This window comes from Rhinoraja longicauda, chromosome 1 (assembly GCF_053455715.1).
Source record: "Rhinoraja longicauda isolate Sanriku21f chromosome 1, sRhiLon1.1, whole genome shotgun sequence".
Classification (NCBI taxonomy): Eukaryota; Metazoa; Chordata; class Chondrichthyes; order Rajiformes; family Arhynchobatidae; genus Rhinoraja; species Rhinoraja longicauda.
This window is the reverse complement of record NC_135953.1, coordinates 68902244-69046422: the sequence shown is the minus strand read 5'-3', so window position 1 is coordinate 69046422 and position 144179 is coordinate 68902244. Positions and strand designations below refer to the sequence as shown.

Sequence of the window (144179 nt, the reverse complement as noted above, 5' to 3'; positions counted from 1 at the left end):
ATTTGGACACACAAAATGTCCCCGATTCCTTTCATTGATGGACTGATTTAAAGATACTTTTATCTCAGTCATTCTTCTTTGACTTCCATTTTGTGAACAGTTGATAGAACTTGTAACATTCATGAATCCAAGCAGGGAAGCTGGGTTGGTTAGTTCAAGCGATAAATTCTGGTTGATACATGCTACCATGAGTAAATTAATAATGTCACCTGTGAACAGACAGGTATCAGTAAGTACATTTGTCACGGATAAAAAAAAAATTTAAAACTTACCCTGGGAGTGGTTGACATCTGGAATGAGCTGCCAGGGAAGGTGGTAGAATCAGATGCAATCCATGTTTCAGAGGCATAAAGACAGGCACATATAGGCAAGGTATAGAACCTAATGTTAGCCAATGTGATTAGTGTAGATGGGTAAATGTCATCATGGACATAGTGGACTGAAAGGCCCATTTCTATACTGTAGGACTCTATGACCCTTGGGATGACTCTAGATCATAAGAGATAGGAGTAAAATTAAGCCATTCGGCCTATTAAGTCTACTCCACCATTCAATCATGGCTGATCTATCTCTCCCTCCTAACCCCATTCTCATGCCCTCTCCCCATAACCTCTGACACCTGTACTAATCAAGAATATATCTGTCTCTCCTTTAAATATATCCACTAACTTTACCTCCACAGCCTTCAGTGACCACGTGGTGATTCTAGACCATGAACACCAAGATCTAAGGTAAGATGGGTTACTTTCATTTGTCATTAAAATTCTCAAAAGGACATTAACAGTATATGATAGCCTACATAAAGAGAGGCAATGCTCGTCATTTTACCACTTATTTAAATATTCCTTCAGTCCAACCTGCACCAAAGAAAACAACTCCAGATTATCCATTATCCATTCTTTCTTCAGAGCTGCTATTTTTAGAAATTGGCAAAAAACCTGGTAAATCTTTTCTGCATATTATCCATTGCAATCATATTAATCCTGTAATAGGCTGGTCAAAACGGTACACATGGTGTGGTCAAAGTAGTGTAGTTTACAGTTCCAGCATAACTTCCCTATTTTTATATTGTTTGTCTCAGCTAGAAAAAGAAAGCATCCTGTGTGCTTTGTAACTACTTTATTGACCTGTTCTGCTAAGTTTCTGGATCCATGGACCTATATTCTCAGGTCCCTCTATTCCTCCACACCACTCTTATATGCTGTATCTTCCCTTGCCTTGGTACATAAGACCATACGACCATTAGCAGAGGCCGGTAGGATGGAAGGTAAGGGCCAGGGGAACTCTATCCTTGTTCTATACCCGAAGAGAAGGGGTAAGAGCGGTAAATGGATGAGATGCCGTCAATATTTCCAGAATTGCTGACTTGTTCAAATGCTTCTTAATAGTTTTTTAGTGCTCTTTTTCCAACAAAACCTTTCCTGTCTCCCAGCTCGGTTAGTTCCCTAATATTGGCTCCATCTTGTTCATTCAAGCTAAAACAGACAAATATGAGTATACCTGATCACAGCTGATTTAGTTATGACATCCTCACTCCCCACAATTCAGGCTCAATTTCCATGCCCCAACACTCCGCCATCCCACATGCTCACTACTCTATCTAACTGAAGAAAGCCGCCTCATTTCCAGGGTTACATCTCTCCCCACACCAGGGGCTAGATAGGTCAAACTAATAGAAGCACAAAACCTGCATCATACAGTTAGTGTTTGCAGGGAAAATAAACTTCCATAAGATATATCTAACTATATTCCTAAATCTCTTGATATACAATGCCTTCAAAATATCCCAGCGAGCATACCCTAACCATGCATTGTTTCATTTCACATATGAGTATATGTCATATACATCTTAGTTTTATTGAATGTTAATGCTCTTTCATGATATACCATTATTTTGTTTTTAAATACTAACTAAATATGTTAAAGGTAGACACAAAATGCTGGAGTAACTCAGCGGGTTAGGCAGTTTCTCTGGAGAGAAGGAATGGGTGACGTTTCGGGTCAAGACCCTTTTTCAGACTTTCCTACACAACTAAATAAGTTAAACATTCATATGCTACTGCTAACAAATACCAGCACCAGTGCTGGAGCTTGAATGCCAGTACTAATGATACATTGTTAGTGAAATTAATTATGAGAAGGATATTTTTCTTCACAGATGTGTTTGTTTACATTGGCACCAATTTTAGGATCACATGGAATTTTCAAAGTGCAAGTGAATTTTTGCGAATGTTCTTTCCCCTTATTCCATTCAAAAATAACAAAAACACATTTAATTGAATAAAGCAAACTCTATCATTTTAAAGTACTTAATCATTTTAATGTGTTCCTAAAGAAGAAAATGGTGGCATTCTGCTAATTAGTGTACTTCGTTGAAAGAACGGTCTATCTTTCTGCTATATCTGTAACATTTTCAAAAAAGAATCATATTTTAAAAATTGGACAACACTGAGCTGCCAATAAGCAGTCACCCTACTGCATCAGTACAACGTGAGCTTTCATTACATTGGTGTATTTATATTTCAGAAATCTTCTGGCATATTTAACACCTGCAGATATCTCTCTTTCTCTCTCTCTTTCTCCCTGTTTCTCTCCCCTTCTCCCCCTCCCTCCCTTTCTCTCCCACTCTCTCGCTCTCTCTCTGTACCCCTCCCCCCAATTATTCTACCTGACTTACTAAGTATTTCCAATATTTTCTAGTTTATTGTAAATGTTCATTGTCAACAGTATTTTGCTTTTAGAGTGTTAATTAGCAGTTTATTTTCAATTTCATATATTTAGGCCAGCTGTCACTATCAACAACAATAAAAGAGGAGCAATTCTTTACCTGGAAATGTCATTGATGAATCTATAGAATATCCATGTATTTGTTTTTAAAATGAGGACAATATTAAAGTAAGGTAAGTTTTGAAACAAGAATGGTGCTAAAATTATGTTTTTTTGTCACATCGTATCTCATCAATGTGCAAGTTTTGCAATGGTAAATACCCAAAGCTTTTGAAGGCATTTTAAAGAAAATATTAGCTATTGTATTATTAAAGCTTTAAAATAATAACTTAATTTCCAATGTGGCAAAATCAAGTTTTGGTCAATGAGCTGAAATTTTCTCCATAATAAAACAAAAGTTCTTATAATATCCCACCTAAACATGTGACCCATGAAAATGGCTAACAGCACAAATATACAGTATGAGCAACCAGAAATTACTGGTCTGGTTTCTCTCTCCACTGATGTTGCCTGACCCGCTGAATGTTTCCACCGTTGTCTACATTTATTTCAGATTTCTAGCAACTGCAGGTTTTTTTTTTAATTTCAGTTTCTAGTTTGTAATTTTATTATGAAAGATCAAAATATTTCAATTATGCTTTTAACAAAGGTGCTCTCCTTAACTGAAGCGGGTAGAAGAGGCAATACTAATATTAGAACATTTCTTCTTTATACAGCACCTTTCATGTCTGCAGGGACTCTGATATTACCTAATGCTCAATAGCAAGGAGCCAAATGATTTTAGCTTTATGACTTGCTGTTTGTGTTTGGGATTTACTTTGAAAGATTTTACACAGCATAAAGCAGTTCGAATAAAAGGACTTGAGTAACCAATTGTCTTCCAATGTCTTAATTTGCTGGATAGGATATATAGAGAGAAAATATTCTTACCTGTGAAACAAACTACAACTATAAGTAATAAATTCAAGATAATAACTCCAAAGGCAAAACAAAGATTCATTTCATTATTCAAAGGTTACAACCTGGAGTCTACAACTATGTTTGAGACAAATGGCTTAGATATTTTCAAAAGGGAACAGGAAGAATTCTGAGTGCAATGAGAAAATGAAGCTGTACAGAAATGTAAAAGGAGGATAATGGAATGGCAGGAAACTCATCCGAGTAAAAACACAGGCAAAACTAACTGGCTGGTTTCTATTTGTTGTATGTAATAAACATGTATACATTTATATCAAGTAAACGTTTTATAAGCAGGTACAACGATATGCCTAATTCTACAAATCACCACTTGCTCAATTTTCCAGGCTCATGCAAAAATGTTAAATTCTCCACAACATACAACTAGCATCAATATTAAAATGGTCTACAGTAGATCCACATCCAAAACAGTAATATGCACATCCAAGCACTAACACATTAACTGTTATTAGTGACTACGTCAAGCAGAAAAATAAAACATTAATTCATTGCCATTTTTATTAATTCTCCTCTGCATAATTTTGCAATAATAAAATATCTCATGCATAATGTAGATAAATCTGTTGCTTGTTCCGAAATGATCACACAACCTCCAAAAATTAATAATCTGACATGTAGATGTGTAATGATGTAAATATAAAGATTTCCAACAAAAACACAAAGTTATTTGAAAAATATATTTATTAAAAATTATTATTCTAAGATTTTATTTGTCATAGATTTCTAATTTCACATAGTACTTATTTAGAACAGTACAGACATATTTAAATAATTTACATCATTTTTTTAAAAGTCACAGATTCAATGGCAAGTAATAAATATTATAAACAAAATATGTTTGCACCAACTGGACCATTTATAACCATACACCAAAAATGTAAATTTAATAACATTACTACTTTACTTATTTACTGCATTCATCAATAAAATTGCAAAAATAATAGAGAACAATATTTCACTTGTAATAATGCCATTGTGAAGAGATTGATAGCAAATCAATGGACATCATGGTAATAATTATCAATGTGCTAAGGATCCTGACAAAACTGTGTATGAAGATTAAAGATAATCCTTCCACATTAACCTTGACCATACTAATGCAAAGAGAAGTTGCACCACGACAGTTATGATTCATATTCTATATTATCTCCCAATGCCTTTATCTGTGGACTAACAATAAATTGATGTGCAATTGTTGAAGAGTTGCAGAAACTGGGGAAGATTGGTGATGAAAGTGCTTGTTCAAGGAGCAAAACATCCAGTTAAAAGAATGAAGGAATCCTCTTAGGTAGATGACAGCATGGATAAACTGCATATAAGAGATGAGGGGTCCACTTCCAACAATGAGAAATGCAACTGCATGCATGATGGCATGCAAAGATCACAAAGCAAACATCAGTAGCAGCTATGGTTAAGGTAATAACTGATACTAATAATCCAACATTTCATATCTCTCATACTGAGAACTGAAATGGGGTATGTTAAACAGACTAGATTTGTATGCTAGTTTGTATATGTTAAACAGACCACTTACAAAACTGTTAAGTGCTGTGATGTAAAAAAATAATCACAATCATTTTCATATTAATAATCTAACTGAAAAACAATTCATCAGAGTGTGAAATTGTATACACAGCTTTATTGGCTTTAAGAGTCCTTAATGGAAGAAATCTAGGAATTAATATGGCTATCCTGTGAGAGTAAATTAACATAATAAGTAACATTTGATATTACTTAACATCAAATTAACCAAAAGATGACTTTTGTGAATGATTTACTTTAGTATTTAAACCTGGGCATGAGATTAAATGCTAAAGCTGAGGACAGAAGGGGGCTTTTTGTCAGTGTTACATGCAAGTCTGAAAAAAACTCATTTCTGACACTGTTCAAAAAGGGAAACAAGCTTAATTTCCCAATCGTGACCTGCTTCATTGTGATGAGCAAAATTTAAAAAGAGAAGCCTTCAAAAGATATATGTATTTGCCAATTACAAAACTGTTAAGTGCTGTGATGTAAAAAAGATCAAAAATCATCTTTATATTGCTAATCTAACTGAAAGACAGTTCATTAGAGTGTGAAATTATTTACTCTACAGATTGAATCACCAACACATTTTTCAGTCATTTTATTCAAAGTAGATTATGCTATCCCAAAAGTAAAAACTTGCTATTCAGATAGGTTATTATTCAGAATTTAATGCAAATAGAGGGAAAACACATATTACGTCTCAACACCATACTGCATCCTTTTCCAGACTTATATTGCATTTAGAGATGATTTAATAAACTTGCTTCAAGTTATATAAACACCTTGACACGCAATCACACAAACTAACGGATAAATGTGTTACCAAATGTTTTTGGTCTCAAAAAGGAATAGAGTATTGCAAAATGTGATCTATACAAATTCAAATTGAAAATAAATATCAACCAGTAAAATAGCCCTTATTATTTGAGTTTTTCCTCCGCTATATATGGATTGTAAGTTGGAAAAATTAAGTAGCTTAAAAATGCAACTTATCTTTGTATCTATATGTTAGTGTTAAAACAGTTTAAAGCATCCTGTAGTTAAGTTTCCTTGCTCCAGTGCCATCTCAAGTGCTCACCAAGGTAACCATCATTTTAAGATAGATCTTTAAACAGATTTTTTAACGAAATAAAAAGTTACTATTGCATCCGTGATTCTTACCTTCAGGTGAGAGGAAAAAATCGGACAAACAGATAATGTAAACAGCCAGTGCAATTGTTATTATTTTCATGAGGACCATTCTTGCCATTGTTCTTTCAGCACATGGTTGGTCAGTGCTGAGCTATAGACTGTCAGTCTGTGGTAAGTTCCTTCCTATTCTCATTCAAATCCACGGAGGAGGGGGTGGAAAAAAACTACTGAGTCTGTTTTGGGTTGTTGATTTGTTTAAAAAGTGTACAATTTTGGATTGCCTCTTTTTGTACAGAGATCATTAATTTTTGCAAAACTGCCATTTAATGTAATAAGTACATTAAAATGTTACCAAAATTATATAATGGTGTAAATCTCTAAGCAGCTGTGCTAAAATAAGTGCCTAATTCATTTTCTGATCATTCTGACTCATCTGATTGCCTTCTTGCCTCTTGGTCATAGTGTTGTGAGTTTAAACCCTGTTGTGAACTTGAGTAGAAAATCCGTGGCGGACACAAGTGCAGCACTACCCTACTTGTGGATATGTGATTATTTAGATGTGATGTTAAATCCCTGCACAGGTGCATGTAAACAATCCTCTAGTGTTATTTGATGGTGTCCTGGTGTTCTGACCAACATTCTTCTCTCAGACAAAAACAGCAAAGGATAAATGATTAGAATATCTGGTTTTCTGTGAACCAAATAGCTTCCGTATTTTCAATAATAGAGAATGCACCTCAAAACAATTCCATTATAGGTAAAGGAGAGAAAGTAACATGCAACTATATTTAATCAGGATGGATCTAGCATATTTTGATATGCACTAATACTTTTGTGCATATCAGTGTGTTCAAAGGAACACAAAGTGTTTCTTAAAGCAAATCGTGAAACCTCTTCAATTAACAATACTATCACGCTCTGGGATTTGCATTGGTTTAAGTTGCAACACATAAAAGCATTGTTCAAGACTGTGATTCCAGAAGGACAAGGTCAGTTAGCATGTAGAAATACCACTCCCTTCAAGTTCTATCCAAAGTCGCACACCATCTCAACTTGGACAAAACATACTCTTCCGTCATCATTGCTGGGTTAAAATCTTGGAATTCCCTAACTAATAATATCACAAACTGTAACAGTTCATCCCAACTTTTTCAGGGACATCAAAGAATGAGCAATAAATGTCAGACTTACCAGCAACACCTATGACTGAATAATAAGTTAATTAGGTAACACTAATACGGGTATTATCGAGTCATAGAGTTGAGGATGGTTTTATGTTTTCTGTGGTGACTGATCAGGTCAGTGTATATGTGATGTATACATGCAACAATATGGTAAAGCTGCTTTGTGATGTATACATGCAACAATATGGTAAAGCTGCCCTGCGCATTGCGAAAATGCACAGAGCGTTAAAATGGCGATCTTGTGTCCAGACGTGTCCTGTTTTGGTCTCCCACTCAATGCGTGCTTTTGAGAATGTTACTGAGAAGAACGTATCATTAACTGGCGACGAGGATAAACTTGTTTTGAAGTTTCGCCTGGTGACTCGCTGTTGTGGCTACCATGGCTATTTTTGGCTCAATAGGGGAATTTGATGTTGCACATAGCGACTGGGTGCAGTACGCCGAGCGCATTGAACATTACTTCCTAGCCAATGACATTACAGATGCGGGAAAGAAGAGGGCCATCTTGCTTTCCGTGTGTGGAGGACCAACGTACAGACTCATCTCGAGTTTACTTGCTCCACAGAAACCTGGGCAAGTCGAATATTCTGAGATTGTGTCAACAGTCACAAATCACAAGGTCCCGAAACCGTCGGTCATCGTCCAGCATTACAAATTCAACTCTCGTCATCGTCAACCGGGTGAGTCAGTCGCTGATTATGTGACCGAGTTACGTCACCTCGCTGAACATTGTGCTTATGGTTCGAATCTCAATGAAATGTTACGTGATCGTTTAGTGTGTGGGATTGATGATGACCGCATTCAGCGTCGATTATTGTCGGAAGCCACGCTGGATTTCGACAAGGCACTCGGTATCGCCACCGCTATGGAGACGGCAGACCGCAACACGGCTGATCTCCGTGACGGGAAACAAAAGCCAAGCGAGGCGATAAACAAAATCGCGATATGTATACATGCAACAATATGGTAAAGCTGCCCTGCGCATTGCGAAAATACACAGAGTTAAAATGGCGATCTTGTGTCCAGACGTGTCCTGCTTTGGTCTCCCATTCAATGCGTGGTTTTGAGAATGATACTGAGAAGAACGTATCAGTGTGAACCTTAGGCTCTTCGTTTCCATATTTGCCAGTTTGAGAGGCAGTGCACTCCTTCCACCACCTACATGGGGCTTCAGTCTTCTCCTAGTGTATGGACTCATGATTCTTGTTCTCCTTTTGGATATGGCACTTGACTTTTGTCATTCCTTTTGCCTCTTTACTATAATAAACCTAAAATAGAGGAAGTTCTCTCTTTGACTATTATTCACTTTAGAGTCATACAGGATGGCAACAAGCAGTTTGGCCCAACTCATCCAGCCAACCAAGATGCCCCATCTAACCTAGTCACATTGGCAGGCCAATTTCCCTCCGGGAACGAATAAATTTTTATTATATCGTATCGTATTTGCCCATGTTTGACTCACATCCTTTTTTTCTCTTATACATATACCTATCAAAAGTCTTTTAAATGTTGTTATTGCAACTGCCTCAAAAAGTTCTCCTGGCAGCTCGTTCCATATATCCACCACCCTCTGTATGGAAAAACTTGCCCCTCAGGTTCCTATTAAAACTTTCCCCTCTCACCTTAAATGCATGCCCCTCTTGTTCTTATTTCCACTGTCCTGGGGAAAACACTCTGCATATCCATCCTAACTATTCCCCTCGTTATATTATGCACCTCAATAAGATCACTTCTCAGCCTCCTGCACTCCCAGGAATCAAGTCCTAGCCTGCTAAACCTTTCCCCATTATGCAGGCCCTCGGGTTCTGGCAATGTAAATCATCTCTGCACTCTTTCCAGCTTAATGAGAACCTTCCTACAACGGAATGATCAAAACTCAATACAATACTCCAAGTGCTGCCTCACCAACAGTACAACCGTATCATAACATCCCAACCTCTGTAAATTCCCAGGCAGATGATAATTGTATTGTTATGAAAAGCCTTATTTTTAAATTGGACAGTTACTCAGTTAATGATACAATAAAGAAAGTAAGATTAGTACTCACCAGGAAAATTATTTCATTTTTATACACTTTCATTGCATAATAGCACGTGTGCTTTGGTTTCTGTGATGGATCAGGATAATTAAGCCTATAACAGCACAGCTACTTTCACCAGGATGCAATGTAGTAGAAATTATGAGGTTTCAAATTACTGAAAAGGGAAGCTGGCTCATCCTTCCATAGACATTTGTAGTCTTCTGTCACAGCATTCGAGGTGCTAGCTCACCCTTCCAAATATAGATTAATTTTTGCATGAACAAGTGTTTTTCATCATCAGTCTTAAACTCGCCTTTCACCAAATCTCACCTTTATCCTTTTATCCTGCATTCCTGGTTTGACATTAAGTAATGTTTAGGACTGGATGTTGAAAATTCACTTATTCTGTTATCTCACCCATCCATAAGATGTCGTAGCAATCATCCCTTTTCAAGTCTAACCACAACAGTCATAGATTGTGAGCATCAAGCTTGTTGCCTTTTTTCAGTATTTTTCCAAGAAACGACTATCTCTCTTGTTTCCTCAGAAATCAGAAGCAAACGCAATACATTTTTCATCTATCCCAAACACGCTTCATGTCGCTGGAAAAGAAAGAAGTAGAAAAAATTAATCTGACAAAAATGATTATTGTTCATTATGTTTAGTGTGCTCTATGCATTGGTGCTCTCAGAGATAGATTTGGGACACAGGTTCTGGTCCACTTCTGGAGCTCCAGAAGAAGTAGCAGTTCCATTACTTGGAAAAACTCAGTGATTCAGGCTGCATTTGTAGAGAGAAAAACAGAGTGAACACTTCAGGTCACTATCATCTTGCTGGAACTGGGAAACATTAGAAGTAAGACAATATCATTTTGTACCGAAAGTGAGGAGGGGGAAAGAGGCAAGAAAGGCAAGGTCATAAAGTCATAAGGAATAGTAGAATTAGGCCATTCGGCCCATCAAGTCTACTCCACCATTCAATCGTGGATGATCTATCTCTCCCTCCTAACCCCATTCTGCCTTCTCCCCATAACCTCTGACACCTGTTCTAATCAATGTACAATGTACAATGCAAGGTCTAAGATAGAATGCAGATTTCCTGGGATTAAGCCAGGTGGTGTCCTTTGAATGAGGGGGGGGGGGGGGGTACATGAAAAGATGTACCTGGAGGAAATTCACAGTGAAGCAATAACACTAAATCTAAAATTACTAGAAGAGAAGAGAGAAAAATATGTGGGATACAAAACTGGAAAAATGTAGAATTCAAGAAGAGTGTATTGCCCAGTTCTGTCTCTCTGACTTGCTTTGAGATTTATTAGAACAGTGTAGGAAGCTGGCAGACAAAGTAAATGGGAACCGTTACTTTTGTGTCACCCTTGTACACTGAACAGAGATGTTTTTGCCAGGTGATGACCTTAATCTGTATTTATAAGAAAATAACTGCAGATGCTGGTACAAATCGAAGGTATTTATTCACAAAATGCTGGAGTAACTCAGCAGGTCAGGCAGCATCTCAGGAGAGAAGGAATGGGTGACGTTTCGGGTCGAGACCCTTCTTCAGACTGATGTCAGGGGGGCGGGACAAAGGAAGGATATAGGTGGAGACAGGAAGATAGGGGGAGATCTGGGAAGGAGGAGGGGAAGAGAGGGACAGAAGAACTATCTAAAGTTGGAAAGTCAATGTTCATACCACTGGGCTGCAAGCTGCCCAGGCGAAATATGAGGTGCTGTTCCTCCAATTTCCGGTGGGCCTCACTGTGGCACGGGAGGAGGCCCATCACAGAAAGGTCAGACTGGGAATGGGAGGGGGAGTTGAAGTGCTCGGCCACCGGGAGACCAGTTTGGCCAACACGGACTGAGCGCAGGTGTTGAGCGAAGCAATCGGCAAGCCTGCGTTTGGTTTTGCCGATATAAATAAGTTGACATCTGGAGCAGCGGATGCAATAGATGAGGTTGGAGGAGGTGCAGGTGAACCTCTGTCTCACCTGGAAAGACTGTTTGGGTCCTTGGATGGAGTTGAGGGGGAGGTAAAGGGACAGGTGTTGCATCTCGTGTGGTTGCAGGGGAAAGTGCCCGGGGATGGGGTGGTTTGGGTAGGAAGAGACGAGTGGACCAGGGAGTTACGGAGGGAACGGTCTCTGCGGAACGCAGAGAGGGGAGGGGATGGGAAGATATGGCCAGTGGTGGGGTCCCGTTGTAGGTGACGGAAATGTTGGCGGATGATTTGTTGGATCTGCTGGCTGGTGGGGTGGAAGGTGAGAACGAGGGGGATTTTGTCCTTGTTGCGAGTGGGGGGAGGGGGAGCAAGAGCGGAGCTGAGGGATGTGGAAGAGACCGTAGTGAGAGCCTCATCTATAATGGAAGAGGGGAAGCCCCGTTTCCTGAAGAATGAGGACATCTCTGACGCCCTAGTCTGAAACACCTCATCCCGGGCGCAGATGCGGCGTAGACGGGGGAATTGGGAGTAGGGGATAGACTTTTTGCTGGAGACCGGGTGGGAAGAAGTGTAGTCCAGATAGCTGTGCGAGTCAGTGGGTTTATAGTAGATGTCAGTCACTAGTCTGTCTCCTGTGATGGAGATGGTGAGGTCCAGAAACGGGAGGAAGATGTCGGAGATAGTCCAGGTATATTTAAGGGCAGGATGGAAATTGGAAGTGAAGTGTATGAAGTCAGTGAGTTGTGCATGGGTACAAGAGGTAGCACCAATGCAGTCGTCGATGTAACGGAGGTAGAGTTCGGGGATGGGGCCGGTGTACGCCCGGAACAGGGATTGTTCGATGTATTTGGTATGTAGAGGAGACCAGATGTGAGCACTGGTCTATATCAAGCATAGGGTTGCCAACTGTCCCGCATTAGCCGGGACATCCCGTATTTTGGGCTAAATTTGTTTGTCCCGTACGGGTCCGCCCTTGTCCCGTATCAGGCCTGGGGGGTGCTGTTGGCCCGGACAAAGTTTCCTTGTATTTTTACAAATTAAAAAGATTTTTAATAGAAATAAATTATGAATTAAATATGTTTTTAATCACAAATGGTGAATATTGGTTAAGGACAACTCGTTTTATAAGTTTTAGCCTTTAATTTTTTAATACAAATTATAATAAGTTGTGTTTTAATAACATAAGGATATTTTTTATTTTTTATGTAAACTAACCGGCCCGCTGCTTGTTCATTAATTCATGATGCGGCCCGCAGTAACAAAAAAGGTAGCCCACCCCTGGTGTAGGCTAACGGAGTGTGTTTGCGGGGCGGGACCGAATGTGTTCGCCTAGCGGGGTTGCATAGCAACCGGCTCCCGGCCCGGGCGGCCGCCATTGGTGGAGCGGGAGCACGTGGCCACTGTCTGAGTGAGGCCATGTGGGGCATGGGTGGTGACATCACCTTGTCCCATGTTTGGGAGTTAGAAAGTTGGCAACCCTAATAAAGCACTACACTAAATACAGGTAGCTCATTGCTCCAACTGAAAGGATCTTCTGTGATTGTATGAGAAGATGTCTTGAGAAAAGGGATTGATACATAGATATTTACATCAATTTCTGTTTTAGTTCAGACCTCCAACATCTGCAGTGATTTGCTTGTGGAGCACCAATGTTCCATCAGATCTCCTACATATGGAACCAATTATGTTTACTTTGTAAACTACCACAGCTTCCAAAATACACAAATATGACACAAATATGATCACCACAGGCTTACGATGTGATCTTTCTCTAATCCTAGACACACATGACATGACATGATTGGATGCAAAGACAGTTGGAATATAGAGCAATAGAGCACAGGAACAGGCCCTTCAGCCCCAAATGTCCATGCCAAACATGGTGTCAAGTTACGCTAACCTCCTTGCCCGCATGTGATCCATATCCATCCATCCCCTGCACATGTATGTGCCTATCTAAAAGCCTCTGAAATACCACTATCGTATCTACCTCCACCACCACCCCAGACTACCCACCACTCTCTGTGTAAAAAAAATGTTCCACATATATCCTTTAAATCTTGCCTCTCGCACCTTAAAGCCATGCCGCCTAATATTTGACATTTACACCCTGGAAAAATGGTTCTGTGTCTACTCAATGTACATCTCTAACAATTTTATACACTTCTAGCGGGTCTCCTCTCAGCCTTCGAGACTCCAGATAGAACGTCCAAGTTTGTCCAATCCTTTTAGCTAAAACCATCTAATTCAGATATCATTCTAGTAAACCTCCTCTGCACGCTCTTCAAAGCCTCCACAATCTTCCTGTAATGGGGCAACAGAACTGCATATAATACTCCAAATCCAGCGTAGCCAAAGTCCATATGTAGAGCTGAAACATGACCTCCTGACTCTGATATGCAATGCCCAACCAATGAAGGCAAGACTACCACATGCCTTCTTTACCATTCCACCTACTTGTCTTGCCACTTTCAGGGAGCTATGGACTTGAACCCCAAGATCACTCTGTACATTAATGCTGTTAAGGGTCTTGCCATTAAGGGGAAATTAAACAGTTAAACCCCTTACATTCAACCTCGCAAAGTCCACACCTCACACTTGCTTGGATTAAACTACATCTGTCATTTTTCCACCCATTTCCGTAGGTGATCTATATCCCGTTGAATACTTTGAAAGCTTTTCTCACAGTCCGCAACTCCAATTTTGGTGTCATCTGCAAATGTACTAACTAATCCATCTGCATTTACCTCCAAGTTATTTCAATAACACCCACCACGATCCTCTGTCTTCTATGAGTAAGCTTGTTCTGAATCCAAATGATTAAGTCACTGTGGATCATGTATCTTAATCTTCTGGATCAGCCTACAGAAATGATTCAATCAAAAGTGCCACCAAATACCCAACATCCCATACCCTTATCAATCACCTTCGTCAACTTCCCAAAAACTTAATCATGTTCATAAGACATGACCTGCACTAGTTAACCAGCATACATTTTGGTTCAAGCAATTTCAGGGAAACTGCTATAAGCAGGTTACCTGGTTGTGGGGTTATCCATTGGGTTCACCCTGACACTGTCCTTGCTCATCTATCTGCACACATTTACTACTCAACCTTAAAAAAAAGTTACTGAGAATTTGACCAAAATCAGTTACTCCTAAAATTATAATACAGGAAAGGGGAAAATAATATACAGTAATGTTTCATCCTAATATTACCACTGTACAACGAGGAAAATGTTAAATACAGTTTAGGAACAGTTCTGCAAATATGTTGAGTAGAATGATCTTTATATATATTATTTGTCTTATTGAACTGACTTGCTATTTTATCTGAGGAAATATCTTTCATTTTTAAATGTTGAAAATAAAATACAGCTATTTTAAACATAGGCAAAACAGCAGCAGCAGTAAGTCATAAGAAATTTTTATTTTGGATATTTTGCAATCAAATAAACAGATGTACAAAAATATTTGCTTAACTTTTTGCCTTCTCTCAAAGAAGTAATGGATTTTCCATTAATTTCATTAGGAAACCAGTGAAGTATGGGGAACTAGCTAAAATACCCTTGGTAACTAAATATTTTTGTGAATACTAAGGAATATTGCTGTCCTGCTGGATGTCTTGCATATTATTTTTGGCTTCCAAACTAAGCAATGGAAAATATTGCAAATGATTCACATAATTTGTCACTACAAGATCCTTTGAACAATTATTCACAGTAAATTGTAAAATGTGTTTCACATAGGCTCAGAATTTCTCAGTATCTCAAATAACAAGCCACATTTACTGGTAAATTTTAAATTCTTCAGGAATAACAACAGTTAAAATTATAACTATATTCCGTAAAATGATTCAATTCTTCAAATGAAAGCTTTATTTGAATTCCTTCCATCAAAATATTTACAGGTTGCGCTGTGTGTATATTATGGTTGGGGTAAAACAGAGTCATCGAGACCAATGGCAGAACAACAGGGATTTATTTAAACTGTGGAGAAATCAGCATGAACCAAACCCCTGCTAAGCAACCATGCCAATTAATAATTATTCTTCTTACTGTGAAAGGAAGTAGGCCAGATTTTGTATTGAGAGCTCTGGTTCATCCCCTTAATTGTAGATAATTGAGGGATTTGGTGAAAGAAAGGGATTTTAACCTATCAGCATCACCATAGCTCCATGAAGATGTAAAATGGAAATATAAATCGGGGCTATGATGTGTTCTGCAAATGACCTTCTTGAACCAAATATCAGCATGGCACAATTTGTCAATTTAATGAGAAACTACAAACTATCATAACAGAATGGAGCTGACCTCAATCTGTGCCAATAACACCAGGCTTTTAAACACACAATGTAAGTTTAAGACAAATGGTCAGATTGGTAGAACTAAATGGCATTGATTTGTGGGGAATAACTGGCAATTCCATGTGTAACCACTCACATATCCCTGCAAAAGTGCCAGCGAGTTAGAGATTTCATATGTGTGCTGGAACATGGAAGTTCCAAATTGGCTGACAGCCACCCTCTGGTACTATTTCCTTTTGCGCTTCAACATTGCGCTTCAACATTGAGCAGAGTGTACAACACTATATTTTCTCTTTTGCCAAAGCAGTTATTAAAATTGTTCATTTCCTCCCGTCTCAGACCATCTTCAGCTGAAACCCTCACCTACTAATCCATCACCCTCTGGGTATATCTCCTATAAACATTGTTCTTCAAAACTTCTGACTTGAAGTCACTAAGTATTTAAAGCTCATCCCTTAGAAAATGTTTAACTGCACCCAAGTAAAACTCGTGCGCTGCACGCACTGGTAAGTGGCATTCGCCACCAACGGGTCAAAGGATGGGAGTGGGCAGGGAGGCGGGGTGGGGGTGGGGGGAAGTGGATGAGGAAAGGGAGGAATGGGAAGTGGGGGTGAGGGGAGTGGGGTGGGGGCAGGGGTGGGGGGCAGGTTTGGGGGGGAGAGGGATGGGTGCAGGGGGAGTGGGGGGGGAGTAGGGGTTGGGGAGGGGAGGAGGAAGTGGGGTTGGGGGATGGAGTGGGTCAGTGGGTGGAGGAGGGGGGATAAGGGGGATTGAGTGGGGGGGTTGAGGGTGCTAGACCAATACAGGAGAGGCTTTGGGTCCACAGCTCACTCTGGCTGCAGTGCTGGTGCCACGAGGCCCAGGTCAGTGACACCCTCTCCCCTTCCCTGTGCCCCCTCTACGAGGACTTTGTCTTGTCTGTCTTGTCTGTCTGTCTGTCTATCTATCTAAAGCTCTGTGTGCGTGTGTATGTGTGTATGTGTGTAGCATAACTTTTGTCGCTCCAACAGCCAAATGTACACCATAGCGCTACCATTTTTGCACCACCATACTCACCATTATCCTGGCCATATATTAAAACCACTCTCATTCAAATTGAAGCTATAATTTTAAAGCTATAGAGATTTTAAAGTTTAAAATTTTCCTTTCTAACCTATTTCCTGAATGTCTTCAGCATGTGACGTCACAAGGGGCCCCGTGCGCCTGTGAGAGATCAGCTCGCGTGACGTCACAATGCAATGCGACCCGCACGTCTTCAACAGATCAGCTCCGCACCCCCCCCCCCCCCCCCCCCCCCCGGACCTTTAACTGATGAGCTCCCCCCCCCCCACACCGGACCTTTAACTACTGCGCTCCCCACCCCGGACCTTTAACTGATGCGCCCCTCCCCAGACCTTTAACTACTGCGCTCCCCCCACCCCCACCCCGGACCTTTAACTGATGCGCCCCACCCCCCCAGACCTTTAACTACTGCGCTCCCCCCCCCCCCCCCCCAGACCTTTAACTACTGCGCTCCCCCCCCCCCCCCCCCCCCACCCCGGACCTTTAACTGATGCGACCCACCCCCCCAGACCTTTAACTACTGCGCTCCTCCCCCACCCCCAGACCTTTAACTACTGCGCTCCCCCCCTCCACCCCCGGACCTTTAACTGATGCGCTCCCCCACCCCTGGAGCACCGCCACCGTCCCGGCATGCCTCGCGCCGGACATTCCTCAAATCGGGCCGCGCTGACCGCCGGGAGGTATCGTCGCCTCTCCTGCACCTGCCACCCACCCGCCCGCCTACCCGACTGACGGCAGTGCCGCGCTCAGTGCCTTCCTCTCCCCTCTCACACGGAGGCGCTTTAAGCGGCGTTGTCGGGTCCGCAGGAGGGGGGTTCGAGTGGGTGGAGGGGAGGGTGGGGGTAGGGTGGGGGTGGGGGGAAGGAGACAGTGGGGTAGGAGGGGGAAGGGTGGGGGTGGAGAGTTGGGCAGAAGGGGGAGTGGGGGAGGAGAGTGGGTGGAGGGTGGGGAGGAAGGGTGTCGGGAAGAGTGGGAGGGAGGAGGGATGTGGGGAAGGAGGACAGTGGGTGTGGGGGCAGGGGAGGGTGGGGGTGAGGGGGTTGGGTGTCGAGATAAGAGAGAGTGGGGATGGGGGGAAGGGGGACAGTGAGCGGCTGGGGAGAGTGGGGGTGGGGAAGAGGGGAGAATGGGGAGGGGGTGGGGGGAGGAGAGAGTGGGGGTGGGGGGAGAGTGGGGGTGGGGAGGAGGGCAGGGTGGGGGTGGGGAGAAGGGAAGAGGGGGTGGGGGAGAGTGGGGTTGGGGACAAGGGAAGATTGGGGGTGGGGAGAGTGGGGTGCGGGCAGGGAGAGTGGGGGTAGGGGAGGGAGGTGGGGGCGTGGGGGGGATGGGGGAATAGGGGTGGGGAGGGGAAAATGGGGGTGGTGGCAGGGCCGGGGGGAGTGGGGGTAGGGGAGGGGAAAGTAGGGGTGGGTGCAGGGGAGGGAAAAGTGGGGGTTGGTAGGGGGGATGGAGTGGGTCAGTGGCGGGAGGAGGGGGGGATAAGGGGGATTGAGTGGGGGGGTTGATGGTGCTACAATACAGGAAAGGCTTTGGGTCCAGGGCTCACTCAATCACACCCTCTCCCCTTCCCTGCCCCCCCCCCCCCCCCCCCCCCTATGAGGAATGGGCCCAACGTGTCCACTTGGTCTAATCTATCTATCTATCTATATACTAAAACTGTCACTTGTTTGTTTGTAACCGAACTTCAGTCAAAACCGTACAAGATAGCGTGACATTTTTAGGCCCACCTTATTCACCATCGTCACTTTAATGGTAAAAATTGTAGTTTTATTGAAATTGGTGTTATATTTTTTAAGTTATTCACATTTTTAAAAAACAGCGCATGCGCAGTTGGGGCCAGTCCTCACGTAGGATGGCCACCAGACCAGCGCCTACAATTACGTAAGATGGCCGACGGGTGACTGCGCGTGCGCAGTTGGGGGGAGGGTCATCATTTTCGTTCAGCTCCCACTTCCCGCCAGACGCCCGTTTGGTTCCGCGGCCCAAGTGGGGGGAGCATCACCGCCGCCGCTCCAAACCAATTGCTGAATTCTGTTCACAAACTTAAAATGTAGTGGACAGTTGGAGTCACAAGAGACTGTGGGTGATGTAATTTAGAGAGAGAAAAACAGACTATTGTAGGAATTCAGCATCCGTGGCACCTCATCAGGACTGATTGGCTATTTTTTTTTGTGCTGCATGTGTTCTTTGCAGAAATTATGTATTTGCATTCTTGGGCACCTGTTCATCTATACATTTGTAACATTGCGCAGTTTTTAAAAATTATTTCTGTTGGGATTGAGCAATCTTCTGAGATTTGGTTTGTTTAAAAAAATACTGATGCAAACTGATGAAAATGCTCCCTTGAGACACCACCTGATAATTGCCACTCTTTGGGAGGGTTTGGTGGTATTAGATTAAACCTTTATAACAATACTAAAAGTATAAACAATAATAAGTGTAATCTTATAAGAGTGGTATTCTTTAAAAAAAACCTTTTCAGTTATTCAAAGTTCAATAGTTAGCAAAAAATATAATTTAAATATATTTTAAAAAACAAAATTAAACGCAAAACAAATTTTAACTTTTGGTATAAATGTCTGTTCAAATGTTTCTGGTTTTATGTATTTCCTTTTTTTCATTCTACCCCTTCCCTTGTTATCACCTATCCTTGTGCTTTAACTCTTTTCTATATTTCTTAAATTCATTACTTTTAACAAAAATCTTAATTTCACTGACTAAACAACTGACAAAACCTCCGTTGTTCTCAAGGTAGACAACTGCACATTTCCACTGTCATAAAGAGAAATAAGTGCTTACTGACATCATTCGCAGACAGATAAAACGCTATCAAAAGATACGTCCAATATTCTTTGCTCTTCCATGACAGAGCAGATAGCTTCTCTTTGTTATAAGAAAATAACTGCAGATGCTGGTACAAATCGAAGGTATTTATTCATAAAATGCTGGAGTAAATCAGCAGGTCAGGCAGCATCTCGGGAGGGAAGGAATGGGCGACGTTTCGGGTCGAGACCCTTCTTCAAATTGATGTCAGGGGGGCGGGACAAAGGAAGGATATAGGTGGAGACAGGAAGATAGAGGGAGATCTGTGAAGGGGGAGGGGAAGTGAGGGACAGAGGAACTATCTAAAGTTGGAGAAGTCGATGTTCATACCACTGGGCTCTGTTAGTTCTTCAATCAGTTTTAATGCTGAATATAGATAATATCTAAAGTTTCAGGAATACAGGCCCAGCCGACACAACTTGGGAACTATCCAAGTCTGCAAGAAATTGCAGTGAGGTGGGGATATAGCCCGGTCCGTCACGCAAACCAGGTTTTCCGCCTCTGACTCCATGTACACTTCACGCAACCTCGGAAAAGCAGCCAACGTAATCATAGACTTGTCTCACCCTGGTCATTCCTTCTTCTCCCTGCTCTTTTTGGGCAGATCCCCATCTGTTATCAGGATTCTGAATAGTCCTTCCATAAGCTAGGGCACTGTCCGATTCACCTCTACTACTTGAGATGTGACCTCTACTACTTGAGACTGCTTCTCCATCACGTAAAAGGGCCAGTATCCTTCGATTCATCGAGAACACATGACGGACATATTCTTCCTTCCTTCAAAGACGTCTGCATAGAAAGAGGTTTGTTGCAAACTGACGACCATTGGCAACAGACGATGGAAGATGTTGAATGGACAACTCCCCGAAGCAATGAGAGATTTGTTTGTTTTGCTGACGATTGCTGAGATCAACACTTCTCGACAATTATGGGATCGCTTCAAGAATTCAATGTCTGAAGATTACCTTCAAAGGGAACGGAGAACAATCGATGATCCAAATATCATTATTGATGAGAGGCATCATGATCAGGCTCTGTTGTATATTCAAGACAAGCTTATGAATTACAAGACACTGGGATACTTTCATGTGCCACTACCAAGACATGGAAGGATGAACCCTGATGGTGACAATCCAGAATTGCTGAGTGAATTGCAGTACAATAGACCTGAACCACAGTGATTTGTTGAAGAGGAGCCTCTGCTGAATGCTGAGCAAAGAGCAGTGTATGACCATGTGTGTAGCTGTTTGGAAAGGAATGTTCCTTCAATATTTTTCATTGATACACCAGCAGGAATGGGCAAAACAATTCTCATGAATTTGATCCTCTCCAAAGTTCGAGGTCAAGTTGATGTTGCTTTTGCTGTAGCATCCTCTGGTACAGCAGCTACATTGAGGGGCGGGTGGGGGAGAGGAGTGGGGGTGGGGCGAAGGGAAGGGGAGTGGGTGGGAGGATGGGTGGGGTGAAGGGGAAGTGGGTGAGGGAGAGGAGAGTCAGTGGGGGGGAGGGAGGGGGATGGAGTGGGAAGGGTGGGGAGGGAAAATGGAGTGGGTGAGTGGGGGGCAGGGAGGATGAAGTGGGAGGGGTGGAGTGGGAGGGGAGGGGGGGATGGAGTGGGGGAGCGGGAGGGGGGATGGAGTGGGGGGAGGGAGGGAGGTTGGAGTGTGTGAGTGGGGGGAGGTGGGAGGTTATGGAGTGGGTGAGTGGGAGGGCGAGGGGAGGGGATGGAGTGGGTGAGGGGGAGGGAGGGGTGAGGGGGGGGGAGGAGTGGGGGGGAGGGAGGGGGATGGAGTGGGTGAGTGGGGACGGGGGATGGTGGGTGAGTGAGGTGGGGAAGGAGGGGGGATGGAGTGGGTGAGTGGGGTGGGGAAGGAGGGGGAGATTGAGGGGGGATGGAGTGGGTGAGAGGGAGCGGAGGGGATGGAGTGAAGGGGAAGTGGGTGAGGGGGGGAAGGAGTGTGTCAGTGGGAGGGAGGGAGGGAGGGAGGGAGGGAGGGAGGGAGGGAGGGAGGGAGGGAGGGAGGGAGGGAGGGAGGGAGGGAGGGAGGGAGGGAGGGAGGGAGGGAGGGAGGGAGGGAGGGAGGGAGGGAGGGAGGGAGGGAGGGAGGGAGGGAGGGAGGGAGGGAGGGAGGGAGGGAGGGAGGGAGGAAGGGGGGTTGGAGTGGGTGACTGGGGGGGTGGGAGGGAAGATGGAGTGGGTGATTGGGGGGCAAGGAGGATGAAGTGGGAGGGGTGAAGTGGGAGGGGAGAGGGGGGGATGGAGTGGGTGAGTGGGGGAGAGGGAGGGGGGATGGAGTTGGGGGTGGGAGGGGGGATGGAGTGGGTGAGGGGGGGCGAGGGGGGTGGAGTGGGTGAGGGGATGGAGGGATGAGGGGGGAAGGAGTGGAGGGAGGAGGAATGGAGTGGGTAAGTGGGGACGGGGATGGAGTGGGTGAGTGGGGTGGGAAAGGAGGGGGGATGGAGTGAGTGAGTGGGGTGGGGGGGAGGGGGAGTGGAGGTGGGGGGAAGGGGAGGGGTGGGGGGGAGGGGGAGTAGGGGTGGGGGGGGCATGGGCCATTGTGATTTGCTGTTGAAGTCCACTGTCTTCAATGAAATTAGGTATGTGCAGTTTTAAATGAAACTCTTTCTTCAGTTTAGTCATACATTTTATGACCATTGTTCCTATATTCAATACAGAGAGAATTGGGATGTGTAAGGAAAAAGTAAAAAAGAAAAACAAAACAAAACAATTTTTTCTTTGTGTTGTAAAAAGTATTTCTGTTCAATAACCTTTCTATAAATAACAGAATATACTCATGATAGGCCTGACATTGTACATGTAGTCCAAGAACTGACTGTTGGAAATGTTGTCGTTTTTCACACATTTGGCGTGCATACTTTTTTTTGCTGAAAAGATGCATTACGCGCCATAATATGATTTTAATGTAAAATTCAGAATTTTGGACATCAAAATTGAGGGTGCTAGATCAATACAGGAAAGGCTTTACGTCCACGGTTCGCTCTGGCTGCAGTGCTGGTGCCACGGGGCCAAGGTGAGTGGCACTCTCTCCCCTTCCCTGTCCCCCCTCACCCCTCCACGGTCCCGGGTGACATTCCCTGCCCGGCCGCCCATTTTTGGAAAAGACCTCGGATTCATCTCAGCCTCTTTATTCTACATAGCATATTTATTTCATTGAGACTTCTTAAAAAAAAATTTTAAGCAATTTATTTGCTCCTGCCGCTCACCCCCATGTTGTGTCCGCTCGACGCCAGATTGGCCCGGGTCCCCACATCGGGTCGAATGATTGGCTCCGATCCCCTGCTCGACGCCCAATTGGTCCGGGTCCCACGTCAGGGGAGTGGTTTCTTCCCGCTCAAAGCAACTGCCCTCGCAGTCGAGCTGACACTCCTGCTGAATGAGGGCAGTCTCGAGGATCTCCAAGAGAGGATTTTAACCATAAAAAGCAAAAACATTCCAGATAAGATTTATTTTATTTTTAAGAAACAAATGCCATTTATTTGAAAGAACAAACACGATTTTTCCATATCATGATGGGAACCCAACGAGGAATGGGCCCAACAAGTCCACGGTCTAGTTTTTAATATAATCATCTCAATAATGGGTTCCACAGTTCAACCTTTAAACGTACAAACCAATAGGCGAGAAATTCACCTTTGCCCGTCAGCATTGCTCTTACTGTGCAAGGTATTGCCTGACAATTGTACTCACTTGCACATACTATCTTACATTACCTTTACCAGATATTAGTTATTATATTTTTAACATCTTCTATAACTGATATTTCTGAAGATGGAAAAAAGATCAGCAAAATATTTACAGCATTTGGTCACTTTTAAATACAGATTATATCACAAAATATTCCCAGAATAGTCCAAAATGTTTTTAATTCTCATTTTACTCATTTTCTAAATTAAAATAGACAATAGGTACAGGAGTAGGCTATTCGGCCCTTCGAGCCAGCACTGCCATTCAATGTGATCATGGCTGATAATTCACGATAGTTTTTATTTTGCTAAGTACATTCATAGCCAGTGCGCTGACACCTACTATTCTTGACCGTTGGCTCAATTCAGGTTTAAGAGCAAAACTTATGTTAACTACTCATATTTATGCCCTTCAAATTAAATCAACACCACACTGTCTCTTCTGCTTCCTTCTGCATTGGAAAATATAAATAATAATTTAATTTAACTTAATATATATTAATGCTAGAATATTCAAATTAAATTAGTTAACCTAGTTCAGTGTCTCTGTAATTTCATTGTCTCCATACAACAAGTTGGAACAACAGTGGGATGACAAAGACCTGTCATTTTCCCTGTGAGCATCTCCGTGTCTATGAATATCTACATGGCATAACTGAAGAGCCAAAGATGATCATTTACAACACTCTCATTGTTTAAACTTAGTTCTGTGGATTGACTCAGTGCTATGAAGGTTGCATTCATTGTTCATCTTTACGTACCATGAGATGATAGTGGTCAACCTTCTCCTTGAACTACTGTCATTCACATGGTGATAGTGTTCCCAAAATGATATCAGTAGGCAAATAAAATAATTCTACTTATACTAATTTAATAAAAGTACTTCTAAACATCTTCTTACTTCAATTCTGCAGGTTCTGATGAGCCTCTGCTACAATGGGAAGAAAAATTGTTTGACAATGCAGATAGATGAGAGACTGTGCATTCTTTCCTCAATTTTTACCAAGCTGTTGTGTGCTGCTGAGGAAACTCAAGGTGCTCAGTATCTTCCCAGGTGGTCTTTGTCCATTTCAATCTGTCAGGGCCAGGGATTTCCAACATCTAGTGAGGATCCAATATCTTTTCAATTATGTTTTGAGAACATCTTTGATGCACTTCCTCTAACTTCTGTGTGATCCCTTGCTGTGACAGGGCTTGGAATGAACTGCCCTCAGAAAGTCATATCCATGCGACATGTGCTATGATGACATGCAAGCTGGAGTTCTAACAACAAGTCCACTGTAAGTATTGACGCCAGCTTCTTTGAATTTAATTCACTCTACAAAACAGGGAGCAGTTAAAAATTGATTCTTATCATAATCATTATCATACTTTATTAGCTAAGTATGTTTTGCAATATACGAGGAATTTCATTTGCCATACAGTCATACCAATAAAAAGCATCAGAACACGTAAAATACATTTAAACATGAACATCCAGCACAGTGACTCCTCCGCATTCCTCTGTGATGGAAGGCGAAAAATAGTTCAATCCCTCCCTTCTTTGTCCTCCAGCGGTCGGGGGCCTCTAACCTTCCGTTGACGGGACGATCTTACTCCCGTAGCCGGCAGCAGGCCTTCCTCATCGGGGCGATCAAGCTCCTGCATCGGGGAGGAATCTCAGCTCCCCTGCGCCGAGCGATCGGACCCGGGTCGGGGCTTGTCGAACGTCGTGCGGCTTTTGGAGCTTCCCGACGTCAATCTCAACCCGAGACTGCGAGCTCCTTGATAAAGTCCGCAGGCCACGGTTAGAGTGTCGATCCAGGCAAGGAATCGGCTCCAACGGTAAGTCCACACCCCGCGGTGAGGCTCAGTCAGCTTCAAGCAAGGCCTTCAGCTCCATGATGTTAGGCCACAGAGCGATCGGAGATACGATCTGGAAAACAATTGCATCTCCGGCAAGGTAAGAGATGGAAAAAACGTTTCCCCCAACCCCCACGCCTACCCCCCACATAAAACAAACCAGAGAACATTACCACATACTTTTAAAACATACTAAAAATAACAAAAAAAGACGAAAAGGACAGATAGACTGTAGGCGAGGCTGCCATCGAAGCGCCACCCGGTCACCTTATGGTGATTTTCCCAGTGGCAGGGAGCTGGGTGATGCCTTTATGTTACTGTAATTAGATTTATTTCCTTTCCAGAAGTTGGTGATAATTACTAGTATCTCTAAGATGCTCAGTATGTTCTCCTCTTCTGAGATGAGGGAGATGCTGGGGGTTGGAATGATGGGAAGGAGGCAAAGAGGTGTGAGGTTAGGTAATGGGATGGGGAGAATGGTAAAAGGTAGGATACAGGGAGTAGGAGGTCTAAGGGAGAATGGGCAAAGGAAGCAGCCACGGATCAAGCAAAGGACAAGGTCATGCCAAAAATAAACTTGCGGATCAAATAATATTTCATCAAATCTACACTCTAGATAAAACAATTATCTGAAAATACTTTTTTTTAATTACACATGTCACAAAATGTAAAACGTTCAGGTCACAACACGATTATCTTGTCTCTTGATGCTTATGTTTAAAATAATCTGGCAAAGTATTTTTCTTGCTTTTGGTTTATATTCTCTATGCATAACAAATAGGTCAAAATTCTTCTATTGCAATTCCAAAAAATGAAAGTTCACAACTGTTATGGTATCCTCACTGCACAGTCGCATAACAAATCTTAGTTGTGATTTTTTTTTGCTAATATGTACTATTGCCACCTTTCCAAAATTAATTGAAAGATAGCTTTGTAAAGTTTGTTTTCATTCAGTCCCAAAACTAAGTAATTGCTTTCAGCTGTGACATTAATTTTTAGATGCATACATCTGTATACTAAAACTCTCGTTTGATTGTTTGTTTGTTCCTGAACTACAGCCAAAATGGTACACGATAGCGGAACAATTTTAGGCTCACCCTACCCACCGTGGTCCCTTTGGTGCTAATGGAAGCAGTTTAATTGAAATCTGTGTTATAATTTTAAAGTTATTCACATTTTAAAGTTTAAATCTATCTCCTTGGAAGGGAGGGGGGAGGGAGGGGGGGAGTGAGGGAGGAGGGACGATAAGGGGGGTTGAGGGGGATGGAGTGAGGGGAGGGGAAGGGAGGGGGGTGGAAGAGGGAGAGGGGAGGGAGGGGAGAGATGAGAGTGGGAGAGATGAGAGGGGAGAGGGAGGGGAGAGAGAGAGGGGAGGAGGAGGGGAGGAGAAGCAGGAGAGGTTTAGGCCCAACGGGTCCACTTGGTCTAGTTTTTTCTAAATATGCTGTGACATAAGAGCACCTCCATCTAATGTTTAACTCCTTTGAGACACTGGTAAGGTCACCTTAAAGCTAGCGCAGTAGTACTTACAATAGTGAACAAGGAGACAACATTCTAGAGCTTCCATTTGTTGCTTTTGGAGATGGAAAGAGGAGAACAACAATAACCACAGAAAGAATAAGCAGTACCACAAGATGGAGATAATAATGCAGAATACTATACCTACAGCTGGTATTCAGAAGCACTTCATCTACATTAACTTTACAGTACCAATGCCAAAAGTACCTTTACTTTGTCATGGAGGTTTTCACAAATTTGTTAATCACCTGCAAACTGATGTAGAGCAGAACGCACATCAATGCAAACATAGCAAGATGGTTAAACAGTTGGAACCCATGGAATCGAAAGGAAATTGTCAAACTGAATCAAAAATTGGCTTGGTATTTGGAAACGGAGTGTGAAAGTAGAGAACTCTTTTTGTGATTGTAAGCCTGTGATCAGTGGTTCACCACAGGGATTGGTACTACACATATGCTGCAATTTAAATGTTAAAGTCGGAGCCATTATTAGTCAATTTGCAGATCATGCAAAAATTTATGGTGGTGTTGAAAGTAAGGATAATTTCAGGCTATAGAAAGATGTTGATCGTGTAATAAATTGGGCAGAGCAATGGCAGGTAGAATTTAATCTTGATAATTTAATATGGTAGGTCAAATAAGGGTCGGAGGTACACAATAAATGGTAGGGCCCAGAGAGTACTGAAGAATAGATTGATCTTGGATTCAAATCCAAACACTAAAGAAAGCGAAGAATTGCTCTGGAGAGGGTGCAAAGGAAACTCACCGGGGATGTTGCCTGGGATGGAGTAACTCGGATACGAGTAGAAACTAGGCAGGCAGGGTCTGGTTTCCTTGGAATGGAGAAAACTGAGGGAGGGATCTGATAAATGTACACAAAATTATGAGGGACATAGAGAGGGAAGGCAGCAGTCAACCTTTCTCCATGGCAGATAGCAGAGGTTTGATATAAGGAGTAAGAGATTTAAAGTGATATAAAAAATGGTTGGAATTTGGAATGCAGTTTCTGAGACCATGGTGGAGGCAGAGACTCTCACAACATTGAATAAATATCTAAACATGAACTTGAATTGCCAGGGAAGAGAATGCTATGGACCAAGTTGTGGTAAATGGAATTAGTATAAATGGATACTTAAATTGGCCCTTCAGGCCACCCTGCCCATGCCAACGATCCTGTGCTGCATGACTCTGTAACTAAATACTTTAGACTAGCAGACAAAAAATATCTCTACATGCCTTCATATGTTTATAAGGCCCTTAACTTACTTATTTAATATAATAATGTATCATGCCCCCCTCCCCCACCCAGTAGGCCTTTCGGCCTATGATGTGAGGATACAAACGTCAAAAAGTTCATATCGAAGTCCTAAGAGTTGAATTAATTATCGTAAATTGCTGGAAACTCCACCTAAAACTGGAGAGATCCCCAGCAGACCAATGATTAATGTAGGAAGGATTGGCAGCACGTCTGTAAGATTATAATCATTAGATTGCGAAAATATTACATGCTGCCTGAGTCAACACTTACAGGGCATGGGACCCGTACTCCCATTTCCAGGTTTGGTTCCATTTTTAGATGCTAATGCTAAGGCACAAATTTGTAGAGTTCAAGGTATTGTTTAAAAATATGAATAATTGAAATGATGTTGAAGCTTTCATTTTGTAATGTAGTTCATTGATCAATGCCGTCACCGGAGTTAGCTCCGGTGCATTTTAAAACTGATTTGTCTACTGTAAGCTCATCCAGCCACTTGACAATTTAACACATGACTCCTACAGTAAATCAATCGAGCTGTTGAGCATTATACTGATTAATAAGCCACACAATCCATTATAGCATAATTCAAGGCATCTGGAAAAGAAGGTAATTAATATTTTAATGAGAAATACAAGAGACTGTGATTTGTCCCAAACGTTTAAGGATGAAACATTACTCTGGGAGTTAGAATTGAACCATCCCTTGTCCATGTACAGATAATTAAAGCGAATCCATTTTGTTAATTAAAACTCTATAACAGGTATAAAATGTTAGTGGATAGAATTAATCTACAAAATCTTTGCATTTATTTTAAATACATTCAACGCAATCATTCAATGTAATACTAATTGTCTTGCAAAATTTATTACAAAATTTATGACCAATGTTCATCACCTGAAGTAAAGTCTAGTCTATTTCTTATTGTTAAATAAATCTAATTAATGACTAGAGTATTAATTAGAGCTATCTATTTGCATGTTGTAACTATGAGAAGCATTCCAAGCATTTCACAATGCAATTTATACTTCACTGCATTTTACCCATTAGGGCACCAGGTAGAACAATGGATCAACTCTCAACACCTGGTCCCAATCCAAATAAGTTAATGATACAAGAGCGCTCTTTGGACTGACAACAAGTAGGATATAAAAGGGAATATATTTGAGCATTGTTAATCCATTTCCTGGAGGAAAAAAACGGAAAGATTCTAAGAAAAATTCTAAGAAAAAAAGATTAGTAAAGTCAAATGTGTGTCCCTTGAAGGCAGAAATGGGTGAAATTATTATGGGTAACAAGGAAAATGCAGAAGAGTTGAACAGGTACTTTGGATCTGTCTTCACTAAGGAAGACACAAACAATCTCCCAGATGTACTAGTGGACAGAGGAACTGAAAGAAATTTGCATTAGACGAGAAATAGTATTGGGTAGACTGAAGGGACTGAAGGCTGATAAATCCCCAGGACCTGATGGTCTGCATCCCAGGGTACTGAGGGAGATGGCTCAAGAAATCGTGGACGCATTGGTGATCATTTTCCAGTGTTCAATAGATTCGGGATCAGTTCCTGTGGATTGGAGGGTTGCTAATGTTATCCCACTTTTCAAGAAAGGAGCGAGAGAGAAAACGGGGAATTATAGACCAGTTAGCCTGACCCATGGTGGGGAAGATGCTGGAGTCAATTATTAAAGAAGTAATAATGGCGCATTTGGATAGCGGTAAAAGGATTGGTCCAAGTCAGCATGGATTTATGAAGAGGAAATCCTGCTTCACTAATCTTCTGGAATTTTTTGACGATGTGACAAGTAAAATGGATGAAGGAGAGCTAGTGGATGTAGTGTATCTAGACTTTCAGAAAGCCTTTGATGAGGTCCCACACGGGAGGTTGGTGAGCAAAATTAGAGCACATGGTATTGGGGGAAGGGTATTGACATGGATAGAGAATTGGTTGGCAGACAGGAAGCAAAGAGTAGAAATAAACGGGTCCTTTTCAGAATGGCAGGCAGTGGAGAGTGGAGTGCCGCAAGGCTCGGTGCTGGGGCTGCAACTATTTACAATATATATTAATGATTTGGATGATGGAATTAAAAGTAACACTAACAAGTTTACGGATGACACAAAGCTGGGTGGCAGTGTGTACTGTGAAGAGGATGTGAGGAGGTTGCAGGGTGACTTGGACAGGTTGAGTGAGTGGGCAGATGCATGGCAGATGCAGTATAATGTAGATAAATGTGAGGTTATCCACTTTGGTGGCAAAAATAAGGAGGCAGATTATTATCTCAATGGTGTCAGATTAGGTAAAGGGGAAGTGCAACACCAGTCACCTTGTACACCAGTCACTGAAAGTAAGCGTGCAGGTACAGCAGGCAGTGAAGAAAGTTAATGGCATGTTGGCCTTCATAACGAGAGGATTTGAGTACTGGAACAAAGTCCTACTGCAGTTGTATAGGGCCCTGGTGAGACCACATCTGGAGTATTGTGTGCAGTTTTGGTCTCCTAATTTGAGGAAGGACGTCCTTGCTATTGGGGCAGTGCAGCATAGGTTCACAAGGTTAATCCCTGGGATGGAGGGACTGTCATATGAGGAAAGAATGGAAAGACTGGGCTTGTATTCACTGGAGTTTAGAAGGATGAAAGGGGATCTTATAGAGACGTATAAAATGATAAAAGGACTAGACAAGCTAGATGCAGGAAAAATGTTCCCAATGTTGGGGGAGTCCAGAACCAGGGGACACAGTCTAAGAATAAAGGGGAGGCCATTTAAAGCTGAGGTGAGAAGAAACTTTTTCATCCAGAGAGTTGTGAATTTGTGGAATTCTCTGCCACAGAAGGCAGTGGAGGCCAATTCACCGGATGAATTTAAAAGAGAGTTAGATAGAGCTCTAGGGGTAGTGGAATCAAAGGATATGGGGAGAAGGCAGGCACAGGTTACTGATTGTAGATGCTCAGCCATGATCACAATGAATGGCGGTGCTAGCGAAGGGCCAAATGGCCTCCTCCTGCACCTATTTTCCATGTTTCTACATTTCTATTATTAAAAAGCATTTTTACAGAAACGATCAAACGACGTCACATAGTTACAACCTTGGAAAAATACACAGCTGACAATGAAAAATGGTTTTGGATGTGGAAAGAGACATTTAGGTATTTTGAAAATACCATGGGTCAGAACTAATTTTAATTTAATCAAAGGTACATCCAACATTTCAGCACTTGTATAATAGATTACTATGATAATACTGTGTCATATTTTCCTCTATTTGAAATACACATAACTTTGAACATATGTTGCTAAGTTTGATTTATTCAAGATTCAAGATTCAAGATTCAAGATAGCTTTATTTGTCATCCAATATTGGACGAAATTCAGTCACCCACAGTCCAACAATAAAAGCATTAAATAGGCATTAAAATTACACAACCCCAAAAACCCCAAAAACACAGTCCAACAATAAAAGCATTAAATAGGCATTAAAATTACACAACCCCAAAAACACACAAAAAAAGAAACATCCATCAAAGAAACATTCATCACAGTGAGTCTCCTCCAGTCCTCTCCTCACTGTGATGGAAGGCCACAATGTCTTTCCCTTCTCCTGCCATTATTTTTAGAATTACTTAAAAGAATGGTCAATGACACAATGCTACTTCTCTAACTCAGTTCACACTAGCATCTTCCTTATTTTATATTGCAACGTGTTGCAGTGTTCCTTCATTGATTTCTATTCGTGTTGTGGTTTAAAAGAAGCACTAAGAGATCATGTGGTCTAACAGTGTTCTATGTATTTCCATGATCGCAATCCTTGCATTTGAGGATGAGGACCAATCAACCATACTGTGGTAGCCCAAAGCTCATGTCTTGTTGCACTTATGGAAAGAGGCAGGAGTGCCATTTCAATTAAGATGGTTGGAAAATATTTATTTTACTGTCAGATAAAATGAGTTGTCTTTATGCAGATGACAGTGAGACCATATTAGTAATTTCTGGATGTGTGGTGGTCTGGTAGTTCTGTTTTGTGTGTTCATGAATGGGTATAATTTTATAAACTGTCTGCACCAGGTAGTTTGAATTTTGATAATTGTTGTAATAGCCACTGCTGTAAGTTGAATAAGGTCATATGGTCAAAAGTGATAGGAGCAAAATTGGGCCATTCACCCCATCAAGTCTACGCTATTCAGTCATGGCTGATCTATCTCTCCCTCCTAACCCCATTCTCCTGCCTTGACACCGGTACTAATCAAGAATCTGCCTTAAAAATATCATTGACTTGGTCTCCACAGAATGGCAAAAAAATCCATAGATTCACCACCCTCTATCTCAGGAAATTCCTCCTCATCTCCTTCTTAACGGAATGTACTTTAATTCTGAGGCTATGACCTCTAGTCCTAGACTCTCCCACCAGTGGAAACATCCTCTCCACATCCACTCAATTGAGGCCTTTCACTATTCGGTAAGTTACAATGAGGTCCTTTCTCATCCTTCTAAACTCCAGCGAGTACAGGCCCAGTGCCATCATATGTTAACCCACTTCTTTCTGGGATTATTCTTGAATATCTCTTTTGGACCCTCTCCAAAGCCAGCACATCTTTCCTCAAATATGGCTTCCAAAATTGCTCACAATACTCCAAATGCGACCTGACCATTGCCTTACAGAGCCTCAGCATTACATCCCTGTTCTTGTATTCTAACACACTTGAAATAAATGCTAGCATTTTGTTTGCCTTCCTTACTACCGATTCGACTTGCAAATTAGGTTTTTGAGAATCCTGCACCAGCACTCCCAAGTCTTTTTGCACTTCCAATTTATGGGTTCTCTTCCCATTTAGAAAATCGTCAGCGCCATTATTCCTACTACCAAAAGGCATGATTCCACACTTTGCTACACTATAATCTATCTGCCATTTCTCTGCCCATTCTCCCAACCTGTCCAAGTCCTTCTGCAGAGTTCCTACTTTCTCCACACTACAAACTTGGCCACAAAGCCTTCAATCCCCTCATCCGAATGTTGACTACCTTCAAGACACTTTGTTTGCATCTTTGTAACTTGGCTTTTTGGTAAACAGCAAATCAGAAGAACCTTTAGCAGAAGAGAATGAAGTGTTGCTACTCAAGCGAATGTCATGGCAATGATTAAGTGTAAGTAACATGGAAGAGGGAGGACATGGTTAATGAGAGATAATGGTCACTTCCTGAGGAGATACTGAATGGGAGTATGAAGAGGATTGCTATTTCTCTAATAAGGGCTGCTTATGGTATGAATAGAATGCATTAGCACCTTAGCAGAGTTTGATGATCGTCCACCCGAAAAGGGTTGTGAAATTTGGGCTAAGAGGCAGGTTAAATGGCTAAATGAAAACCTTTGCGAAAAGTAGGTAAGCCAGACGATGGGCATGCAAATACCAAAGAGACTGAAATTGTTTTGAGGCATAGAACCAAGAGTTACGATGGAAAGATAACATTCTATGAAGCAGAATTGTTATATGAATTTGTAATATCAATAAAGCATACACTTTTAGTACATTCAGCAAATATTATTGAGTGTTTTCTTTGAAAGCTATGGGTTGGCAGTACTGATTTTATGGGTGGGTTTTGCAAGAGCTGCGCACATTTGGAAATATAAGGAACAAAGATGTGGAGCCTGAAGCGAGAATCTTAGTATGAAATGATGGTTAGGCTATGGAATTTAGTAGTCATGGTAACACAGGTCACATATTTTGGAAGTTCCGATGGAGTAGTTTACTAAAATATGGTACATTTTGCAGAAAGTACACACCACATTTGATTAATCGAGTGCCAATCAAACAGTATACATTGTGTAGGAAGGAACTAGGTTAATTCCCGGAATGGCGGGACTATCATATGTTGAAGGACTGGAGCGACTAGGCTTGTATACACTGGAATTTAGAAAGATGAGAGGAGATCTTATCGAAACGTATAAGATTATTAAGGGGTTGGACACGTTAAAGGCAGGAAACATGTTCCCAATGTTGGGGGAGTCCAGAACAAGGGGCCACTGTTTAAGAATAAGGGGGAGGCCATTTAGAACTGAGATGAGGAAAAACTTTTTCAGTCAGAGAGTTGTGAATCTGTGGAATTCTCTGCCTCAGAAGGCAGTGGAGGCCAATTCTCTGAATGCATTCAAGAGAGAGCTGCATAGAGCTCTGAAGGATAGCGGATTCAGGGGGTATGGGGATAAGGCAGGAGCGGGGTACTGATTGAGAATGATCAGCCATGATCACATTGAATGGCGGTGCTGGCTCGAAGGGCCGAATGGCCTCCTCCTGCACCTATTGTCTATTGAACTGCAGCAGCTGGTTTAAACCAAAGATAGACACAAAAAGTTGGAATAACTCAGTGGGTCAGACAGCATCTCCGGAGAAATGGAAAAGATCTGAAGGGTCTCGATGCAAATCGTCACCTATTCCTTTTCTCCAGAGATGCTGTCTGACCTGAGTTAGTCCAGCTTTTTATGTCTAAGCAGTATGCATTGTCTGGGTTAAGCTTCTTGAGAGTAGTTTAAGCAGTACTAATCTTGGCAAGTGGGAACTATTCCATCATTCTTCTGACATGTGTCTTGGTAATGGTGGTAAGGTTTTGGGGTGACCAGAATTGACACTGCAGAAGTCAAAGCTCTGAGGAGGTAGTTGAGACAGGTGCTATAACTGCAGTTAATAGACACTTGGGTAGGTACATGGATAGGACAGGTTTAGAGCGATTAGTGTGAAGAGGTACTGGATAGCCAGTTTTATTGGCAAGCTGAAAGGCCTGTTTCTGTGCATATTAACTCATCTGAATAGGACATACTCAAGTTTATGGAAGACGTTGGACAGGAACGTCTGCTGGAAGTGCATTGGAATAGTGAGGCAAAGGGTTCAACTGCAGCCTTGATTGAGGTGAAAGAAAAGTCGAGTTAGTGAGTAAATACTGGATCGACCAGAAATACTGACCTACATAAAAACTAAAAGTTTTCTTGCGTAAACTTCAACCTGTCCCATCCTGGGAGCCCTGGCCATCTGGCTCGGTTCGACTTGCAACGCCGAGTGCGCAGACGCGTGGCCAGGGAAGGGGGCATGGGACGCCGCGTCACCACAACAAGAGGGGCGGAAGTGCGGCGCCGGCAGCAACTGAGCGACCGGCCGTTGACGGCGGCGGTGTCGGGCGGGCCGCAGTGGCGCGAGGAGCTGCGGGTGTCGCCAACCGCGTTCGGAAACAAACGGCCGCTCAACGGTGGTCCGTGGGAGGGTGACGTCAGCGCGGTGAGTGGATGGGACGTGACGGCTGACGCTGGGAACGCCGTGGAGGGGTGGCGGGGGCCCGGCTATGGCGATGGCGATGGTGAGTGTGGGCGAGATGGTGGCGGCGCTCAGCGCTGCCTGCTCAGTGTAAGTGAGCATCCTCCACACTCTTCCACTCATTCCCATCTCTCCCTCCCGTTCTGTCCTCTGGTTAATAAACAGTAGGGTTCCCATGGGGTCAGGACGAGGAGTGTTTCTCCAACTAAACATTACAACCAACCCACCTGTGTCTCCTCACTCTGGGGAAGAGTTTGCAGCCCTTGGGAACACGAGTCAAGAGCGTTTAATTGTCATTTGTACCGACACCGGAACAATGAAATTCATACTTGAAGTAGTGTAACTGGCGTGTAAACAATACACGTGGATAATATATCATAAATACATTTCAATAAATTTATTATTAGTGCAAAAAAGCCCGAAGCCCTTGGTGCAACCCAAAATATTCCACAGTTCGTTGTTTGGTGTGTAGTGTTTAAGAGCCTGGTGGTTATCTCGAACAGAATAACACAGGAACAGTCCCTTTGACCCACATGTCTGTACCCAATATGATGCCAAGACCAGCTCTTATAATCCATGTCACCATTCCCTGCATATCCATATGCCCATGCAAAATTCTCTTAAATGCCACTATCTTATCCTCAACCTTGCTTTGCCCTGGCAACACGTCCAAGCACTTGCCACTGTAAAAAGAATACTTGCCTTACACATATCCTTTAAACTTTGCCCCGCTCAGCATAAAGCTACGTCATCGAGTATATGATTTTTTTTCCATCTTGGGGGGGAAAAAGGTTCTGATTGTCTTCCCTACCTATGCCTCTTATAACTTTATATACTTCTATCAGTCTATCCACACTTTCCAGCGTTCCAGAGAAAACAATCTGTCTAACCTCACTAGCTGATATCTCCTAATCCAGGCATCATTCTGATAAACCTCTTCTGCACCCTTTCCAAAGCCTCCATATTCTTACTGTAATGGGGCAACCATAATTGCACACAACACTCCAAATGTGGCCTAATCAAAGTCCTATAAAGCTACATCATGACTTCCTGACTCATACTCAATACCTTGACTAATGAAGACAAGCATACCATATGCCGCCTTTAACACTCTCTACTTGTGCGGCTACTTTCAGGGAGTTATGGACTTGGACCACCAAGATCCCTGTGTATATCAATTTTTGTGGTTGTGAGGAAGCTATTATTGAACTTGTCACGGTTTTAAGATGCCTATACCATCTTTCCACTGGTAGGAGTGAATTGAGGGAGGAGCCAGAGTTTTGTGTTTCTTTAATCTGGAGAAGAGTTTACAGCCAAGGGACAAATAGTGCTAAATGTGTCCATTGATTCATTGTTCAACCTTCCATGAATTCGCCAGAAGGAGAAAAGAAAATGTTTTGCTAACGTCTACGTGGAGATGAGGGGCAATATTAATTGCACTGGTATTCTACTATTGTAAAAAATAGTTTGAAAATAAATTGCTAAACCACAAATCTTTAAAATAGGCCTTTAGAACAATTCCAGGTAGGTTTCAATCCTCTTATTCTGGACACAAAACTGTATTATTTTTGCTCACAATTGTCCATTAATACATATCCCTGTCAAACAGATATGCAGTATGACCACTTTTTTAAAAAATCCTTAAATATGCACAGTGTTGTGCGAATATTATTTTATTCTTATTTGTTAGTATTGGTTTTAAAAAATATATATTAACTGAACTTTTCTGTTTATTATGATTTTCACGGAGTACTATGTTTACATATCTGTTGCGATGCTGCAAGTAAAAATGTCATTATTTGTAGCGTAGTCATTCTTCTATGAGGCTTGTTCTACTTTTGTTACAAATTTTATATTTGGTTTAATTCACAGCTGCATTTTGTTTTTCTTTGTTCATTACTGAAATCAGTGAATTCTGGTCATTAAAGATCAACATGGGGATTTTGCAATAAACTGCCGGAGGAACAATAGACAATAGGTGCAGGATTAGGCCATTCGGCCCTTTGAGCCAGCACCGCCATTTACTGTGATCTTGGCTGATCATCCACAATCAGTACCACATTCCTGCCTTTTCCCCATAATCCCTTGACTCCATTATCTTTAAGAGCTCTATCTAACTCTCTCTTGAAAGCATCCAGAGAATCAGCCTCCACTGCCTTCTGAGGCGGAGAATTCCACAGATTCTCAACTCTCCGGGTGAATTCTCAACTCTCCGGGTGAATTCTCAACTCTCCGGGTGAATTCACAACCCTGGGATGGCGGGACTTACATATGAGGAAAGACTGGATAGACTGGGCTTGTACTCGCTGGAATTTAGAAGACTGAGGGTGGATCTTATAGAAACATATAAAATTCTTAAGGGGTTGGAGAGGCTAGATGCGGGAAGATTGTTCCCGATGTTGGGGGAGTCCAGAACCAGGGGTCACAGCTTAAGGATAAGGGGGAAGTCTTTTAGGACCGAGATGAGAAAACATTTCTTCACACAGAGAGTGGTGAGTCTGGAATTCTCTGCCACAGAAGGTAGTTGAGGCCAGTTCATTGGCTATATTTAAGAGGGAGTTAGATGTGGCCCTTTTTGCTAAAGGGATCAGGGGGTATGGAGAGAAGGCAGGTACAGGCTACTGAGCTGGATGATCAGCCATGATCATATTGAATGGCGGTGCAGGCTCGAAGGGCCGAATGGCCTACTCCTGCACCTATTTTCTATGTTTCTATGTAACTCAGCAGGTCAAGCAGCATCTGTGGAGGGAATGGACAGGCCAGGTCAGGACCCACCTTTAGATCGATGGAGTAGGGGGGAGAAAGCTGGAAAAGAGAAGTGTTTGGCATGTAATGGACGGATACACTGAGAGTGGGTGATTTGCAGATGGCAGAGCAATTGACAAATGCTAGATTGGAAAGGAAACAATAGTGTCAGATAAGGGACAAAACAGGTAAAAGCTGGGGGGATCAGGGGTATGGGTGGAGGAGGATCAGGAATAAGAGGGAAATATGGGAATTGAGTATAATGGAGGGGAAAAGAGCAGGGTGATTGCGATTGTGGGAGACATTTTGTGCATGTAGGAGGGGTACAGGGAAGAGAATTAAATATTCGTATCGTTGGGTTGTCAGCTACCAAAGTGGAATGTGAAGTGCTGTTCTCACTATGGCAATGGAGGCCAAATCTTTAGCTATTTTTTGAATTGAATAGAATAGAATTCCTTTATTGTCATTGCAACAGGTACAACGAAATTAAAATAGCAATCCTGACAGTGCATAACACACGAGAAATAAAACATGTATACAATAAATGCAAATACAAAATGTAACAAACAAGCGAGTAGTTGATAAATAAATAAATAAATAAACACAGGAATGAATATGGATCACATTGTAGTGCAGTTTTAAAAGTGTAACCTAGTGCTGAAAGTCAGTGTAACAGTGCGTATCAGTGTTTGACTGTGTTCAGTTCACGTATGGCTCTGGGGTAAAAACTGTTCTTGAGTCTGTTTGTGCGAGATTTGATCGACCTGAAACGTCGACCAGAGGGCAGAAGATCAAACAGATGGTGGCCAGGGTGGGATGGGTCTTTTATTATTTTGTCTGCTCTGCTGAGGCAGCGCAGGCTGAACAGGTACTCCAGAGAGGGCAGTGAGCAGCCGATGATCTTCTGGGCCATCTTGATGACCCTCTGTCAAGTCAAGTTAAGTCAAGTCAAGTCAAATTTATTTGTCACATACACATACACGATGTACAGTGAAATGAAAGTGGCAATGCCTGCGGGTTGTGCACAAAAAGAATTACAGTTACAGCATATAAATAAAGTTAATAAGTTACTATTAGTGTCGACAAAAATTTAGTCTCTGGGGTTATAAAAGTTGACAGTCCTGATGGCCTGTGGGAAGAAGCTCCGTCTCATCCTCTCCGTTTTCACAGCGTGACAGCGGAGGCGTTTGCCTGATCGTAGCATCTGGAACAGTCCGTTACTGGGGTGGCAGGGGTCCATCATGATCTTGCTTGCTCTGGATCTGCACCTCCTGATGTATAGGTCCTGCAGGGGGACGAGTGTAGTTCCCATGGTGCGTTCTGCTGAACGCACTACTCTCTGCAGGGCCATCCTGTCCTGGGCAGAGCTGTTCCCAAACCAGACTGTAATGTTGCCGGACAGGATGCTCTCTACAGCCCCAGAGTAGAAGCAATGAAGGATCCTCAGAGACACTCTGAATTTCCTCAGTTGTCTAAGGTGGTAAAGGCGCTGCTTAGCCTTACCCACCAGTGCGGCAATGTGCGTTGCCCATGTCAGATCCTCTGCGATGCGGACTCCCAAGTATTGAAAACTGCTCAACCTATCCACAATAGACCCATTTATCTCCAGTGGCGTGTACGTCCTTGGATGTTTAGCCCTTCTGAAGTCCACAATCAGCTCCTTTGTTTTAGTGACATTCAAGAGGAGGCTATTGTCCTGACACCAGAGTGCCAGATCAGCCACCACCTCCCGGTAGGCCTTCTCATTGTTGTTGGAGATCCGGCCCACCACCACAGTGTCATCAGCAAACTTGATGATGGAGTTTGAGCTGAACCTGGCCCCACAGTCATGTGTGTACAGGGAGTACAGTAGGGGGCTAAAGACACAGCCCTGGGGGGATCTTATGTTCAGGGTGAGGGAGCTAGATGTGTGTTCCCCCATCCTGACCACTTGGGGCCTGGCAGTGAGAAAGTCCAGGACCCAGGCACACAGAGGGGTGCTAAGCCCCAGTTCCAGCAGCTTCTCAACCAGTCTGCTGGGGACTATTGTGTTGAATGCTGAACTAAAGTCAATGAACAGCATCCTCACATAGCCCCCCTGGCTGTCCAGATGAGAGAGAGCGGTGTGTAGAACCTGGGAGACCGCATCATCCGTGGACCTGTTCGGACGGTATGCGAACTGTAGTGGGTCCATGTTGCGAGGAAGGAGGTTGACTAGCCTCTCAAAGCATTTCATGACAACCGAGGTGAGGGCCACCGGTCGGTAGTCATTTAAACACGCTGGAGAGGCATTATTTGGCACCGGTACAATGATGGATCTTTTGAAGCATGCAGGGACCACGGACTTTGCCAAGGAAGGGCCTTCCTGTCCTTCTCTGAGCAGCTGGCATACCATGTGGTTATACAGTATGCCAGCACACTCCCGATGGAGCAGCGGTAGAAGGTCATCATGAGCTTCTCCTGCAGGTTGGTTTTCCTGAGGATCCTCAGGAAGTGGAGTCTGCTGTGCCTTCTTCACTATGGTAATGGTGTTGGTAGACCAGGTGAGATCCTCTGCGATGTGCGTACCCAGGAACCTGAAAGCGGGTACCCTTTCCACACAGTCCCCATTGATGTAGAGTGGGTCGGGTTCTGCACTGGTTTTCCGGTAATCTATTATAAGGTCTTTTGTTATTGAGGAGTTCAGGACAAGATTGTTCACTGAACACCATGCTGCCAGTCTTTGGATTTCATCCCTGTAGGGTGTCTCATCTCCTCCTGAGATGAGTCCAACCACAGTCGTGTCATCCGCAAACTTGATGATGGTGTTGGTGGGATGGGTGGGGGCGCAGTCATGAGTGTAGAGGGAGATGGGGCTCAACACACAGCCCTGTGGTGAGCCGGTGCTCAGTGTAAGGGCGGAGGAGAGGTGAGGGCCTATTCTGACGGTCTGGGGGTGGTTGGTCAGGCAGTCCTTGATCCATTGGCAGATGGTTTGGGAAAATCCAAGGTCAGAAAGTTTGGTGACCAGTCTGCCCGGGATGACTGTGTTAAAGGCAGAGCTGAAGTTTAGGAAAAGCATCCTCACATAGCTCCCCTGGTGTTCAAGGTGGGTCAGTGCAGTGTGAAGAGCAGTGGCGATGGCATCCTCTGTAGACCTATTTGCTCTGTAGGCAAACTGGTATGGGTCGAAGGTGGGTGGGAGGCTGGCTTTGATGTGCTGCAGGACCAGCCTCTCGAAGCACTTTGTGATGACCGGTGCGAGTGCTACCGGACGGTAGTCGTTAAGGCCGCTGATGACAGACTTTTTCGGCAGTGGGATGATTGTGGCAGACTTCAGGCAGGGAGGGATGATGGATTTTGATAGGGACAGGTTGAAGATTTTTGTGAAGACCTCAGATAGCTGGTCTGCACATCCCTTCAGCACTCTTCCCGTCACACCATCGGGGCCTGCAGCTTTCCTGGGATTCACTGCTCTGAGCACACGTTTAACATCATTCTCCTGCACAGTGAAGATGTGGCTGTCAGATGCTGGTGAGGGTGTTGTGTCTGCCACTGCAGCTTTCACCTCAAAACGAGCAAAGAAACAGTTAAGTTCCTCTGCCAGCGAGGCGTCGCCGTCGACAGTCATGCGGTTGCTGGTCTTGTAGTTGGTGATGTGCTGGATACCTTGCCACACCCGCCGTCGGTCGTTGTTGGTAAAGTGGTCCTCAATCTTCCTCTTGTAGGTCGCTTTGGCATCCTTGATGCCTCTCTTCAGGTTGGTTCTAGCAGCACTGTATAGAGCTCTATCACTAGACCTGAAGCCGGTGTTACGGTCCTTGAGGAGAGACTTGACGTCCTTTGTCATCCAGGGCTTCTGATTGGGATACACCCGGATGCGTTTGTCGACGGTGACATTGTCAACACAGTTTTGTATGTAGCAGAGTACAGTTGATGTGTACTCCTCCAAGTCCTGATCCTCAAAAATATCCCAGTTGGTCCTTTCGAAGCAATCCTGCAGCTGCGAGGAAGCTCCTTCAGGCCATGTCTTAACAGTCTTTATGGTGGCTGGAGCTTTCCTCCTGAGTGGGGTGTATGCTGGAGTCAAGAGTATGGACAGGTGATCTGACTGCCCTAGGTGTGGTAGTGGTGCTGTCCTAAAAGCAGAGATTGATATTTTCTTGATTATTAAGAGTGTCAAAGGTTAGGGGAGAAGGCAAGAGAATGGGATTGAGAGGGATAGATAGATCAGCCATGATTGAATGGCGGAGTAGAGTCAATGGGTTGAATTGCCTCATGTCTCATGTTCCGATGTCTTATGAACTTTGATTATGCTGGCTGCTTTCCCCGAGGAAGCACGGATGTAGATGAGGTCAATAGTGGGGTGTCTAGACTGGGTTACATCCACAACTCTATGCACTTCCTGGTGACTTGGGCAAAGCTGTTCCGAAACCAAGCTGCGATGCCACCAAACAGTATACTTACGATAGACTCAAAAAGCTGGAGTAACTCAGCGGGACAGGCTGGTTGTGGGTGTGATGTTAAAATGTGTTTTTTGTGTTTTGTTGCTTTTTATTGGTATGACTATGGCAAATCAAATTCCTCGTATGTTGCAAAACATACTTGGCTGATAAAGTATGATTATGAAAATGCTGGAGTAATTCAGCAGGACAGGCAGCATCTCTGGATAGAAGGAATGGGTGACTTTTCGGGTCGAGACCCTTCAGGCTGAAAGTCATGGGAGAGGGAGACACAGAAATAAGGGTGCAAGGTGTGAGAATGAGACAGCAAGGGGATGAGGATCAGTTGTGAGTATCTTCCTCCTGTTTCCTCAAGTTATGGTACTTCTGTTTTGTTTTTTTAGCTCTGTAAATTTTGATGATCCATGATCATGGCTATTTATTCACAAAATGCTGGAGTAACTCAGCAGGTCAGGCAGCATCTCGGGAGAGAAGGAATGGGTGACGTTTCGGGTCGAGACCCTTCTTCAGACTGATGTTAGGGGGGCGGGACAAAGGAAGGATATAGGTGGCGATAGGAAGATAGAGGGAGATCTGGGAAGGAGGAGGGGAAGAGAGGGACAGAGAAACTATCTAAAGTTGGAGAAGTCGATGTTCATACCACTGGGCTGCAAGCTGCCCAGGCGAAATATGAGGTGCTGTTCCTCCAATTTCCGGTGGGCCTCACTATGGCACTGGAGGAGGCCCATGACAGAAAGGTCAGACTGGAACTGGGAGGGGCAGTTGGAGTGCTTGGCCACCGGGAGATCAGTTTGGTCAATGCGGACCGAGCGCAGGTGTTGAGCGAAGCGATCGCCGAGCCTGCGCTTGGTTTCGCCGATGTAAATAAGTTGACATCTAGAGCAGCGGATGCAATAGATGAGGTTAGAGGAGGTGCAGGTGAACCTTTGTCTCACCTGGAAAGACTGTTTGGGTCCTTGGATGGAGTTGAGGGGGGAGGTAAAGGGACAGGTGTTGCATCTCGTGCGGTTGCAGGGGAACGTGCCCGGGGACGGGTGGTTTGGGTAGGAAGGGACGAGTGGACCAGGGAGTTACGGAGGGAACGGTCTCTGCGGAATGCAGAGAGGGAGGGGATGGGAAGATATGGCCAGATATGGCTCTCACTAGGGTCCCTTCTACATCCCGCAGCTCCGCTCTTGCTCCCCCTCCCCCCACTCGCAACAAGGACAGAATCCCCCTCGTTCTCGCCTTCCACCCCACCAGCCAGCGGATCCAACAAATCATCCGCCAACATTTCCGTCACCTACAACGGGACCCCACCACTGGCCATATCTTCCCATCCCCTCCCCTCCCCTCTCTGCATTCCGCAGAGACCGTTCCCTCCGTAACTCCCTGGTCCACTCGTCCCTTCCTACCCAAACCACCCCATCCCCTGGCACTTTCCCCTGTAACCGCACGAGATGCAACACCTGTCCCTTTACCTCCCCCCTCAACTCCATCCAAGGACCCAAACAGTCTTTCCAGGTGAGACAAAGGTTCACCTGCACCTCCTCCAACCTCATCTATTGCATCCGCTGCTCTAGATGTCAACTTATTTACATCGGCGAAACTAAGCGCAGGCTCGGCGATCGCTTCGTTTAACACCTGCACTCGGTCCGCATTGACCAAACTGATCTCCCGGTGGCCGAGCATTCCAACTCCCCCTCCCATTCCCAGTCTGACCTTTACCAGCATCTGCCCAGTACCAGCATCTGCAGTTATTTTCTTATACTACATGATCATGGCTAAATCGTTTCAATTTACAAAACTATCCATTTACATGTATGGTGATTTAGAAATTACTGCCATACAGTGAGATTCGTGGTTAATTTTTTTAAGCAAGCTAAGCAAGTTAAAGAATGATTTGATGCAGGTATGCAAGGTGATAACAGAAAAAGTGACAGGTAGTTTTCTTTTGTGTCTAATTTACCATAATGAAAATGAAAGAGAAGCAATTATATAAAAGACTGTTAAAATTGTTTTTGCACTGCAAACCATTATTGAGACTATATTTTCTTCCAGGGAATTTTTTGACAAAGTAAAATGGGGGAAGATTAGAGAATGATGGAGTGAAAAGGATGCAATAGGTGACTTTTCAGAAATAGTTGCCAATAGACTTGGAGAGGCAGTCAATTTCCATGCAGTAACATGGGAAAAAATGGACCTTACAGAGTAGGTTTGCTGCAAACCACTAGTTAAGAGTTTTCAATCTCTGAAACATCTTTCCAAACCTGCTTCAATATTTACTTTCTGTCATTGTTACCTCTCTCTTTGAAAACCACGGGCAAGGATCTTAAGTAATTTTATGAAAGTTAAAATACATCCCATCCATTTAAAATGCTGTTAATGATGAAAAAAATGTTGAATGCATTCTAGAGGCTTAATTTTAATATACTAATAAAAATGTAGTTGTTAGTTGAATGTGACCTTTGTGGTTATAAATCCTTATTGGTAACCCTGATTTTCTGTATCTTTCAGAGTACAGTATTTGCATTCTACTGCAGTAAATCCTCTGGTCTTGATAATATTATTGAGACCACTCGTCTCTCACAGAAAAAAAAGATAACAAATTTGAGCTACATAAATACGCAGAATTTTACAGCTGGATAGATAACTAAATGTTACACTTATTAAAGTCATTAAATGTGCCACTGAGTAAATCACTACAAAATTATTATGTATGTGTGGGTGTTTGTCAGCTCTGGGTGGTGAACACAATTCTAAGGAATTATAAGAAACAAGACTAAATCTGAGATTCAGCCTGATCTCAGTCATTCACTTCACAAGTACATAAGTGACAGCAGCAGAATTAGGCCAATTTAGGCCCTTCAGCCTATCATATCCATGCCGGCCATGAAGTACCTATCAATATCAGTCCCATTTACAGGCACTTGTAAGTTCTAGGAGCAGAATTAGGCTATTTGGCCCATCAAGTCTACTCTGATCTAACTTTCCCTCTCAACGCCATTCTCCTGCCTCCTGCCCCTTACCCCTTATACCAACATGAGGAAATTTTATGAATAATTCAAGTTTCCAATGTAAAAGAGAGAATAAAAATGATCCTCTTCATCATTCTCACGCAGTTCCCAGCAAATAGTTCCAAATAGAAGAGTTGGAGAAAACTCCAGCCAATCCATTAGAGAAAAAATTGATGTGAAGGCAGTCTGAAAGAAGGGGAGAAATGTATATAAATTTGAAACACATCAAAATGTCATTTGACTTAATAGTTGTAGGAATGAGAAATAGCAAAAATAGGGTGTTTATAAAAGTAAAAATGGTATCCAATTCATAAGAGGAATTAAAGTGAAAATATCAAAAATCATTAAAATGTGTTTTGTATAATTTAGATTAAAGTAATCGGCTGTATCAAAAGTGCATGGTGAATTTCAGGAAACTCCAAATAAATCTTTTGAAAGAGAAAAATTTAAATGTTTTGAAAGGCAAATACATGTAAAAATAGAGAGAGTGCAAAGCAATGAGATTAATTTGTGAGCACTGTGAGGGTGTGGTAGGTCTTCCAGCTGAGATGCCTCCTGAACAGTTTATCCAGATGATGATGAATTCTCTTTGGAGAAAAGTCACCTCAAAACATCAAACAAATTGAGGATAAATTTTGCAGCAGTGAATTTAGTTATTATACTGCCAAACGTGTTACCTTTCCCTAACCAACTCAGAGGTTTCTTAAGTGATATATCTAAGTTAGCGTCTAATTCAGAATACTATCTGAGTATTTATTTTAAGCATTTACCATGTTTTGAAATAAAGTGAAAAGAACCATCAAACCTGGAAAATAATATTTAGATGAAGTCATTTTTAATAGGTTCTCAATATTTCTTGATAGAAATCTGTATCACAGAACACACTTAGACGAATGCATATTGTTTGAATATCGGTTTTTGAGCAGGGCCCTAATTTTACTGTTATGAGGTCAGATCATTTATTAAGAATTCATTTTGAAGGAAATGCTTCTGAGAATTGGGAATATCAAAATACCTGCAAAGTGTTAAATTAGAAGAAAACTCACACTAGAAATCTAAAAGTTTGTATTCTACTCCTCTCAATATCCTGTCCTTTTATGCTGAGAATACACAGAACTAAAGCAATTTTTCATAGTCCTTGGATGTTCAATTCAATTTCCATCTGCTGACACCATGTTCCATTGACCCCAGTGACTGTCTGGGAACATTAAAAAAAAAACTTTTAATTCTTCACTCTAATCGATCCCTACATGCAGACCTCTTTTCAATGACATGAATGCAGTCAGGAGATCCTTGTGCAATAAATTATGGGTATGATTTCCCTCTTAATATTGCATGAGGTTGCATATTATCAATTTTTTTAAATGTTATTTAAAAAACTTGGAACGAAATAAAACCTGCTCACTGTGAGCAGAATAGGATGCTCACCCAAATAAATGGGAAATCACTTTTTTACTTATTAGTTGTGTTAGTTCTGTGCACTAAGGTTAGCTGCCTTTTGTACCATTTGCTCTTATTTGTTTTTGCACTTAATGATACTGCAAGAGTACTCGGCTCAGGTTCTTTACAGTTATTGGCCGTGGTTGCTTTGGAAACTGATAGTTTGAACCTATGGCAAATAGTAGGTATCCCAGCACTTAAATGCCTTTTGTTGGTATTGAAATTTGGAAGGGATTACAATTAATTTTCTATGATTTCATAAGCTTATATTATAGCAGTAATTTAGTGAAATGTAAGGAATTATAATTGGCATTTTTTTTTAGTTCTTGGTCAAATACCTGATTTTATCAATATTTAGATGGAAGCATATCGTCATTTAATTTTGTGAACAACAGTGATATTTTTAGTACCTTTTTTATGAGAGACCATGGACCAAAGAAATCCCCTGGCAGGTGTCAAGACATTTAGGATGTAATCATTTCTTGTTGATCTCGCTACTGAAATTGATTTTTTTTTTAAAGCTTTTGCGATAATGTTACAACCTGCAAACCAGTTTCTCCATAGTTAATGTATTTTAAATTAAGTTACTGCATGTTACTTCTCATGTGTTGCTGCACTATGTAACATCAGTTTCATTTAAGATCTACAGATATTATTGAGAGGAATGTATATTTTGATATGTAAATCTCATTCAGAAATTTGCAGTTACATAGTTGTTTGAAGGTATATTCTGCACTTTATTGCCATTCCCTCCTTGTGGAAGAGTTCTGGTGTGCTGCTGTTTTGAATATTGCAATTTCTGTTGAAGTACTTTTGCGGCAGTAGTTTTCAAGCAATTGGTCTTAGTTGACATTAGCCACCCTCCAGTCTGACTGCACCTCACCCGTGACTAATAATGATGCATTTATCTTGGCCAAGGACGCTGCAGTTTATTTTCTAGCTTCCCACTGTGTTTTTGGATATCCTGATGAAGCCCTGGAACTTTATCAATATTCATCCGTTTTCATGCACTTCCAGCATCTCCTCTAATCTAATGAGAACTATCCCTAAGACATCCCCGTTAATTTTTCAGTGTTGCAGTTTAGTTTGTCATGTATACCTGAGGTACAGTGAAAAGCTTTTGTTGCATGCTATCCAGGCAGTGGAAAGACAATACATGTTTACAATCGAACCATTTACTACGTATAGATACATGATACGGGAATAACGTTTAGTGCAAGGTAAAGCCAGCAAATTTTCATTGAGGATCTTGCCGAGCTCTGCAGCTCCACATATATATATTCACCCTATTATTCTCCTCCAAGACCCATTTTTTCCTTAATATAAAATCTCTGGATTCTTCTAAACTTACTCTGTCAAAGCTATCTCATACCCTCTTTTTTTTGCTCTACTGATTTCCTTCTTCGGTATATTATACTCCTCCAGGGATTTACTTGATCCCAGTTACTTGTATATAACCCTTTTTTCGGACCAGACCAATATCTCTTGTCATCCAGGGTTCCCTATTCCTACTGACCTAGCCCTTCATTCTAACAGGTACATGCAGACCTTGAACTCTCGCCATCTAATTTTAAAAAATCTCCCCACTTGCCGGATGTCTCTTTGCCTCCAAACAACTTGCTCATTCACCTTTTGTAAGTTCCTGTATAATGCCATCAAATTAGTTTTGCTCCAATTGAGACCTTTAACATGTGATTGAGTTCTGTCCTTTTCCATAATTTGTTTTAAAACTAATACTCAGTGGTCCTAAAGTGCTTCCCCACTGACACCACAGTCATTGCCCTGCCCTATTACCAAAGAGTGGGTCAAGCTTTGCCATGTCCACAGTATATTGCTGAAAGAAACATGTCCACAGTATATTGCTGAAAGAAACTTTCCTGAACGCACTCAACAAATTCCACTCTTATCAAATTGAGTTTACTGTCAGGTGCACAAGTATGCTGAGGTATAGGTACAATGAAAACCCTGCTTGCAGCAACATCACAGGCACTTTGACACAGACAAACATAAAATCATTTAAAAAATCACACAATTCTGCAAGACAATTAAAATAAAAAAGCCCATGCTTTTACAATACTATGACAATCCCAAGTTACCCCTGTCCCCAAAAAGATTCCAATGGTTCAGAAATCTGAATCCCTGCCTCCTGCACTAACTAATTAGCCACTCATTCATCTTCTCTATTCTCCTATTCCTAACCACACACACGTTGCACTGGGAGGGTATAGTCAGTCTTTTATCCACAAAGTAGAGAAGTCTAAAACTAGAGGATACAGGTTTAAAGCAAGGGGGAAAAGATTTATAGGGATCCGAGTGGCCAGTTTTTCCATACAGAAAGTGGTGCGTATATTGATCGAGCTGACAGAGGGGATGTAAAGGCAGGTACAATTGCAGTGGTTAAAAGATATTTGGACAATTATGTGGACAAGAAAAGTTTGGAGTAATTTGGGCCAAATGCAGTTAAATTGAATTTGCTTGGATATGCAACTTTGGTATGGATAAGTTGGGCTGAAGATGTTTTTTTTGTGCTGTGTAATTCTAAATCTATCTTTTAGTAACTCAAATGGAACTCGGCCTGCCCTCAGAGTCCTGCAAAGGAATAAATAGTGTGCTGTAAAGGTCAAACATCTGCAGATCCATCCTATCCAGTCCAGTCATGTGGAATAGATGATTCAAATTTTGTACTGTTTCTCAGATATTATTCAAGTAAATCAGCATAGTGATGAGTGTTCCATCAAATTCCTAATCATATTGTTATGGATTATGGACTTCCATTATCAGACTGGGGGCTGTCATTTATCAAGCCTGATTAAGAAAGTCTGCAGCCGATTTGCCGCTCTTATATTTTATATATTAGCTTCTTGCTCATTTTCATTTCTATCAAACTGAATGGTGGATTTTTCTATCTTGAGTCCCCTTCCCAGTTAATTGTTCCAGGCCAGATAAAATAGATCTAAAATGAAATGGGGATATATTACTGTGCTCCTATTTTATGCATTGGATGTAATTTCAGCAGAGGACACTGCTGCAGCAGATTGATTTTTTTTTGGCGTCCTCCTCATTTTTCACATCAGCGAACCTTAACTATTCTTTGTCAAAGTCTGATTCTTTTGCTTGTGAATAGTTTGGAAGATGCTTTTCAGCTTTGTTTTTTCCGTTAATAATAATTCTTGTGCAGAGCACAGTTCGTTTTGATGTGAGCATTGGAAAGAACCAGGTTGATAAATTATAGACAAAAAAGCCACGATTATTCAACTGTTAGATTTTTATCATTACAGTGAGCTTTGATCGTTACTCCACCATTAGTGTCTTTATCATAGCTATCACACTCAGTGACTCATCCAGTTACAGTTACCCTGGTCTTCGATGTCTTGTAAGGTGTGAAAGTTTTCAGACAGTTTCTAAGTAAGGGCACAATTGCATAATCACTGAGAAAGCTAAGATTGCCAGAATGCAGAATATCGACCAGTTTGGGGGTTTAAACATGAGTCAAGTGCTAAAAGAACTACATTTTGTATTACCACAGAAGTGTAGTTTACCTGGCAATTGTCTTGACTCTTTATCAAAAAAGGATTGCTGCTTCATGGGGATTCATTGGCATGTGGTCACAGATGCAGTTCCATCAACCGCTGCTGGTTCAAGATTACCTTGCATTCCTCAGCTATCTGAACACGCCAAACAACTTCCATCAGCTCCATCTTCTCTCAATGACTAACCTTGAACCTGGACTTGGTTGACTGCTCCAAGAAGTGCTCACCAAATTAGATGTAGAGGGATTATCCAGGTCACAAATGGCCTGACGTATGGAAATCCAACATTGCACCAATTCTCTCATACATTTTCTAAAGCACTTTTCAATCGAGTAATAATATTAAAATGTTTCATGGCTGGATATAATTCATACATTTAAATAAGGATAGTGATTATTCAATGAATTGAAAAGATCATACCAAGGGTGTACGATGTGATATGGGTTACTATACAAAATGGACATTTCTGACTTGCAGAGAAATCTGCTCACGAACAGAATCCTGATGTAACCTGGGAACTACCTGTACTTCCACCACCAACAATAAATCATTAACTATGGAATGTTTTATGTTGCTTCTTCCTTGTAATACTTTTAACTGCAATTATATTGATGTTATATTCTGAGGCTATGACCTTTAGGCCTAGACTCTCCCACTAGTGGAAACATCCTCTCCACATCCACTCTATCCAAGCCTTTCATTATTCTGTATGTTTCAATGAGGTTTCCCCTCATTCTTCTAAATTCCAGTGAGTACAGGCCCAGTGCCGACAAATGCTCATCATAGGTTAACCTACTCATTCCTATGATCATTCTTGTAAACCTCCTGTGGACCCTCTCCAGAGCCAGTACATCCTTCCTCAGATATGGTGCCTAAAATTGCTCAATATTCCAAATGTGGCCTTACCCACGCCTCATAGAGCCTCAGCATTACATCCCTGTTTTTATACACAAGCCCTCTTGAAATAAATGCCAGCATTGAGTTTGCTTTCTTTAATACCAATTCAACTTGCAGATTAACATTTTGGGAATCCTGCACCAGCACTCCTAAGTCCTTTTGCACCTCCAATTTATGGATTCTCTCCCCATTTAGAAAATAGTCTATGCCTTTATTCCTACTACCAAAATGCATGACTCCACACTTTGCTACACTATATTCCATTTGCTACTTCTCTGTCCACTCTCGCAACCTGTCCAATTCCTTCAACAGAGTCCCTGATTTCTCTACACTACCTGCCCTTCCACCTATTTCCGTATAATCCGCCAACTTGACCACAAAGCCTACAATCCTCTCATCCAAATCATTAATATACAACGTGAAGAGTAGCGGCCCCAGCACCAACCCCTGCGAAACTCTGCTAGTCACTGGCAGCCAACCAGAAAAAGCCCACTTTATTGCCACTATTTGTCCTCTGCCACCCAGCCAACCTGCTATCCATGCTAGTATCTGCCCTTTGATACGCTGGGTAGACACAAAATGAGTGATGTTTTGGGTCGAGACCCTTCTTCAGACCCTTTGATACCCTGGGCTCTCATCTTCCTTAGCAGCCTTGCGTGTGGCACCTTATCAAAGGCTTTCTGAAAATCTAAGTAAACAACATCTACTGACTCTCCTTTGTCCTGCTATTTATTTCTTCAGAGTTATATATTTGGCACATTCATCAGCCAGAGTATTGAGTATAGAAGTTGGGAGGTCATGTTGCAGTTGTGTAAGACATTGGTGAGACCCCATTTAGAGTATTGTGTTCCGTTCTGGGCACCATGTTATAAGAACAATGTTGACAAGCTTAACAGGGTACAGGTAAGATTTACGAGGAAACATTCACTCATTATTGAGAAAAGGGAATTGGATATAAACTTGATATGGGGGAAATAGCAGAGCTCAGAAGAAACAACAGACTATTTGGGTAACTTTCAACTGGAAGATTCCACCTAGCAAATGGATAACAATGGCCTGTTTCCTTTATCGTTACTTTTTTGCATATCTTTCATTTATTTGTTCTATGTCCTACATTTCCCTTTCCCCTGACTAGTCAGAAGAATGGTCTCAACCCGAAATGTCACCCATTCCAGAGATGCTGAGTTACTCCAGCATTTGTGTCTATCTTAGGTTCCATTGGATGCTCTGCTTTCTTATTCATGCTTGCAATAGGATATGGTTAAGACACTGGACTAGAAGTTATAGGTTGAGACTCTTAATATAAAGACCCAAATTAGAATTTGACTGCATTAATTGATGAGTATAAACTTGAACAATTAATTTCATCCGAATGAAAGATTTGCACCTGTAACAGTAACCATGAGGATGCCACATAGCCTTAAAACCCCCATCTGCCTCAATAAGGTGTTTAGGCAAGGAAATCTGATATCCTTACCCATTTATGATCCATAACCACCAAAGCATTTGACTATTAGGCCCCCTCTGAAGTGGCCCAGCAGACCATGTGGTGCATGGAGCATTTATAGACAAATAAATGTTCTTTTGTGCTCCAGTTCTGTTACTGATTTGTTAGTTTCCAAGCAATCTCTTGATTATCGTCAATGATCATAGATGCCTGTTACCACCAATTAAATTATTGTTAATTAGATATTGGAAAAATAGATTTTGAAATAAAGGTGGAATAGAAATTTGAACTATTGGCAGTTCTTTAACAGTTACTTAATCATTGGAAAAGATACTCAAAAGGCCAGAAGCCTATTTTGGAAGTAGCTAAGAAATCTTGGTTCTGAGGTCATCGCTATCTGTTTTGTCACTTTAGTGCTCTTAATGGTATGAATATATATTGCAATTTTCAGTTACTTAGCTAATGTAAGGTCCTGTAATTGAACAGCAGTTTACTGATTGTCATTGTAGCTTGTGAATAACTAATAATCTCTCATTTCTGAGATTTTATGTGAAATCTTGTATTTTCCAGAATGACTGGTGACTAATTGTCCTGATTCTAGATGCATTTTCTCACATTCTGAAAACTGAATTTAATGTTGGTAAGTGACATTCTTTTTTCATACATTTAATGTCATTACATTTCTGGAATCTTAAACAATTACTTTAGTCGAAGGCTATATATATATTTTTTAAAGCTTAACAAAATTGAATATAAATGAGCTTACAATTGCTAAAATTTTGAACTTTTTGGATGGATTTGAAGTGAATCATATAATGGCGAATCATTGAAACTGAATTGCATTTTATTGTGATAAAACATCATGCTTTAGAGTAATAATTAAACAAAATTTGACAAAACGGGCCTGTTTCCGTGCTGTAATTGTTATATGGTTATATGGTTATACTAAGCTACAAAGCAAAGTGGACAGGTGAAGGTACTTTGCACTGAAGATGTGACACTCCATTCCACCCCCCACCCATAGATTAGTTACAATTGGGATTACTAAAGGGACAGCACTAGAGGAGAACACAAATATCTAAGCATTGTAGGGTGAAGGAAGTTTCGGACAAGGGCCGTGCAAAGTAATGAAGGAATTAAAAACAAGGATGCGAAGTTTGGAATCAACATACCCTTTACATATACTAATGGCAGGAAGCACAGGGTGGCACAGGGTGGTATAGCGGAGGGTGGCACAGTGACGCAGCAGTAGAGCTGCTGTCTTACAACACCAGAGACCCAGGTTCGATCCTGACTACGGGTGCTGTCTGTACGGAGTTTGTACGTTCTTCCGGTGACGCGTGGATTTTCTCCTGGAACTCCGGTTTCCTCCCACATCAAATGTACAGGTGTGTAGATTAATTGGCTTGGTGAAAATTGTAAATTGTTCCTTGTGTGTGTAGGATAGTGTTAGTGTGCAGAGATCGCTGGTCGGTGCAGACTTGGTGGGCCGAAGGGCCTTCTTCCGCGCTCTATCCCCAAACTAAACTAAAGCACAGAGATGATGGGTGATCCAGATCTTGGACACTTGGTATAAGGAGAAAATGTCGTAACAAATAACAGTGTGTCAAACAATGGGAAGTCATTCTTATTCCTGGTCACGTACACTTTTTATTTTGGACTTCTATTTATCAGAGATTCAACAAAAAAGAAATTTAAAATCAATCACATTGGCATAGGCCACCTACTAAGCTTTTGCTTATTTGAGTTGATTCTACGGCAGGCATCAGAATTTCAATTGAGCTAAAGTTTATGGAATGTAGAAGATGTGAGGTATATCGACATTTAGATCATTTTAAAATAGCGAGCTGAATTTATTGTGAAATTGAGTAATCTTGTGGACGTTCATTAAGTGGACGACAATAGTACAGATGTGTGTTTGGAAACTTATTGTGAAGATCATTTGCTATACTTACAATCTTTCTGTTTTAACTTTGGTGTAAAACATAAGCAGACATAAACATGTTAAAAATAGAAGACTCAATTTAGGTTTATTTTCTACCAAGGAATATTATCGAAAAGAAGGAATATAAGTAGATAAGAGGAAAGCTGAGAGGGTAGACATGCGGAGGTGATGTTGTGGCGGCTCCCAAGGGTCGGGCCATACCACTAACAAACCCCTCGGCACGGGAATGGACTAGTCCAGGGGCGGCCCTTAGCTACAGGGATAAAGGGCAGGAGTTTAGGCGCGATCCTTCTCTTGCAGACCCGACTGGACAAGAGAATAACAGCTAATAAAATTCCTCCCGAAATACCTGGCTCCTCGCCTTGATTTCGGGCTTATCGCCGCGCCACATTGGTGACCCCGACGCTCCATTGGTGTTGTAATGGAGTCAAAACACAGAGCCGCCCTTCCGTCCGCCTCACAGGTCGACCAGGCCCTGTCTCTCAATGGGGTCTCCGTTAAACTACCGACGTTCTGGACCACCCGGCCTCAGGTCTGGTTTCAGCAGGCGGAGGCCCAATTTCAGCTGCGGGGCATTACGGTGGACGACACCCGCTACGTCTACCTGATAGGGGCCCTCGACCAGGACACGGCCAGAAAGGTCACCCAGTTCCTCGAAGACCCCCCGGCCGACGATAAATACGTCGGCCTTAAGGAGCTTCTGCACCAAATTTACGGGCTCAGCCGGATGGAACGGGCTGCCAGGCTCCTTCATATGGAGGGCATAGGCGACCGGTGACCATCAAGCCTCCTTAATGAGATGGTCGCACTTCTGGATGGGCACAGGCCGTGTCTCATGTTTGAGTACACTTACCTGCATTTGCTGCCGGCCGACATCCGCCTGCAGCTCACCGACACCCGGGCCCTCGGCTGACTCGCTGTGGATGGCCCGCTGGGATGACGTCAGCGCGCTGGCCGTCACTTGGGCAGGAAATCTGTGGAGGGAGTGACAGCTGCGCCCCGGAGGCCTGTGCGATCGCCCCCCATGGCCGTTGCAGGTCCTGCACCTGCAGTCCCGCACCAGCAGGCTTCAGGCAGCACCAGCAGGAGGCACTTGTGCTATTACCACCAGCGCTGGGGTGTTGCAGCCCGACAATGCCGCCAGCCGTGCACGTTCCCAGGAAACGCCGGGGCCGGCTGCCAATAGTCCCCGTGGCGTCCGGCCAGATTCACCGCCTCTTCGCCTGGGATCGCCGCTCCGGGGGCCGCTTCCTCGCGGCAGCAGTTCCGTACGATGGAGTCCTTGGGGATCGTCCGCCCTTCGAACAGCCCATGGGCATCCCCACTCCACATGGTCCCCAAGGCAAGCGGGGGCTGGTGACATTGCGGGGATTATCGGCGGCTGAATGTCGCTACCGCCGCGGACCGATACCCCGTGCCCCACATCCAGGACTTCAATGCCCATTTGGCCAGGGCTACTTCCTTCTCAAAAGTGGATTTGGTGCGGGGCTATAACCAGATCCCGGTCCACCTGGAGAATGTGCACAAGACGGCAATTATTACGCCGTTTGGATTGTACGAGTTCGTTCGGATGCCTTTCGGCCTTAAGAACGCAGCGCAGGCATTTCAACGGTTAATGGACGGGGTGTGTCGCGGTCTCTAGTTTTTGTTTGTCTACCTCGACGATATCTTGGTGGCCAGCCGCTCGCGGCAGGAGCACTGTGCCCACCTCCGTCAGCTCTGTCAGCGGCTCAGCGAGCATGGTTTGGCTGTCAACCTCGCCAAGTGCGGGTTTGTGGTGACCACCATCGACTTTCTCAGCCACCGTGTGACTTCACAAGGCACGGTTCCCCTGCCGGACAAGGTTATCGCCATCTGCCAGTTTCTCCGTCCATCCACTGTGCGCAGCCTGCAGGAGTTCGTCGGCATGGTGGCCTTTTATCACCGTTTTGTGCCATCCGCGGCCCACATCATGTGGCCGCCCTATCATCTTCTCGCGGGTAGGCGCAAGGACATAGAGTGGACCGACGAGGCGGCAACGGCATTTGACGGCGCAAAGGAGGCCCTTGCTCGGACTGCACTGCTGGTTCACACGCAGGAGGATGCCCCGACCGGCCTTACGGTGGACGTCTCGGAGTCGGTGGTTGGTGCCGTGCTGGAACAACTGACGGACGGGGGTTGGCAGCCCCTGGCCTTCAGCCGGCACCTCAATAACGCCCAGAGGAAGTACAGCGCATTTGACCGCGAGCTCCTTGCTCTGTACCTGGCGGTGCGCCACTTCCGCTACTTCCTGGAGGGCCGCCCGTTCACCGCATACACGGACCACAAGCCGCTCACCTTTGCCCTGGCAAAGGTTTCTGACCCGTGGTCCCCACGACAGCAGCAGCAGTTGGCGTACGTCTCGGAGTACACTACCTCCATCCGCTTCATCAAGGGGAAGGAGAACCGGGTGGCTGTCGCGTTGTCCCGCCCCGCCGTCTACGCCGTTTTCAAGGTGGCGCCCGGCAATGACTATTCTGACCTGGCGGAGGCCCAGCTCACGGACGGTGAGATGCCCGCCTACCGGACTGCCATCTCTGGCCTTCGCCTTGAGTATGTCCCTCTCAGCCCTGGAGGAGCAACAATACTTTGCGATGTGTCGTCCGATCAGCCGCGCCCCATCGTCCCTGCCTCCTTGCGCCAGAAGGTTTTCGACGTGATCCTCGGGCTGGCTCACCCATCCATCCGGGCGACGACCGCACTTGTGATTGCTCGTTTCATGTGGCACGGTCTGCGTAAGCAGGTGGGCCACTGGGCCCGCACCTGCATTCCGTGCCAGATGGCAAAAATCCAGCACAACGCCCAGGCGCCCTTCCAGGCGTTCGGTCTACCACGCCGGCGGTTCGACCACCTGCACGTGGACATTGTGGGGCCTCTCCCGCTGTCCCGGGGCATCACCCACATCCTCACGGTGGTGGACCGCCTCACACGGTGACCGGAGGCCATACCGCTGGCCTATACTTCGACAGCTACATGCGCTCGTACGTTGTCCGCGCACTGGATCGCTCGCTTTATGGTGCCGGTGGACATCTCCTCGCACTGGGGTCCACAGTTCACTTCTGAGCTGTGGTTGGCCATGGCTCATCTGTTGGGTGTGCGGCTGCACCACATCACGGCCTATCACCCGCAGGCAAATGGCCGGGTGGAGAGGTTCCACCGGCAGCTCAAGGCAGCTCTGATGGCGTGAATCTCCGGCCTAGACTGGATGGACGCACTGCCGTGGGTCTTGCTGGGCATCCGAACTGCGCCTAAGGAGGATTTGGCCTCATCTTTGGCCGAGTTCGTTTACGTGTCGCCGCTCAAGGTGCCCGGGGAGTTCATGCCGTCGGCGCCGGGGCAGCAGGGACCGCCCTCACCCACCCTACAGCGCCTTCACGAGCGAGTTGGCAGGCTCGCGCCCGTGCCGATGTCTCGCCATGGGACAATCCGCCCGCACGTGCCATCAGTCCTTCGGGACTGCCCCAATGTTTTCCTGCGCTGTGATCCTCACCGGACGCCTCTACAGAGGCTGTGTCGATTGACCGGTTAAAGCCGGCACATTTGGACATTGACCAGCCGGTCTGGTTGCCCAGCCTCGGCCGCGAGGTCACCCCCTTCGCGGCTCCTTCCACTTGTGCCTCCGCCGGCCCATCTGTCGGCCGACTTCCGTACGCGGTCCGGTCGGGTTGTGCGCCCGCCAGTGCGTTTCGTGCCTCCTGTTCTGGGGGGGTCCTGTGGCGGCTCCCAAGGGTCGGGCCATACCACTATCGAACCTCTCGGCACGGGAATGAACTAGTCGGGGGGCGGCCCTTAGCTACAGGGATAAAGGGAAGGAGTTTAGGCGCGATCCTTCTCTTGCAGACCCGACTGGACAAGAGAATAACAGCTAATAAAATTCCTCCCGAAATACCTGGCTCCTCGCCTTCATTTTGTGCTTATCGCCGCGCCACAATGTAATGGATATGGGGTGGCACATTGATGCACAGTTACTGCTGCTGCTTCGCAGGTTCAGGGACCTAGGTTTAGTTTAGTTTAGAGATGCAGCGCGGAATCAGGCCCTTCGGCCCACCATGTCCGCGCCGACCAATGATCCCCGCATATTAACACTATCCGACACCCACTAGGGACAATTTTTACATTTACCAATTAACCTACATACCTGTACTTTTTTGGAGTGTGGGAGGAAACTGAAGATCTCGGTGAAAACCCACGCAGGTCACAGGGAGAACGTACAAACTCCGTACAGACAGCACCCATAGTCGGGTTCGAACCCGGGTCTCCGGCGCTGCATTTACTGTAAGACAGTAACTCTACCGCTTCGCCGCCGTGCTGCCATGGTGCTGTCTGTGTGGTGTTTACATAATTCCCTGTCATTACATGGCTTTCCTCTGAGTACTTTGGTTTTCTACCACATCCCAAATGTGTGGCAGCAGGTTTATTGGCTTGTGTAAATCACCCTTTGCTGTAGGTGAGTGCCAAATTAATCTCGGGGAAATGCACGTGTATGTGAGAAATAGCACAGCCACGGGAAAATAAGAGGGGAAATGGGACTAATAGAATTGCTCTGTTGCAAATTGGCCTGGACCTGATGGGTCCTGATGAATAGCCACCTCTTGCTTCATGGTAAGTAAGTAATATTTCAGAATGGTGACCTTTATTTGGAACTGGAAATAGTTATAAATGTGACAGGGATTTAGCAAGAATGGAGCCAAATTCAGGAGGAAGGGTGGAGGAGAGAATAAAAGGGAAGATCTGACATGGGTGAAAGCCAGAAGATATTGGATGTGAAAAGGCATGAATGAAGGCATGATGGATGTTTCTGTTGTGTGGTGTTGGTTATGATTGTATGTGTTATTGCATTTTTATTGATTATTCTTATTGGTCTTATTGTTGAACTGCGGGTAATTTTTCATTTCACTGCACATTTATGTGTATGTGACAAATACATGACTATTGACTACTGCCAAAGAAGATTTCAGTGGAACAAGTAAAGTAACAAAAGATCTAACAAGGATGTAAATGGGAACAGGAAAAGCATTAAGTGGGGCATAATTTTGCAGCGGTAGAGCTGCTGCCTCACAGCACCAGATACCCTGGTTCATTCCTGACTTCAGGATCTGTTGTGTCTAATTTGCACATTCATCCTGTGACTGCGTGGGTTTCCTTTGGGTGCTCTGGTTTCTTCCAACACCACAGACATGGGTGAATTGGCCTCTGTAAATTGCTCCTAGTGTTTAAGGAGTGGATGCAAAAGTGGATTAACATAGAACTAGTGTGAACAAGTGATTGATTTTGGCATAGAATTGGTAGGCCAAAGGACCAGTTTCCATGCTGTAGTTTTTAATTAGTCAATTATTTGAAATTGTTGAACTCAATGTTGAGTCACGAGGCTATAAAGTATAGATTTTAAAGCTTATGTTGAACTTCTTTAGAATACTGCTGGCTGAGGTCAGGGTGGGAATTGGACAGACAAAAATGTGGTGGACATCAGGAAACTTGGAGTCATGTTTGTGTTCCACAAAACACTCCCCAGAATAATTTGGTCTCTTTTTAAAAGAGACAGTATCCTCAGAAAAACTAATAAATGCACAGAAATACAAGTTCACTGAAGGAGTGTGTCTTTTCATATTTATTTATTGGATGATGTGACCAGCTGTTAAACTGTTATTACCCTCTGTTTTGCCTTTGAGAAGATGGCAAAGAACCTTAAACCGAAGTTTGATACAACTGAATGGCTTGCTCAGCTACTTTAGAGAGAAGTCAAGAATTAATTGCAATTTTTGTGGGTTTAGAGTCGTATGTAATCTTGACTGGGTAAAAATGACAGAATCACTTTCCTTAAGGATGCAAGTCAACCAGGTAGATTTTTATGATAATTAATAATAGTTTTATAGTCGGCATTACAAAAGTATTTAATTCCAGGTTTTATTCAATTAGCTGAATTTGAATTCTCTAGCTGGTTAAATTGGATTAGTACTGGTGTCTCTTGATCATTAATCCACAACTCTGTGTTACTGATCTCTCAACATAACTGTAATGCTACGTTCTATTGTGTCTCTGAACAGAAGGTCCAGTTGGTTGCAGACCTACATTTCTGGTGTAATTTTTATGATTTTTGCATTAGATGCTGAAAAAGCTATGCATTTGCCCATAAATATTTCTAGTTAGGTTAAGACCAGCAGCAATGGCTCCAATGACTCATAAGAACAGCATAATAAATGGAAGAATGAATCAAGCAAATGGCTCCTCAAACTTTTACCTTGTTACTCAATGCTCACTATTGAACTTTCCTGCCTGATCCCCATTCCCTAGATTCTCTGCATGTCAAAAAAAATCTGTTAACTCAATTTAAAATATATTCAGCAACTGAGACTTCACTGTGCTGTATGGTGTATATTTAAAACTCTCCAAGTTAAAAAAATTCTCCATATCTCTGTTCTAATGGGTAGCTCATTGTCTTGAGACAGCCTTAAGGAAGTCCCTCAGTAATGAAACTATCAGTCCCTTTCAGAATCCTAATATGTCCCAGGCTGTCATTTATATAAACTCCTGTGAGTGATCATTGTAATATCAAAACATAAATTTGCAGCTTTATAATCAATTGTACTTGGCAATCCAAAGAAACAATGTGAAATACAGAGCATGAGATTTCCATCAACTGTGCAACTACCACAGTACAGATATTCGTGCACAAATGGGAGAAACAATGCAGCAATTTAACAGAATTTAACCCTGTGCCAATTTTCATGTCCACCTGGATAACAGTTTGAAATATGTAGAAAATCTAGGCTGCTATCTTAAACTGCTAAATGAACCTGCAGACTCAGGCTGAGATGTAATGCTCTGTATCTTTCGGGAAGATCAGTGGTCAATTAGCTGATCAAGAAAATTAGTTGAATATTGCAAAATTCTATAAAATGAATAGTGTACTACTTCAGACAGCTGAAATGCTTTGTTTAAATATTAATTTCCTGACCCAAGGTGTATTTTTCATTTGATTGCAGAAATAGCATTATTTGCTTTAATATAAAATTAATTTTATTAAACTTCATGATTTTTGAAAAAAAATTAAGCACAATAGAAAGAGACACGTCTGCATGATTTTGCAACAGAATGCAAGGGAGAATATTTAAAGAGTTAATGCAACAAAGGGGAGGGATTGCAAATGAAAAGTATTGTGATAGGTTGCTACGTGCAAGTTGCCCTTTCATTCATTTGTGGTTCAGAGAAAGGGGAGTGGTGGATTTCAGCTTTCAAAAAGGGTTTAATGAATGCTGTCACTGTTTTTGAATGCAGCTGGTAGTGTTGTAGAGATGAGGGCAATGAAAAGTGCACTGATCGTCATACTGTAGGTTGATTTGTGAGTTTCGGTTGATTGAACACGGACTCATCGCTGCCTTCTCTTCACATTTCCTTCATCGTATTTTTCATTAACTGACATTCTGCTGTTGAAGATCTGAGAGGAATTTAATTTTGTGAAAGCATTGTTTCATTCAGCTACAAGCAGGGGTCTAGCAAGCGTATAATTGAGGCTGGGCTGTGCAAAATACAGCGCTGCCTTGCCATACAAAATACAAGCGCTGCCTTGCCTGCTCAATTGCCTTGACAATTGCCTAGGTGAACAGAAAATGTCTGTTTCACGTAAAGAATTTGATGTAAAGCAGATTTTACGCATCCGATGCCGTTTTTTTGGTCACTCTGCATCTCCTCCTACATCCAATGACAATCGACGCGGAGAATTTTGGAACAAAGATCAAGGTGCATCAAATAATGGGAGAAAATATCTAGACTCTGGACACCTGCAACAACCATTGGCACCTGTCAACTACCAGAGATCAAGCCAGCAGAACATTCAAAATTCACCATCTTGGCATGTCCCCCCTGCTCCAGATCTCCCCTTATTTGAGTTTACCACTGACGACCATGAATCGATAGAGTGGCATGGCAAGCATGAAGCTAAGGATGAAGGGAGTGAAGAAGACAATGAAACAGACAGCAGTTCCTGCAGGTTAGGTTTTCTTGTTTGATCCAAGATGGTGCCAACAATTGCTGTAACTTTTTTCTCTTTATTTTCGCAACCTATAAAATGTCACTATAAATATCTACATTATGCTTGCAACATATTTCAAATTTGAACCTAATGCAACCAGAATTTCATGGCTTTACAACTGTTTTATTTCCTTATATTAAACTGTTTTAAAAAAATATTACTTTTTTTAGAATATACAGCTAAAATTAGTCAAAGATTTAGTAAATTGCCTGGTAAATGAGTGATAGTTGACTCAAAATGATCAAATATAACCTTGCCTGAAACCGAATGTGTACAATGCAGCAAAATATGAGGGTCCTATTTATAATGTATGGTACATTACATTACAATATGCATGTGAAGTGAAATGTATTACTCTAGAAATTCTACATGACCATCGTGTGAAAAATCCTTGGCACAGGTCTTGTATAAATGAAGTAAGCATTGTTCATGAAAATAAATTGAAATGCATTTGCAATAACTTCTTATTGCTACAAATGTCCTCTTGTGTGGCATGTGCTGTCTGCAAAACGTGTCATTTTTAGATCATTTATGCTAAGTTAGATTTTCAATCAACTGCAAAAAGACTATCTTGCTATATTATTCCTTATTATAGTGTAGCATCTACAATTTTTTTACATTACATTAAAATGATCAAAGATAGGAAAATAACGTTTTCTAAAACAATTGTGAGGTTTATTAAATAATTTTGCTTTTAACTGGCACAATGTAAGTATACATGGTTTTTATATTGAATAAGAATGTGTAATGTACATTTAAAAACAAAATTGTTTTTCTCTATTGAAAATGGCTAAGTTTCAAAAGGAGGTTCAATGTCTGACTATAAATAACATAGTGTTATAGATGCTCACTCAGGTTGTATTTGTCATTCATTTACAAATTTTTTCATGGTGCTGAGATGATATTTTAATTGTATCTTAAAACAACCGATTATTTTGAAGGAAAAATAAGTTATTAATCCACGGTGTAATTTTTGTCCGTCTTCTGAAAAATAATTGCAAATCATGTAACTACAACAGGTTGCTGTTTGGAACAGTCAGCGTATATGATTGATGACTTTGTGTTCATGAACAGCTTTACCGCTATTTTTATCAGAATTGTTATGTCCCTTCGGCAATTCTTTTTTAAATTTCGATGTCCATAGAGGTATTGTATACAATAGAATCACTTCAGATACAAATCTTTTGGTTCTGTATGCAGTAAACAGTATTATACAACCAAGGAGCACACTTTGCTGCTGGATTGGAATAGGTATTTGACAAAAAAATTACATGTAAAGGACACAAATATGGAACAAGGCATGACCAGCTTACTAGCAGATGTAACATCAGTTTCTTGCATTATTAATTGGAAGTTCGTACTTTAAGTCATAAATATTTAGTAATGCATTAATAATCTCAAACACCTTCAATCACAACCATGTGTACTTGTACTTGAAAACTGACCATGTGGAAAATATTTTAAATTGTTCAGCTCCTGTCAAAAATTGACAGTTTGTCATTGGTACAGAGTAAATCTTGGCTGTGACAGATTAGATTTTGGCATTGACTTGTACCTAATCTCTGGTGGTGTAACTGGTTTGACTTGTGAATTTATTAAATTTGATATATCCATTATTAAAATGGATGTATTGATTTGCTCCAAACACAAACCATGTATCCCACCTTGCAGTTTGTCTATTTAGAACTTCAGCAGTAAAAAATAAAAATATTTTTGTAACTGTCTTGATCCTTGTTGATGTAATCATGCTTTGATGCTCTCTTGGTGAATTATTGTTTCATGAGTGGTGGTTTGGCTGTTGTGTTTATTAGTTTAGCATTGGTAACAGTCAAAGAAACAGTCCAGTGCTGCAGGGAAATTAACAGCTGCAACATTTCCCTGGTACTGAAAATCTAAATTGTATTTGTGAAATAGCATTTATTTTTACGGAAAAGGTAAGTTACCAGAATACTTGGCTTATCACTATACTTAATAGCACAATTTTTTTCAAGCTATATTTTTGCTCTGCTTAGTAAATTACCTACTTCATTGTGATATAAACAATACCAATTTTTGTACTTTATTTTGTACAAACCGTGGGGAAGAGCTAGTCTTGATTTTTGCAAGTGCTTTGTTTGCCCTTTCTGTTTCCGCAGCTAACCTAGTCCTAATTGCAATTCTAACAAAATATGGAGGTCACTGTGGGACGATTATAGATCAGTTACAAGTACATTTTCCAGAGTTATAGTCAACTCGAGACTTGAATATTAACAAAAAATGATTTACTGTATCTTCATATTTTGTATCTTGTGATTTTTACAATGGAAGATTTTCGATCTGCATTAAAAATTAATACCCAGAAAAAAGTGATTGTGTATTAAATGAGGATGTACTTTCAAAGTAAACTACATTTATCAGTAAAGTTAGAATTTGTATTGAAAATGTTACCTATTTTATCTATTTCTTCTTACCATACTTCAATATTGCTTTTGGAATACAATATTATACCACCATTTTGTTACGTCGCTTATAATCAATCTGCTGTGCGGCATATTTGTTTATTGCTTTAGGAGCTTCAGACCAGCTAGGGCGTGAACATCTGGGGTTGGACAATAAATGCTGATATTCCAGCAATGTCCATGTCACATGGATGAATAGAGCATAGAAATGTACAGTACAGAATGTGTAGGAAAGAACTGTAGATACTGATTTAAATCAAAGATAGACACAAAATGCTGGAGTAACTCAGCGGGACAGGCAGCTTCTCTGGAGAGAAAGAATGGGTGACGTTTCGGGTGGAGACCCTTCTTCGGGAGGTACAGAGATAAAATGTAGTCGAGACAGTAAGACAGTAAGACAGTAAAATGGAGACAGTAAGACTGGTGGGAGAAAGGGGGAGGGGATGGAGCCAGAGGGAAAGCAAGGGTTATTTGAAGTTGGAGAAGTAAATGTTACAATGTGCAACGTGCGGTTACTGGGGAAAGTACTTGGGGAGGGGGTGGTTTGGGTGGGAAGGGACAAGCTGACCAGGGAGTTGTGGAGGGAACTGTTGGAGGAAGAGCGCCTAATATTTAGCTTAGGTAGCTTACACCCCAGTGGTAAGTGGTAGAGCTGCTGCCTCACAGTGTCAGAGACCCAGGTTCAATCCTGATTATGGATGCTGTTTGTGCGGAGTTTGTATGCTCTCTGTTTCACAGTGTAAGTTTTCTCTGGGTGCTCTGGTTTCCTCCCACGTCACAAAGATGTGCAGGTTTATAGGTTGATTGGCTTCTGCAACTTGCTCCTTGTGTATGGGATGCAAAAGTGGGATAACATAGAACTAGTGTAAGGCTGATCGATAGCCAGCGTAAACTCGGTGGCCTGAAGGGCCTATTTCCAGCTGTATCACAAAACTAAACAAAAGCTGGGTTATAGAGTTGAGAAGTCCCAGAGGACTGGAGAGTAGCTAATGTTGTTACTTTGGTTAAGAAGGTAAGTAGAGCGAATCTAGAAAATTGTAGGCAGGTGAGCCTCCTGTCAGTGGTGGGGAAGTTACTGGAGAGGATTCTGCAGGATAAAATGTATTCCCATTTGGAAGAGAAAGGGTTATTTAAGGACAGTCAGCATGGCTTTGCATGTGATAGGTCATGTCTTACTAACTTGACTGAGCACTTTTAAGGAAGAGACAAATGAGGATGGTGAGGTGGATGTTGTTTACATGGATTTTAGTAAGAATTTTGGTAAAGTCCATTGTAGATGCAAGGAGCTGCTGATGCTGGTTTATATTTTTTAAAGATGCTGGAGTAATTCAGCGGGTCTGGCGGCATCTCTGGAGAACCTGTAAAGGTGATGTTTTGGGAGATCTGATTCGGGCTGATTGTGGTGGGGGAGAAAGCTGGAAGAGAGATGAGAACACCACGCATCTCTGTCCTCCATACAACTGGCCAGCTCCTCTTTTGTCGCTACACATGCGTCTTCCATCAACGTCTTCAGCATCGTCTTATTTGGTCGTCCCGGGTTCCGTCTTCCATGGGTGGGTTCCCACAGCACAAGCTTGTTTGCTGGTATTTCTGGATGGCGGTGGCAATGACCAGCGAGCCTCATCCTTCTCGACCTGATCTTCTCGGTCAGAGGTGGAATCTCCTCATAGAGCTGGGCGTTGGTAATGTGGTCCCTCCAACTGACATTTTGAACCTTTGAGCATTCGGGTGTAGACACCATCGAGAGACTTGGACAGTGCTTGAGTGAGAGTCCATGCCTCACACCCGTACAATAATATTGTCTCTACAGTTGCATGGAAGAATCTCAGTTTGAGACCCTTAGACATCTGAGACGTCCAGAATTTCCCCATGTTATTAAGGGCTTTCCATGCAAGCGCTTTCCGCACCTTGATGTCATTCTCCGAGCTCTGCATCCGAGCTCCCAGTTACTTGAAGTCCTCCACTTTCTTGAGAGATGCACCGCCACTGGTCTTAAGAGGCTCATGGTCACCACCGTCGAATGCCATGTACTCTGTCTTCTTGGCATCGATGTGGAGGCCCGCACTCCGTCTCGACTGTGCCTCCCCAATTTGGTCTGACAGCAGGACGATGTCATCAGCGAAGTCAAGGTCTGACAAGTTGACTGACCCGATTCTTCTCGAACGCCTTGGGGTGCTTGTGAAGCCGATGTCCTCGTGTTCCTTTAGCGCCTGCCTCGTTGCATAATCAAGGACAATGACAACGAAAGGGTGCCAGCGTGTCTCCCTGTAAGACCCCCGCGAGGATTTCGAACACTTTGCTCTCGCCATCCGGGGCGACAACCTTGGCGGTGGTGCCCAAGTACATATCCTCAATGGCTCTCAGGATCTGTGTGACAATGTTCCTCTTTTCTCTGAAACCGTTCTGATTCTACCTTAGCTTCGGGTCGATAGCAGCCCTAATCCGGTTGAAAATCAAGAGGTTGTAGACCTTGGCCAAGACCAAAGATACTAGAGGAGCAAGATAGACCACTCGACCCAAAAAACCATAGTATGTCATGGCGCCATTTTAGTAGGCAGAAATTTGCAGAAACATTTAAAAAGAAAAATAACAAAAATCTGTGAATTGATAGATGAGATATATTCTGCATTTTCATGGTATCATCACACATACTGTTCCCCCAAAACACTGATTACACTGCGAGAGGCATAGCGAACGGCGGGTTTTGCCTACTAAAATGGCGGCCATTACGCTCCTTTGCATACTACACCAGTATAGGCGATTTCAACGAAGTGGTCTATCTTGTTCCTCTAGTATAACCATATAACCATATAACCATATAACAACTACAGCACGGAAACAGGCCCGTTCGGTCCTACCAGTCCACGCCGACCTCTCTCTCTGACCTAGTCTCATCTACCTGCTCTCAGACCATAACCCTCCAATCCCCTCTTATCCATATACCTATCCAATTTACTCTTAAATAATAAAATCGAGCCTGCCTCCACCACTTCCACCGGAAGCCCATTCCATACAGCCACCACCCTCTGAGTAAAGAAGTTACCCCTCATGTTACCCCTAAGCTTTTGTCCCTCAATTCTGAAGCTATGTCCCCTTGTTGGAATCTTCCCCACTCTCAAAGGGAAAAGCCTACCCACGTCAACTCTGTCCGTCCCTCTTAAAATTTTAAAAACCTCTATCAAGTCCCCCCTCAACCTTCTACGCTCCAAAGAATAAAGACCCAACCTGTTCAACCTCTCTCTGTAGCTTAAGTGCTGAAACCCAGGCAACATTCTAGTAAATCTCCTCTGTACCCTCTCCATTTTGTCGACATCCTTCCTATAATTTGGTGACCAGAACTGCACACCATACTCCAGATTCGGCCTCACCAATGCCCTGTACAATTTTAACATTACATCCCAACTTCTATATTCGATGCTCTGATTTATAAAGGCAAGCATACCAAACGCCTTCTTCACCACCCTATCCACATGAGATTCCACCTTCAGGGAACAATGCACAGTTATTCCCAGATCCCTCTGTTCCACTGCATTCCTCAATTCCCTACCATTTACCCTGTACGTCCTATTTTGATTTGTCCTACCAAAATCTTTGGCCAAGACACATGTCAGGCTAATGCCACGATAGTTGTCAGTCTTGTTCGGGCTCCCAGATTTGGGATGGGGATGATGTTGGATTGTGACCATTGTGTTGGCTTGTCATTCGTCATTAGCGCTGTGTTGCAGAACTTGAGCATGATGTCGTCGAGCTCACAGTTTTTCAACACCTCTGGACGGATGTTATTAGGGCCTGGACTCTTCCCTTGCTTCAGCGAGGTCTTCACTTTTTGCAGCTCCTCCAAGGTAAAGGGGCCATCGTGAATCTGTACATCCATGAGGACAGTCTCAATCTCCTCATCTTCCTCAGTGACAGTTGGAGGTGATCCAAGTAGGTTCTTGAAGTGGATGAACCACGTGTTGATTCGGTCCTCTGGAGAGTTCCCGTTGATTTGACCTGACGGCCTTCCTCCTGTTACTGATCTCGTTCAAGACCCTCCATGCCTTGCTATACCGTTTGCCATCGTTGGTAGCCTCTATCATGCTCGCAAACTCCTCCTCCTCCAGTTTGTCGTAGACCTCAAAGAGTTGGGATTTGGCTGCCTTCAGGTCCTCCTTGAGCTGCTCATTCCTGCTCCTAGTGTAGGCTTGGCATTCCAGAACTACTTTCCGTGCTGCAACAACTTCCGGGTGCTCAGAGTAGCGACTTCTCTTCACCTGCTTCACTTTGGGTAAACTTCATTGCTTCAGAGTTGGCCTCTATGAACCGTTTGTAGCGAGCTGTAGCATTTTCCCTCGCCTCAGCTCCTTCCCTCACTGTCCCTCTTCTCATTTCTCCTCCAGCATCTGGAAGCGGTTCACCACCTCTACTGTGTATTGGGCCTGTAGATCTGGTCGAGAGGGAAACAACTTCCAGTCCACTTTTTCTGGACTCCTCACTAAGGTTTGGTCTCCTCACTAAGAAAATATATAGTTGGCCTACAGGGATGATGGAAGGTTCACAGACCGATTCAGGGTGGTGGGACAGTCATTTAAGGAGAGATGAAATGGACCAAAATGTTGATGAATGGAACATATCATCATATCATATATATACAGCCGGAAACAGGCCTTTTCGGCCCTCCAAGTCCGTGCCGCCCAGCGATCCCCGTACATTAACACTATCCTACACCCACTAGGGACAATTTTTACATTTACCCAGCCAATTAACCTACATACCTGTACGTCTTTGGAGTGTGGGAGGAAACCGAAGATCTCGGAGAAAACCCACGCAGGTCACGGGGAGAACGTACAAACTCCTTACAGTGCAGCACCCGTAGTCAGGATCGAACCTGAGTCTCCGGCGCTGCATTCGCTGTAAAGCAGCAACTCTACCGCTGCGCTACCGTGCCGCCCAGAACATACAACATTCTGTCATGGCTTTACAGGCTGGGAGCAGGGAAGATATTTATAATTTGGGAATGGGTGGAGGAAAGGTCTGGAACTAGGGGTCACAAGTGTCCAGATAAAATGTAGACATGAAAGGATTAAATGAAACCATATTTCTTCAGAGTCCAAAGACCAAACAGCTGAAAGTGTTAAGTAGGTGATTAATGGATTTCTTAATAGAAAGGTCAAGCGAAGAGAGTGAAAATATGCTAATGTAATAGATCAAGCATATTCACATTGAATGGTCTTTGCCCACTATGTGTCAACGACGAAACAAAGGAAAGAATTCCAGTTGCTGAGGTTTAATAAAAGAGGCATAGATGCAAATGTTTGGCAAAAGAACCAGAGGATGACATAAGGTAAACTAATCCCTTATTACTTGATTCCTTAAAAATCTATTGATCCTTACCGTGAACATACCTGAGTCTTCACAACCCTGTTGGGTACTGAATTCCAGAGATTCACCAGTCTCTGCGGGAAATTTCACCACATCTATTCTTAATGATTGCTCCAATCTTTGAGGCTGTGATCATTGGTTCTAGACAATCGATGGAGTTTTCTGAATATGATTATATTGTGGCGTGTCGAAAAAGCTCGAAATAATGGCGAGGAGCCGGGTATTTTGGGAGCGATGTGTTTATTACGTTCTCTAGACCAGTCGAGTCTGCCAGAGAGTGATCGCGCCTAAAACCCCATCCTTTATACCCGTAGCTAAGGGCCGCCCACCCCCCCCCCCCCCCCCACCGGACCAGTCCATTCCCGTGCAAGACTCATGGTAGTGCGTCCATCCAGTCCGGGCCGGAGAGTCGCGCCTTCAGCGCTGCCTTCAGCTGCCGGTGGAACCTCTCCACCAGGCCGTTTGCCTGCCGGTGATAGACCGTGGTGTGGTGCAGCCGCACGCCCAACAGGTGAGCCATGGCCGACCACAGCTCTGAGGTGAACTGTGGCCCCCGGTCCGAGGAGATGTCCACCGGCACCCCAAAGCGAGCAATCCAGTGCGCGGCCAACGCACGAACGCATGTAGCTGTGGATGTGTCGGTCAAGATCTGAGTTTTAGTAGTATAGACTAGACAAAGTGGGCCCATTCCCCCACCCCCCCATTCTCTCCTCCCCCAGCACCACACTTTCCCCCACCCCACCCTTTCCCACCATGCCCCCTTTTCCCCCACTCTCTTTTTTTTTTTCTTTTTTTTTAAAAATATTTTATTTAAGTTTTAACAGAACCCATACGTTATACATTTTACATTCCTTAGTAAACAATAGTCACTGACCTATAACTTCGATTATACACGTATTGTTCTGTATTTTCTCCCCTCCCCCCCACCCCCCCACCCCCCAGTTCAAAAGAAGGAAAAAGAAAAAGCAGAAGAAAGAAAGAAAAAGAAAAACCTGGAGTCCCGAGGGAGTCACTTCCGAGTAATTTATTTTTAAATTCTTGTTAGGTATCAAAGCAATCCTGAATTTAACTACTTCCTATTCTTAATCCTAGCTTTGCCATGAATGGGTTCCACACCTTCAAAAAGAAGTCATATCCATTTCTCAGATTATACGTTGCTTTTTCTAATGGGATACAACTCCGCATTTCTACATGCCATCTTTCAAATCTTATTTCATTTTGTTCTTTCCATGTGACTGCAACACATTTTTTTGCTACTGCTAATGATATTTTGAGAAATCTTTCCTGATGTTTATCCAAACTTAGCTTTGGTATTATTCCTTTTGTATCTCCTAGCAAAAACAACCTTGAATCCATTGGTATGATCTTATTCATCAATTGATCTAAAAACTTTTTTAGGTCTTGCCAAAAAGGAATTACCTTCTGACATGCCCATGTAGAGTGTATAAAAGTGCCCACGTCTTGGTTGCATCTAAAACAACTTTCAGATGAGTTTGGTTTAAATTTATTTAATTTTTCCGGGGTTAAATATAGTTGCTGCAAAAAATTATACTGTACTAAACTATCTCACATTAATAGTATTTTTCATACTATCTAAACACAGTCTTTCCCAACTTGGTTCATCAATAATAATATTAAGATCTGTTTCCCATCTTTGTCTTGCTTTATGAATTCCTATCTTTGGACTAGATATCTGTAGTAGTTTATACATTGATGATATAAATTTTTTCATTCCCTTGCCCTGAATCAAGGATTCGATTCCTTTAATCTGAAATAGAGACATTGAGTTACCTAACTTTTCCCTTAAAAAAGATTGTAATTGATAATAGAAAAAAATACTATTCCCTGGAATTTGATATTTATTTCTCAATTGCAAAAATGTCAAAAAGATATTCCCTTCATAGCAGTCTCCTATATTTTTAATACCCTTCTGTTCCCAGAGTTGTAGTATTTGATTATTCCAAGCAAACGGCAATAATCCATTTTTTACTAATGGAGTTTTAGCTGTTAAGAAAAATCTTTTATCCTTAACTTTAACTGTTTTCAACAATGTATTAATTAAATGTTTTAGCAAAGGTGACTCTTTATCCTTAACTAATAGCTTCGCTTCCCATTTATATATAAATTCTTCTGGACAAGATTCTTTTATTTTATCCATTTCAATTTTAACCCATGCTGTTTTTCCACCCTCTTGATAAAAGGATGAAATAAAACTCATTTGTGCTGCCAGATAGTAATTTTTAAAATTTGGTAATTGCAATCCACCCAATTCAAATTTCCATGTTAATTTTTCCAGAGACACTCTTGGCATTTTACCTTTCCAAAGAAAATTCCTCACAGTTTTGTTCAATTCTTGAAAAAATTTATTTGGCAAAGGTATAGGCAGTGTTGAAAATAAATACTGTATCCTCGGAAAAATATTCATCTTAATACAATTCACTCTCCCTATCAATGTAATTGGAAGATTCATCCATTTCTTCAGGTCCTCGTCTATTTTTTTTATTAGTGGTTTATAATTTAATTTATACAAATTATTTAACTTATTATCTACATTAACTCCTAAAAACTTAATGCCTTCTTTTTGCCATTTATACTGACTTTCTCTTTTACATTGATCATAATTGCCTTCAACAAGAGGCATTATTTCAGTTTTATCTTTATTAATTTTATATCCTGATACTTTCCCATATTCTTCCAGTCTGAAATATAATTTTCTTAAGGATTCCAATGGTCTAGTAAGACAAATTAAGACATCATCAGCAAATAAAGTAATTTTGTGATCTTCCTGATTAACTTTAAATCCTTTAATATCTAAATCTGCTCTTATTAGCTCTGCCAGAGGTTCAATGACCAATACAAATAAAGCCGGTGACAAGGGACATCCCTGTCTACTAGATCTTTCCAAATTAAATGATTGAGAAGATTGGCCATTTGTCACCACTTTGGCTTTAGGTTGTTTATAAAGAGCTTTTACCCAGTTAATAAAACCATTTCCTAATCGGTACTTCTCTAATACTTTAAATAAAAAATCCCATTCTAACCTGTCAAACGCCTTTTCAGCATCTAAAGCAACTGCTACGCTCAATTCCTTTCTTTTCTGTGCTAAATGTAAAATACTTATATATATATATCTTGTATATATATATCTATATGTAATTCAAAATATCCATAGCGCCACAATTTTTGCACCACCTTAATCACCACTCTCGCGGCGATTTATTTTAAGGAAAAAACGTGATTTTCATTGCAATTTATTTTATTTTTAAATAAAGTCATTTATTTGAAAGAAAGAAAAAAAAGAAGAAAAAAAAAAAAAAAGGATGTGTCGGTCAGCGGTATGGCCTCCGGCTACCGTGTGAAGCGGTCCACCACCGTGAGGAGGTGGGTGATGCCCTGGGACGGCGGAAGAGGGCCCACAATGTCCACGTGCAGGTGGTTGAAACGCCGGTGGCGTAGACCGATCTCCTGGAGTGGCGCCCGGACGTGGCGTTGGATTTTCGCCGTCTGGCACGGAATGCAGGTGCAGGCCCTGTGGCCAACCTGCTTGCGCAGACCGTGCCACAAGAACCGCGCAGTTAACAGCGCCGTCGTCGCCCGGATGGATGGGTCAGCCAGCCCATGGACCATGTCGAAAACCCTCCGGCGCCAGGCGGCAGGGACGATGGGGTGCGGCTAACCTGACGACACATCACACAATATCATCGCTCCTCCGGGGCCGAGAGGGACATCCTCAAGGCGGAAGCCAGAGATGGTAGTCCGGTAGGCGGGCATCTCCCTGTCCGTCAGGGCAGAATAATCAATGTCGGGCGCCACTTCGAAAACGGCATCGACGGCGGGGCAAGACACGCGTCGGCCACCTTCCCCTCGACGAAGCGAATGGAGGTGGTGTACTCTGAAATATACGCCAATTGGCGCTGCTGTCGGGCGGAACCACGGGTCGGAAACCTTTGCCAAGGCGAACGTGAGCGGCTTGTGGTCGTGTACGCGGTGAACGGGCGGCCCTCCAGGAAATAGCGAAAGTGGTGCACCGCCAGGTACAGAGCTAGGAGCTCACGGTCGAATGCACTATATTTCCTTTGGGCGTTGTTGAGGTGCCGGCTGAAGAAGGCCAGGGGGCACCAACCCCCGTCCGTCAGTTGCTCCAGCACGGCACCAATCGCCGACTGAGGCGTCCACCGTAAGGGCGGTCGGGGCATCCTCCCGTGGGTGAACCAGCAGCACAGCACAGCCCGAGCCAGGGCCTCCTTCGCGCCATCAAAGGCTGTTACCGCCTCGTCGGTCCACACGACGTCCTTACGCCTACCCGCCAGCAGCTCGTATAGCGGCCGCATGATGTGGGCCACAGATAGCAGAAACCGGTGATAAAAAAGTCACCATGCCGACGAACTCCTACAGGCCTTGCCCAGAGGATGGACGGGGAAACCGGCGGATGGCGTCGACTTTGTCCGGCAGGGGAACCGCGCCTTGCGAAGACACACGGTGGCCGAGAAAGTCAATTGTGGTCACACCAAAGCGGCACTCGGCGAGGTTGATAGCCAACCCGTGCTCACTGAGCCGCTGAAAGAGATGCCAGAGGTGGGCACAGTGCTCCTGCCGCGAGCGGCTGGCTACCAAGATGTCGTCGAGGTAGACGAACAGGAAATCAAACCCGCGACACACGCCGTCCATCAACCGTTGGAATGCCTGCGCGGCATTCTTAAGGCCGAACGGCATCCGTACGAACTCATACAATCCAAACGGCGTGATGATTGCCATCTTGGGCACACCCTCCGGGAGGACCGGGATCTGGTTATAGCCCCGCACCAGATCCACTTTCGAGAATATTGTAGTCCCGGCCAACTGGGCGTTGAAGTCCTGATGTGGGGCACGGGGTATCGGTCCGCGGCGGTAGCGACATTCAGCCGCCGATAATCCCCGCAAGGTCTCCAGCCCCCATTTGCCTTGGGGACCATGTGGAGTGGGGACGCCCATGGGCTGTTGGAAGGGCGGATGATCCCCAAGGACTCCATCGTGCGGAACTCCTGCCGTGCCAGACGTAGCTTATCGGGCGGCAGTCGGCGTGCTCGTGCGTGGAGGGGTGGGCTGCTAGTTATAATGAAATGGACCACTCCGTGCTTGGGGGTCGACGACCGGAATTGCGGGAGCATGATTTCCGAGAACTCCGCCAGAACCCGAGCCAAATAGGAGTTCATAGACGACAGCGAGCGTGCAACGGGCTCATCCAGACGCAACACGATGGGCTCCATCGTGGCGGCGTGGACCAAGCGCTGTTGCCTGATGTCCATGAGGAGACAATGAGCCCGCAGAAAGTCGTCCCCGAGCAACGGATGGGAGACGTCGGTGATTGTGAACTGCCACGTGAAATGGCAGGAGCCGAAAACGATGTGGACCGTGTGGACCCCATAAGTACGGATGTGGCTTCCATTTGCAGCGGTGAGGACGGGCCCCCGCTTCCCGGAACGAATGTCCAGCAGCGAAGGGGGCAGGACGCTCAGCTCCGCCCCGGTATCCACGAGGAAGCGGCCCCCGGAACACCGATCCCAGGCGAAGAGGCGGTGAATCTGGCTGGCCACCGCGGGGACTATTGGCAGCCGGCCCCGGCATTTCCCGGGAACATGCACGGCTGGCGGCATTGTCGGGCTGCAGGACCCCAGCGCTGGTGGTAATAGCACCAGTGCCTCCTGCTGGTGCTGGCTGGAGCCTGCTGGTGTGGAACTGCAGGTGCAGGACCTGCAAGGGCCACGGGGGGGCGATTTCACAGGCCTCCGGGGCGCAGCTGTCACTCCTTCCACAGCTCCCCCGCCCGACCGGAGAAAATCGGGCGCTACTGGAGTGACGTTCAGCACGCTGACATCATCCCGGCGTGCCATCCATAGTGCATCTGCGCACCTGCCGAGGGCCCGGGTGTCGTCAAAGGAGGCGTCGGTGAGCTGCAGGCGGATGTCGGCCGGTAGCAGGTGCAGGTAGGTGTACTCGAACATCAAGCACGGCCTGTGCCCATCGAGCAGCGAGACCATCTCATTGAGGAGGTTTGATGGGTGCCAGTTGCCTAGGCCCTGCATGTGGAGGAACTTTTCAGCCCGTTCCATTCTGGTAAGTCCGTAAGTTTGGAGCAGCAGCTCCTTAAGGGCTGTATACTTATCATGGGCCGGGGGGTCCTCGAAGAACTCTGTGACCTCTTTGGCCGTGTCCTGGTCAAGTGCTCCCACCAGGTAGAAAAAGCGGGTGTGACTGAGCCTCTGCTTGGTGAAACCAAACGCGAGGCCGGGTGGTCCAGAATGTCGGCAGTTTGATGGAAACCGCATCGACAGATGTGGCCTGGTCGGCTTGTGAGGCGAACGAACGGTCGGCTTTCCATTTTGAGTCCATTATGTCAGCAATGGACCATCAGGGGTCACCAATTGTGGCGCGTCGAAAATGCTCGAAATAAAGGCGAGGAGCCGGGTGTTTTGGGAGCGATGTGTTTATTACGTTCTCTAGACCAGTCGAGTCTGCCAGAGAGTGATCGCGCCCAAAACCCCGTCCTTTATACCCATAGCTAAGGGCCGCTCCCCCAGGACCGGTCCATTCCCGTGCTGAGAGGTCGGTAATGGTATGGCCCGACCCTTGGGAGCCACCACAATATGCTATTTGATTTGTCTTTGAGACAGCTCACATATTTAAATAAACAACCCTGGATATTCATTAAGAGGAGTCTGAAAGCTTGATCAGTGCATGGTTGTGTGTTCCATTTAACTTTTTATTTAAACTTCAATGTTTGATAGGTTGTTGGGAAGCTAAGTCTCAACCACATATCTGTAGATCAGGAGTGGCATATAGGCCAGCTTAGGTAAAAATGTCAGATTTCAAACCCTGTCAAATGCTCACTTTCTAATAACTAGCTGATAAATTCACAATTATTTGATTAAGAAGAATAAAAATTATCTTCTGCCGTAGAGGAATTAGAACACTCTTCTCCTTAGCTCAGTTATCTGGATTTCTAGTTTAATAATTTAACCACTGTTCCATTATTTTTCGACAGTTCCCCTCCTCTATAGTACTTTAGTTTAGTTTAGAGATACAGCGCGGAAACGGGCCTTCAGCCCACCGAGTATGCGCTGACTAGCAATCTCCATACAGTAACACTATCCTACACTAGGGACAATTTACAATCTTTACTGAATTAACTTACAAACCTGTTCGTCTTTGGAGTGTGGGAGGAAACCAGAGCACCCAGGGTAAATCTACGCGGTCACGGGGAGAACGTAAGTAATCCGTACAGACGGCACCCGGAGTTAGGATCGAACCTGAGTCTCCAGCATTGTGAGGCAGCAACTCTCATTGCACCACCGTGCCATTGCCTGTGAGTCCTGTGCCTGATCTGAATGGTGGCACAGAATATCAGTACTTCTGAAAGGTCAGGTGTTCTAATTTTCTCGAGTGGGTCAATAATTGAAGATGTAAGGACAAGTATAAAGATAGGATTAATATAAATGTAGAATTGGATGTATTATTAGAGTTGAAACAGACGTAATAGGTCAAGACCACTTCATCTTTCTACTTGAAGGGATCAGAAGCTCGCCTTTATTCATGCCTGCACATGATATTGGAGGTAGGGTACTGACATGGATAGAAAATTGGTTGACAGACAGAAAGCAAAGAGTGGGGATATATGGGTCCCTTTCAGAATGGCAGGCAGTAACTAGTGGGGTACCGCAAGGCTCGGTGCTGGGACCGCAGCTATTTACAATATACATTAATGACTTCGATGAAGGGATTAAAAGTACCATTAGCAAATTTGCAGATGATACAAAGCTGGGTGGTAGTGTGAACTGTGAGGAAGATGCTATGAGGTTGCAGGGTGACTTGGACAAGTTGTGTGAGTGGGCGGATGCATGGCAGATGCAGTTTAATGTGGATAAGTGTGAGATCCACTTTGGTGGTAAGAATAGGAAGGCAGGGTATTATCTGAATGGTGTCAAGTTAGGAAAAGGGGACGTACAACGAGATCTGGGTGTCCTAGTGCATCAGTCACTGAAAGGAAGCATGCAGGTACAGCAGGCAGTGAAGAAAGCCAATGGAATGTTGGCCTTCATAACAAGAGGAGTTGAGTATAGGAGCAAAGAGGTTCTTCTGCAGTTGTACAGGGCCCTAGTGAGACCGCACTTGGAGTACTGTGTGCAGTTTTGGTCTCCAAATTTGAGGAAGGATATTCTTGCTATTGAAGGCGTGCAGCGTAGATTTCCTAGGTTAATTCCCGGAATGGCGGGACTGTCATATGTTGAAAGACTGGAGCGACTAGGCTTGTATACACTGGAATTTAGAAGGATGAGAGGGGATCTTATCGAAATGTTTAAGATTATTAAGGGGTTGGACATGTTAGAGGCAGGAAACATGTTCGCAATGTTGGGGGAGTCCAGAACCAGGGGCCACAGTTTTAAGAATAAGGGGTAGGCCATTTAGAACGGAGATGAGGAAAAACTTTTTCAGTCAGAGTTGTGAATCTGTGGAATTCTCTGCCTCAGAAGGCAGTGGAGGCCAATTCTCTGAATGCATTCAAGAGAGAGCTACATAGAGCTCTTAAGGACAGCGGAGTCAGGGGGTATGGGGAGAAGGCAGGAACGGGGTACTGATTGAGAATGATCAGTCATGATCACATTCAATGGCAGTGCTGGCTCGAAGGGCCGAACGACCTCCTCCTGCACCTATTGTCTATTGTCTATCTCTCAGTTTAAGCAACAGTCTCCTGTAGGCTGTGTACTGTCTCCCATTTTCTCCAACATATTTTAAGGAAATGTTGAAATGTGAGGGAGGATTCGATCAGTGATGGATTACAGTTGTGAAGCTTCTTGAACACACCTGCTTTCAATTTTGATTCAATTTCTTTAACGTTAAAAGGTTTATCTTGTCAGTTTCAATGTTTTTATGATTAATGTAATTACACCTTTCTAGGTCATGGTGTACTCTGAAGGATGATGGCAATAATTAACTATTTTAGCTGAGGGAGCATTTTTTCTTTATTTGATTATAATTGCCTCGTACAGAACTCATTTAGTGTACTGTACGAACATTAAATTAATATGAGCATGTGGCATTGACAGGAAGATGTGACGGGTGATGAAATGTGCCATAGGGTGTTTTTACATAGTACAATATCTTAATGATGTAAGTTATCTTTTAAAAATTGATGAATAAGTGCAAGTACACTTTCAAACAACACTGTAACCAGTAAAACAAATTCAATTTTATTTAGTTCAGAAAAGAGTCTATAAAAAGAAGGCAAAATGAAATTTAGACAGAAATCGAGCCATTCATTGAAGTGGCAAATCATTGCATGTTCTCTAAATGCAATGCAAATAAACTTAAAATAGACTGTGTGCTAAGTTTCAAAACAAGTTATATAAACAATTTCAAAGGGCATAAAAATACGATTGATTTTAGGTTTTTGATTTAGATTTTGATTTAGAGATACATTGCGGAAACAGGCCCTTCGGCCCACCGAGTCCGCGCCGCCCAGCGATCCCCGCACATTAACACTATCCTACACACACTACGGACATTTTTTACATTTACCCAGGCAATTAACCTACATACCTGTACGTCTTTGGAGTGTCATGCAGCAAGATTTTAATTTTGCCTGTACCTCACCATAATTGTGCATATGACGAACTCTTAACTTGGCGGGCAACCACTCTGCCCAAGACTTCAAGAAATGAACACAGCCCAGTCCACCACACAAACTGGTCTCAAGCTTGAAACCACGTAGCAGCAGAATCAGGAAGAGTTTAATCACCGCTGTTATCGGACTCTTGAATGGGCCGCTGGTAGGGTAACGATGAATTCCCTATCTCCCTGCCTATCTCGCTGCAGGCCACGGCATGTTTTAATCTGCTTTTCCTTGTGACTGTAACATCATATCCTGAACTGTTTATTTTCTCTTTTTACATTATCGTTTTGTATGAGTTGCCTAGATAGCATGCAAAATAACGTTTCTCCACTCTATTTCGGTACACGTGACAATAATCTAATACATTGATAAAAACAAGACACATTTCAGGCAGACATGTTGAAAGATGCCTAGCAGAATGAAACTTTATCCGACCCAAGGGCTCCTCCGCATGACAGCCTGTGCCTCCCCACCACCTCAAAGAACAAAGTGCACAGCAAAGGTCATGCCAGCTGCACAGTTCACGCAATCAATCAACTGCAAGCTCTGGACTCAATGTTCTTTTTTTTAAACATATACCCCAACAGGAATAAGTTCAAAGATAAAAAGACATGGCCACATTTGTAATAATCCTCAAGTTCTGGGTATAGAGGAAGATCACTAAAATCACACCTTAAATCAGAGCAGCACAGCTCACTACCTCCCCATGTCAGAAAGAGAACAACAAAGCTTCCCTCGTTTAATCAAGGACAATATGGAAAACAATTCCAACATTCCAATATCTTAAAGTCAGTCTTCAAGCTGGGAAGTGGTGGGAAGGAGGGATAATGTCACAGCATCCCTATGCCACTCATAACCGCATAACCACCTCTTCCCAAGCACATCCAAATTTTGGCTTTGGACATCTAACCCACTTCCCCATCTCTCAGTTCTGCCATCTCCTTCCCCATTTATCCATTCAAAACAACATGCATATACCAATTACCCCTTTTGCCTTCTCCCCACCTTCTGCATACTCCGTATACTTCCCCCACAAAGACTACACCATACCATCCCCTATATCTGTTCCTCTTCCACTCACATCACCCATCTTCCTCCACCACTTCCTCTTGTATATCTTCACCCCTTCCTCTCTTCAAACCACAATGCCCATCTTACTGCACTGCTACATTCACTTCTCTTCCTCTTGTACCCTCTACACATCTCCTTGCACTCCTCCATCCCTACCTATGCCCTCCAACCTCTGGCACCCCTCACCCCCTCCCCCAACCTCCTGTCCCCTCACCCTCCTGAGCCCCTCCCCTATAACTCTAGCCCTGCCACTATACCTCCCCGCCCCTCTACCCTTCCTGCCCCCTTCCCTCACCCTCCTATACCTCTCTCCCAGCCCCTCTCCCCCTCACGTCCCTTACCCCCCCATGCCCCTCACCCCCCATGCCCCTCACCCCCCATGCCCCTCACCCCCCATGCCCCTCACCCCCCATGCCCCTCACCCCCCCCCCATGTCCCTCTACCCCCCCCATGTCCCTCTACCCCCCCATGTCCCTCTACCCCCCCATGTCCCTCTACCCCCCCATGTCCCTCTACCCCCCCATGTCCCTCTACCCCCCCATGTCCCTCTACCCCCCCCATGTCCCTCTACCCCCCCATGTCCCTCTACCCCCCCATGTCCCTCTACCCCCCCATGTCCCTCTACCCCCCCATGTCCCTCTACCCCCCCATGTCCCTCTACCCCCCCATATGTCCCTCTACCCCCCCCATGTCCCTCTACCCCCCCCATGTCCCTCTACCAGTCCCTCATGTCCCTCTCCCCCCTCATGTCCCTCCCCCCCCCTCCCTTATGTCCCTCAACCCGCCCCTCTCCCCAGATCCCCCTCTCCGCCCATTCGCGGCCTCACCATATAATATTTACAGGCGACCCCTACTTTACAACAATTATGATCTTGAAAATACATTCAAACCCGCGTCATCTGCACAAGTAATGCAAGATGAAAACATAAGTTTGGGATTGTTTGCTTGTTTTCAAGTTTTATTCTGAATCATGAATTTTTGGGTCATGGTTTGTTAATTCTGTCAAATTTCTGAACGGCTGTAACATGGTGATTCACTTGGACTAACCTAATATCCCACTGAATCATTGTTGCAGACATGGTTTTCTACATTGGGGGAAATTGGAGTCTTTTAGAGGGAGCTTATAATTACAGGCTGGCTGTGATTCCTATCCGTACCGTTTTGCATGCCATTTTACAATTTGGTCATATTTTAAGTTATGCGGTTTACCCAATATATTCTTTAAGAATTTAACTTGCACCAACTTAACCCATTGTCTCCAGTTTTGGTACCTGAGTCTCATGCAAAGAGCCTTTAAGCATTTTGGTATTAAAACATGATTCCAACTAGTTGATTACCTGAAATTGGGGGGTAGCCTGCAGCCCAATTGAATGAATATTAAATGTTTTCAATTGCAGGTAACCCACTGCTTCTATGTTTCTTTCGAACTCTAACAAGTCCAGGGTCCCCCTCCTTTGTTCACCTTTTTCATCCTCCCCATCCCCCTCTCATTACCTAGATATCACCCTCCCCATCAGGTTCCATTTGTCGATCACCCACATACTTGTACACCTGGGTTTCTTCTCGCTTTACTTATTCCCATATTGCTCAATCTGTCCATCCTTGTCCATCTGGTTTCACCTGTCACCTTCCAGCCTCTTCCTCTCACTTCCACATTCTGGCTATCTTCCCTCTACACTCTCGGTCCAGTTGCAGGGTTTCAACCCTGAACGTCAACTATTCCTTTGCCTCCATAGATGCTGGTTGACCTGCTGAGTTCTTTCAATAGTTTATTTATAGCATTACTATAGCTATAATCATTAGGGAATTGGCACAGCAGTATTTGTGAAATTAGTTCTTCAGACTAGTTTTGTTTTGGCAACAGTACAAAAACCAACGTAAATTGAAAATGAGCCTGCGTGTGTTTATATCAGTTCTTATAATTTGCAAATTATAATGGTATTAATTATATGGCTTGTTCACAACAGAACTTCAAGCAGCAGTCAGACCCTGTCCCCATGCCAGACAATGGATCCATCTGCCCCTGAAGAGTGTTTTCAGGCATTAAACCATGCAGAACAGACCTTCAAAAAAATGGAGAACTACCTTCGACATAAACAGCTGTGCGATGTAGTGCTTCTAGCTGATGACCGAAGGATTCCTGCTCACAGGTGAATAAAAAATGCATCAATTAATTTTTCTGTAAATTAAATCGCTGTTCTTGCCAAAATTAATATTTGACTTTTAATAACTAGAAAGTGCAGCAACATCCATATTATCCTTTGGTCTTTGATAATCAATGTATTCTATGTGAAGGGTCTCGACCCGAAACGTCACCCATTCCTTCTCTCCCGAGATGCTGCCTGACCTGCTGAGTTACTCCAGCATTTTGTGAATAAATCGATTTGTACCAGCATCTGCAGTTATTTTCTCGTATTCTATGTAAAATGTGTTGAGGAATATAATAGAGGTTTTGTAATAGCAAAATATTGAATTGACTGCAGTTGTTATTAATAATGTTGAAAACGCTGTTATAATTTTGGTACCCATTTTTTTAACTTATTCCCCAAAAAACAGATCCATTAGATGATTTCACTCATTTAGATAGCAGTATATTGTTTCATTTTGGTGAAATTCACTCCGATCATGAACAGTTTTGTGAACATTCCTTTTTATTAAGATTTGGACCAATTTTCCATCTTCAATCACTACATTTAAAGAAATGAATATTCATTTAATGTCCATGCTTAATTGTTATTTGAGAGATTGGAGGTGAACTAACTTCTTGAACCCTCTTTGCAAGGAAGGTCCTGCCATGGTACTGATAGGAAGTGTATTCCAGGAGTTTGGTCAAACAACAATGAAGGGGTAGCGCTATATTTCCAAGTCAGGGCAGCATGCAATTTAAAAGGGAATTTAGTGTCCTGGATGGGAACAGTTCAATTGGCTGTTTCGTTGGATGGTGTTGAGTTTCTCAGTGACCTTTGAGCTGTTTACATACAGGCAAATAGCAAACAGTCCATCATACTCCAGCTACCTTGCGTATGGTTGTAGAATTATGAGAGAGTCTCACTGTGAAAACCCAGCCTCTGGTCTAGGTTTGGCAGGGAATGGAGGGGATATAGATCACGTGTAGGCAGAGGAGAATAGTATAACTTGGCATCGTGTTTGGCATGGGGATTGAGGGCCAATGGGACTGTTCCTGTGGTATGTTCTATGGTCTTCTGGTCCAATTGAGTTTCTGATCACTGGAGACTCCCCAAGATGTTGATGACTGTGGATGCAATCATGGTAATATATTTGGTTGGCAAATGACGGTACTTGGTCTTTCCAAGACTTGCTGCATGGTTAAAGACTGCCTAATTATCTGCAGAGTCGCAAATGAAACTGAGCAGCATTCATCCATCAATGAATAATTCCACCTTATGATTGAATGAGCGCCCTGATGAAGCAGCTGAATATTTTCGGGCTTTTTACGGCCTGAGTTCTTCAGAGTAATGAGATGTCTTTAGGCTAAGATTATTAACCCATTACCCAGAGCCATTTTCCTCAAAGACTCCATCCAGTGAGAGTTTTTCCCCATGGATTCCCACTGACTATTTTAGCAAGACTTGTTCTCCAGGCCAAATGACACTATATATTTACTAATGTGAATTGCATCACGGTGGATGAACGTGTGTAGGTGAATAATGTGAAAGTTACTAACACCTGATTTCTTATTCTTTTCCCAGGTTGGTTCTGTCTTCAGTTTCAGACTACTTTGCGGCAATGTTCACAAATGATGTAAGAGAAGCTAAACAAGAAGAAATAAAGATTGAAGGTGTTGACTCAAATGCCTTATGGGCATTAGTTCAATATGCCTATACAGGTAAACACAAAACAATCAACTCCTGTACAACTGCTGTATTTAACAATTCTGTTAAACCATTTGTGTTCTAGAGACATTTGCAAAATGATCTTTTTAATTATGTTTGAATAAAAATAGGGTTTTTTTTTTGCAACAGACTTATTCTTGTCTCCAAAAAAAGACACAAAGTGCTGGAATAATTCAGTGGGTCAGGCAGCATCTCTGTAGAACATGGATGGGTGGAGTTTTGGGTCAGGACCCTTCTTTAGACTCGGACTGCTATCCACGTTCTCCAAAATTGCTGCCTAACCCACTGACTTATTCCAGCGTCTTGTGTCTTTTTTTGGCAAACCAGCATCTGCATTTCCTTGTATCCACACCAATTATTGTCTTTCATCTGCAGTAAACTACATTGGCGCTGTTTTAGACATCTGAATAGGATTTTGATTTTATAGACAGCAAAAGGTTCATTTATATAAAGCCTTTAACAAGACTGCATCCCACAGTTGTTCACAGCAATATCACCAAACAAAAATTAATAATACTGAACCACTTAAGCCGCCATTCAGCAAATGAGCAAAAAAACTGAGTATTGCAGATGTAATCCTGCATCTTCCTATCTTTCCTCCAATCACAAGAATCTCCCCCAGCTTCACAATGCTTTGAGTTATTTGTGCTCCTTATTGTGAGCTTTGATCATTCACAAATTTGGAATCTGGGAAATTTGGAATTCAAAGCTCACAATATGGAGCACAAATAACTCAAAGCATTGTGAAGCTGGGGGAGATTCTTGTGATTGGAGGAAAGATGGGAAGATGCAGGATTACTGCGTAGATTTGACGCAAGACCAGGGAAGGATTTGGAAACGAAGATGGGACTTTTGAATTAATTGTTGCTTAAAGGGAACCTGTGGGTATCAGTGTATCTTAGAGTGATAGACAAACAGAATTTAGAATAAAATCAGTAGAATTATAAGGAATATTTTAATAAACAAGCTATCATTAAAAGTCCTCGCGGCAAGTTCAGGAAATATACAAGGATCACAATGACATACCCCTGTATTTCTAAACTTCTTAGAATAGATGTGATGAAGGAGATGGATCCTTTGATTTCCACAGTATAGCCTTATGGCATTATGGTATCAGATCAACGGTCATGAGTTGTGTAGGAAAATAACTGCAGATGCTGGTTCAAATCGAAAGTATCACAAAATGCTGAAGTAACTCAGCGGGTCAGGCAGCATCTCAGGAGAGAAGGAATGGGTGACGTTTCAGGTCGAAACCCTTCAGTCTGAAGAAGGGTCTCGACCCAAAACATCACCCATTCCTTCTCTCCTGAGATGCTGCCTGACCCGCTGAGTTACTCCAGCATTTTGTGATACCAACAGTCATGAGTTGACTCTTATACAACTCCTTTACAATCATATCCCACCGTAATTACAAATTTAAATTGATTAATGTGGTAATTTGTGAGCTGACATTGCAATGCAGCTGAGAGCTACCCTGTTTGATGCAAAATACACCACCATCCCTTCTCTGCCAGGTGGCTTATATTCCATACTTGTTTATGAACTGTTAATGCTTTGAGCAATTAATTACTACTAGGTCAATGTCACCTCATCTCATGAACAAAAGGACGGTGCTTTCTGCACCTTGTCCACACGACCCATTTCCTTCAACCTCCATGCTTTGGAGCCGACAAAACAATATTGAAAAACAATTGACCTGAAGGATCTTCAAAGATTTTACAAACCTTATTACGACATTCAAGTGGTCAATGGTCATTTTTTTCCCCTAGTGTAGTGGTGCCTAAAGAATCATCTGTTGTTTGTGATGCCCAAGCCATGGGAAGGCCTTCCCCGCTCCCCTTTATTATCACTGCTCTTACTTGGGAATGGAAGCCTTATTTAGCCTTGGAAACCCCTGTAATAGGTTGATCAGCATGGTCGCATGCCTTGCGAGCCATGCGCTGGCATGGCTAGGAATTTTCCAAGATAAATCTGTATATCTCTATCCTCTAAAAAGCTAAACCAATGATGCAGAGCTTCCTTCCCCTAAGAGTCTCAATAGGATTTCTCCACGAGTCAATTGCGATGCAAAATTTGATAGCATCGTTGTTTTCAATATGACAGGTTCTGATTTTGATGGTATTTTGGGCACAATATGCCTGTACATAATTTTCATGCACTTTACACTATCCTTCAGTTGGGTAGGATGGTGGTACATACATCGCCTTTGCAGGCTGGAAGTATGCAGAGTAGGCAGATAATTACGTCAGTCTTCCAGCCAGGCTTATGCATTGGTGCTTATTTGGAGCTAACAGCATAGAAAAGCCACCATTTTTAAAATAGTGCAGAAGGAATACAGGATATTCCTGGTTAATGAGATCATCTCCTTTGTGCAGGTTTAACGGGTAGTTAGAAGACTGATTGGATTAATATTTGGATTCAGAAGTTAGAGGCCTTAGAGAGGGCTGGGGTCAAAGTTAAATCTGAGGGTTTTAGTCAATGTTTCTTTGGTGAACAGTTTAAAGATGAGTAGCACAATGTGAATGTGGAGAGGCTTCGCAATGCAGGGATAGCATGCCAGAAGGGTAAAAATAATAGAATAGGAGACTCAATGCATAGAGGGTTTTAAGGGAGTAGCTCTACTACATCTAGCTGAGGAAGAAAAAAGTGACTCCACTCTTCTAAAGAGGTACTCGCAGATATTTGCAGGTGCCATAGCCATAAAATGGAAGCAGAGCCACATTACAAATGACAAGGAGGGTAGCCATGGCTCTTTTTTGTCTCTGAGTCTAGGTGTTAGCCACATACTCATTTCAGAATGTGCTCCTTATTGTTACACGGTTTGTTTAGTTGATTGTCACCTGTACATTGTTATCGATGTACATAGTTGATTGTTACCTGGGTACAGTGAAAAGCCATTTACAGTATATAGATACTGAAACCACAAGGGATTGCCCTTCAATGTGCAGCTTCTCTGCAGCCATTCACGTGGTCTGGGTTGCCAATAACGACACCAGAAGCAATCAAGTCTCTTTAACCCTCTGAAGTTCCCTCTGATTGTAGTCAGATCAAACCAATGAGTAGCTGGACATTCTATAAAAACCTGGCTTCTGAAACCAGTCTGAAACCCGTGCACCAATGAATAGCACTTCTACCGAGATGGACATCCAAATACCTAGCTTCTGATATCAGTCTGAAACCCATAAACCAGTGAACAGCAGAGCTGCAGAGATGACTGAGCTACCACCCAGAATGCTTCTCTGGGGTTCCAGCTGCCTCTGGAAGTGACTTGCAATATGTTGTAAATAGGATCTCATGATTTGTCATTCTGTGATGCACTCTCCAATGCCTGGCAATAATATGAGCTCTGCTATTGCTAGTATTGCGGAACAGCAGATTGAAGAGATGGAGGGAGAAGAGGGGGAGAAGGCAACGTTGGAAGCCTCTTTATGGCAAAGTGGGAAAGGACAAGAATAACATTTCAGATTTTGATAAACAGAATAACCTACTTGCTATTCCATTGCTGTACCCAGCTGAACATCTAAATGTGTTTTGGTTCAGTACTCATGTCTTCGTGTACAAATTAATCTTTGGGCCATGTGACGGTTTCTAAAATAGTAGTCATGAGTGACAGATTGGGTCATTGTACCTTGAGTTGATCTTGTTTGTTGTCTTCTCCCATCATTCAATTATGTTCCTAGAGGGCTTCCTGTCCTAAATAGAGGGCATCTCCTCCACTCTCCGCCTGTGTGATTGAGGCTCCAAAGCTGCAGCAGAAAATCCTGCATGTTCTGCCATCACTATCATGAACTTTGATAGAATTTTGATAGAACCAGGTTTCTAGACTGGTTTTCACCACTGGTTACAGACAAAACCACTTCCTATTTAAGAGGTATAGGCATGGCGTTAATCAATACTACTAACTTGAACTAGTACTAACCACCATAACATTGGATCCCTGAAAACTATGCGTTTATAATCATGAGGTTGCAGCATGAGTTTTGCACGTGTGTCATACCAAGTGAAGTGAGTGCAAGTTAATCACGCTTTGCTATCCCAGCACCTGTTTCCTTCACCTAATGTTATCCCCCTTGAAAATTGTCTCAAAGTCTGCTTTTATGTCATTCCTATTTTAGAATAAGAAGCTTTTGTCTTATTTAAGACAAATGGGTGGTGAATCTGTGGAATTCTTTGCCACAGAAAGCTGTGGAGGCTGTCAATGAATATTTTTTACTGCAAAGATAGATTCTTGATTAGTGCGGGTGTTTGGGGTTATGGGGAGAAGGCAGGGGAGTGGGGTTAGGAGGGAGGTATAGATCGGCCATGATTGAATGGTGGAGTAGACTTGATGGACCAAATGGCCTAATTCTGCTCCTATCACTTATGACCCTACAAAACTGGCATCGCAAGGGTTTCTCACAGTAAACTATTTTGTAAGAGAGTTATACAAATACAAAAAGAGAAATCTAGCTTCTTGCTACAACTACACAGCCAAGATTAAATGTATTTGGTTATACAAAATGTGAGTTACAGGCAGGGATCGCCCAAAAGCCTACGGTCTCCTGTCAAGTGGATTGATGTTTCCCACCTCCCACTGAAGTTAAGCTAACTGAATTAAAGTCTTTAATATTGGTGATCTTGCTGTTGCTTTCAGCTGTTTACCAATCTGTTTTCCTCAAAGTATTATTAAAGCTTTTTAGCAACAGTCTTTCTATTGTAATATACATTTTAATTTTTGTGTTATTTGCTCTGTAAAACTGAAATCGGCACAACATATCAACTTTCTCATAAAGTCGAGGAACTGAATCAAAATTATGACCAGTTGCTTAACGTAGCACAACTGAGTTTCACTTCGGGATTTGGAGAAGGTGCATTGATATCTGACTTCCACGTGTTCGTCATTGCCGTATTGCAGTAAACAAAGGTGGAAGTGAGGAAGAAACTGGTCTCAGGCAGCTGCTGTTCACAGAACCACTAACATAGTCCCATCCGTTGATTGCGATAATGGAGTAAAGAACAAAGGAGAAGAGAAATTTCTGAAATATGTGCAGGAGAGCTTCCTAATCACTGTTTTCAGCACAAGGAAGGAAGCATTGCTGGATCAGGTGGTGAGAATGAAGTGACCCAAATGGACAAAGTGTCAGGTGGGAAACAATGATCAATCTAACACAAAGTTTAGATCACTAATGGAGAAAATGGAGAGCACTCTAAAGTGGAACTATTTAATAAAAGGGGTGATTGAAAGACATCTTAACAGAGTAAAGTAGAAGCAAGATTGGCAGAAAAATGGAAAATCTTCAGAAATGAAATGTTTCTGGTACATTTCTAAAAGGAAGAAGAGTAGAGAAATCAAAACCTGTCTCCTTGGATGATGGAAGAGAAAGAAAACGGGTCATGTCTCGTGTTAGGTGGATAATGTAAGTGTCAATCAGGCTTTCAGTAAACTGAGGTGGAGATGCAAAGTAACACCAGGCAGGCAGAGGATGAATTTGAGAAGAGAATGGCTGTAAATGTAACAGGGTATCGAAAAGCCTTCAACGTGCATATAAAAAGTAACTGAACAGGAGAGGAGGAGTGGGGTCAATTGGTTAGCAAGAAGGTGATCCATGCATGAAAGCTGGTGGCGTGGCAGGAATACTTGATGAGCATTGGTCTGTGCCAAATGAAATGCACTACTGAATCCTTATCAGAATGGAAAATAGTGGAGATAATGGATGGAATGAAAATTGAAAAGGTTGACGTCTTCAAAACGGGAAGGGATATCATGCATGCAATTTCCATTTAACATATTTTAACGGGAGAACTCTATTTTCTTTTAGTACCATTATTTGACTGTAGAAATCAAACTAAAGAGAAAACCTTTTAGAACATGCTATAAATTTTGAATTGCATGAGTAAAAATAATTTTAATATAGTGGAACCATTTAAAGGATTAATCTTGTGGAATTAAATTTATTCCAAATATTCAAAACGCAGATTTTTTTTAACATGGTAAGAAGGCTGCATAATTTGTTTTCTTTAGGGCGTTTGGAGTTAAAAGAAGATAATATTGAGTGCCTGTTGTCTACAGCCTGCCTGTTACAACTGTCTCAGGTTGTTGAGGCATGCTGTGGGTTCCTGATGAAACAGCTTCACCCTTCCAACTGCCTTGGAATTCGTTCATTTGCAGATGCGCAAGGCTGCACTGACCTGCATAAAGTGGCTCACAATTACACCATGGTATGTATCCGCAGAGATGGCTTTTCACAATTCATGCATATCAGTTAGATGAACGATAGTTTAAAGAACTATCTAAGAATTACCAATTCCTGTCAATTCTTTGAAGTAACATCGATAATTAGACAAATGTGCTCTAAATACTGTAATGGTTTAATATAATTAGATATATTTTAATAACTACAGTATACTCCCGCCATCTACCAACAATGGGGGAATTTGTGGTAACAATTGCATGAATATACCGGTTGCTCCTAAATAAATTACTGTATATCACACACTAAATTATACACAAAAACTTATTTTGGCAAAGTTTATATCTTCTCCCTATTCATTTAAGTAATGGAATTTGCATTGCAATTCTACATTATAAGGTTAAACATTATTGTGATATATATCAAAAATAAATCCAATGAATGATGGTGCTCACCATCACACAAAGTGCCAAATCATACATGGAACAACACAGCACAGGAACAGACGCTTCACCCACAATGTCTGTGCAGAATATAATTCCATGTTAAACTAATCTCTGTCTGTATGTGATCCATTCCCTGCAAATAATTGTGCCAATCTAAAAGCCTCTTAAACACCACTATTGTATCTGTTACCACCACCATTTTGGTGGTGCAGTGGTAGAGTTGCTGCCTTACAGCGCCAGAGACCCGGGTTCAATCCCGACTGCGGGTGCTTGTCTCTACGGAGTTTGTATGTTCTCCCCTTGACCTGCCTGGGTTTTCTCCGAGATCTTCGGTTTCCTCCCACACTCCAAAGACATACAGGTTTGTAGGTTAATTAGCTTGATATAAATGTAAATTGTCCGGAGTCTGTGTAGGATAATGTCACCATTCGATTAGTAGTCATTTCATCCACGTTTAATTGTGTGATGTCACATAATTTGTCCAGTAATCAGTAAAATATTGGTATAATATTACTAGTGTAAGCAAATGAAGTCTTCAGCAAAGCTCATCTGCAGTGAGGATCCATGGGGGAAAAAACCTCAAGTAGTCATACATTTTTAGAAAATTATTTTCACAACTAATTACTCTTGTTGGAGGGGCAGCTCTTGGAGCCTCTATGCATTATAATGTTATTTGGTTCCCAATGGTAATCTGAAATTACGATCTCCAGTCATCTTCAATGTGGTATTTCTTTGAGCAGTTGTTATGGAAACTGCTGGGATTTAATTATTCAGGTGCATTTAAATTAAATTAATTTCTCAATAATTAAATTGATATTACTATTTAATAAAGCACGTAGTGTTTCATTAAGTTAAAAGGAAAATACAATGTCATCAGTCTTTTACCCTATAGTATACATATTCTTAATCGTCATTTTCAGGGATATTTACACTTTACAAAATGTCATTAATCAGAACACCTTTAATTCAAAACTATTGTAACATCCTAATTGGATTCTCCTAAATTCTGAGGGAATTTATATCAATTAACCCTTCCTGGTCAAGATTCCAGCAACTGGAGTTTCATGTCTCTCCACCATCACTTGCTAGCTTTTACACCACTGCTTTCCCTCGCCTCTTTCTATCAGGTATCTCCCCTCTACTTGAAGGGTTTGACTTGAAACATTGTCTGTCCATTTCCCTCCACAAATGCTTCCTGATCCACTGAGTTCCTCCAGTAGTTAGTTTTTTTTATAACAATATTTGTCTGTTCCTATGTTTTCCCTTTATTGCCTGTATTTACTATTAAAGTTTAAAGTGAATCCCAAAAGCTTATTGTTATTCAAGAGTCTTAAACAATTGATATATGTCCTTCATGTCCAAAGGAACTGATGTTGAAATGTAAAGGTTGAATTCCTTTTGTTGTCCGCATAAGATGGAATATAAAGCTTTTATTTATGCCAGATTCAATTTACCAGGCATATTCGTCTTCTACCACTGACTCATCTGACTTCACAGTTCCATTAAAAGCCCTAATGTGTAGTGTGACTGTAATGACCACAGTCCCATTACAAATTTATTTAAGCCCATGAGCCCAACAGCCCAAGTACTGTTCTTTTCACAATTACAAAACAGCAAATGATGGATGGATTTGCAAAACTCTCAGATCGGAAGTGTTTCTCAGTTGTCACTAATCACTATCGTCACCCCTTATCTTAAGCAAAATATAAGGGGTCTGAAGAAGGGTCCCAACCTGAATCATCTGTTAGCTACGTTCTCGGAGATGCTGCCTGGCCCGCTGAGTTACTCCAGCACTTTTGTGTCTTTTTTTGTTAACCAGCCCCTGCAGTTCCATATGTTTCAATAAGAGGCCTTGAGTTGCCAAAAAAATAATGAGTGGGACTTTCAATAGCAAGCTTCTCATTTCCTGCTTTCACAATGGATGACCAACAATGTATCATGGGGTGTCAGAGCCCTGGCTGCTCAATAGCTGTGCAAGGCTGTTATGATGCAGTTTTCAAGTGGATTGTAAGTAGATGATGTAGCATCTGCTTTGATGATTATGTAAATCAGTGTCTTCCATTTGTTTGGATAGAAGACAAATATCACCAATGTATTTGTTAGCAGCAAACAACTAACAGACTAGTTCTGTAAAATAAAACAGATGTTTATCCAAAATACAGATCCTTTTGACAAAGGTTGTAGCATTGTATATACAGTAAATGCCTGGAGCATGCTGCTTGGGTTGGTGGTGCAAGCATACACAAAAAATTGTGTTTTAGAAAATGTTAGGTATGCACATTGATAGGCAGATAATGCAAGGATATGGATCATGTGCAGGCAGAAGGAATTACTTTAATTTGGCATCATGTTCCACACTGATATCGTGGGCTGAAACGTCTGTTCCTGTGCTGTACTGTTCTTCGTATAGTTCTGTGTTTCTAGTGATAAATATGCTGACGAGATTGGTACAATCCTTTTCCTAACTAATTAAAGGTTGTGGCAGCTTATAATATTTGTATTTAATGATTTTAATTATAAAACCAGATGTAACGAATTTATTGGAAGATTCGTCACTTTTCACGCTCCCTTGTGTCAGAGAGGCAGGTATGATTGCTGAGGAAATATCTCCACACATTCTCAGCATCTAGCAATAGCTGGTGAAAAAAAAAAGAAAGTAGATAGAATGGGAAAGAAGGTGTATGCTATGCATGCCTTTATTGATCGGGGCATTGAGTATAAGAAACAGGAAGTAATGTTACAGCTGTACAGGACTTTGGTTAGGCTGTATTTGAAGTCTCGTGCTGTTCTGGTTGCCTCGTTACATGAATGATGTGGAGACTTGGGAGAGGCTGCAGAGGAGGTTTACCAGAATGCTGCCTGGATTAGAAGGCCTCGCCTATAAGGAGAGGTTGGACAAACTGGATTGTTTTCATCAAATATCAGAAGTTGAGGAAAGACCTGATAGAAATATAAAATTATGAGAGGCATAGATAGAGCAGACAGGCAGAACCTTGTTTCCAGGGTGTAAATGGCAAGATCTAGAAGGCAGAGCTTTAACATGAGAGGGGAACAGTTTACAGGAAATGTGCAGGCCAAGCTTTTTAATAGAGCATGGTGAGTACTTGAAACATGCTGCCAGGAGTGGCATGGAGGCAAATATGAGTGTCATTTAAGTGACTTTTAGATAGGCACATGGATATGCAGGGAATAGGGAGATGTGGGTCATGTGCTTGGCAGAGGAGATTAGTTTAACCTGGCATCTACTTCGGCTCAGACATTGCAGGCTGAAGAGCCAGTTACCATACTATACTGTTCTATGTTCTGGACCACTGTCATCACATGTGCTTATAAAGTCATGAGGAGAATCAATAGGCTGAATCTCCAATCCTTTTTCTCAGCCTAGGGGACTCAAAAATTAGGCATAGGTTTAAGAGGAAAGACTTAATAGAAACCCGATGGACAACTTTTTCATAACTTTCTCACGCAGAGGGTGGTGGGTACAAGCTGCCAGATAAAGTTGTTGAGGCAGAAACAATAATGACATTGAAAAGACATTTGGACAGGTGCATCGATAGGAAAGATTTAGAGGGATATTTGCCGGAACCGGGCAAATGGAACAAGTTTACATTGGGCATCTTGGTTGGCACGGTAGAGTTGAGGCTGAAGGATCTATTTCCGTGCTGTGACTCCATGAAAGTAGAAGTGACATAACATTGAAAATGCATTTTAATTTAGGAGGCAGACTACAATGCACTCTTTTTATTTTAGATTTGCAACCTTTGCAGTTTTTTGATTTTCATATAATACATACAGTTTATAATGACTGACCTATTTCAGTAAACTCTTAGTCAGCTGGTTGCATGCTACTATGATGAATGTGTTTGGTTTTTGTAATTTCACCATATAAGTAATGGAAGTACATCAGTTGAATTTATAAAACAAAGAAAAAGGCATGATTGATTTGCTTCATTTTTACTTGCGTGCAGTAATTTCAAGCAATTTCTATTTTGCATTTTTTGTGAGAAAAACTGAATTGTAGGTGCGTTTTTAATCCCATTATAGTTTACATTTAACCTGCTGAAAATTAATATGGGTTAATAATCCTTTTGCTTTAGGAACATTTCATGGATGTGATAAGGAATCAAGAGTTTCTATTGCTGCCAGCAAATGAGATCATTAAACTGCTGGCAAGTGATGATATGAATATACCAGATGAAGAAACTATATTAAATGCATTGCTCAGCTGGGTGCGGCATGATGCAGACAACAGGCAAAAAGAACTCAGCAAACTGCTGGCATACATCAGACTTCCTCTCCTCTGTCCACAGGTAAATTTAAAAAATTGCCTTCAATCTATTGAGTCATTACATGGGCATGATCTTCATGAACTGTATTTAACAAACATTTCATTTTAGAAAGAACAAAAGTAATTAGCATTTTCAATAGGATAATACCAGCAAGTAATATGGTGCTGCATTTTAATTTTAAATTAATTCTGATGGGTGAAGCTTTATTAAAATATTCATAAGATATAAGAATGGCATCTGTCTTTGTCACAGTCATAGAGTGATACAGTGTTGAAACAGGCCCTTCGGCCCAACTTGCCCACACTGGCCAACATGTCCCAGCTACACTAGTCCCACCTCCATATCACTCCAAACCTGTCCTATCCATGTACCTGATGTGTTACTAATTTTGTGCAAGGTCCATATCTCTGCCATGCGATGTCCATTTAAACGGGTAGCCTTGATTGCGAAACACTAAGATGCAAGTACATTTTTAAAGATCTGATACAAAAGATATGTAAATTAAATAGATTGATTCATTAAATACTGTAATTTAAAACATTTTTAAACTTGCATACTTTTTAATTTGGTTGTCATCAAGATAGAAGTAGCCTTCCACAATTCCAATAAAAACAGTGACCTGTCTTTTAAAATTGGCTTCAGATGTAGTGGCCAATTTTCAACACATTTCTTTGTGGCTTGGCATCCATTTAGATGTTCAAACTGACTTTTTGGCAGGTTTTCATTTGCCTTTGCACTTTATTCTGGCATAAAATTCTCTCCCAAATGATGTCAACAGTAATCCAACAGGCAAAATTCACCTTCCGTGAGATGGTTGCCTTTTAGACCAGTGAGGTTGGGGTTAGGGTCAGAATGGCCAAGTGTTATACAGACACGTGCACACGCCCGCACACCATTTCACTAAAACCACGTTAATTAAACCACCAACAATATGTAATATTCATCTTTCCCATTGCCTCCAGATACACCCTCGTGTGTGCACATATTGCTTTGAGATCAAGGTCATGTTTATACCTAACTTCGTCAGGCTGTTACTGATGTTGTGCTGCATCTTACAATTTGCTGTTCATTAATACGTGAAATGGCCACCCAACTCCACACTTAGGAGAGAAGACTATCTACCTTCTCTTCACATGAGAATATTTTCTGGCATTGCCAACTTCTCAAAAATCCAGGCCTTCAGTGGCCAAACTTGGGTCCTTCAAAACCTCCTAGGCAATCTCCTCCCAGTATTGTCAGTCTGAAGTTTAGAAGGGCCTCTGGTGTCCACTTGTATATAAAGCTGGTCTCCTGCTATCACTCAACTCCAGCAGCCTGTTTAATCTCACTGAGTCAATTGGAGCAATCTCCAACCATTCCATCAATACATCATTTTTTTTTTTTTAACATTTTTATATTTTATAAAAATATAAAAAATACATCATCTATTTTTGGTGGTATCACACTTCCTGTAGTTGGCTGTGCATTTTTTTGTGTTGCACTATATCCCTTTAAGAACTGCCATTCAAGAAATGCTGAGAACAATATGCTGATGCTGAGAGCAACATTAAACAAGGACATCCTAAAATACTGCTCCATGAGCCTCGCAATTGGAGATCTTTCACAAATTGTGTTTGGGTACCTGCTAGGCTGCCTCAAACTGCCACTGCCTCAAAGGGCAGTGAAACCAATTTGTGTGTAACAGTGGGTTAGGCATGTAACATTTAAACTTCCTTGTTTCATAACATTTCTGACATCCTCCTATCGTTTCTGACCCAAAGACCCGTTTAATGCTACATTACCTGATTTATGACTGTTTGATGTAGACATTTGTTCATGAGACAAAGCAGTTTGGTCTCAAACATAATCATATTTATGTACGTTAGCAGAAAACCTGCTGACTTTTGTTTTGACAAAAATCATCCATTTAAAACATCCTAGAGAATTCAATCCTTGAAAGGTTAAAAAAGCCTTGCATAAATAGGCTGGCAAACTGATAATAGTCTGAAGAAGGGTCTCGACCCAAAACGTTACCCATTCCTTCTCTCCAGAGATGCTGCCTGTCCCGCTGAGTTGCTCCAGCATTTCGTGTCTACCTTCTGACAAACTGATAGTTGTTGCCAAACTCTACATTGACAACTTGACAGGTCATTAAAGCTTTGGATGTAACCCTTGTGTCAACTAGTTACATTTATTCTGAAATTAATCCCTGAGGTTTTCATAAACATGACAGCAAAAACTGAAATAGCAGCTTGGAGATGCAAGAAACTGTGGATGCTGGAATCTTGACCAAAGCAGTAAATGTTGGAGGAATTCAGCGGTTCATGCAGCAACTGAGGAGGGAATGGACAGGCGTGGTTTCGGGTCAGGATCTTTCTTCAGAACTAGCAGTTTTTAGTTTCTGTCTGGATAGAAAATAATTTTCCTTGAAATAAAAGAAAATTTGAAAAACATGAATCATAATCAGCATTGCTGCGCCGTGACACTGTTAAACTCCCCAACCTAAGGAGAATACAATTATTTGACTTTATTCTGGAAAACTAGGATTAAATCATGTGACCAATAAATGAGACAGCAAATGTCTACTAAAGGAAATCTCGATCAGCCATAATTTGTTTCCGGCTGTATATATATGATATGATATGATAATTGAATGGCAGATTTGACTAGACAGAGTAGAATGGCCTAATTCTGCTCCTGTCACTTATGACCTTATGACACTGTATAAAGCGGCCCAACTTAAACTTGAGGACAACTTATCTTTTTTGCACCTTATCACCTTGCAGCCTTCTAGAATCGGGATCACATACCACAACTTCAGGTAGCTCTCCCTTCTGTCTATATCAGAACATGCCAGGTCATCCATAGAAAATAGGTGCAGGAGGAGGCCATTTGGCCTTTGCGCCAGCACCGCCATTCATTGTGATCATGGCTGATCATCTACAATAGTAACCTGTGCCTGCCTTCTCTCCTAGCCCCTAGAGCTCTAGCTAACTCTCTATTAAATTCATCCAGTGAATTTGCCTCCACTGCCTTCTGTGGCATAGAATTCCACAAATTCACAACTCTCTGGGTGAAAAAGTTTCTTATCACCTCAGTTTTAAGGTGATCTAAGATATTGATGCGTGGATAGAAAAGGTTGAGAGGGATATGGGCCAAACGCAGGCAAATAGGACTAGAAAAGGTAGACATTTTGGTCAGCATGGATGGGTTGAGTCGGAGGGCCTATCTCTGCTCCATTGCCTTTTGACTCAGTTGTTCCATCTCCATTAGCACAACCTGACCAGCTTGGCATATCCTACACCCTGCATTACACAGCTTTTTCATTCCTTTATCTATATTCCTACACTTTATCTTCCCGCATCTCATAGTCTACATGAATTTTCTCTCCCCCTCACCCATCAGCTAGATGACCTTGTTTACATCTTGTCTCTGTGTCAATACTGGCCTCATTGTATCAGAAATATTGCCTTTATCCTATCCATCCCGCCCCATCCTCCCTGCAACTTAATACTAATTTATTTTCTCTCTCCCAATTCTGCAACCTAAAATGTTAACTCCAATTTTGTTTCCACAGCCTAACCTGCTAAATGTTTCCAGCATTTTCTGCTTTTATTTCAAATTTCTCATGGCTGCAGTTTTATTGTAATTTTCAAATCTGATATTTTTGGTCACTGAACTACAAGAATGATTGAGAGAGTAAGTTGTTTTGTTAATGTCCTTCAGATCTTGCCTTTGATCTGAGGTGAGGAGCTTTTTCCTAATGGCCTTGGGCAATAATTTCTTTTCTAGACAGGAAGCATGCAGTCAAACCTGGAATTGCTATATTTATTTGATTTATTACACCGTGATGAAAAGTAACAAAAGTCATCCATCAAATTTCACACCATTGCTTTGGATCTGCAAAGGCAAATATAAAATTCTGCTTGAAGGTTCCCTTATTTTTCACATTTTTATAAATCTGTCATTTAGACTATCCCCCATGCTGCTTTCTCTGCCAGTGCACACAGTGAATCAAATAACCTCCTGTGCCATAAATATCTGATTATATTCAGCATGTATTTATACTACATGTCAGTGCTTGGGTTTTATGGATCTATTATGGATCCAGTGTCTCGTCTCACTTTCTGTGACCTGCAAAAGATAACTATGAAGAAAGGTCTTGACCCGAAACGTCACCCATTCCTTCTCTGCAGAGATGCTGCCTGACCCGCTGAGTTAATCCAGCTTTTTGTGTCTATCTGAGATAACTCTACCACTATCTTAACAAGTTTTCACTTTTAAAGATCAATCAAGTAAGACATTTTTAAAAATTCTAAGAACAATTATAATCTGTAGAAGTATATAAAATTGAGACTCAGATAGGATAGAAAGCCAGTCTTTTTATAAGGTGGAAATGTCAAATGCTGGAGGTCATAGCTTTAAGGTGAGAGGTGCAAAGTTTAATGGAGATATGCAAGGCAAATCTTTAGACAAAATAGTAGGTGCCTGGAACGCACTGCCAATGAGGTGCTCGAACAGATACAAGAGCAACATTTCAGAACATTTGGACAGGCACATGAACGGGCAGGGGATGGAGGGATACATACCATTGTGCAGGCAGTTGGGATTAGTTTAAAATGGCATCAGGATAAGCAGAGGCATCCTGAGCTGCATGGCCTGTTACTATGCTATACTGTTCCATGTTAATCACTTTTGCCCTGATGCATTCAATTTTAAATGCCATTACCCATGCTGCATTCTTTCTCTTTAATCTTGAGATCTGTGGCCTATACAAGATCTTTTACAGTGATAGGTAACTGGAACTTGCCGATAAAGGATATAGTAGTAGAAGATACAATAGCAACATATAAGAGCCATTTAGCAGGTACTGTGCAGGCAGATGGGACTGGTTTAAATTAGCATCATAGTTGGAGCAGATATTGTGGGCCGAAGGACCTGTTTCTATGCTATGTCCCTCAAGTCTGTTTATTCATTCAGTAGGCTGATGTTCTATTTCAAATCTCCTTTCCCATCCAATTCCCATTTTCCTTGATTCACTGATGTCCAAACGTGTTTGGATTTCCATCTTCAATATACTCAAAACTTGACCATCCACTCCCCTCTGATAATTCCAAAGATTCGCAATCAATCACCTTAGTCAATATCTCTTTCATTTCAATGCTTAATGGTTGACTCCTTATGGATGCTGGTTCTTACTCACCATGGCCTCATCCATGTTCCCCTTTTAATTCCGTAATGGCACTAATTTCAAAATCATATGTGAAGCCTACTAACGTGATCACAGATTTTCAGCCTATTATCCTGTAATTTTATTTGTTCATTAGATTCTTACTGTGATTGCTTTAATAATAGTTGATAAGGTTTTTCTTTGGGATATCTGTAAGCCAGTTGCATGGAATAGTGTATTTTTATTAAGATTCGCTAGTATCACCTTTACAAATTTTCTAGCTAGTACAGACTGTTCAATTTAGGTATTTCTCTAATACGCTATATAAAGACGACTTGAATTTGTGTCTCCCAAACTGCTTCACACGAGTTCACACCTTAAATTTGGCATCGATACATTTGGATATGAGCTGCAAATTGACAAAAGCTCAAGGAGATATGGTTAAGAAATTTCTTAAAAGAGAAAATAGCTGTGAAAAGATAAACAGAAATCTTCAGTCTGAAGAAAGGTCTTGACCCAAAACGTCACCTATTCCTTCTCTTCAGAGATGCTGCCTGTCCCGCTGAGTTACTCCAGCATTTTGTGTCGAAGGAACTGCAAATGCTGACATAAACCGAAGACAGACACAAAGAGCTGGAGTAACTCTGCGGGTTAGACAGTATCTCTGGAGAAAAGGAATAGGTGACCTTTCAGGCCAAGACCCTTCTTCAGATTGAGAGTCAGGGGAAAGAGAAACAATAGACAATAGGTGCAGGAGTAGGCCATTCAGCCCTTCGAGCCAGCACCGCCATTCAATGCGATCATGGCTGATCACTCTCAATCAGTACCCCGTTCCTGCCTTCTCCCCATACCCCATCACTCCGCTATCCCTAAGAGCTCTATCCAGCTCTCTCTTGAAAGCATCCAACGAACTGGCCTCCACTGCCTTCTGAGGCAGAGAATTCCACACCTTCACCACTCTCTGACTGAAAAAGTTCTTCCTCATCTCCGTTCTAAATGGCCTACCCCTTATTCTTAAACTGTGGCCCCTTGTTCTGGACTCCCCCAACATTGGGAACATGTTTCCTGCCTCTAATGTGTCCAATCCCCTAATTATCTTATATGTTTCAATAAGATCCCCCCTCATCCTTCTAAATTCCAGTGTATACAAGCCTAATTGCTCCAGCCTTTCAACATACGACAGTCCCGCCATTCCGGGAATTAACCTAGTGAACCTACGCTGCACGCCCTCAATAGCAAGAATTTCCTTCCTCAAATTTGGAGACCAAAACTGCAAACAGTACTCCAGGTGCGGTCTCACCAGGGCCCGGTACAACTGTAGAAGGACCTCTTTGCTCCTATACTCAACTCCTCTTGTTATGAAGGCCAACATTCCATTGGCTTTCTTCACTGCCTGCTGTACCTGCATGCTTCCTTTCAGTGACTGATGCACTAGGACACCCAGATCTCGTTGAACATTGACTCTTCCTAACTTGACACCATTCAGATAATAATCTGCCTTTCTATTCTTACTTCCAAAGTGAATAACCTCACACTTATCTACATTAAACTGCATCTGCCATGTATCCGCCCACTCACACAACCTGTCCAAGTCACCCTGCAGCCTTATTGCATCTTCCTCACAATTCACACTACCCCCCAGCTTAGTATCATCTGCAAATTTGCTAATGGTACTTTTAATCCCTTCATCTAAGTCATTAATGTATATCGTAAATAGCTGGGGTCCCAGCACCGAACCTTGCGGTACCCCACTGGTCACTGCCTGCCATTCCGAAAGGGACTCATTTATCCCCACTCTTTGCTTTCTGTCTGTCAACCAATTTTCTATCCATGTCAGTACCCTACCCCCAATACCATGTGCTCTAATTTTGCCCACTAATCTCCTATGTGGGACCTTGTCGAAGGCTTTCTGAAAGTCGAGGTACACCACATCCACTGCCTTCTGAGGCAGAGAATTCCACACCTTCACCACTCTCTGACTGAAAAAGTTCTTCATTGTCTGTAAATTGTTTTCAGCTAGACCAGAACTAACAATGGCCAGTTTTCTTTATCATTATTTTTTTGCATATCTTTCATTCATTAGTCTATATCGCTGACTATATCCCTTGTTTCCCTCTCCCCTGTCTCTCAGTCTGAAGAAGCTTCGCCTATTCCTTTTCTGCAGAGATGCTGTCTGATCTGCTGAGTTACCCCAGCTTATTGAGTCTCTCTTCAGAATAAACATTGTTACTGGCTTTACACCTGAATGTAATAAAGCATAGTATTTAGTCCAAGAAAGATCCCGGTTTTAAATACACAAATTTAATTATGAAATCTTTTTTAAAGTGAACAAAGATTTGGCATTCAAAGTTTGTTTGAATTTGAATTCCTCCTAATAGTTTCTTGCAGACATGGAGAACAATATGCTACTTAGGGATGATATTGAATGCCAAAAACTCATCATGGAAGCAATGAAATATCATCTATTACCTGAGCGACGTAACATGATGCAGAGTCCTCGCACTAAGCCTAGAAAGTCTACTGTAGGTGTGCTGTTTGCAGTTGGAGGAATGGATGCAACAAAAGGTACAGAGCATTCAATAATCATAAACTCGTAAAATCAGATTTCTATTTTGGTGATGACATTTCCTATCGAGTATTACTCATTTTTAAAATTTGTTCGGATACAGGTAAAACAATTTACAATCTACTATCTTGCACCATTATGCTGTCTTGCATTACTTGTAGAGTCGGAGAATTGAACAGCGCAGAAAGAGGCCCTTCAGCCCAACTCATTAGTGCCTTTGAAGATGCCACATCTAAGTTAGTCCCATTTACCTGCCCTTGGCCCATATCCCTCTAAACCTTTCTTATCTTTTTCTAATCCATGTAAAAAAACAACTTTTAAATGTTGTTATCATACCTATCTCAATTATTTCCTCTGGTAATTCATTCCATATACCCAGCACACTCTGTGTGAAAAGATTACCTCTTGTTCCTATTAAATCTTTCTCCTCTCACCTTAAACCTATGCCCTGTGGTTCGTGATTCCCCTATCCTAGGCAAAAGACTCTGCATTCACCTTATGTATTCCCCTCATGATTTTATAACCTCTGAGATAATTAATCAGCCTTCTGCGCTCCGTGGAATAAAATCCTAACCTGCCCAACCTCACCCCATAGCTCAGGCCCTTGAGTCTGCAACATCCTCATAAATATTTTCTGCACTCTTGCCTGCTTAATGGCATCTTTCAATGGCTTAATGACTTTGTAAGCTGAACAAAATTGAGCAAGATACTTAAAATGCGGCCTCAGCAAACTTTGTGTACAATTGTAACATAACATCCCAACTGCTATACTCAATTCCCTGACATGCAGGTTAGCTGCCAAAAGTCTTCTTAATTACCTATCTACCCCACAATGCCAATATTATGGAACTAAGCACGTACTCATAGATCCCCCTGCTCTACAACACTCCCTTGAGCCCGGTCCTGTCCTGGTTTTACTACCCAAAATACCAACTCTATCAGAATTAAACTATTAGCCAATCCTTGGTCTACATGCCCTGCTGATCAAGATCCTGCTTTAATTCATCATAACCATCTTCACTGTCTACTTGGATAGGAGAGGTTTGGTATCTTATTTTCATATCATTTACCAACTTACTAATCATGCCTTGCACATAGATGAGAAACAGCAATGGACCATGCACTGATGCCTGGGGCACAACACTAGTCACAGCCTCCAGTCCAAACAACAACTTTACACAAACACGCTCTGCTTCCTGCAGTGAAGTCAATTCATGAGACGCCATCTCCCACACACATAACCATGCTGACTATTCCTAATAAACACCTTTCTTTCTATGTGTGTGTATGTATATATATATCATCCCTCAGAATCCTCTTCAGTAATTTTCCTACCATGGATGTTAAGCTCACTTCGACAATTCCCAGCTTTTGCTTTGCAGCCCTTCTTAAATAGAGGCCCAACATTAGCTATCCTCCAGCATGTAGTATGACAATTTGTATATCTCAGCCAGGACTCCTGCAATTTCCTCTCTAGCTTCCCACAGTGAGCTTGGATATATCTAATCAGGTCCAGGAAAGTTAGGTACCTTTATACATCTTGGGATATTCAGCAGCTCCTTGACAATAATACAGACTGCCCTCAAGACATCTCCGTTAACTTTCCAAATTCCCTAGTCTTGTGTCTTTTCCCAGGGTAAAAACAATAAATATTCATTGAGTACCTTGCCTATCTCCTGTGGCTCCAAACATAGGTGACCACTTTGGTTTCTGAAGGGCCAGATTATTTCTTTAGTTACTCCTTTTCCCTTAACATTAAGGAGAATTCAAATATTATGTATATTATCTGCCAGAGCAATCTCCTGCCCTCCTAATTTCTTTCGTAAAATCCTCAATCTCCCAAACCACCAGGGATACACTTAATCCCATGCCTCCTATTTCCTGACCAGTGCCTGAATTTCTCTCATCATCCAGAGTTCCTTACTCCTCTCTGCCTTTCCCTTCACTCTACCAAGAATATGCATACCTTGAACTGTCAGAATAATGTTATTAAAAGCATTCCACTTTGTCCGCAGACACCCCTATGCCGACAGACAACCAACTCCAATCAACTTTTGAAAGTTTCTGTTCAACACCATCAAAATTGGCTATGCACCAATTTGAACTTGTGGACCAGCCCTGTCTTTAACCACAATTATTATGAAACTAATAGAACAATGGTCACTGTTCCCAAAGGTTCATCCACTGACACTTCGTAGAGTCGTACAATACAGAAACGGGTCCTTCGGCCCAACTCGTCCAGTCAAACCAAAATTGCCCCATCTAAGATAATCCCTCAAAATTCTTCCAAACCTCTCCAATCCATGTATCTGTCCAAACATCTTTTAAACATTGTTGTTGTAAAGAGTAATTTATCCAAACTCTTCCCAGCCCAATTCCCAAGAGTAGGTCAAAATCTGCCCTCACAATTGTAGGGCTATCTACGGCGGGGAACTTAGGAAAGTTACGGAAGATGTCTTGAGGACAGTCTATTATTGTCAAGGAGGTGCTGAATATTTTGCCTGAGAAAAACTTTCCTGAACATTCTTGACACATTGCACCCCATCTCAGCCGCGCAATGGCAGTCCCAGATTATATTGGGAAAGTTAAAATCCCCTGCCAAGACAACCCTATTTGTCTTATAGCTAGCAGTTTGCAACCCTCCCGAGTAGCAATAGCAAATGTGCCTGCAGGATACTGGTCCACCCCCATTTCAGATACAACCTGTTCCTCTTATACGGGTCACCTCTGCCTAGAGGAGGTCCAAAAAACGGAATCCCTGCAGCAGCCATGTATTTATGTGTCCTATTGCTATCTTCCTATTCCTACCCGCACTAGCAAGTGGCACTTTGAGTGATCTGGAAATTACAACCCTTGAGGTCCTGCTTTAACCTTTTGCCTATCTCCCAATATGCAACCTGTGGGAACTCATCCATTTTCCTACCTCTGCCATTTGTGCCAATGTGCATAATAATTTCTGACTGCTCACCCTCGCCCTTTAAGAATGTTCTGCAACTCTCTGAGACATCCTGGCCCCTTGCACCAGGATGGCAATGCACCATCCTGGAGTCCTATTTGCTGCCACATAATCTGCTGTCTGTGCCCCTAACTAATGAGTCTTCCATCCCGACAGCCCTGTCTGACTTCACTCTTCCCTACTCTACTTCAGACCCAAGCCTGGTGCCACTGACCTGACTGCTGCTGTTGCTCTCCTCTGAACAGTATCCAAAAGGGTATACTAGTTTTCAAGGAGAGTGGCCACAGGGGATTCCTGCACTCTTTGTATGTGTTTATTGTCATATGTATATTCTTTACTCTGAACTTCATGTGAACAAGGTGTTTTAGTGCACCCTTGTGTAAATGACAATAAACTAACCTAAATCAATCCCAGTCTGAATCTGAGAAAATACATGTTTATAATTATACAAAGCAATACAATAAAATTGCATTTTCAAAGAATTTCTAAGTATTATTATTACGGTTGACTTTTTATTTATATGAGCAATACAGCTTTAAATTAAAATACAAAAGCATTTTCTCCAAGAATCCTCCTTCAAATTCAAAGAGGGTGTTTTCATTTTGTTTAATGTTAATGGTTCAGGTGCCACAAGCATTGAAAGATACGACCTTCGCTCCAATACTTGGACACATGTTGCTAATATGAATGGGAGACGACTGCAGTTTGGTGTGGCAGTTCTGGATGACAAACTCTATGTTGTGGGCGGCAGAGATGGATTGAAGACCTTAAATACAGTAGAGTGCTACAATCCAAAAACTAAGAGTTGGAATGTAATGCCCCCGATGTCGACACATAGGCATGGCCTAGGTAAGTAGCATGAGTTAAAGAGTCATACAGCATGGAAAAGCACCCTTCAGCACAACTCACTCATGCCGTCCTAGATGCTCTGTCTAAGCTAGTCCCATGTGCCCCCACCTGGCCCACATCCCTCCAAACCTTTCCTATCCATGAAATGGCTGTAGGTTACATAAGAGATTCCAGCATTTTTGGCACCGCCTGTGTAATTCGTCACTGCCTAATTGCATTAGGTTATCAAAGGGAAAATAATAAGGTCGACCATTATTAATAATACATTTGCTACTATTATCATGATGTGAGTCATCTTATTACAATCAATGATGGATATTTTTGACGTTTTCCTAATCTCTGAAGTCTGATCAACCTGATTCATAAAAGCAGGTGATGTGGTTTAAAAAGAATAACTCGAGATCTAAGAGCTAATAAATTGTAAGATCAAATATTCTTGAACTGGAAGCATCCTTATAATGTGATTCAAGAGGGAATAAATATATCTGCAGACATTAGAACCCAGGCTTTCAAAGCAGAAATATTGAAGTATGCAAAAGACATGCCTTTGTTAATAATTCATGAACTCACTTCCCTTGTCTGAGAAGAGGAGAGTAGGCTGGGGAATCTTGGAAGTATTGTGTGCAGTTCTGTTCGCTCCATTAGAGGAAAGATGTGGAGGCTTTGTAGAGGTGCAGAGGTGGTTTATCTGAATGCTGCCTGAATTGGAAGTTTCAGCTACAGGGAGAGGAGCTTGGATAGACTTGGATTGTTGTCGCTGGAGCGTCGGAGGTTGAGGGGAGATCTGATAGAGATATATAGAAATATATAAGAGACATAGATAGGTTAGACAGTTGAGTGTATCCTTTTTTAACTTACTAGTTTGTATTCCTGTTAGTTTGATTTCAGTTGAAAACCACACACAAATGTAAGTTTACATGGAAGACCTGAAGCGCAACTGCAATGGATTGGAATGTAAATGTTGAATGAGCTTTATGGATTTCTTGAAATTCCACTCTGCTCAGAACCCAAGTCTGTGTTACTTTTTTGCCCCCATTTCTTAAAAGTGTATGTATTGTTAATAATTTTTACCTAATCCCACCTGGACTTGTGAAGGCACTGGCAATGATCTCTGACCAGTTGTTGAGAAATGTGACTTTGTGGCTACCACATACAATACAATACAATATATCTTTATTGTCATACTGTACAACGAGATTGGGAATGTGCCTCCCATACCATGCAATAAATTAATTAGCTAGTCAGTATTAATTTAAACAACCCAATGAAACAAAATAGAACAGTTTTAAAACAGAATAAAGTGCAAGTAGATCTGTGCCGGTTCACTGTGCGATGTGGCCATCTGGCTCAGCAGGACCAGATCATAGCAGCTATGGCCCTGGGGATGAAACTGTTCCTGAGTCTGGAGGTGCGGGCGTAGAAGGCCTTGTATCGTCTGCCCGATGGTAGAAGTTCGAACAGACTGTTGCAGGGGTGTGAAGAGTCTTTCAACACTTCAGCGCTGTCTGCAGTCCTTTACCAGCAATTTTCCTCCAAGTAACAAACCACCTCTTCCCCCTACTGATTCAAAATTCCTGTTCTTCTCGCGTGGTAGAAGTGGTATTAGCAGAACCCACATCCAGGGATCCTGGTTCTGAGTCAGCTGACTGTAATTTCAGGAATGTGTAGGAAGGAACTGCAGATGCTGATTTACTCCAAAGATAGACACAAAATGCTGGATTAACTCAGTGGGTCAGGCAGCATCTCTGGAGAAAAGGAATAGGTGACGTTTCAGGTCGAGACCCTTCTCCAGTCTGAAAAAGGGTCTCGACCTGAAACGTCACCTATCCCTTTTCACCGGCGGGCAGTTAATTTCCTCTGAATAATACTGTAAATGAAACTAATTAAGGTCGTATATTTTATCGGCAAATTTAAGTATATATTTTTAGAATAAATTCACTTGCTTGCCAAGTTCCATTTATTACTAAAGGTAGACACAAAATGTTGGAGTAACTCAATTTGTTTGGGTCAAAACATCATCCATTCCTTCTCTCCAGAGATGTTGCCTGTCCCGCTGAGTTACTCCAGCATTTTGTGTCTACCTTCGATTTAAACCAGCATCTGCAGTTCTTTCCTACACATCCTTCCCATTTATTACTCATGATAAAAAGTACCTGAGGGAAACTGCACTGTTAGACTTTATTTCTTTACATTTTCTTGAAGCATTTATTTCAATATGAGTAAAGTTCTGATGAAAATAAACTGTCCCCTTTTTAGGAGTGGAAGTTCTGGAGGGACCCATGTATGCTGTAGGTGGACATGATGGTTGGAGCTATCTGAATACAGTTGAGCGATGGGACCCACAGGCTCGGCAGTGGAACTTTGTGGCCAGTATGTCAGTACCACGAAGTACAGTCGGTGTGGCAGTACTTAATGGAAAGTAAGAAACTGTTCTGTTTGTGTATAAATGTAGGGATTTATGAATATCTTGGTTAACCAATAATCTATTTGTCTGCCATGGAGAATATTATTAAAGGACAGATCTACAACTTGCTGTTTTTAAATTGGTATATTTATGATTTCTAATCTACTCAAGTTGATGACTAAATGTTAACGTTTATAAGTGAAAGCCAAGGCAGTTAGTGGTATAGTGATGGCTCAATTGGGCAAGTAATATTTTTATTCACAAAATGCTGGAGTAACTCAGCAGGTCAGGCAGCATCTCGGGAGAGAAGGAATGGGTGACGTTTCGGGTCGAGACCCTTCTTGGGCAAGTAATATGATTGGTAATCCCAGAAGCTGCACTCGTGATCCAGAGACCAGAGTTTGAATCCCACCATGGCAAATGTGGAATTTAAATTTGTGAATAAACTGGATTTTTTTTTCTAAAAAAAAATTGTATTAGTAAAAACCATTAAGTCATCTATCCTCTGGGTAAGGAATCTCCTATCATTACCCTGTTGCGGACTGACCTAACAGTGATTCCAGACCTACCACTTTCCTTAAATGTTTCCTGAAAATTGTCAGAAGAATATTCAGTTCAAGGAGCAGTTTGGGATGAACAATAAATACTGTTCTTGTCATTTTAATTATTATTTTCATTTACCATTTTTCCTTGAATATATTTTCTGATTAAAATGCTTTCAATTGTGTATTGGCTTTGACCTATTTTAAAAGTGTTTGGAGTAAACACCATATAGTTCAACCCACATCCCTGGGAATGACAACTTGCCAGTTGAGAAGCAGATACTACTCTGTACGACCTGAACAAAATTTGCGTCTAGCTGCCAGCATGTCAGAATCCATTTACATCATCAGCCTCGTGTACAAATAGAAGAGAGGGAGGAAATCAGAAACTGCCGACTGAATTCACTATCAAATGTGGATGACCAAATTTGTGCAAGATCAAGGTCCGTCTTGTCGAGTCACTTTGTGTTTGGGCAATTTACCTAAACCAGACCTGCTCAATCACCAAGGAAGTGGGTTGGAATCTTGCCTAGTCAGCTTGGACCAGGAAAAGACCGTTCACAGAATTTCACACACACATGTGATGGATGTGTTCTTCAAATTGGGTTTAAGGAAGTGAATCTATAATTTGATATGACTGCTCTACCCAAATATCTGTTACCTAGACAAAATATATGGATAGAAAACAAACCTTTCTAATCACATCGAGTTAGACAAGTATGCCCCCCTCTCTTTATGTTTTATCGTCCATTGGCTATTAAAGAGGCAGTTTTAAGTGACAGGAGAGTCCCAGGCAAAAGATTCACTTGGGTCATGCCCTTCCATTATATGGACCATGTCACTCTATGCAGGCAATTTGCTGTCAATCATGAAAAGAACAGTCATCAAGTGCACATGGTCAAGGAGTTACTGTACCTGGCATAGGTATGGCGTGACCCAACCAAGCTGCAGCCATCACAAAGATCTTTTCTGCTTCATCCGGAACTCAAAAATGGAGTGAGCTCACAGAACCTCGAAGTATAAACCATCGAAAATAGAGGGCCCTAATATACACAGCATAGTCCTCAGTGTGGCAGTTGCATTTGTGTGATGGCGTTGTGCAAAATGCACACAGAATCTGGATAGGCAAACAGCAAGTGTCACCCCTGTTCAGATTCTAACTAACTCCAGTCTTGTACAAGATGGGTATTGCCACAATGCCTTGGGACATCGCTTTTAGTCCTCCCCATCACACACCCAGTCCGTGTGGAACACTTTATCCAGGAGAACACCCTTGAATGCAAATAAATTAGCAAATGGTCTGCACGAAATGTGGGGTCTGTAGCCAAAGGAGATTGTAGGTCCCGAAAGGATACTATCTTCAGCAGCCTATCAATGTTTAGCAGAATATCTCATCACCAAAGTTTTCAAACTTAAATGTTGGTGAGAGAGGCCCTCCTGGACAGATCTGTCATATAAATGGCATACTGGCCACACAATGGCTGCACAATGGCTAGTCTGGAATGAGACCATTGCCTACCTCCTTAGTAAATACATCTTTGCTAGAAATCTCTGGGATGAGATACAGGGGTATTTGAACAGGGCTCATGCCAAACGGCTGCGTAGTAGAACACTTTGAGCCATATTTATTGTTCTTGGGGGCACACCCTGAGATAAACGTCAGCTGCTGCTGGGTGACAGTGAAATGAAAGACGCTCTGGTCGGCTGAAACGTACCGATGTTCCAGAGCAGTGGGTTCTTCATAATCAAGTGCTGAAGCTGGTGCAACCACTGCATAGCCTCGCAGGAGAAGGGCCACAGTTTAGAGCCCTCCTGCCATTGCATGCAAATAGGTTGGAATCTGTGTAGGAAGCCCATGAACTCTTTGTTTTAAGGTTGCAAACAAATGGTAACTGATACAGTAACATCAAGTAACAGGAATAAGATTACTTGCTTGAAAATGCTGACTTGAATATGGATTGAAACTGTCATAGTGTCTATAATTTCATTGAATTTTGCCCATTTTTTCCATGTATGCAAAATAGGAAAGATTCCAAATGCAAAATGTGATATGGCAAAGATCCTCTCCCCAGTCAGTAAGCAAAACCATGTATTGGATTTTACATCTTGGAATATTACATTTCTGTTTTTTAGGCTGTATGCTGTTGGAGGTCGGGATGGAAGTTCTTGCCTTAAGTCTGTAGAATGTTTTGACCCCCACACCAATAAATGGACCCCCTGTGCCCAGATGTCTAAAAGACGAGGCGGTGTTGGAGTTGCCACCTGGAATGGTTTTTTGTATGCCATTGGAGGACATGATGCACCAGCATCTAACCTGACTTCAAGATTGTCTGACTGTGTAGAAAGGTAAATGTAACTCTCTGTATGTCCAAAAAACCCGCACATTGCCATATTTTAAATACCATAAAGAAAAGGCTTTAATTTTGAATATTCTCAACTTAGAGTTTTTTGAAAAAAGGGATCTGTACCAAGCAGATACAAGGAACTGCAGATACTGATTTACAAAAAAAAGTCACAAAGTGCTGAAGAGCATGGATAGGTGACGTTTTGGGTTGGGAACCTTCTTCAGACTGATTGTAGTGGTGGGGGGGGGAAATAAAGCTGGAAGAGAGGAGGGGCTGGTCGAAGCTGCAGGTGATAGGCTGATTGGGGGGGGGGGGTTGATAGATAGATGGTGGACAACCGTCAGAGATAAAAAGACCTGCTCAGTTATTCCAGCACTTTGTGTTTTAATTTATCAATACCAAGTAGTTAGAAAGTGGCACCAGACTCGTCTTGGAATCTCCAGTATTATATCATTGTTCCCAAATCAACCTTCACTAGCCAATGCAGTTATGCTTTTCTACATTGTTTGAGCATTTATGAAGGTAATCACAATGTAACTGGATCTGGAGAAGTAACTAGGTGGTGAAAAGAGATTGATGAAAATATGATTCAGATAAGATAATATCTAAAAATGTGAATTGCTTGATTAAAAAAAATTCAATAGCTATAAGTAATTATGAACAGAAAATGCAGAATTTTCAAAATAAATAATGTAGAGCAGCAAAATTAAGACTGAAGAATTGCCAGTAGTACAGAATGATCCAAACTTTGGAATTAATTTTACAAACTAAATTTGTCCCAATTCATGTAATTGTATTTAGCACAATAAACCAGATCAGATAATACCTGATTATATTCAATAGATCTTTTTGAGTTAAAATTGTATTGAATCTATTTGAACCAGAAGGCACCTTAGTCAGACATTCATACAGCATGGAAACAGGCCCTTTGCCCCACCTTGCCCACACTGACCAACATGTTCCAGCAGCACCAATCCCACCTGCCTACGTTACATAGATACATAGACAATAGGTGCAGGAGTAGGTCATTCGGCCCTTCGAGCCAGCACCGCCATTCAATGTGATCATGGCTGATCATCCACAATCAGTGCCCCTTCCTGCCTTCTCCCCATATCCCTTGAATCCGCTAGTCCTAAGAGCTCTCTTTTGAATGCATCCAGTGAATCGGCCTCCACTGTCTTCTGAGGCAGAGAATTCCACAAATTTGCAACTCTCTGTGTGAAAAAAATTGTCCTCATCTCATTTCTAAATGGCCGACCCCTTATTCTTAAACTGTGGCACCCTGGTTCTGGACTCCCCCCAACATCGGAAACATGTTTCCTGCATCTAGCGTGCCTAATCCCTTAATAATTTTATATGTTTCCATAAGATCCCCTCTCATCATTCTAAATTCCAGTGAATACAAGCCCAGTCGCTCCATTCTTTCATCATATGACAGTCACGCCATCCTGGGAATTAACCTCGTGAACCTACGCTCCCTCAATAGCAAGCATGTCCTTCCTCAAATTTGGAGATCAAAACTGCACACAATACTCCAGGTGTGGTCTCACCAGGGCCCTGTACAACTGCAGTAGGACCTCTTTGGTCTTAGACTCAACTCTCGTTATGAAGGCCAACATGCCATCAGCTTTCTTCATTGCCTGCTGTACCTGCATGCTTACTTTCAGTGACTGATGTACAAGGACACCCAGGTCTTGTTGTACTTCCCCTTTTCCTAAACTGCCACCATTCAGATAATCATCTGCCTTCCTGTTCTTGCCACCAAAGTGGATAACCTCACATTTATCCACATAATACTGCATCTGCCCATGCACCCAACCTGTTCAAGTCACCCTGCATCCTCATAGCATCCTCTTCACAGTTCACACTGCCACCCAGCTTTGTGTCATCTGCAAATTTGCTAATGTTACTTTCTTGATGTTAATTCCTTCATTTAATGTATATTGCAAATAGCTGCGGTCCCAGCACTGAACCTTGCGGCACCCCACTAGTCACTGCCTGCCATTCTGAAAGGGACCCGTTAATCCCTACTCTTTGTTTCCAATCAATTTTCTATCCATGTCAATACCCTACCCCCAATACCATGTGCTCTAATTTTGCCCACTAATCTCCTGTGTGGGACCTTATCAAAAGCTTTCTGAAAGTCCAGGTACACTACACCCACTGGTTCTCCCTTGTCCATTTTCCTTGTTACATCCTCAAAAAATTCCAGAAGGTTTGTCAAGCATGATTTCCCCTTCATAAATCCATGCTGACTTGGACCGATCCTGTTACCGCTATCCAAATGCGCCGCTATTACATATCTAATAATCGACTCCAGCATCTTCGCCGCCACCAATGTCAGGCTAACTGGTCTAGCTTTCTCTCTCCCTCCTTTCTTAAAAAGTGGGATAACATTAGCTACCCTCCAATCCACAGGAACTGATCCAGTATCTATAGAACATTGGAAAATGACCACCAATGCGTCCACGATTTCTAGAGCTACCTCCTTGAGTACCCTGGGATGCAAACCATCAGGCTCTGGGGATTTATCAGCCTTCAGTCCCATCAGTCTAGCCAACACCATTTCCTGACTAATATAAATTTTCTTCAGTTCCTCCATCACCCTAGGTCCTCTGTCCGCTAGTACATCTGGGAGATTGTTTGTGTCTTCCTTTGTGAAGACAGAACCAAGTACCTGTTCAACTTGTTAAAGATCCGGCCTTGTAACCAACAGACAACCACACACAGAATCGATTTAAAGCACAAAAAGCTTTACTGCGTTCACCAAAGCGGGAGTGACAGAACCGCAGCAAGTATATCACTATACTTGGCAGTCCCGAGCACCCACTCAAAGAATCAGCAGAATACAGCTTCTTATCAATGAAGGTGACATTGCAGAGTCCACGAACAGATGTCTTTACCATATATGGAATTGCTTTTCTCCACGTTAGCTGTCTGGGCTTACCGTTCGCAGTACACATTCCAGTGTTCTGCAACTAGCCACATACACAATAAGGCAATTATCACATTCGTGCAACATTTCCTTTAGTCAAGTATCTCTGCAAACAAGTTAGCTGTCTGGGCTTACCTTTTGCAGTATACAATCTTTTAGCCACATTTTCTTTAGTCAAGTATCTCTGCAAGGCAAGGCTGGGCAGCCAACTTTATCATTCCCCCCTTTATCATTTCAAATGATAACCACAAGTGGCTATTCTTGCAAGCGGTAGTAATTAACGGTAAGATACATCTAAGCAGCAAGAGGACAATTAGGATTAAAACAACAATAGTACCATACTGCAAGATATTACCCCACAGATCACCCATCAAAGTAAAAGGCCACCACCCTCTCTTGGGTCCTTGTTCAAAACCAGCCAAATAACTTCTTGTTTCATCAGCAGCATGTGTGATATTGTAGGATTCATCCTGAACATTGGTAATACACTTGTCTCCAATCACCGTACACACACCGCTGTCATCATCCTGGGCCATCATAGAGTCCAATGCATTATGTGTTTGCTGGGCATAAAGGCCCAACTCAGCTAGCTCATGGTTTACTGCCTCTAGGGCGGCCCTAGTCTGGTTGCTGATGATGATTAACCCGCACACTAAATAATTACGATTCTTATTGGCTATAACCCCGGCTGTTATAGCCAATACTGGGACACATACTGTGTTAAGACAGGTACATGTCAAGTAGCCATTTTTCACAACGCAGTCACCGCGTACACACGTGGTTTTTGGTTACATTGACTACTACACAACCCCATCCATGTCCTGTATGGCAGAACGGGTAATTAGCAGTGCCCAGACAGTGAGGGTCTTTTCGTTGTTCGTGACCTACAATAATCGATCCATTGTAAACGTCAACGAGTCTGCGACCTCCCAAACAGGTGCTAGTGAGATCAGTTTGTCTTGACTGACCCATGATCGTGCTATTGATTGTGTCCCAACAGTGTCCCCAGCCTCCTACTCCATAGGTTCCCTCTATTCATTTACAAGTGGCATCATGGGGGTGTTCTTCTACTATTTCATTCCAAGATCTATCGGTGGGGCTAGTGGCAAACAAAGAATTCACTGATCTAGCTCTCAGATAGCATACAGTGCGATTACCATACAATCGTACACGCGTTTGATAAAATGGGTTATTCTCTAAGATACAACTTAGAGAACAGAAAAGGATTAATAATCCCAAGATGGCAAATATCATCACAAGTCCTCTGGTGGGGGCCATTTCTTATCACCGCCGACTCGTTTACAGTCTGTATAATGTATCCAACGGAGGTTGTCTTCCACCTTTACTGCCGTCGGCGTGGTGAGCAGGACTTGGAATGGTCCTTTCCAACGTTCTCCTAATTTCTTCCGTCCCCAGTTGTGTATGAAAACGTAATCACCAGGTTGTAATGGGTGGTGGTCAATTCCATCAGGCAGCGGCTTCTGTGAATCCTTAACCTGTGAATGTAAAACTGAGAGTATTCGAGTTAGCTGTTGGGCATAGGAGGTCAATTCATCATTCAATGCGTGGAGGTCTAAAATTCCCAGGTGGGACGTATCAGCTCCCCATGGGATCCTTAGAGGTCTCCCATAGATAATTTCTGCTGGTAATACCTTAATCCACATCTGTCCCGTCTCACCCATTAATTTGTTCAATTTGTTTTTTAATGTACCATTAGCCCGTTCAACCATCCCTGCAGCCTGAGGATGATGGGTACAGTGAGACTGCTGTTTAATACGAAAGTCGGTGCATATCTCTTTGTTAACTGCAGCTGTAAAGTGCGGGCCGTTATCAGAACTGATGGTTTCTGGTAGTCCAAACCTTGGAATAACTTCCTTTAACAACAAGTAGTGTAAGAAAACAACTGCAGATGCTGGTACAAATCGAAGGTATTTATTTCACAAAATGCTGGAGTAACTCAGCAGGTCAGGCAGCATCTCAGGAGAGAAGGAATGGGTGACTTTTCGAGTCGAGACAACAAGGTGACTGTTACTTCGGCGGTATTGTTAACGGTCGGAAAGGCATCAATCCATCTACTAAATAGGTCTAGAATTACCAAACAATATTTATAACAATGATCTCGAGGCATTTCAATAAAGTCAATTTGTAGACATTGAAAGGGACGTGATAGCATAGGCGTTGTCTCTGAGGGTGCTTTAACTGCCTTTCCCGGGTTCGTTTTTTGACAGATTTTACATTCCGAGGCCAGTTTCAATGCCTCTTGCCAAATTTCTGGATGCCACCACGTCTCCTTTACCATTCTTATCAAACTCGTCTGCCATTTCCTTGTTCCCCATAATCAGAATCAGAATCAGAATAACCTTTATTGTCATCCAAAAAAACAAGTCTTTTGGACGAAATTCCGTTACCCACAGTCCAACAATAAGAGCAATAAAAATAAGCAATAACACACACAATCACAAACCAACACAAAACAAAAAAAAGAAACATCCATCACAGTGAGTCTCCTCCAGTCACCTCCTCACTGTGATCGAAGGCCAGAATGTCTTTTCTCTTCCCCTGCCGTCTTCTCCCGCGGTCAAGCTGTTGAAGTTGCCACGTTCCAGGCCGCGCCAGACGGTGAAAGGTCCGCAGCGGGCCGACCCAAGCGCGGGGCGGGCAAAGACCCTGCCACTGCACGTCGGGGCGGTCGTGGCTCCCGACATTGAAGCGATTATTCCCAGAAATACCTGCCATTGCTGTTTTACCGTCATCCCTGCTAGGGTCCCTTTCCAGTCAACTTTGGCCAGCTCCTCCCTCATGCCTCCACAGTCCTCTTTGTTCAACTGCAATCCTGACACTTCTGATTTTACCTTCTCCCTCGCAAATTGCAGATTAAAACATCATATTATGGTTCATTACCTCCTAATGATTCGTTTACCTTGAGTTCCCTTATCAAATCCGGTTCATTACACAACGCTAAATCCAGATTTGCCTTCTCCCTGGTAGGCTCCAGTACAAGCTGCTCTCAGAATCCATCTCGGAGACACTCTACAATTTCCCTATCTTGGGGTCCAGTACGAACCCACGTTTGACCCATATCCCTCCAAACCTGTCTGATCCATGTACCTGTCTAACTGTTTCTTAAACATTGGGATAATCCCTGCCTCAACTACCTCCTCTGGCAGCTCGTTCCATACACCCACCTCCCTTTGTGTGAAAAAGCTACTCCTCAGATTCCTATTAAATCTTTTCCCCTTCACCTTAAACAAATGTCCTATGATCCTCAATTCCCCTACTTTGGGCAAGAGATTCTGTGCATCAACCCGATCTATTTGTCTCATGATTTTATTCACCTCTATAAGATCACCCCTCATCCTCCTGCGCTCCAAGGAATAGAGTCCCAACTTACTCAACCTCTCCCTATAGCTCAGACCGTCAAGTCCTGGTAACATCCTTGTAAATCTTTTCTGCACTCTTGACAAAATCTTTCCTATAACATGGTGCCCAGAAAGGAACACAATACTCTAAATGGAGCCTCACTATCTTATATAACTGCAACATGATGTCCCAACTTCTATACTTAATACTCTGACTGATGAAGGCCAATGTGCCAAAAGCCTTCTTGACTACCCTATCTACCTGCGACTCACCCTTCAAGGAACTATGTACCTTCACACCTAAATCCCTCTGCTCCATAACACTTCCCAGAGCCCTACCATTCACTGTGTAGGTCCTGCCCATGTTAGACTTTCAAAAATGCAACACATCACATTTCTCTGTATTAAATTCCATCAGTCCACCTGGCCAACCGATCAAGATCCTGCCTCAATTTTTCATAACCATGTCGTTATCTGGAATACCACCCACTTATGTATCATCTGGAAATTGGCCAATTTTGCCAACTACATTCTCATCCAAATCATTGATTATAGATGACAAACAGTAACGGGCCCAGCACCAAACCCAGAGGCACACCATTAGTCACAGGCCTCCCGTCCGAGAATCAACCTTCCACCATCGCCCTCTGCTTCATTCCATGAAGCCAATTTTCTGTCCATTTAACTTTCTCTCTTTGGATCCCATGCGATCTAACCTTCCAGAGCAGGTTACCTACCACGTGGAACCTTGTCGAATGCAAGTGTAACCTTGTCTTATTTTGAAAAATATATACAAATCCATTTGTTCATCCTCTGTCCATCCATTTTCAAATGTGTTTAAGTCATGTTTCCTGTATTCAAATTAAATCCAGCATTATTTATTTCTGGATTATTTATTATCACTTTATTTATTTGTTTACTATTTGTTCAATTATTTAGTAAGTAAACTTTGTTTTATTTCTGGATCCTAATTTGTAGAGATGTACTGTAAATGTTATTGATATTATTTTTTGGCTCACCTACAAAACTTGATTTTAAACCCTCGATTTACTAAATATGATCTTTAATAAAGTGTAATTTATTTGTAGTCTTGAAAATAAGATTTTGATCTATTTATCTACATTGTTCATAATAATTTGCATATTTCAATACACACACACAGAGCTTAACACTGCTATTTACTTCAGAATTTTATTATATTGCAAAAGTCAAACAAAATTTTCCTCTGAGTTTTAGGATTTTAATTGAAAGAGTAAGTTATGATGAAGCCTGGAAGGAATTATTATAATTGTGTGTTGGAAAAAGTGCTCTCGTTGAATGATATCTTTTCTTGGCATGGTATGCGAAGTCAATCTATGTAAATTTATTTGTATTAATATATAGGTAGGCCGTACACAGCAGGTGCACTCATAGGCTAGAAGATAATTTTGTAGAGAATACATACAACAGGGCTGAATGTGTTTTTTATATATTATTAATCAGACTTTGATTAATGATTTCTCAAGATAATGGTAAGATTCAGAAGACTCAATAAAGGTGTACATTACAGGACCATGAATTATAGAATTTGATGCATGGGTTATCTGGCTGATTTTCAGCATTTCAAATTTTCCAATCATTAAAATTCATGATTGGAAAATTAGGAGGCATCTGACCGCCAATCTGAGCACCTGTCAAACTATGCAACTAGCAAATTCTTGTATAAATAGCCTTGTAATCTGAAAGCCAATTATTGCTCCACACCCCCTGACTTTGTTTTAATTCTAAAGTACAGAAGTGTATTTGAAACTTTAAAGGCAAATTTCCAGTCTTGTATGATTTAAGGGAGAAAATAATGATGTGGCGTATACGTCACAGTATGAATCCAAGAGTCACATGTGTTTGGTCATATAGGTCAGCTAACTACATTAATAATGTAGATATATGATTAAAAATGAAATATTTACAAGAGGATAAAGAAAGATCAGAAAAGTAGACGACGTATAGTTCTTTTAGAAATCCAATACAGACACTGTCAGGCTAAATTGCCACCGCCTCGGGCATATGATTCTGTGGTTTTTATTTTAAGATAGTGACAAATTAAATGCTCATTTGACAAGAGAGCAAGCTCTGTAGCACACTATAAAAATGGGACATTCTACACTTAAAGAATATCTGACTAGGAAAGAACTGTCTTTTCCCTTATTGAGAATCTTGGTTTGATTCACTCTGAACTGTGGAGAGAGAATTAAAAAGGCATTTCATGTTTGTGCTAGTCTTAAGTTACAATCATTACGTTTTGAAATCAATATTAGTACTTTATAGCTAAGGCTTCTTATTTAGAACTCCAAATCGTGTATTTAATAATGAAATTACGAATCAACTGCCACATCAAATCAGAACTGGTGTGTCTATGAAGCCGAGGTCAATGTGTAACTGGCCTCTTCTATTTCTTGAGTCGTCCAATGAGCCCATCAAACACCAGGGTGACATTTACATGTCAATTTTTTTTTAACTTCCCATTTGTAGAGTATCTTTTGTAACCATAATTATTTTTTTGTTTCCACACTGGCACAATTTTGTTTTGCTTAAAACCAACAAAATTAATAATGGCCTGTTTCCTTTATCATCGTAACTTTTTTGCTTATCTTTTATTAATTGTTCTTTATCTCTCCATATCATCGTCTATATCTTTTGTTCCCCTTACCCCTAATATATTTTGGGATGTGAGCACACTCTACCTCAAAACAATGCAATGCTCTCTGTTCCCCAACTAGAAAATGTCACTGTTGCTCAGCTGCAAAGCTGCTTAGTAGCAGCAGCTTTATTTTGCTAAAATTCAAATGTTGAGCTGTACTTTAACCTTTGCTTTCCTGTCAAGGAAATATTGAGTCACGAGAATACCGTTGACCAATATTAACATTTTAATTTCAAAAAAGTCTAGCATATTAGTAGTCTTTGAAATGTCAGAAGTCAAGCATTCATTTCTGTATCTTGAAGAGTCAAGAGTGTTTAATTGTTCCATTATTACTACATACAGGGTGGAAACATTGTGATCATGGCTGATCATCCACAATAAGTAACCCGTGCCTGCCTTCTCCCCATATCCCCCGATTCCGCTAGCCCCTAGAGCTCTATCTAACTCTCCCTTTCCAAAAACATGGTGACCAAAACTGAACACAATGCTCTAAATCTGGCCTAACCAATGTCATATATAACTGCAATATGACCTCCCAAATTCTATACGCAATACTCTGACTGATGTGCCAAAAGCCTTTTTGACCACCCTATCTACCTGTGAAATATGACAATGAAATTCATACTTGCAGCAGCTTAATGGGTCCATAAACAAAATACACATTTCTTAAAATGCAATGAAATTTACTCATTGCTGCAAAGATAAGAAATTCAAATCTGTTATCTAGTGCACAAAAATACTGTATTCTTATGTACTTTTTGCAATGTAAAGATCTTGTTTTTTAAGTTTTCATGAATAGAAACTGAAAGCTCCATGATTTTGCAATAATCATTCTAATTGGTCATATTCCAAAGCAATTCATCTTAATTTTCTGAAATCAGTCAAATTCAGGGCCAGTCTTGGCACATTTTTAGAGGGGTGGAGAGGAATCATGCACGTGATTGTCAAAGCAAATAGTTTTAAAAAATTAACACTGGGTCTAATTTCATGCCCTTAACTAAATAAATGAATTTTTACATTGTAGTTCAAACATTTGTGGACTTCGATATGAATATAATCTGTGAATGCGAATATGTCACTGAATTGTTCCAATTATTCGGATCTAATTAGGCTATGTTTGCTTGTAGATATGATCCAAAAACTGACACTTGGACAGCAGTGGCACCAATGAGCATAAGCAGAGATGCAGTTGGTGTTTGTTTACTCGGTGATAGGCTCTATGCAATTGGAGGATATGATGGACAGTCATATCTAAACACCGTGGAAGCTTATGATCCTCAAACTAATGAGTGGATGCAGGTAGGAGTAATTATATGTCAACCTGTACTCATTTTTTTAACTTTCAACCACATTGTCTGAATTCTTTCTCTTACGTCCTCCAACTTGTGGACATATATTTAGGACAGTTTTAAATATTTCTTGTGAATTACTATGTACGTTTGAGTAATGCCTTATAGGTTGTGGGGCAACTTTCATTGTACAATATATTCAAAGCAAATAATTCTCCATTTTATTGTGGTTTTATTCTGTTTATGCAAGAATAATTCTGAAGTGAAATGCTTAAATCAATTCTGCAATTTAAGAGGATTAACACAAAGATAGCACTTAAAATTGACAAAGTTAGTTATTGACAAATTTTATTTTCCATGGATTGATAACAGTGAGATAAAGTACTTTTTTTTTTTAACAGGTTGCACCATTGTGCCTTGGAAGAGCTGGAGCATGTGTGGTCACTGTTAAATTATAATCTTTTTTAGTGTAAATTTTATATTTAACCATTCTATAGATCCATTAAAGTAAAATTGTCATCTCTGGAGTTTTACTTCAAGATAAAAGAAAACTGAAAGATCTAAGAAATCCTAATTGCACCACCCAACCCAAGAAAAATATCCAGAGAATTGCGCTTTTAGCCATTCTTTTTTTTTGGGGACGGGATAGAAAATATTTTCAATTGATGTGCATTTAACAAACACCCAAAATGATGATCACATCAATAGTGGATGACGGCTCAAACTTTACGTTGAAATCATCCAAGTCATTTTTTCAGAACTTATTCTGTTTTATTTTCTAAATACAAAAGGTTTCCCTGCTCACAAATTAACTAGTAGAGAAGATCTGTGTCTGTTTAAAGAATCAAGATCTATTATAATTTCATAATAATTGTAGCTTTTATTTATCAAGTCCACCAAATACTCAAGACAATGTCTTCAACTGAAACTTTTATTCTCTAATCAGTTTCTGATGGTGCACTGTACAAATTCTAGAATTCTTTATTTTATTTTCTTTAAACAGAGTGGATTTTATTTCCAGAAGATTGAATAGGCCATGTAATACAACTATGAAGGAAACATTAACTCTATAAACCTAATACAAGTTGACTGAGTGCACACGGTAAAGCTACTTTTCCACATTTGCACATCCAGGAAGCAACAAACACAGGAAATAAAAATTGTGATAATTATACAAGACATTGCGGCTGGCCTGCCTCATTTTTGATCCGTTAACTTTACTGGATTAAAAATGAGACATTGACACCAGAGTCTAATAAACATTATAGCATTGCTATTTATTATGAATGCAAAAGTGGAAATAATCTATTATATCAGTTGCACTCTTTCTTAATGTAATATGTTTTATTTTGTTTTTAAACCAAACTGCCTTTGTTACAAATGAAGTAAAAGCACATACATATTTAATATGCAATATTTTGAAGACATTGTAAAAAAATTGTTTGTTGGTACAAGCAATCATCGTGGAACTGGTAACATTCCAAATTTCCTGCTTCTTCATAGTACAGATTGTATTAATTTATACATTTTTATGTGCTCACATAAGCCATTAACTGAACAAATACATATTATGTTGTAATTGTTTCAACCACCAAAAAATATCTGCACAGAAATTGCCTTTTGCAACAGCCATAAGAGACAACTCATATTTTATTTAACTCAGTCTATAATTTTTCTTTGTTTTAAGGACTGTAATTTTTGTTTTTGTTGGCAAAAAGAACCAAATAGGCTACAAATTGGATCCATTAGCACCAGTTGTACATGTATAAATTATGCAAAAAAATAACTCTCTCTGGGGTTGGTCACACTTGCAATCACCTGGATGAAATCGTGTCCATGAGAAAAATGCTCCAAACAATTCCTTGTACAATTCACCTCAGTGTTGTGAAATTATCCTGATGTAAATCATGCATTTAATGCTGCCACAACTTGTTGACATAAATGGCAGTGTTTGGCAAAATCTGTAACTTCTATCAGTTCTCTAGTGTAGCTGGAATTACATCATGGCACTTTGTTGAATTTGTGCCAATTATAAGGGACACTCTGTAGACACTGGGAGAGACACGCAAAACAGTCTACACTAGAGAACTGAAGAAGGGTCTCGACCCAAAATCTCACCCATTCCTTCTCTCTAGGGATGCTGCCTGCCCCGCTGAGTTACTCCAGCTTTTTGTATCTAAACTCCATAGATGCTGCTTGACCAGCTTATGTTCCTCCAGCACTGTGTTTTGTCCAAGACACCAAGAGAAAAAACTAAGCAGCTTCAGAACTCGATGCAGGCTGCACAGAAACTTCCAAAGTTATAAGTCCCCCGAGGAAGTGGTTTCTCCAGCAATTATTTTGTTGAGACATTCATTCCATGAATGCCTTAGCTCTATTGGTGGCATGCAATTAGTAACCTTTCTGCCTGAGACACAGTAAGATTTGCTTCAATATCACGCTGGTATCAATTGTATCAGCAAAAGTATTTTCCCTAAATGAAGGCCATTGCAAAGGTAAGTGTGTTCAGAATCGTTCAAATAAAATGTAAATAAATCAACCGTTGGAAATAACCACATTTTTCAGCAAACTTATACACCCTTGAAATAATTTTCGTGTCTTGGGGAACCCCTACATAAAAATTATTATATCTTTATTTATCTCTTTCTTTCTCTTTCGTAAACTTAAAGTTCATAAGGCAAACATAATATATATTTCTGATAACTGGTTTAAGCAAAAAATAACTTTTTTCTCAAGTTTATTGACGATGCAAAAAAAAAACTGAAATCAAACTGCTTGTTCAAGAGATTTTAAGGAGGTTTTCATTCACACAAAAAAATCAACCATATCTGTAAACACAAAAAATAAACAAATAACCGTCATATATAACACATATAAACAGAACGAAAACAGATATTAACTACTGCAATAACTTAATCGTTTATATGGGTCAAGGCAATGTTATTTTTGAAGCCAATTTAGATATTGAAATTTGCTTCTCTAATGTGAAACCTGTACTTTTGGTACACAAATACTTAATTCGGGGTCAAACTTTAGATAAACACACACGGATTTTATCTTCAACTGAAAGGAGACTATTTCTGTTTTTGCTCTTGATACTTGTTAAATAAGAAAAAGTTTGTTCACACATATAGACAATAGACAATAGGTGCAGGAGTAGGCCATTCGGCCCTTCGAGCCAGCACCACCATTCAATGTGATCATGGCTGATCATTCTCAATCAGTACCCCGTTCCTGCCTTCTCCCCATACCCCCTGACTCCGCTATCCTTAAGAGCTCTATCTAGCTCTCTCTTGAATGCATTCAGAGAATTGGCCCCCACTGCCTTCTGAGGCAGTGAATTCCACAGATTCACAACTCTCTGACTGAAATTTTTTTCCTCATCTCCGTTCTAAATGTCCTACCCCTTATTCTTAAATTTTGGCCCCTGGTTCTGGACTCCCCCAACATTGGGAACATGTTTCCTGCCTTTAACGTGTCCAACCCCTTAATAATCTTATACGTTTTGATAAGATTCCCTCTCATCCTTCTAAATTCCAGTGTATACAAGCCTATCCGCTCCAGTCTTTCAACATATGACAGTCCCACCATTCCGGGAATTAACCTAGTAAACCTACGCTGCACGCCCTCAATAGCAAGAATATCCTTCCCCAAATTTGGAGACCAAAACTGCACACAATACTCCAGGTCTCACTAGGGCCCTACACCACTGCAGAAGGACCTCTTTGCTCCTATACTCAACTCCTCTTGTTATGAAGGCCAACATTCCATTGGCTTTCTTCACTGCCTGCTGTACCTGCATGCTTCCTTTCAGTGACTGATGCACTAGGACACCCAGATCTCGTTGTACCTTTCCTAACTTGACACCATTCAAATAATAATCTGCCTTCCTATTCTTACCATGAAAGTGGATAACCTCACACTTATCCACATTAAACTGCATCTGCCATGCATCCGCCCACTCACACAACCTGTCCAAGTCACCCTGCAACCTGATAGCATCTTCCTCACAGCTCACACTACCAGCTAGCTTTGTATCATCTGCAAATTTGCTAATGGTACTTTTAATCCCTTCATCCAAGTCATTAATTTATATTGTAAATAGCTGCGGTCCCAGCACCGAGCCTTGCGGTACCCCACTAGTCACTGCCTGCCATTCTGAAAGGGACCCATTTATCCATTTCAAGATTTCCTTTTGCAACATGATTTTTCCAAAGATTCAGTCTTCTTTTAAATCCAAGAATCTTGTCACTTGAAGTTAATATATTCAGACAAGCTGCTGCACTCCACTTCTCTACTCCTGCAAGATGGTCATCTTCCCAAGCTTGACTTTTCATTGGTTATGACCGCGATCTGTTTCATGTCTGTTCCTGAAGAATACCGAGACAGCCACATGCAGCATTCCTTTGCTCCTCTAATGGTTGGCATTCTTTTGCCCATTAAGGGCAGCAATGTGCTCAATGGTAGCATCTCTCTGTCCTCCTAAGGAGCTTCAAGCTGCTTCTGCAGAAAAGATTAAACCCTTAAAATGAACTGAAGAAGGATTATATGAAAGCAAACAGATGTGGCCTCTACGACAACTATCACTTGCGCTACTAGGTGTTACTTTATAGTCACCCCAATACTCAGCAAAAAGGCAGTGTTTCATCTCTAAAATGGAGGTAGAATGTCAATGGGAGGGTGGGTTAGATGTGGGCCTACTAAGGAGGGATAGATTGAATCATGGTCTCCGATTAGAAGTTTGTATGCGGCAGAATGAAGGCAGTGCTTGTGTTGATCCGAAGCTCACCTTGCCATATCTTGTCAGATCATGAAATTTATTCCATGGGATGGGAAATCTCACTACCATTGCCATCTGTCACTCTCTGTGAATGGTTGCTTTGATGACCGTTCTGTTCTGTTTCTATCCCCTCGCTCGTAGGATTTCCCCGGCCTCTCAATCATTCACCAGGATTTCTGTGTCACTCTATGTGAATACGGTAGTAGGTTTCTCTTTCTCTCTGCACAGCAGCTATCATGTGCTTTGGGTGCTATAAGTGACTTTATGGGCTGAAAATTTCTCTGACTGTTGTACATCAAAGTGTTTCCAACACTTCTAAATTGGTTGAGTCTAGTTGATTCTCCACAGGAGCCATTTCAGCACATGATACAAATCACCACAATGCTCTTTATAACATACTATGGCAAATTTTGCAATTTCATTACCCAGAAGATCTGATTTTGTTTTAACACAGCAAGTTCTTAGCACACCAACAACAATTCAAGGTTTCAAGGTCAGTTTATTGTCACATGTACCAATTAAGGTACAGTGAAATTTGAATTACCACACAGCCGTACTAAAACAAAAGCAACAAGACACACAACTACATAAAAGTTAACATAAACATTCACCACAGTGGATTCCCCACGTTCCTCACTGTGATGGATGGCAAAAAAGTCCAATCATCTTCCTCCTTTATTCTCCCGCGGTCGGGGCAGTCGAACCATCTGCAGTCGGGGCGATCGAAGCTCCCGCGTCGGGGCGATCAAAGCTCCCGTGGTCGGGGCAGTCGAACCATCCACAGTCGGGGCGATCGAAGCTCCTGCGGCTTGAATTTCGCGAAGTCGGTCTCTGACCAGAGACCGCGGGCTCCGTGATGTTAAAGTCCCGCGGTAGAACTCCGAGGTCAATCCCTGGCAAAGGGATCGCGAGCTCCGTGATGATGAAAGTCCCGCAGGCACCCGCGGTGGAGCTCTTGAAATCAGTCTCCAGCAGAGGCCTCCAGCTCTTCGATGTTAGGCCACAGTGCAGATGGAGATACGATACGGAAAAAAAAATCCATCTCCGTCGAGGTAAGAGATTAGAACAAGTTGCCCCAACTCCCCAGCCACCACATAAAACAAGCTAAAGAACATTAAAAACATACATTTAACAACAAAAGAAGGGACAGACAGACTGTTGGCAAGGTTTATATTCTCTCATGTATTGTGACAGCACTTCACTCAGACTTGTGAACATGCAAGCTCATTCCTGTAAAGAACTTCAATGATTTTTATTGCATGTTACACGGCACAGTGGTGCAGCTGATAGAGTTGCTGCCGCACAACACCAGAGACCCGGATTCAATCCTGATCTCAGGTGCTGTGTGTGAGGAGTTAGTACGTCCTCCCTGCAACCATGCAAGTTTCCTTTTGGGTGCTTCAGTTACCTCCCAGATCCCAAAGAGTTGAGTTTATAGGTTAATTGGCCTCTGTGGAAAAAAAAGCCTCATATGTGTAGAGAGTGGATGATGTGGGATAACAGAACTTGTGTGAACGGGTAACACAAAGTGCTGGAACAACTCAGCAGGACAGGCAGCATCTCTGGAGAAAAAGGATGGGTGACGTTTTGGGTCGGAACCCCTAGTGTGAATGGGTGACTGATGGTCAGCATGGACTCAGTGGGATGAAGGGCCTGTTTTCATGCTGTATCTCTAAACTAAAATATAATTGGATTCTTCATGATTCTGTTATGAATTTGATTTGAATAATCTAACAAAAAAATCTGAAATAGTTGGGGAATAAACTAAATTAATGATTTTCCAGATCTCCCCTTTCAGGGCACATTTTAATTTAAGGTTATGATTCCCAGCAAGTGCCCTGCAACCCTGTCTTTTTATGTTGTTTACTCGCATATTGGTTTGGTTTTGCAACCAGTTTGATTTCAGTGATTTGGTTGTTTTATATTTAAAACTTAATGTAAATATTTATTACACTTAAGTTGCCTGGGTTATCAACCTTTCTAAAGCTGTTTACTACCTGCGCCTTGATCAGGACTGGTCTCTCTGATCATTAATTTTCCTTTAAAATTAAATTACACATTATTGGATTATTTGTCGTACCTGGTGCTAGTTATCATTTATATGGAGACCTGAATTATTTGATATTGATTTAACTTTTGAGGAAACATGTGTATTTTGGTGAACAGTGGTTTATCACTTCATATATTACACGGATTTGTGCTTATCATTTGCAATTGTGCGCCTGAGTTGGTTCACAGCTTGTTTTATTTATCTATGTGGAAGTCCAGTTAACTCCCAGAACTTTTTTAGGAACAATCTTTAAGATTAAATATGAACATTGCAAGCCATTTTGCACCCCACTCCCACAAATAGCTTATTTTTCTCCTCTGGCTTTCCGATAAGAGATGTGAAATGCATCAAAGAAGCATCAGGTGGTGTGAATGATGGATCTTGCTCATCAAAATCCTGCACTTTTCATTCATAAATCCCAGTTACCTTCATCCTTGTGTAACCCAGTAGCTGTTTTTAGTATTTTATTTCCAGTTATTAACTTTTACTTCAGGCGGGTTTAATTTTAAATCACAACACATTTTAAAAAGTAAATATTCGCCTTGCTTTTAAGAAGAATGTGTACTTGTCACAGAAATTAGCTCAGTGATAAAGAAGATAAATTTGAGCATCGGTACTTTTTCGGAATTTGAGATGTTTATTGATGGCTTTTGTGTTCTTATTGGTAGCTTCTTAAAATTATGCACAACTGAAGGTTTATGAAAACAGTCATTCAAAGTATGTGTATTTAGCATGAAGATAAGCAGGATAAAGATAGGTTATTGTCAGAGAAGAGCTGGATTTGCACGGTAAAATAAAATAATAGTTACGAGGCCGTTTCAGTTTGGCTTCTGTACCGGGGGTCAGAAGTGCCATTCTTGAAAGCATAAGTTGAATCGCCAGTCCAGTTCATTGCTGAGAATCAAGGTGTTGTTCTCTGGATAAAATGGTAAATCAAGGCTCTGTGTGGCTGTTCTAACTCTTTGTGCTGTATCTATGATACATTTGCAAGGCAAGAGGGAGTTCTTTCATAATCCAAATGAATAATGCTGTTGAAACAAAATCACCAAAACCTGATCATGGACAATTCTGCTCTCCATTTGTTGGTCCTTGATGTAAGCAAAATGATATTGTATTGGTTACCTATATACAGACGTTATACTTCAGAATATTTCCGTGTAGCAGCATTGACGTTCATGATTTATTAGCTGCAACAACAAAAAAACACCAAAAGCAAAGGGTTGCAAATTAATTCCTACTGTTCATTTTTCAGTGTAATGCTCAGATTTACAATTCCTCTTTAGTTAATTTAGGGTTGTCAATGTTTTTTTAACAATGGCCAACCAATATATATAAGAAATCTTTCTGCAGTTTAAAATTCTACAGCCTTCATAATATATCACACATGACTATGTACTCATTGAATTTCTAACATTGTTTTCTAGGTACCAATATCTAAGTCTCAGATCCTTAATAAATTTAATAAGCATCTATAATATATTATTATTATTATTATTATTATACAGTACATATGGTAGCATGTATTGCTGGGCAGTATTTTGTGTTTAGAGTACTATATATTAACCTTATCTAATCTGTTAGACTGATCTTTATTTCCATTTATAAGGTTTTTTTTGTATGTGCAGTTACTTATCTAGACTCTTCAATTGGCCACTTCATAATAATCAATACAATTATGAAGCATTCCACACCTTCATAATTGAAGATAGCTAACTAGACTAGAAATCACCTGAAAGCAGGTTTTATTCCACTATTTTACAATCTATCTCACCTTGAAGGAACATACTTAAAGCAATTTATAGTATTTGTTACATGTGGAATGTACATTTTTATAGTAATTTACCAGTAACCCACCTTTCTAGGTAGTCGTTGATCCTTGTTTTATCTCAGCTTAAGTTACTTTTATCTGTCTGACAGCTGGGACTTTTCTTTATTAGAATGCAGCCTGTGAAACAGTTCATAATCTCAACATATTAGCTGACCCATGTCTGAGTTTCTACCTCTCTTCCTCTGTTACTAAGGTCTCTTGCTTCCATCTTTTTAATATCACATACCTCTGCCCCAACTCAGTGTATCCGAAGGTCTCCCACATTCAAGCCTCCACCAACTTTAAGTAAAAACTGATAATACTAGAAATATTCCAGCAACCAAGCAGCATGTATGGAGAGAGAATAGCAATTAAGACCAGGCCGATAATCTGCCATCATAATGAAGAAATTATCGTAGAGGTACATTCAATGTGGAGGTTTCCACCTTCCGCCACATCAGACTCGATGATTTCCAACGTGTTGGAGGGCTTTGTGTGCTTAAACTGTACCCTGAATCGGGCTTTCATGTGAGGTCTAATCACCCTCTTAATTATGACTCAGATCAGCACATAAAGAAAATCTCATACAGCAGCGGTGGGTTTAGTGAAAGACTTTATTTCATTTTGACAGTACAGACCGGGAAGCATTCAGCTCAAATTGCTTCACTGACTCAAAATACTTAAAGCAATTTATAGTATTTTTTACAATGGTTACATGTGGAATGTACATTTTTATAATAATTCACCATAACCCACTTTTCTAGGTAGTCTTTGATCCTTGTTTTATCTCAGCATAAGTTACTTTTATCTGTCTGACAGCTGGGACTTTTCTTCACCTTAAAGCAATTTCTTCACTCTCTCCATAAATGGGTGTCAAAGAGTGACTCCTCATAACGTATGATCAATTTTATTGCCCTCAGCCTATTTGCAAACACCCTATGTTTACCTTTGCTCCAACTAACTATGTCTTGCAATCTAAAAACTTCCCTTATCTAATTACACCCTCTTCTAAAGATTTTTAAGTTACCTTCACTCTGGTGACGCAAGAAATTGAAGATGCTGAAATATTGAGCAAAACTGCAAGAACTCAGCAGGGCAGACAGAATCTGTGAAGGGAATAGACAGACTGCTTTTAGACTGGAGCAGTGGGGAGAAACCTGGAAATAAAATGATGCGGCAGAACAAAGCCTGGCAAGTGATGGGTAGATAGATACAGGTAAAGCCGGTTAATTGGCAGATGGATGGAATAAATGACAAAGGTGAGGAGTGAATAGGAGACAAAGGGATATCAGGTAGGCGGAGCAGAGGAGTCTATCGTTAAGTTAGAGGGAGGGAGATGAGTGGAAGGAAAAAAAGAGTAGATAATGGGGAAAAGGTGGTGATGGGAGATGAGTGTACAAAGTAGAGGAAAGAAGCAGAGTGACTGGGAGGCAGGTGATGGTGAAATGTATATGCACCGTGGTGGGGGAGTACAGGAAGGTGAGGGGGGTATTACTTGAAATTACAGTATTCAATGTTAAATTGTAAGTTACCAAATAGAATTTGAGGTGCTGTTCCTCCAGTTTGCGTGTGGCCTCTCTTTGGCTATGAAAGAAGCTCAGGACAGAGGGGTCAGAATGGGAATGGTTCGCAACCAGGAAATCCAGCATGCCTTAGCAGACTTACTCCACCCATCTGCCATCAAATTACCCTCTCACCTGTAACCACCTATCTTTTCCCAGGAATTGTCCTGCCCCCAGCTCTCTGTTCCAGCTTCCTTCCCCCACTCTCTGCTCTACCTATTTTTTTCTACAACTAAAACACTTTATCGCTTACATTTTTGAGTTCATCATTTGTTTCCCTTTCTATGGATGTTGCCTGACTTGCTGTGTATTTCCATCATTTTCCTTTTTGGTTGGAAATTTCCAATAACTCCAATATTTTGCGTTCTCCAGAAATTTGAGACTAGTGCAAAATCTTGCCAATCTCTGATCTTGTGCAGTCCCATTCTCCTGTCACCCTTGTTCAGATGCTAGATCTTCACTGGCTCCTTATTTGGCAGTATTTGTTAATCTTGGGTTCAAATTCATTCATGACCTAAAACCTATTTTGCAATCTTCTTCAGCCGCACAAACCTCTATCTGACGGTTCCTGCATCTTTTTGCATCCCGAGTTTTCATTGAATGCCCCTCAGCAAGTATGCCATCATCTGCCAAAGCATGAAGCTCTAGAATTCATGGAGTAAAGCTTCCCATCTCTCTCTTAAGCTCACCTTTATAATCTCCTTTGAACCTACCTCTTTTGCAGACATGTTGGGCACTGGTCCCAATATCGTCTTCAGGCATGAAGCTCTACCATTGGTGACAAAATAGAAAAAAAACATAAATTTGCCTTGAAAGATGCAGCAGGATGACCACTGCAACAAATCATTCCTCAATGGAGAGTTTCAAATGTGTTCACATTTTCTCCCTTAGGATTACATCATTCACTTGTGCTACTTTCAATTTATCTACAACTCTCACCCCATTCACACAACTCTGGAGATCGACCCAAAATGCTCGAGTAACTCAGCAGGACGGGCAGCAACTCTGGATAGAAGGAATGGCTGACATTTCGGGTCGAGGCCCTTCTTCAGGCTGAGCCTCAGTCTGAAGAAGAGTCTCAACCCGAAATATAACCCATCCAGTGATGCTACCTGTCCCGCTGAGTTACTCCAGTATTTTGTGTCTATCTTCAGTGTAAACCAGCATCTGCAGTTCCTTCCCTCACAACTGGGGCTATTTTCCAGTAGCATGCTTCATCCTCTTTTGGGTTCCTCTTCAGAAAAAGGTGACTATTAAGTCCCTTATTCAGCTGTTTTGTATTTTCACCTTTGCCACTTAATTCGCCCCTCATGGAAACTGTGGGTACTGTAAAAGCCAGAAAGTCAACAAAAGAATAATCAAGAAAACAATAAGAACTAGAAGAAACAAGTATAGGAAGCAATTCAATGATGATACTGTTATACTTTACCAATCAAGAGAAGTGACAAAAAGACGAAAGGGGTTGGCAAATAGGCATGTGTAAAAGGAGTGAGGATAAGCAAGATATAAATGAAGGAGTGAAGATAGTATGGAATAATTCACAATGAGTAAGAGACCCAGAAAGCCAAGATGTACTTGGATCCTGAGATAAAATTTGCAGGTGCTGCAGCGGAACATGGTGAAATCACTCTTAGCTTTCGAGGCTCAGCAGTTTTGGAGGTTTCCAGTGGAACACACGAGAAGTGCACTCAGAATGTTTCACTCAGAATTTTAGATTATAGTGAGATGAAAGGAACTGAAATTTTGGAGAAACACTGGTAGAGAATAACCACAATAGCAATATAGAGACTTAAGTAAGGAAGAAGAAAATTGAAAAACAGGCTTGCTTCTGTGGTACACAAAATAAACTTTGCATGAAGGATATTATAAAAATGCTATCTCACTGTAATTTATGCACTCTTCAATATCTATAAAGACTGAGATTAATGAAAGATTCTGAAGATAAATAGCTGCACGCTTTAAATATATAATATATTGAGTACTTTATGCACTTGTTTGATAAATTACACTTTTAGTTTTCTTAAAACATTCCTGTTTGTAAATTCAAGTAGTATCGCTTACCATTCTAATTGCAAAATATTATATTAGTTGTAAGTGATTTCTGATTAATGGTTTGGATAATAAAATGCCTGTGTAATGATGTGATGTTTGTGGAACATCTTGGAAAAGCAACCTTTTTCTATTTTTTAAAAGTTTTTTGAACAATGTAGGTACAGAAAACTGCAAGTTAATATGGTGAAACTGATCTGTATTAGTGAGAAAAATATCTCTTTGTAAGGTATATGGTGTTGAATGTATTATCAGGTATTGAGAAACAATACCTAAAACTGCATATATATGTCATCCTGCGATAAACTGCTTCATTAAAATGTATAACACAAAATTCTTGCTGCATTCCAGTAGAGAAAAATAGAATGTTAGAAATGCATTCCTTTTGGAAGATTATAGCATGGTCTGCCTTACGATCAATCAATTATTTTTAAATATATCATGTGCTACATTGTCACTTATTTAATTAAAAGCTTTATTTTACAAAAATGTTTTATGATTCAAAATTTGTTGCAATATTTCCTTTTGTTAATGGGTACAATTTTAAACAACAGCTCTAGAAAATTAAGTAAAGAATTTCCAGATCAAATTTGCAAAGTTTCGTTTTCTGGAAAATAAATAATATAATCAGTTTACCTTATGGTTAAGTATCCTTCCAGTAAATCTTGCCCATTCTATGGAATCATAAACAATCTTCACAAAAGGAAAGATTTCACCATTTGTTAATTTTGTAACTGACCTCAGATAAATGAATTCAATTCTGATTGCTTTGATTTTTTTTGTCCTCGCGCTGTTTCCGTATTGGACTAATCAAACTGTTGATTATTCACTAGGCTTTTGTTTTAACCATTGTACCTTAATTACATTTGTGACATTTTGAAGAGGAAGTGAATGCCAAATTCAGGACAGGCATCAAACAAAAATCTCAGGAAGGGCTATATGTATACATGTTCTTGAATTAATCTGTCTGTTCTGTGGAATTTATCTTGAACATTTATGTTAAAGCGATCTGAATAAATTTGATGTTACCCAAAAATGTTTAATATTTTATTTCAAAATGATAATGGAGTTGTTTGGATTTCACCATCTCATGATTTATTTATTGTAATAGGAACTTATGAAGGAGACATATTTTAATTACTTGTGAGCTTTCCTTGACTCTTGCATTGGCGTAGAACCCTGCTAGAGGTTCTTAGGTAGTATCACCACGCACATCAGAACAGCGCTTTGATTTTGAGACAACCAATAGCTGCCTTTTACAACAACCAATGAAAGATGGTATTTAAGTCATGCTTTGTCTATGTGTCAGCAAGAAAAATAAAGCATTATTAACAACCGGGCAAGTGAAGATGAGGAAGATTGATGCTTTGAATTTGTTGTCTTCATCAGAACACAGAAACAAGTTTTATCAAAAGCTAGATATTGCAGGAGCTGGAAATCTGAAATCGAGGGAAAATTCTGAAGAAACGTAATAGACTTGAAACATTAACTATATTTCACTGCACACACATTACTGAGTATTTCCAACACTTTGTTGTTATTTCAAACTAAATTCTACTTTCTTCTATCCTGTAAAGGGTCCAGCTTATCTATTGGATTTCATTTAAGAAGTATTCAGTTTAATTTGCTTTTTTTTCTTGATAGCCTGATAGTCTTAACTTTTCCTATACATTATTTCATTAAATTGCCTGAAAGCTGATGTTTGTTCCAGAATCATGAGATAATAGTTATGTAATCTTCTTTGAAGTCCCACACAAAGGAAAAAAAAGATGTATTGCACCACTTGGAAGAAGTGTTCACAAACATGAAGTTAGTTCATGTGGAAGCCTCTATTCAGTTTAGGGTAAGGCCAAAACAATGTTTGCTTGTACTGAATACTTACAGCCAAATTCATAAAAGCCCAATAAAATAAGAACCAAATTTAATAAGGAAATATTAATCTTTTTAATTAACTGACTCTTAATTTTAAATAAGTTTGAAAGTGGTGTTTATTGTTTTTGTGCTCATTGGCATTAGGTTATTAGGACTGAAAATGGAACACATCTCCGCATCAAGCACTCCAAGATAAAGTACAACAGCAACAGGCAGATTAACACCATAGCTCTCCACACAGTATGTGGTCTTATTTCCAGAAAGAAAAACAATCCTCTGAGAAAGACCACCAATTAAGAAGCATTTGTGCCCATTTGTAAAATAATACCTAATGTCTTTCAGTACATCACATACTCTGTAAAATGAGGACTAATTACATGAGGCCAGGAAAGTACAGCTGCTGTTTTCAATCCATCTGTCTGCAGAAGGATTTTAATTGTTTGTAGGATCAAATTATTATTACATCTGCAACTAAAGATGACTAGTGTACTAACAACTATGAGCATGCTAGCAATTCTTCTTGTTACCAAATCAACCTGTATGTCCTCCGTCTCCGCAGCCAGAGCTAGTCCACACATAAACTAGAACAGCACTTCATATTCCACTTGGGTAGCCTACACCCCAATAGCCTACAATCCTTTGCTCCATCGTCTCAACACCCACCTCTACTCCAGGTGTCATATTATTTTTCCCCTTCCTTCTCCCCGTTCCCTTCGACCCTCCATCCTTCCCTTTTGGTACCAGTTTTCTCCTTCCTTATCAGATTCCACCATTTGCACCCTTTTGTCTTCTCGGCATCACCTTCAGCCTTGGTTACTATCTCCACCCTTTCCTCCAATCAGCTCTTTGACTTTGCTCCATCTTTCAATAAGATCATGGCTAATCCAGTCTTGGATAAAATCACTTTCCCCACTTACATCATTCCCCAAATGGAACACGGATAGTTTCGTTTGTCCTCCCCTTTTACCCCAGCAGCCTCTGCAGCCAACACATCATCCACTGACATTTTTGCCATCTTCAACATGATCCCACCACCAGGGTGCTTAATGCAATTGACCAGGATGAATTTTTGAGAAATGGTTCCAAACTACAGTGTGACTTTTGCTCCAGTACTCCGAGGTTATTCAGTGAGCAGCACAGTTGAACATACAAAAAGATCATCATTTTGATTAGTTGTCTGAATTGAATATTATCCTTAAGGGTCTTTTATTCTTAGTGGAAGCAGAGCAAAACAACATTCATTCCACAAATGAGATGTTGAGTAAGCTTGGCTCATAATTTAGAAGAATGATACGGGACTTAATTGAAACATATAAGATCCTGAATGCTCTTGACAGGGTATTTGCAGAGGAGATAGTAGATGAATCTAAAACTAAAGGTCACTTTAAAAAAAAAGTTTTGTCCAATTCAAATTTTTTTTCCCCTCAGAGACCCATAAAATGTTGGAACTCATGCTCAAAGGAAAGTGAAGGCAGAGTCTTTGAATAACTTTAAGGTGGAGTAAGATAGTTACTTGATAAACCAGGAGCTGAGTGGCACAATGTTGCACCTAGAGGGCCCACAATTTTACGTGCCAGAAACCCAGGTTCAAACGTGACCCCTCAGATCCTCTCTGTAAAGTTTGCATGATCTCCCTGTGACCACGTGGGTTTCCTCCCTCGTGCCAAAGATCTGCAGGTTGGTGGGTTAATTGGACACTAAAAGTTGTTCCCAGTGTGCACGTGAGTGGTAGAATCTGAGGGGAGGTGACAAGAATATGGGGAGAAAAAAATTGAATTGATGTAGTACAGATTGTTGATGGTCAACGCATACTCGGAAAGCTGAAGAGCCAGTTTCCATGCTGTACCCCTCTATGTTACGATGTTTCTGTGAGAATGCAAAGTGGAAGTAACTGTCAGATCGGCCATGATCACATTAAATGACAGAGAAGACTTGAAGACCAAGCAGCCTAATCATGCACTGATTTTGTATGGTTGTTTGTGTTGTTTTAGTACACATTCAGAATTCCACCCTGCTTGCTACCAATACTGTTGCCAGTTCTTGAGGGATGGATTAACATTTGCTGTATGAATCATACACAGTGGTAAATTACTCAAAAATTGTATAATGTTAAAAGCTGAAATAGGAAAAAGATGTCTTCAGGCCATTAACTATTCCTAAAAGTATCTTGAGAATGTTAAACATCTAAAATGTTAAAGTGAACCTGACGACATTAGTTCATTCAATCAAACTACAAGACCTTAATCTTTATTTAGATTCATTGAAAGGAGGTTTTTAAGGGCATGAAGGTTCTGAATTTTAACTTCAATGTCAGATTGATGCTTTAGAGAAAGGTAAGAGAAAAATGGCAAAGTCTTTTAATATGTCGATACCAAAGATAAATTGGAAAACTAAAGATAATTATACCCATTTTCCAGAAATAATGAATTAAATTAGAACATGACACAAACATGAAAATGCTAATTCCACACCTTCACCACTCTCTGACTGAAAAAGTTCTTCCTCATCTCCGTTCTAAATGGCCTACCCCTTATTCTCCATAGAGCCATACAGCACAGAAACAGGTCCTTCAGCCCAACATGACCTATGATGCCCACCTAAGCTAGTCCCATTTGATCATATTTGGCGCATATCCTTCCCTATCCGTGTACTTGTCCAAATGTCTTGTGTGTTGTTGTTATTGTACCCACCTCAATATCTTTCTCTGAAAGCTTGTTCCATATATGTACCCACCCCATGAAGAAGTTGCCCCTCGGGCCCCTTTTAAACCTTTCCCCTCTAATGGAGTGTTGCAGCACAGAAACGGGCCCAATGGCAAAACCTCTAAGGACAGATCATTACCACAGTGGAGACACCGCTGGATTGGCAAACAGTGATTTGGAGGTAAGTTAATGTTAATGAGGTCAAATGGGTGACATAGCTGGTGCTAAAAAAAATTGAGAAAACAAGTCGAGATGTGTACGATGACTGTCATATGTTACTACTAAGGATGCATTGGAGCAACTCATCCAGATAACCATAAAATCTATACAACAGGAAAGACAAGAATTGAATAACTTGTAAACACCCATTGCCATAACTTCTGCCCTATCAATAAACCACATTAAAGTTCCTTCACAGTCATCGGTTCAAAATCATGCAATTCCCTATTGTTAGTACAGAATGGTAGTTCTCAGCCCACAGCCCAATCAGCACATTGCTTTACCTCAATACTTATCCAGGTACACTAATACTACATACCATACCCAGAGTCTCCACCATCAAGAGTGATAACAATAGAACAAAGAAAAATATAGCACAGGAACAGGCCTTCGGCCCACAATGTCTATTGAAAACAGAGACCAACACTTATCTGCCTGCACATATCCATATCCCTCCATTCCCTTCATATCCATGGGTCTATCCAAAAGTCCCTTAAATGCCATTATCGTATCTACCTCCACCACCATCCTCGGTAGTACTTTCCAGGCACTCACAACCCTCTGTGTAAAATATTTGCCCCATGTGTCTCTTTTAAACTTTGCACCTCTCACCTTCCAGCGATACCCTCCAGCATTTGATATTCCCACCCTGGGTAGCAGGTTCAGACTGTCTACACTGTCCACTGTATGTCTCTCATAATTTAATCACGTCTTCCCACAACCTCCATTGCTCCAAAGTAAACAATCCAAATGCTGCAGGACACCACCACCCACAAAGTCAGACTCCATCCTGTTTTGGAAATGTTTTGCCAGCCTTTTATTGCCACTGGGTTTATATTCTGGAATCTCCTCACCAACAGGACTCCCTTCACAAGAAGGGCTGCAATGGTTCAATAATGCCGTTCACTACCTTCTCAAGGGAAATTATGAATGGGCAATAAATTTTGACTTTGCCACCAGCATCCAGATACAAGGAAATGAAAATAAAAACATTGCGAGCAACAAGTGTGGTCAACTATGACCAATTGTTTGGAAACTACTGTCTCAGTAGTGCCTGAACCTCTGTAATTACAACAGTTCCAAACAGCAGCCCACAACACTCTTACAATTGGGGACTGGCAATAAAGTACAAAATATACCTGCAAAGCAGCCTTGTAAGTCTAAGAAAATAACTGCAGATGCTGAAGAAGGGTCTCGACCCGAAACATCACCCATTCCTTCTCTCCCGAGATGCTGCCTGACCTGCTGAGTTACTCCAGCATTTTGTGAATAAAAAGCCTTGTAAGTCTGCAAATTACTGAAATAGATTTATATATCAAACTTTGTTTTGCGTAATATGTAACATCCCTTCAATAATATCTTTAGATCTTAAAGGAAACTGCATTTATAGAGTGCAGAGATGCTGGTGAAAAGCAAGACATGCAGTAACTTAATTTAAAATAAATTTAATAGGGAGAAACTAATCGTATTGCAGTATACAATACAATATAATATATCTTTATTGTCATTGTACAGGGGTACAACGAGATTGGGAATGTGCCTCCCAAACGATGCAATAAATTAATTAGCTAATCAGTATAAATTTAGACAACCCAATGAAACAAATTTAGAAGCCGTTTTAAAACAGAATAAAGTGCAAGTAGATCTGTGCCGGTTCGCTGTGCAATGTGACCATTCCACCTCAGCAGGACCGGTTCATAGCAGCTATGGCCCTGGGGATGAAGCTGTTCCTGAGTCTGAAGGTGCGGGTGTAGAAGGTCTTGTAGCATGTGCCCGATGGTAGAAGTTCGAACAGACTATTGCAGGGGTGTGAGTAGTCTTTGTGAATGCTGGTGGCTTTTCTGAGGCATCGTGTGTTGTAGATGCCCTCCAAGGCTGGTAGCTGTGTTCCGATAGTCTTCTGAGCTCTATAGACTACCCGCTGAAGAGCTCTCCTCTCTGCTTCCGTGCAGCTGAGACACCACACAGGGATGCCATGCGTTAAGATGCTCTCTATGGTGCAGCGGTAGAATATCGTCAGCAGGTGTATGTGACGTTATCACAAAAGCTTTCAAAAAAACATTTCAATTTCCGTAAAGAGACCAATACAAAATGATTACATCTCAAATGTCTTCACACCTGCTAAATAAATTCTTTGCCTCATGGTCTCTACTAAAACTAAAGGTAATAAAAATATCTTAGCTACCAACACTGTTGTTAACAAAATTAAATTACTATATGCTTCCCTTTAAATATGGATAAAAGTGGACATTTAAGCAAAGAACAAGTTATAATAAAAAGCTACAAATTACAATTCCTAACATTTTGCCAAAGCAGGAACCACTGAAAATCAATTGTAATCTCTAACGAACTTCTGTACCAACACCAGGCATTTCAGTGCAGAGATGCCTTCTATTTGCTGTAGGATCAAACTATCAGTTTCCAAAGCAACCAGGATCACTCAGGTTAATAATTCTATAACAAGCTGCATCAAAGTACTCTTGCAGTTTCATTATAAGTACAAAAAATGGCCCTCCTCCGAGCTGGTAGACAAGGAACAGATAGACGGCGTTCCCACTAGCACCCTCGATGGCCTTTGGAAAATACATTGAGAAAAAGGGGAATCATGGACAGAATAAAGAAAACCCGAGCCCCCGGGGATGGACCGCACCAGTTCACTCCGTGCCAGAGGGGTGTGGCCAGGGTCTCCAGTGGGTTTCTTCAGTGGTCCTTGCTCAACCGGGCGACCCGAGGCCTTATGCCCCTGTTACCCTCTATTGGAATGCGAGAAATACCCGACACTGCTTGGCTCTAGTTGATACCGGGGCCAAGCACACCATTATGCCAGGGGAGCCTGACAAATGGCAAGGTGCTAGCGTTTCAATGGAGAGCTTAGGGGGAGCTATAACACCCGCAAAGAAGGTAACTGGCCGTCTATCCAGTGGGGATTCCCTGTCCCAGCAGGCCCAGGTTCTTATCACCAGATTGCATCTTGGGTATGATCGTGTTGCATGGGACCAACATTAAAACTATCCAAGGGGCCTTCAACCTAGGGGTTGCTTCCGCCACGGTACTGGTGGAATCTGCACAATGGGAACCCCTCCTCTGTGGTCCATATTGCCCAATATTGTGTAACGGGTGGTACAATAGACAATAGGTGCAGGAGGAGGCCATTCGGCCCTTTGAGCCAGCACCGCCATTCAATGTGATCATGGCTGATTTTGGTCTCCCAATCTGAGGAAAGACATTCTAGCCTTAGAGGGAGTACAGAGAAGGTTCACCAGATTGATCCCTGGGATGGCAGAACTTTCATATGAAGAAAGACTGGATAGACTAGGCTTGTACTCGCTGGAATTTAGAAGACTGAGGGGGGATCTTATTGAAACATAGAAAATTCTTAGGGGGTTGGAGAGGCTAGATGCGGGAAGATTGTTCCCGATGTTGGGGAAGTCCAGAACCAGGGGTCACAGCTTAAGGATAAGGGGGAAGTCTTTTAGGACCGAGATGAGAAAACATTTCTTCACACAGAGAGTGGTGAGTCTGTGGAATTCTCTGTCACAGAAGGTAGTTGAGGCCAGTTCATTGGCTATATTTAAGAGGGAGTTAGATGTGGCCCTTGTGGCTAAAGGGATCAGGGGGTATGGAGAGAAGGCAGGTACAGGTTACTGAGCTGGATGATCAGCCATGATCATATTGAATGGCGGTGCAGGCTCGAAGGGCCGAATGGCCTACTCCTGCTCCTATTTTCTATGTTTCTATGTTTCTATGTTTCTCAATAAGTACCCCATTCCTGCCTTCTCCCCATACCCCCTGAAGGAACCAAGGAAATTGGAGAGACAGTCCAAGGTCTTCTCCGGTCAGGGGTTATCCGTCCCTCGGTTTCCCCCTATAACAGCCTAGTTGGACCCGTGCGGAAGTCTGAGGGATCCTGGCGCATGACAATCGATTACCGCCAGTTGAATAAAAAGACTCCTCCCCTGTCTTCCACTGTTCCGAACGTTGTCACCATTATTGAGGACATCGGGAGGAAGGGAGGGGAAGAA

At 41.9% G+C, this 144179-nt stretch overlaps 1 protein-coding gene across 3 annotated transcripts; it reads left to right on the top strand.

The window, feature by feature from the left end:
- Positions 1-35105: 35105 nt before the first annotated feature.
- On the top strand, positions 35106-136390 carry LOC144593782 (kelch-like protein 5). 3 transcript variants are annotated; one of them, XM_078399876.1, is made up of 12 exons: positions 35106-35266; positions 53349-53418; positions 83254-83436; positions 84997-85133; positions 91142-91338; positions 95854-96066; positions 103573-103759; positions 107341-107565; positions 109822-109984; positions 112645-112857; positions 122955-123126; positions 123518-136390. In XM_078399876.1, exons 3-12 carry the CDS (start codon positions 83294-83296, stop codon positions 123572-123574), a joined length of 1707 nt encoding a protein of 568 aa, XP_078256002.1. In that variant the 5' UTR covers positions 35106-35266; positions 53349-53418; positions 83254-83293; the 3' UTR covers positions 123575-136390. The 3 variants fall into 3 exon arrangements, with proteins under 3 accessions (XP_078256002.1, XP_078256011.1, XP_078255993.1); XM_078399885.1 differs by having other exon boundaries at positions 35106-35345; XM_078399867.1 differs by lacking the exons at positions 35106-35266; positions 53349-53418 and adding an exon at positions 62027-62728.
- Positions 136391-144179: the final 7789 nt, after the last annotated feature.

Coding starts and splice junctions, on each gene's coding strand:
- LOC144593782 (XM_078399867.1), top strand. CDS start 62,349: ATGTCTGTTTCACGTAAAGAATTTGATGTAAAGCAGATTTTACGCATC. Junction 85,134..91,141: donor AGTTCAATATGCCTATACAG/GTAAACACAAAA, acceptor TGTTTTCTTTAG/GGCGTTTGGAGTTAAAAGAA. Junction 96,067..103,572: donor TTCCTCTCCTCTGTCCACAG/GTAAATTTAAAA, acceptor TCCTCCTAATAG/TTTCTTGCAGACATGGAGAA.